The 144,179-nt window shown below is 46.5% G+C and overlaps 1 protein-coding gene across 1 annotated transcript; it reads left to right on the plus strand.

Moving 5' to 3' along the window:
• The first annotated feature begins 55,821 nt into the window (after positions 1-55,821).
• On the plus strand, positions 55,822-101,983 carry LOC142576446 (L-sorbose 1-dehydrogenase-like). Its single transcript, XM_075686589.1, has 11 exons — positions 55,822-56,477; positions 59,928-60,130; positions 67,574-67,760; positions 69,214-69,345; positions 80,815-80,939; positions 81,630-81,797; positions 87,690-87,837; positions 88,523-88,683; positions 92,174-92,351; positions 93,498-93,720; positions 101,668-101,983. Exons 1-11 carry the CDS (start codon positions 56,285-56,287, stop codon positions 101,810-101,812), a joined length of 1,863 nt encoding a protein of 620 aa, XP_075542704.1. The 5' UTR covers positions 55,822-56,284; the 3' UTR covers positions 101,813-101,983.
• The last annotated feature ends 42,196 nt before the right edge of the window (positions 101,984-144,179 follow it).

Genomic DNA, 144,179 nt, shown 5'->3' on the forward strand with positions numbered 1-144,179 from the left:
AGAGATCGTATCTCCCTGTCTGACGCCTGTCCCTGTCTGCTCATATGGACTGGTGCTAAATTCATCTGAGCGTTATGCGTTATGCATTTAAATTCGAAACAGGTACCTGGATAAGAAAACAACGGCAGCTCAAATGATAGTGCAGTAAAGCTGATTAAGTACTAATTTCCCATTGCACGGAACGCCGAAATTGTAGGACTTATATCTGTCATGCCGCTAAATCATTCAGAACAACGCCCTAACATCACTGACTAACGCTGCATCTCAATTAGTTTTCACAACCTTAGTATAAGTAATATTTATGGAGTGCTTTTTAATTTAATTTTAACTAATTTTAAAATGCCGACATCACAAGCCATCGCAGCGGAGGGCGACGAGGGCACTGTTGCAGTTTTTGAGGGCAACAGAATTGGATAAACTGCTGTAGCCTGAACAGGTGTTTATGGTACTGCAAGTGCTACTGTGCTGTGCGGTGACGGTATACGGTGACGGTGACCGACTGTGATTGCATGTCTATGCTGCTTTCTTTATCACTACTTTGCTATCACTTTACCTTCCCCTCCCCTCTCTCCCCAGCGTAGGGTAGCAAACCGGATTTTCCCATCTGGTTGACCTCCCTGCCTTTCCCCTTTTTTCTGTCTCTCTCTCTCTCTCTCTCTCTCTCTCTCTCTCTCTCTACGCAGTGCCTTTCTAACAGATTAGCCAAGGTAGATCATCATTGGAGGCACAATGGTTTGTTGAGCACGAAGCCAAAGTTTGCCAATTTCTGACGAACAAGAAAACGAAGCTTGAAGCACTTTTATTGGAGTAGAAAGAACTGGGTAACAGTGTAGCTTTTAAATAAAAATACAGTTCAGGCCTCCACATCTATGTAAACTAAATAACATTCTGACCTGGTGCGAAATGTGATTGTATTAGCTATAGGCATGTATATATTCATTCGCTTTGCTAAGTTAGCTGTGTCCCATGAAGCCCAACTCTACGTGTATTTGTTTTGTGCAGCTACAGAGCCCCCACCCCACCTTTCGGAGAAAAAAAAAAACGTGCTTCATCGTTACCTTGTATGTGTATCGCTGGTTGTAGTGAATGGCCAGAGCATGGGCGCTCTGTTCTTCAGGGACTACCTTGAATCCGAACCACTGTGCATGTATTACCTAAGAAAAGTTCCATGCTAAATGAAATAATGTTATGTGCCATCATAATAAAAATTTTGAGCCATTATATGACGCTTCGCCTGTGGTTGGTGATAAAGTAACGTCATTATATGACGCTTCGCCTGTGGTTGGTGATAAAGTAACGTCGTAGCTTTATGCGTGAAGCATATTGTGACAATCGTTCGGCACACAGATAGCCACACCTAGGGAGTGTTGCAGCACCAGGAATTTGTGTGAAATGTTTGTGCTATAAGCCACACGCTCTGAAGGACGCCAAGGCCAGTGAAACGAAAGTATACACTAATCTGCGTATATGGTACGGTAATTTCTGATGTTGACCAGGTAGTGGTAAAAATGGGAAATTATATGGCACCTTGGCCTTACATATCTGGACGTTGCTGCAATACGGTAATTATCGCCCACTTAAACGTACAGTGGAAACCATGCGGCCACAACCACCACGTCGCGTGTCTCCTATCCATACCCGGGAATTATTTGCAATCATCGGATTCACTTTAAAGTTAAAAGCCATTATAAATATCTGACGGATGCTCATTTTTCTTATTTAAAATAGGGGCAGAGGGAGTCGTTCACTAAAACCGCATGCAACAAAAACATGTTATAGCATTCCCGCTCATACCTTTGCAACCGTACTAGCCACATGTCTTACTTTGGGATCGTTGTGCAGAGGCAGAAATGACGGCAGAAACCATATCGTCGACGATTATCTAAGTATGCGAAGCATTTCTCCCCTGCACGCGACGCAAAGCCCGAACGAACTCACGTCCTCCCGGGGAAAGGCTCGCTCGACGATCGCCACTTGCCGGGGCCGCGACACCCCGACGACGTACAATCGGAGCCGAAAGCGTTCACGGACGCTACACGCGGCACCACATTCGTCTTGGGACAAAGTGCTTTGTGAAATTACACGTCTGCGTCCCGCGGGTCGGCGTCCTCGAATCGGGGCCCCTCGATCTCGGCGGCCTGTTCGGCGGCCGTTCGCCTGGCGTGCCGCTGTTATTGGGACGCGCGTCGCTTCTCCTTGTTGCTCGCGCTCCACGTCCGCGCGTATCTCGCCGGCACGTCGCTTTGCCTCCTGCCTCACCACTTCGGTACGCATCGCATACCTCTGTGGTCCGTGCGGGGCATTTGCGCGCTTTCTCTCCTCTTCCGCTTGATACTTGCGAGGACCCACTGTTGTATCTGCAAAGTACGGAGGCTAACGCACAACATAGTGCAGCTATAGCGCAACCGGGCCAGGTCTGTTTGTGGCACCCGTACCGGCGAGTGGAGCAAGGAGAGGAGGCGCAAAGCCAGTAACGGTGTGCCAGCAGGCGCGTGGAGCGAGGAGTCAAGAGCGGCGTGCGCGTGCATGGGCGAGAAACTGCCATCTTGGATGGCTTCGCGTTTGACCTTCTCTCTACTCGGCAAAGAGATGCTTTAAAAAGCTGCTACTCGAACACGCGCGTGTAGTGTGCTCAGACGACACCGTTATCGCGTCACGCATAACGCACTCGGAGCTAATATTAACCTTGCACGCGGTTTCAGGTAGGCATAGATCAGTAATACATTTGTCCACGAATAAGCAGGAATGGCCGCGTTTAGGAGAGCTCACTGTCATCGTATGTACGATCTATAAAACTCGTAATTTTTGTGTAGCAACAGTGTAAGGCCTACAAGTGTTAACTAGTGCAGAAATTTCGCCCTTGCTCCACTATGGTCCCTCCTACGTTTGACGGGCAGTGCGCAGTAGGGGCGTGAAGAGGCTCTGGCAGCTAAACAGAGGGATTCGAACCCCTTTGACTGCGGCGGACCATGCCTGTCTCCGTAGGGGGACGCAGGGGACTGAGGCAAGTGCAGGGGCCCCAACCATCCACCAGCATGGCGAGCTCGAGCAGCAACGGGTAGTCTACAGGGCGCCATCAATAGGGGTGTCATTTCGTTAAAACAAAAGGGCCCACTACATGTAGGGATCTCGGACGATGGCAAAATGAGACCGTAAGGCACCCACTATCTATAAGCTAAGTTAGGCATGCATGCTTCCTTGTGCGTGAATAAATGTAATTTGTGCACTCCGTTACGTCACTTCTATTCCCTAGTACCAGTACAGCGTTGGAAGCAAGGACAAGACGTTTCGCGTACCCTATTGCGGCTGCGTCCCTGACACAGCCTGACTAATTTTGTATTCAGCAGTATTTATAGAAAATTTATTGGTGAGAATATAGCTGCTGCAGTTTACGCGCATTGGTGTCGTTTGCTATAAAGGCCCCTTTCTTTTATAAATCTCCAGCCATTCGTCCCCCACACCCCCCAGGTGGGCGATGAGTGCCGACGCTACTACTACACCTACTGTCGGCAGCCGGCGCATCTGTTCCACTACGACCCGGAGCGGAGGGTTTGTGCCCCTACCTCGGAGGACGGCGTTCAGTTTTGCAACCACGGGTCCAACAGGTTTCGCAGCTGGGAAAGCTGCCGCGCGAGCTGCTTGAAACCGGACCACGCCTCGGACAAGTGTCTGGAGAACACGCTCTTCATGCCTTGCACCAGGTGAGTCGAGCACACGAGGAGGACACACCAGAGCGGTTCTCAAATATTTAAATTTCCATAGTAATTGCTATTTCTACATCGTTCAGCTTCATGCGAAGTCTCTGTTCGAGTTGGTCAAAGCACGTGTAATACATAGGTTCCTACTTAAGCACACAGAGTCTACCAAATTATCAATAAATTTTTCTCAAAGGAAGGGCCATGGTAGCTAAGCAAATTCTGTTTTCACAGGCATTTTATGCGATAGGGCAGATACATTTCTGCGGTCAACAAATTTATAATTCAACACAATTTTTTAAATATGGTATACGTGGTATAAGAATAGCATATTGACAATAGAAAATGTTATTAACAAGAAAAAGACATTGCAATATTTCAAGATATCCGGCTTAATAAAGACGCCTTTTTTCAGAAAATACTTTCCGATTGAACAAAATATAAGATGAGGCACATAATTTACAACAAGGGCAAGATACGGACAACCTACGGCATTCAAAGCAATCAGTGCAGATCTTCTAAATAATAATCTTGCCATACACTCTATTGTGAACGAATCGCTATCTCTAGGAATCTTTTGAAAAAAGTGAACATGTATTTGTTGTCGCTTCAAAAATGATTGCTTACTTTCAAACTGCAAATAGCATTCAACATTTCTGTCATGTATTGCATGTACCTTCCATTTACAGTGTATTCATTTGATGTAGTTTGCTTATCGTGTGTGCTCGAGTGTTTTGTGAAGTGGAAAATGAGACTGACACTTAGGCTTTCGTGCCTTTTTGTCAGCCTCTTAGACAGAGCTGCTTGTACCTTCTGTCAGATAAGAATTCATTCATTCATTCATTCACGTTTGTCCTGAAAACGTAAAGATGAGCGTAGCGTAAGTAACAGTGAAGAACCAGAAAGAAGCGCAAACTGTATGAACAAAAAACGCTTATTGGGCGCACTTCTGCTGAGAAAAACATGCAACACTCAATGAGCAACGATAGCAGCGAGTACAGTCGTTGACCGTCGAAATGACTCTCGCGGGTCAGACGCGTCGGCCAAATATAAGTGACTCGGTGTAGATTCCAGCGTTATCCCTGCAATCTAATTGCTGGTTCTGGAATGTGCGGCCCTCTCTCTTCACGCATGCAATGCGATTACACAAGTTTTGGTGACAACATACATAACATATATAACAAGCGATAATATTTCAGAAACTTCCGATACAGAGGAGCGTGTCCTCCGTTGAGCGGCAGCTTTTAATTAAGGGCGGCCGAATATTCTAAATTCCGTATTCGATTGAATGTTATGCATTACCTATTTGTATTCGTATTGGAAAGCAAGTATTTCGTGTTTTTGAATATTGCAACAAGCACAATATTTCGAAACAACTGACTGTGAAAGTCTTATTACTCTTTTCCGTCTGCCAAACAAAGTATCGCAAGTTATCAGAAGTGACACAGTAACAAAAGTTTTTTTTAGTGCTTTTTATGGCCTAGTGGTTAGCAGTTCCATTTTTTACGCTACAACCAATGATGCTTTCTTTGCAGCGCGGCCTTTTACTTGTGTTTCTGGCACACAAGTCCTTCAGTCGCTCTCTTCTTTTCTTTTCTTTTTTTTGACGTCTGATCTTTTTCAGCGACCATTCTTTTAGCGTTTTCAGAAATCTTGTCTTACTGCAGCCATTTGTGCTTGGAAAGCTGGTTTAACCAGGCTCTAAAGATGACGTAATGCTATTCGCGCAGTTCTTTTAACGACAATTAGCGATATCATGTTTTAAACTGATCGCTTGCCTCTGATGGTTAGGTTGTATTTTCTGAACTAGGCAGTAAAGAAGCGCGGTCGCTAATTATGCAGAAATAAAAATTCCTGCTCTAAATATATGCACACGCGTTTGACAATTCAATACGAGGTTCGATATTCGGTAGTTAGTATTCGTGTGCGTTTGGAATTGGGAAAGTTGATATTCACCCACCTGTACGTCTAATATCCTTTTTTTTAATTATCTTTCAGCAAACATAAATAAGTACGCGTGACAATGTACCTCTCCGAAAAAAATAATGCGGATCCTATGCACCGCGAGAATCGATGTAAGCGACGCTTTCTCTGATGTTTGCTTTGACTGATGATAATTAGTGGTGACGTGCACGGCGAATTACTCATTTCTTCATCGATTAGTTTAATACAAGGGTGGTGAGTTAACGTTAAACGTAACCTTGCGTGCACCACTGCTGTTTGTCGGCGTAGTACGCATACCACACAGCGAGATGTGTTTTCTTGGTGCACCCGCCGTGGTTGCTCAGTGGCTATGGTGTTGGGCTGCTGTGCACGAGGTCGCGGGATCGAATCCCGGCCACGGCGGCCGCATTTCGATGGGGGCGAAATGCGAAAACACCCGTGTGCTTAGATTTAGGTGCACGTTAAAGAACCCCAGGTGGTCAAAATTTCCGGAGTCCTCCACTACGGCGTGCCTCATAATCAGAAAGTGGTTTTGGCACGTAAAACCCCAAATATTATTATTATTATGTTTTCTTGGTGCGTTCTCGTCGGCCATTGTTCATAACCTCTGAGAAGGCTAGCATTGTAATTGCCCCACATGGAACGTCGCATCGTGGCAAAAGTGTTAAGCTTGAATGATCGGGCTGCTTACGTGCCAAGAGCACGATCGGATTATAAGGCACGCCGTCAGTGGCAGACTCCTGATCAATTTTTGCACCCTGGGTTTCTTTCACGCGCACCTAAACCTAAAGCTGGAACCGCGTGGCGCGTTTTTCGTTGGCAAAAACGTGACACTCGGCGAATGTCCGCGCAACCGCTGACGCGTGGGCACCCGCATGAGCATAGGGCAGGTAAGCGCCGGCCACGACGTGTTTGCCGGGTGTTCCGCTGAGCTGCCCCTCCAAGATGCGTAGTGTCACTGTATATGCTCCCGCAGGGATAAGAGTTGCGCATAGGTCCGGTTTATGACCCAGCTCTGCAGTGGAGCCACTCCTCGCGCGCGCAGGAGGCAAACGCCGCGCGGTGTTCCATTTGTACTTTGTTAAGCGCAAAAAGACAGACACAAGAAAGACGACAGGACAAGCGCCTTGTCCTGTCGTCTTTCTTGTGTCTGTCTTTTTGCGCTTAACAAAGTATTCATGGATTCGCACCAACTAGCCCGCCAACGCATTGTGTGTTCCATTTGCTTTTCTGTCGGCTGGTCGCGAGCTACGTGCGGAAACTGCACGCAAGCGCTGAGAAGAATGACACTTTTTGATGCGGGCTAAGCTCGAACGATTGGCCTAGCCGGAGAGGTGCCAACCCCCCAGAAATTTTTAGTTTGTGTGTACATATATACACGCACATATACAAACACACGCACGAATGTACATATAAAGAATAGCACCACCCTCGATCCCTCGAAATAAAATGCTGACTACGCCCGTGGCTCGAGCAGCTCAAAAGTTCGCGCGTAAACGCGCATTACCTTGCAAGAAAAAGCAGTGCAATGTTTTTTCAGCATGCATATGAAGTTTTCTTGAGGAGGCGGAAGGCAAGAAATGTTTTAAAGGGTGTTTAAAGAAAACTTCACACATGTGTGGTAGACAATTATGCGAGCACATATTCGCTGCCGAAACGAGACGAATAATGAATGCCGCCAACAGAACTATCGTGCCTGCAATTACGTCAGTGACCGTTGACCGTCATTCATCACTAAACGTCGTTCACAGCAGCTGCACGTTTTCGATATATGCAGTGCAGACACGTAAATTTAAACGCATCTCAAATGTTCACATGCGGACCATCTTATACAAATCTTACTTTTACGATTCATACCGCAAACTTAACAGCTGGTTCGTAGCAGCAAATATGCAAGTGGAAAAAGGTTCAAGATGCCCGAGCTTCTAGATCAAATTTATTTCGTACAAGGGAATGGATGAGCAATGGTTGGTGGCAGCATGGGATGAGTGCCGGTTCTTGGAGCCTTGAAGGGCAGAATTCAAAGCCACTGCAAAGGCAACAAGTTATTAAGAGTAACAACAGGTAATTTTTATTGGACCAATCCCATAAAATGATAAACTAGCAAAGTAATCATTCACACATTGCAGACTGTAATATGAAAGCACATTTTTATTTATCTCTTCATACTACTCAGGTTAATTTACTATAACACAGCGCTTATTGAACGTACAAAAATAATTTCACATTCCTCACGTCGACTAAGGCTGATCGAACAAGCAACATATATATTGCGGGCGGTAAATGCTGAAGCTATCGCAGCTGTCTCATAAGCAGGAGCGCATGGTGTTTTCGCTTGTCAGAACACCGACAAAAAAATTTTTAAAGAACGGAGCACGGAAAAGCGAAGGTGCAGCGGGCAAATTGCGCCTGCTAGTATTTACTCTGTTCTCAAGACACTTTTCTTGAGCCGCATACTCAGAGCAATCGTACAAGCAAGAAAGCGAGTTGAGCGAGTTGGTAAGTTAACATTCTTGGCGTATATGTGCAGTGCGACATAGACGTGTCGTCCATTCTTTGTACCGCGTCTGTGTCGCGCTGCACATATACACCAAAATATTGCACAAGTGAACATACTCTCATGCCAGGCGTACGCATTTCAGCGTGTACAGGAGTGGTACTCGAGATAAATGCCGCTTTAGTGCAAACAAGCCGAACTGACCTCTGTAAACAAGGCTAATGGACCTCGTATATCCTAATCCCTTTCGGAGCCGGCCGGTCTCGTCCGTCCGCACGGCACCGCGTAAGAAGCTTTGGCACCTTCCGTGCGATTTGCGCAGTTTGGTGTGCTGCAACCCGTCATACCGGAATACAAGTGTCAAAATGATCTGCTTCGTAGCGCTTCACCAAAGTCGTTAACTTAATATCCTCGAATACCGTGCCTGCAACCCGGAGCCGATCGTTGCTACGCACGCTCGACGGTCCGCTGACTACAATTTCGATGGCACTAGAGTGTTTTAGTTGAGCGTGTTTACGCTCCGCTAAGCAGCTAAGCGGAGCGGAAGCGCGAATGCGCATGCGCCGTCCGCTTAGCCGTAAGCGGGCTAGCGGAGCGAGGAACACGGTCCGCTGAGAACACGGAGGAAGGAAACTGGCTGAGAAGCTGCCTGAGCGGAGCGTGCTGCGCAGCGCTTTGGCTAGCGTTGGCGTCAGAAAGGATTGCATTGGATGCAGAAAGCAAGCTCGATGGCTATCACGTGGCGTTCCCCAAGACGGCGCTTTATTTTCCGCTGGATGAAGTGGACCGGTAACGCATTACAAGCGCACGTCTAGATGCTTCATGGACAAATAAGTTCTATATATAAGTTTTATTTTATAACAGTGATCAATGGGTGTTTTTATTTTCTTTCGTTACCCTGAATTTGGCCAAAGGGCGCTGCAACTACGAAAGGTCCGCTCCGCTACGCTAAACGTGCAACTAAAACGTGAAAATCGCCCGCCGCTCCGCTGTGGCTTAGCGGGGCGACCCGGAGCGGAGCGTACCGTAAAGACGCTCAACTAAAATACTCTACTGACATAAACGAGTCGGCGCCGTTTCTGTAAAGTTGGCTTCGGAGCGCGCAGTTGATCATTTGACGTCATTTTGCGCCACGTGATCGTGCTCGGCGAATAGCGGTGCGAGCGGCACCGGAAAAGTTATGCGCAACTCTGCTACTTGCGGGAGCATATACAGGAACACTAAAGATGCGTGGAGGGCAACTCCATCTGGTGGCATTAAGGGAACTAATTCGTGACGTGGGCCATGAAGTGGCCTCGCGCTGCACTGTCATTGACGGACGCGGGCGTGGCAACGCGACGCGTTCTTTTCAACTGCGAACAGGCGATTCAACTGCGCCTAGGTGATTTTCGTGGGCGCGTTCGTCGAAACGACGCTTGGGCCCCTCCATCGCGCTTCAATCGCGCCATAAATCGCGCCGTACGGTTCCAGCTTAAAGGCACATTCATACCGAAAGCGGAGCGTCTACGCGGACAAGCGGATTTTCAAAGCGGCGAGGTGGCGAGCGCCCACGCCTGTTCACACCAGACGGGTTGTCCGGCTTCCCGCGCCGCCGGGAAGGCGGGGCATCTCGCAATTTCTTTAGCAATTTCAGGGACGTGCCGCCATCTCGCGGCACTTTGGGTTTGTACGCGCGCTTTCGAAATTTGTTCGTCGTGGGTCGGCACGCTCCCGTCCGCTATCTACTTCTGCAAGATGATGAGCTCAGACGAAGAAGACGAGATCGTTGGCATTTTACTCGCCGCTTGTCTAGTCGCTTTTCAATATTTGTTACAGCGCAACACAAGACAAGGACAAAAGAAAGTTTAAAGCGACGACACGGCGCCGTGTCATCATTTTATACCTTCTTTTGTCCTTGTCTTGTGTTGCGCTGTAACAAACCTTACTATGACTCCCAACCAACTGGCCCAACTTGCCATTTTGATGCTTTTCAAGAACAGAAGTGAAAAGCTCAGAGAAAGACATTTGTTTACATTCGTTCACCAGCGCTTCTGCCGTGTCGGGTTCTTATTGGCTGCGGCCAAAGCGGCCAACTTGTCCGCGCGGAAAAAATCGGTCCGTGCGCGATCCAGCCAATCGGCCGCGTATTTTCCGCAAAGCGGAAAATCCGCGGCCGCTTGGCCGGATCCGCTTGTCCGCTTGTCCGCTCCGCCTTCGGTGTGAACGTGCCTTAAGAGGAAGCTTTAGTTCGGGTGCTCCTATCTAAATACATGTAAAAGGAGAATTCGTTTTTCGCGGCAGCCACTGCACCAAATTTGACGAGGTTTGTTGCATTTAAAAGAAAAACTTAGGTTTTTTATTAAAAATTGGCAATGGTAAATTTTCAGAAAACGAAACTACGAAGTTTACAACTCTAACTCGGCAAGCAAAAACGATATCACTTTTTTGTGAATTGCATCTGATAGTGCATCTAAAGCGGACAAAATTGATATGTTACACATGAATCTAAAAGAATTCAGTAATATGGAAATACTGATTTTGCGGAACCCTTGTACAGAACGTAACAAATTCACGTAAGATATAAATTGAGATATCGAATTCGTCCGCTTCGAATTTTCTAATGGATGCCGTTTACAGAATGGGGATATCTGTTCTTGATGCAGAGCTAGTAATTTATAAACTTCGGTCATCTATCTTTCTCGAACTTTGGAATTTTTCAAAATTCTTCTAACAAATTACAGTCCCTAAATCGAAATTTCGCTTCCAACAGTCACTGTAATTTAACTTTCTCTCTCAAATGCAATAAATTTCATTAAAATCGGTCCAGGGATTTTCTCAGAAAAATCGTTTTTGCGTTTTACATGTATTTGAATAGGCCGCATCGGAGTTGGGCCCGAGCTAAAACTTCCTCTTGAGTGCACGAGCGGTTTTACAGCGAAGCTATGTATGTCTAGCCGATTCGTCCGTCCGTTGCCTGTACGCCAAAAACTCCTCCGGCGCAAACCCATGCGAATGCACGAAAAAAAAAAGCGAAAGAGAGGAACGCGATTGGCTATGCCAGTGGTGACGTCGTTGCTCTCCGTCGCAGCCGAGCGCGCGCGCAGCAGTTCCTCCCCGGCTCCGACACGGGTACGCGGCCTACCCAAAGCATTGCTCCCGAGGAGCAATGCTTTCGATTATCAACGCCGCGAGCAGAATCGGGAACGAGCTCGTCTACGCCGTGTCGATGCAACAGCCTGGGCACAAGAACAGGCTCGTGCAGCCGAGCGCATGTAGCAATTGCGTACCGAGCATCCGGCAGCCTACCAAGTCGTCGTTGAATGAACCGTCGGAATTAACCCAGTGATAAACACCGGGGCCACACGTTTCAGCTTCGCTGGTTAACCACCTGTACGGAGACCTGGGGCGGAGTTTTTCATTTTTTTTATTTTGCCCCAATCGAACTGCGGCTGCTGCGGTCGGGATCGAAGCCGCGACCTCTAGCAAAGTGATAGCCACAAAGCTAACGCGGCGGGCGCAAAAGTGTTAATTTGACGTGCGACCACTTCCACAAATCGGCACTTCCGTAATGTCGCCTAAACGCTACTGTGCTTTAATGTGGCCTTGCGTCTGCCCGACTTGCGTCAATGGTCTGCTTGACAAATTTGCATGGTGTTTATTTTTCAAAGATAGCAGAAACTGACCGTACCGTACCTTCAGTTTGCCCGCAACCACTGCTGTGTCAAGCTAAAAAAATTATGGGGTTTTAGGGGCCAAAATTACGTTTACGTTATGAGACACGCTGTAGTGGGGGACTCCGCAATAATTTTGACCATCTAATTCTTTGACGTGCACCTAAATCTAATTACACGGGTGTTTTCGCGCTTCGCCTCCATCGAAATGCAGCCGCCATGGCCGGGATTCCATCCCGCTACCTCGTGCTTAGGAACACAGCACCATAGCAACTGAGCAACCTCGGTAGGTATGTATGGTAGTAGCGTTTTCCTGCCTTCTCAAGTCACCTTTTCCCCCTCCTGCCCTCCACCCCCTGTATGGGAACTGAGAACGAAAAAGAAAGGCACGACTGTTATTCACTCGTTTCGCGCCTGCGTCGGTTCTACCAACTCTCTCTGCTTCCTGTTTCTACCTCCTATCTGTCATTGTCTCCCCTGTGGACTTGCAGCACGTCAACAGGAAGGTAAGTGCTGCAGCTCCTGCAATGCTTTTTCGTGGAGGGGGGGGTCACAGATAATTACAGCTGTAATGGGGGTAGTGTGGCGTTGCCCAGGGAGCTCCCGAAGGTTTTGTGCGCATGCGACGCGATGGGTAGGTCACAACGAGTTTCTCGCGTCGCCTTTCCTCTCTGCCGCGCTCTTTCTATGTATATGCTCGCTCTGAACCCCCACCCGACACGTCGTGCAAGCCAGTCAGCAGCAGCAGCGCTGGAAAAGTGAAAGAGGCAAAGCAAGCTTTATTTAAAAGCGTCGTCCCAATGCTGCATACAAAACAAGAAAGCGAAATAGAAAAGTACACGTAATAGAATAAATCATGTGAAATCAACACAGTAAAATGCGAATTTCGAGCGCAGCTGTTTACGTGTTTTGAATTCGCGATATATTATGACAATGAATTTGGTTCTGAAAGAGAAGATGCTCTCGGCGCCGCCGCCGAGAGCACCTACCTCTGCTCGGGTAGCTCGTTTAGCACCAGCGGCAGACGAAGCGTATGAAGAGGCTGTGTCACTGGTTGTTCAGAAAGAAAGCCTGAACATGGGAACGTGTGACTCGCGCGGAGCGCATTCTCTGGCAGCGGCGGCGCAGGCGAAGTAGCCAATGCACAGTTGGTTCGAAGCCCACGCCAGCGCTTTGTTTCTGCGCTGGCCGTATGCTTGCTCGTGCCAGCACTCTGCTTTCTTCCTCGTCCTTTTCGCTTTGCCCACCTCCGCTTTCCGCCTCCTGGTAGTGCTGCACCCTCTTCTCCGCTTTCCTGCTCGCATCTTTCATTTCCCCGCTGCGCTCCTAGTTCGCTTTCATCGTTGGCTGTGCTCGTTTGCTCAGTTACGCCGAGGCCGACGCCATAAGGCCCCAGTGTTTGTTAGCTTGCGTAGAATGGGCTTTAGACGCACCACGGGGACAGCTCCAGCTCCTGCGCGGCGGCGCTGTGATTGCGTAATGCCAAACTCGTAGTACAGTGCACCAATAGGCCAGAAGATCTTCCATAGTTGGAGGTAACATCGCAGTAGCTTTTCACTGACTCCACGTCCTCGCATTGAGGTCCGAACGCAACACGATCGCCGGGCTAGTATTCAAAGTAGCATCGTCGAATATTCTAGCTTGGGCAGTCGGTGCTCTGCTGGTTTTTGATACGCAGGTGGGCTAGCTGTCAGGTCGCTTTGGCGCTCTGGAAATAGGCGGTGAGGTCGATGTTGTCTTCGCCACTGACGTTTGGTTGCATGGCGTCACGCGTAGTCACCGTGTTAGTTCTGTGCGCCAGCTGGAACGGCGTCATTTGCGTTGTTTCTTGCACTGCCGCGTTGTAAGCGAAGGTTACGTAAAGAAGTACCGCATCCCACGTCTGGCGCTTGACGTAGGCGTAAATTGCTAACATGTCTCCGAGGGCTTTTTTTGGCGGTTCCTTAAGGCCATTCGTCTGTGTGTTGTAGGCGGCTGTCCTTGTCCGGCATGACTTGTCTGGCTGTATCGCAGAATCAAAAGCCGTTCGTATGTCAGTGATGTGGACTTCCAGCGCACTATGTCATAGCAGGATATTCTTGATGAAGTATTTCTCCACTTCTGGCGGTTTTGGGCTAGGTTTTTATTTAGAGTGGATAACGTGGTCGGTAGCTACGACGATCCGCTTATGCCCAGATGCTGATGTCGGAAAGGGCCTCGTGCATTGGGGGCATGTTATGTATCCCCTGGTGGTCAAAATTATTCCGGAGTCCCCAACTACGGCGTTCCTCAGTATCAAATCGTAGTTTTGGCACGCAAAACATCAGCATTTAATTCGAAAGGCCTCAATAAGTCCATCTCGATTTGCTGGAACGGACGGCAAGGAGGGTTGATTGGCTGTATCAAAACTGATGACCTTGTCGGTGGTGTTTAGCGCTGACAGTCTTGTCATGTCTTGACGTAACGGGTGTCGTCGGAGTTAATAATACTTGTAACTTCGCGAGCGTACGGTAGCGTCCGAGGCGCCGGGCTGGCGGATCATTATGCTGGGCGTGCAGGACTTATGGCCGCAATGCTGAGGGTCCAACGAGAAGGTAATGTGGGCGGACTGGGTATAAGTTCGTCTTTACGAGGCCGTGATTCTGTAACAAAAATGACGACAGTCCACGTGCAAGCACCCTCTGTACAAAGACGGTCTTGCCTTCCAAGTAATGGACAAGGCTTCTTAGTTCCAAGTTGACTCATTGCTGCTCGACGAAGCTGTCTGCTCGTATAACTCCCAGGAATGCGTCAAGCGCGTCGGCTTTTATACACGAGCCATCGAACGCTCCAGAGTAATCGCTGGTGCCCGCAAGTCTTCCAGAAAGTTCTACACCCTTCGCGTCGCGCATACATGCAATCAGGGGCCGAATCTTATAACTGTTCGGAAGGGAAACCATTCACTTGGCCTCACCTGATTCGTCAAAATTTTGCTTGCGTCGACAGAGGCCGTCAGCGACAGCGTGGCGGCACCGCAAATTATGATCACGTCATGCATCTGTCAATCATTCAATAATCTGAAACGTCTCAGTTTCAACTTTCAGTTTCACCAACTTTGTTCGTATATCGGATCCACGTTATCCTCTTTTTCACTTCGATGTTACTGTTTCTCGTTCAGACACGGAACTTCCATAAGGCATCCTGATGGCGCAACGGGACAAACGACGAAACAGATACTTAAAAGCAAGGGGGGGCGAAAATAGCGAGAGTGTTAGAGCGACACCTAAACACCCAGCGTATACTCAAAAGTGTCGTTAACATCCCTTCGCTACATACCTTGTTACAGGAAGGACGTCGTGACGAGCTTCTGGTACTTCGACGGACGTGCGTGCACGAAATGGGACTTCCCGAGCGGCAACTGCCCGCAGAGCCGTCGTGGCGTCTACAAGACCTTTCGCGAATGCTCCAGGCAGTGCAAAGGGGGTGAGGAGGCCCAGGCGGACTCGACACGCTGCTCAGTTCCAGAGCCCGGCGCGTGCGGCCTAGAAGACCTCAAGTACCCCTTCTTCGCGGACATGCAGGCTGACGGCAGCGCGCGGTGCGCCAATGCGTCTCGGGCGACGTTGTTGGCCAGGCGGTGCCTGGTGGGATCTAATCAGTTCCACTCGCTCGACGCTTGTCAGGACACGTGCTTGGAGTGAGCCGAGTCAAAACCGCCCTGGTTCCAGCTCATTGGGTTCGAGCGCTTCAATAAAGCAGTGAGAAAACACCACTGAATGGTACAATTCTCCGCAGAAGCGTGCGACGCTGGGCTAGTCGGTTTGCGTGCATGGTGCTTTGCATTGTCTACTACCCACTACGTTTACACGTGCTAGTACAGCTTGCATCATATCCTCTTAAGACATGTGCTTTGGTTGAAAAGCAGCCTCCATGTAAGCGCCGGTTTGCCCTTTTGGAATGTGTAGAGAAACAACTGGCCCTGCGCGGTTGTCTTCGCGCTGTACGATCGGTGGCTGCATGTGCCGAGCGCGCACGTGATCATAGCCCTCAACAATAATATTTTTTGTCGCTTAGTGCTTCAAGCACCTAAGAAAAGGTCAGCCTCGAAGGACAACTCATCCCCGAACGCAACATGATACGCGTCCTCGGCATGTGGCTGCAAGCCAGCAGAAAGTGCAACCACACCATCGGCCTCCTCAAGAAGTCGACCGAAAACGTGAGCAGAATGATAAGCAGGGTCTCCCAGAAGAGGCACGGCATGAGAGAAGAAGACACTCTCAAGCTCGTCAACAGCCTGATCGTCAGCAGAGTCATGTACTCGCTACCCTACCAAGTGAGGACTAAAACGACCAACGAAGAGATTGAAGTCATCCTGAGGAAAGCCTACAAGACGGCGCTGCACCTGCCGAGAAACACCTCCAACGAAAAGCTGATGCAGCTAGGGGTGAGCAACACCTTCGTCGAAATGGCGGAAGCACAGCGGAAAGCGCAAATGAAAAGACTAACGGGGACCTACACGGGGCGAAACCTGATCGGTAAGCTGGGCTTCGAAATAGGAGACGTCGACCGGTACGAGGACGTACCGGCGGGAATTAGGAAAACCTTTAACGTAAAGCCTATACCGAAGAACATGGATCCTAGGCTCCACGAAGGCAGAAGGAAAGCTAGGGCCGAATACATAGAAAAGACAGTGGCTAGAGAAGAGAACACTCTCTTCACGGACGCGAGCATAAGTGTAATAGGAAGCGAGGCAAAGGCCATCGCGGTAGTAATGAACAAGGAGGAAAAGCTTGTCTCGTGCGTCTCGGCCGAGATATGGAGCGTAGCTGAAGCCGAGGAAATCGCCGTGGCGCTGGCGGCGATGCAAGGATATAGGGAGAATAAATCGCTAAATATTCTCACAGACTCGAAAGAGACCTGTCGCAACTACATGAGGGGCAGAATATGCAAAACTGCCCTTAGGATCCTCAGAGGGGGTAACCCCTCGGAGGAGGCGAAAATCAAACACAATCTGATCTGGATACCTGGACACGAGGGCATAAGGGGTAACGAGGCGGCGGACGGTCTAGCTCGCGCTAATAGATTCCGGGCTGGGCAGCAGCAGGAGTACCGCGCTAGTTACGCCGGGATCCTCAGTGACAGTTATTCGGAATTACTGCAACACTACAGGGGGACTAGATTCAAGTACCCACCGCCCCATAAAGCGCTGACGAAGGAGGAAGCAACGAGCTGGCGTAGGCGGCTCCAGACAAACACCTTCCCCAACCTTTTCATATTCAACAAGATGTTCCCAACGCAGTATAGGGACACCTGCCCCTGGTGCGGGGCTACACCCACACTCTATCACATAACTTGGGAGTGCGAACGAAACGACGCGTTCCGCGATCATAAACCCCCGAGTGCGGAGCATTGGGAGAGCCGGCTCGTCAGCTGCGAGCTCGCCGTCCAAAGAAGGATGGTGGAGCACGCTAGGGACGCGGCCAAACTCAGTGGAGCCCTGGACTGAGGGACCACCCGTGCTGAAGAGGCTTCCCTTCGACGAGAAGACAGCGTGAAGAAGAGAAGACCTCGATCCGCGAGAATTCCATTTTATGATTCAATAAATGTTTTTCTCTCTCCCTCTCTCGCACCGAGACATAAACGCAGCGCTTTAGCGACCCCTCGTCGCAATATGTGGATCATTTCAATATCTTCGTTGCAGCACGAAAAATGAACAAGGTGGCATGAAGATCACTGAGCAGTAGAAGAAGAAAAAGAAGCACTCGTATCGTGACATGGACTTTCGCTTAGTGGTTAGGCAACTATTTATCTGTGCCGGAGGTGCCCTTTTATTATGGAATTGTGGTCCCTCTAAGAACTCGTTTTGCTTTACAAATAAGTTTCGCACTTTCTTTGCTACAAAAGGGAAAACAAAGCGTTGCATGAGAATCATGATCGTGTGTCACATAGCAGTTGCTGGATGCAAAAGACAGCACAACGGTGAACTTCCAGCAGCTCCTACAATTCACTCTTTAGTGTGCAACTGTTGGTTTGATGGACGTTACCAGCTATTATTAGCCTAAATTAAAATCCTAATAAATGGCCTGTAAAATTATGGAAACTATTTCGCATCACGGTCGTGCACATAACCATGTATGCAACTTTGTGTTTAAATGCCATGTTTTGTTGTTACTGCGACAAAGAACTTGTGAAGCAACATGAAGTTCCTGCTAGCATGCTGTCACGCAGTGACGCAGCTACCTTAATTGAACTTTGGAACAGTTTTGTATTTCACAGAAAATAGAAAAAGGAAAAAAATGAATCTGTATGCATACAAGTGGACAATGACGAGCAGCACGGTAAACCGAGCACTCTCGTGCTACCCAACGCCAGCAGCCGTACTGATAGGTGGCATTTCACCAGCGTATGACACCGCATCCCAAACTTCAGTGAGATTCACGCTGGCGGTAGCATTCCACAAAGGCTCCTCTAACACCCGCACCGCTTCTAACTTGCGCATCTGTAGTATCTGCAGGCTGTACATACAGCATACTTTCAATTTCGGACTCATGCAGCCACTAAATAAAGAAAAGAGTCTGAAAAGTGTTCAGATATATTGTGAAGCGCATAGCAATCCCTTATGCTCATCGGCCCATGACCAATGTCTGCGTTCATTTTCTTCTGCACCAGCCTGAATCGAGCTTGCAGCTTACGAAAGGCGTTTTAAACGATCCTTAGGGACCTTGACAAAGTATAATTGTAGCACATGTGTCGATCGTTTTCTCCGAAGCTCTTAAAAGGCTTCATTACGTTTGATGTCAGCGGAGACGCCTGGTCCCGCAGTACCAATGGTGGCCCTATAACTCCAACTCCGCTGATTGTTGCTGTTGGTGCTTGTAACAAGGGTCCCACAACCATATCAGCCGATGCAGACTGGCGGTACGCATATGCATCGTGATAGTGCTCTGGTGATCCTACATTCACGTACCAGAACAGGTAATTATGGTCTACCATGCAGGGCGAGCCAAACGATGCTGCACCCGCAAAGAACAATGTTATAGCCATAAAGTTGCAGAGCAAAAGAAAATAAATAGCAATGAATTAAAATCCCAGATGTCACAGTGCACCCCTAAGAACGAGCGCAATGACCGATCAAATGTCAAAGAAAAGCACAGAATCCTAATATTTACTCTTTAACTGCTTTGAAAACGCCTAACCAAGACAACGTTTAATGTGAACCCTTCAGCGTGGTGAAATGTTTTCATCAACTACAGCAATAATCATAATTTCAACGATGACAATAAGAAGACCCAGATACATGCTTACCAGTCTTTATAGTTATAATGATCACTTGCGTGCACCTTTGCTGGCGATACCGGTATGTGGCAGCCGTCCAGGGCCCCGACACCTTACGGGAAGTGACACGCAACCTGGAATTTCCTCATGTGCGCTGGCGTGTCGTGTTGCGAAGGCATTTTCACCCATTACTTTTCGGGGGTTGCAACAACAGAGGCACACAAGTCCCCGTATACAAAGTCCACTGCAGAACGCCCTATGCCGAAGATGTCCGCAATGGCTTTATCCTCCACGCACGAGCACAGCTTGTATAAGGTGGCGGCCGAGCGTTTTTCTACGTATAACAACACACCCGCGCATATTAGTCATTTGCCTTTGCGTTTGCTGGCTGGCAGACGTCAACGAAGTATGTTAATGTCGTTTCTGACGCCACGAGCGACAGTTTAAAATGCCGGCTGCCAAAATTTGGTAGTCTTTTTTTTCTCAAACCATTCCTTATGGCGCCGATAGGCCCAGACACGTTGCTGCACTGTGCGCCGCAATTGAAGCAAGGGCCCTCAGGAGGCAGTTGTTGGCGGTGAGACGCTGCCGTATATCGCACACCTTTTGGTTTGCTGCCTCGACGTATATTTCTAGGAATGACCCTGCAGTCATTCATATCTTTTGTCACTCCTTCAGCGTCGTCGCTCATCTTCGCAATCATTGCTTTGAGAAAACAAGGCGATAACACCATTTAAAGAAATTGGAGTAAGGGTAACTACGAACGATCGACGCCAACCTGCGCCAACATGCGGTGTACGAAGCAGTACACACGGTGGCCATCATTACAATCAATACCTCGGTGTTTGGTAAGGCAACGCGTTTGCTGCGCGTACCATTTGTTTTCATGTTTCAATGTATTAGGATAAGTAAATAATGCAGAAAAAGGTGTGGCATAAATTTATCCTAAGGTACATTGGGATCTATACCTTTTATTACTTTCGAGGCAGCGCCAGCGATACGTTGCGGTTTCTGTTAGGAGCTACAGCGGAGACGAGCTGGAGACCGCGTAACACTGAGGCGCGTAGCCCTTGAACTAATGTTCCTTTCAAAGCTTTACGCTCCTTCACTTCAAAGGACCTCTGGCATTCTCGTGTGACTGGGGTATGGCTAAGTCTAGAACACTTAAAGAAGCAGTCGGGACACCTTCTTCCTGAATGTCTGGTGACCACGACGAAAAACCAGGTCGTTCACACTAGCATATATATGGAGAGCCACGACTCTCGAACGCGTAAAACAGAACGCTGCGCTCTCTGCCAAATGAAGGACACTCCAACAAATAGTGTACCATATCACCTAAAATCTTAAAAGTCAAGAACAGCTTAACGACGTGTAAAATTAGCTTTATTTGCCCTTGAAATAGTAATTTGGTGTTGCCTTTAACACTTTACCGTATACTACATACAACGGCGATGCAAGTAATAACGTCACATTGTCTTTATATTTTATGAAGTAAGCTAGCGCCAGCTCTACTGCCATCCATAACGTGGTTGCCGCCCCAAAGCGGCATAATCCAATGGTTATTTTTTATTTCCTTACTTTCATGCTAAGAACCGTTAGCTTTAGTTGATTGTATGATATAGTTTGATTTTAACAAACCTTATGTCAACGACATTTAGAGGTATGCGCTGAACCACGGAAGGAGACGGCAGTATTGCCACCTGAAACACAGATCGAATTACTTCGCTTATGGCCCTGGCCAAAGATGAGGTTAGCTGATCAGTACGGCCTTCTTGTTGGGAAGGCTAACTAGTCAAAAGACGGAAGGAACTGACGAAGATTACAGTGCGCATGAAACATGATTTTCCCATCGCTCCGCGTCTATCGAAGTCGCGCTCCATAGCACCATACCGCTTTAGATCTAACAAAACGCGCTCGGCCCATTCGGAAGACGAGAACAGAGACGGTTCCCAAAAATGTCGCTGTTTCACCCGAAAGGCAAAGGATTCACTGCGACAGCAAAGTTTTTTCGGCCGCATAAATTGCAGTAAACATTCACTTACCAATTAAATTGACAAGCATGGTGTCACGCGGGCACAGGCAAACGTGAACAGGTCTCGCTCGATGAGCGCGGACAGTGGCCTTCACAAAACTGGCGGGAAGAGCGGCAGTAAGGGCGAGCGCCAACGTCTTGTGTTGCCTCTCGCTTCAACGCGTCTCTGAAACTTGAGATTACGCGACCTCCGACACCAGGCCTCTTTTTGTCTTTACTATTCTTTCCTCAACCATGGAAGAGGAAACCATAACATGAAGGGCAACGTGACGCACGCGCCCAATCGCTCACCATGGTGTCACATACGGCCGCCATAATTGTCGCACCAGCAGAATTACGCAGAATCGTACTGAATGCCCTGTCAAGCAGGAAAGCAACAGTAAGCTGCAAACCAGGAACGCAGTTGCATATCGCCGGACATTCACAGGGACTTGCGGTACCGCATTAAGCCCGATATGATTTCCTAAAAAATAATGAATTAAAATCCCTCCTAGCTGACATTCTATTAGCAGCTATAGGGAACACTATGCGTTTTTCTTGTTTTTGTTTTGTTGTTTCTTTAGTGCAGGGACGTTTTTGATATTGGATATCAGCGCCCTTAGCTGTCCGCGCAACTTTGGCACGCCGAACGCCGTAACTCGCCTCATGATTAGAGAGCGAAAGCTTAGTTAAATTACACAGCAAAAATTCCTTTCAGAATGCAATGACTGTACGCGTAGTATTTCAAGGAAAACTGAGAAGGGCCCCTGGGAGTAAAAATACCTGGAACGCTACTGCTTTTCCTAGTGAACTTTGCTTTATAAAATATTTCATCACCCAGAATTACACAAAGAACTGCTTCTGTCACCACAATACATATCCCGAAGATTACACCATGCTAACAAGGTCGCCATACAGTCTTGCAGAACTAATTCCTTCTCACTTTCTTTCCTCCCACGCACACCTGACGAGTGGAATCACCTCCAGCGACCAAACCCGCGACCTCCGCAAGGCTACGCCCAAGCCATTCGGCTACCGCGGAGAGTGACGGACTTATTTGGTTAGCACATCGGTAGCAACGTTTTCGATACTTTTTGCGAAGGTAATTACTAATGAATAAATGAGACCTTCCAGCCGATCAAGTGGCAGTTAAGCTACACCATTTGGTCAAGGTGAAATCCATGTTTTACGCATTGTCTTTGGGAAGCGACTTTTGTGAAGAAAAAGAAAAACAAAGGAGACACGTTCGCAAGTACTTGTGTTTATTCCAAAGCAATTTCATATGCGGTTACATTTATACAACACATGGTAAGCACCAGTTTCAAAGGATCCAAGCCGACCACAAACACCACGCTTACTTCTCGAGTTGCACGCATTTCCAAACACATCGGGAATATCAGTCAATTATGACATGTCAAACTTCAGTTGTACTGTTTGAAGCACGTTCATATTGTCACACAAGAGTAAAACATATGGACGCTAAGCCAAGAAAATGCTGACCACTGCAATATTCATCAGATTTTTTTTCTGATCAGTGAAATGGTTTCTATTGTTTGCGTTTACCACAGGAAGCATATGTGACAGGCTAAGAGCACAGGAGTGGAAGAATCAGCACGGGTGACTTCTGGAAAGAAACCGCTCGCAGCCTACATAGAGCATTTCTTGGAATATGTCATAAGAAGAATTTTATGCGTGGCATTCTTCAGCTCTACTAACAAGAACTAAGGTTAGCACAACGGCGTTTGTCAGAGGCTTAGTCATTCGCAAAGAGTTCGCATCACACCACAAAGGCCCGAAACAAAGACACAGACTGAAGCCGCATCTAGTCATTGTATTCTATGGAAGGTATCTTGCTATATTAAATCTAAACAACGCCAGGCAAGCCATGACATCCATGTTTACCGCGCTGCACCTACGAATATATCAACATGCACATCGACATTATCTACCGGCTGTAAATAGTCAAACGTTCCTGTCCGCCGCATACCCACGACAGGAATCTCCGTCATGGCGTGCTGCACGCTCATGTGCAGCGGGATGGTGGACAAGTTTTCTTTGCCATAATTAGTTTTTGTATTTTAAAGCGAAGCGTTCTTTGTTCCTCCTTCGACTTTTTTACTACTGCTGATGACTCCTTGCACGCAGCATCGGGATGCGGCTCAGAACGTGCATATATAGAAGCGCGGCAGAGTGGAAAAGCGACGAGAGAAACTCGTTTGAATCTTTGCACCGCGTCGAATGCGGACAATGCCCTCTGGTGTTCCTTGGGCGTCGTCACAATACCCTCTTGACGGCTGGAATTATCCGTGACCTCCCGCAAACCGTTGCAGAAACTGCAGCGCTTACCTTCCTGCTAACGTGCAACCATCTAGGGGGAAGTGTACAGAGTGGTACAAAGTAGGTAGGGAGAGGAGGCAGAGCACGGATAGAACCGACACAGCCAGGAAACGAGTGAAAGCAGCCTTGGCACTCTTAGCTAGCTACTAGCACTTATGGGGGAGGGCGGGAGTGGAAAAGGAGAAGTGCGAAGGAGAGAAAACGCTACTACTAGGGTGCCTCGACGCGCGTGCCCCCGAGGCTCGCTAACTGCTACTAGACACGACTGAGGTTGCGGAAAAATTGTATAAACTGACGTTCTAGGCACTGTACGATACGTTCTTGCTATTTATAAAAAATAAACACCACGCGAATTTGTCAAGCCGACAACCGACGCAGGACGTGAAGTCTCGAAGCCCCATTAAAGCACCGTAGCGTCTAGGCGACATCGTAGCACCGTAGGGCCTAGGTGTCGCACTTCAAGACCTCTGTGCCCGCCGTGGTAGCTTTGCGGCCATGGCATTGCTCGAGGTCGCGAATTTGATCCCGACCGCGGCCGCCACATTTCGACGGGGGCGAAATACAAAAACGCTCGTGCACTTCGGTTAGGTGAGCGTTAAAGAACCCCGGTCAAAATTGATCTGCAGTTTGCCACTATTGCATACGTCGTAATCTGATAGTGGTTTTGTCACGCACAGTTCCAGAATTCAAGGGAAGTTTAACACTTCTGCCACGATGCGATGCGCCGTGTGAAGCAATGACAAGATTAACCTTGTAAGCAAATTTGTCTCGCTGCGCTGTGTGTTCTGTGTACTACGCGAACAGGAGTGGTGCATGCAAGTCACGACTCTCTTATTACACTAAAAGCTGAAGACATGAAACAGTCATCGTCAACGTGTATAAAATCAGGTACTACGTCAGGTATAAAATCACACTTCTCTTAATATTAATATTAAAACACGTAAGCATGCGAAAATGTCAATTAAAAAGGTTGTGCCATGAGGTGACGACTACAACATGCGAGCCCTTTTTTGAGGCCAAGCCTGAAGATGACCGTCGGTGTCAGAACAGTCAGGAGAGAAGCAGACTGGCTTAAAGAGAAAAGAGTAGTCCGGGAGCTTGAGGGGGGCCAACCCACAGGTGGTACGTGATTTGGTCGCTATTGGAGAAAGGAACAGAAGGGCATGTATTATAGCACTGCTTGTACATACAACTTAATGGAGGACCAACTTATTTGATCGCGATGACCGCACATTCATTCCGTCCGCAAAACTGCTAGGTTATCGTTTCCACAAAGAGAGTTGGCAACCCCACAGACAATACACGATTGCGAACTTCAGCTGATTCATTAAAAGGACACCAAAGACAAATACTAAGTCAAGCTGAAGTGATAGATAAGTGCTCGAGAATTTCTAAGGTGCCACTATTGTCACGACCAGAGCCTTAATAATCAAGAAATTGAGGTAAATGCACGACATGATAAGAGACTCCCATGGGACATTCAAGTACTTGCGCGATGACGAAAGCACTCGTTTAAATTTTGTCACTAGCACTCAACCACTAATTGAAAAACCTTCGTATTATAAGACTAAATTGCGAGCTGCCTAGTTCTATTTCATCTTTAGAAAAAGAACTAATTGAAATGACCCTTGAAAACGACGCGGGTGGTCCAAAGGTTCTTTTTTGCTCGATTCTGCACCGTCAACACGTTCGCCTTTCAGTGCTTTCGTTATCGCATAGTGCTGCGCTGGTTTTCTGGGCTCGCGAAACTCGCACAAACTGCACGTGGCAGAGAATTCAATTTCCATGTGATGTAGCGGGATGCAGAATGGTCTACGCCACTTGACCGAAAAGCAGCTGGCGCGCGGAATCCAACGCACTGTCTTGGCTCGGTACCGCCGTCTGTGGGGCGCCGTTTTACTCATTGACGGCAGCGAAGAGTGGCAATGGCGCATGCAACGTCCCCATTTGCCGATTGGGTGGCGGGAGATTTGAATTTCAAAAAAGGTATTCGGACCCTTCAGATACAATTTCTTCGTAAACCAAGTCTCTTCTTGGCACGAAAAAAGCGTTGCGAGGTTTCTGAAATGGTATTTCAACAGTCGAAGTCTGCTTATTTGCCTTTAGTGTCCCTTTAAGCTTTGGCTTGGAGATAAAAACGCAGAAATTATCTGGTTAGACAATCGCTGGATTGAGTTGAGTGAAGTTTGCGGTATTTCAGAGGTAGTTAATTTCTGGCAACTGCCTATCACAGCCTCTTGTTCGGCAGGTTGTTTCTTAGATGTCATGCTATAGCCATTTCGCAAAGAAATTGCAAGCAAATGCCACTCCCAACTCAAGTTTATGTGGAGCATAGAATTGGTAAGTATACAAGTAGACGTATGGGCATACAAAGGCAACAAGGACGCGACGTGTGCAGGTCCCCAATCACTAGTTGGATTCGGCAGTTATTTGTATAAGAATTTTAACAAGGAGTATTTAAGAGTTTTTCATATATGAATAATTATTAGGAAGCTCAATCTCGCAAAAAAAATTTGTGGTTGGGGAGATTTTATCTCTTTTAGACAACATGGCCGAGGCATGCCCTTAACACACAAACTCCCGCCGTCCGGCTCTATTCAGCTTTTATTGAGCAGCAGTTTTTGAGAAAAAATCTGTTGGGCCTATTACCTGGCGACTGAGAAGGACCTGTTGTTTTGACCTGCATATTCGAAGACTTAAAAAGGCGATTGTTGCTAACTGCCTTTATCCTGCCATCAACTCCTGGCCACATCTGATTGCGTTTAGTTTTCGAATTCTGGCTTCGCTCATTTTCTATTAGTATGACTTACTGAAACGCTCCTACAGAAGCTTTTAAAACGTAGAACTAGCTGGACTAGCACCAAGACCTAGCAAGAAAAATGTCAGGTCTGAAGCAGTGCCCTCTCTGTACAAGATTACCCACAGCATCAAGAAAGTCGTTCGGAGACCCGGTGTGCCTGTTGTGTTCTCCGTCCCTACCAAGCTCAAAAATCTATTTTTCGATTTGCTATGATGGCGTTAAAAGTAGGAAGCGACAAGAGACATTCTACGACATTCAGGTAATGTTCCACAGCAGTGGCGTTTGAGGTTCTATTCTCCAGTGGCAAGTCCTATGTTGGACAGACTGGAAACTGCGCGAGTCATGATTGAGCATGCGTAAAATTTGAATAAGACCGACTGCGCACAATTGGTGATGCATGCTAACAGGCGTGGATGCGAGCTGCAATTCGGTAGTGTAATAATTCTGGACAGGAGCAAGAACTCCGCCGCAAGAGGGACACTTGAGCGTTTAATATGAGCAAACATGGGGGTGAATGTGTGAGCGACACGTCTCTTTATGTGCCACTGGGTTTGCTCTTTCGGAGTCAAATCCGAGATTCGACAGCGCGTCAGGTCACGTGATTGTGCCTTTTGTACGATGAGATACGCGTGCACTTGTAAAATTATGAAGTTATTGTTTTGCGTAATATAAACTGCTGATGGTAATGGCGCTTGTTTGTGTACTTTTCGGCGTTCTTCGTGCAAACTATACATCTAAGTATCCAGCAACAAAGGATGCAGAGTTTTGATTTAGACCCTCACGTGCTTTCCAGAAAAGTTGCCAAAAATTGGCAAGTCTCGCAATATGCAGAATATTTAGAAATTTACAACTTTACACCGAAAACAGATCTCAGTTTTGTAAACTGTACCTCTCAAACTCAAGCGCATGAATTTAATACAAGTTTACCACTTACTCGATACTGTAGCAATGCTCACAAGTGTTTAGCAATATCCGAAATGAAGTTTGCAGTTCCATTCGGATCAGTGTATAATACATTATCATGCCCGCTTTAGGTGTCTGTAGGTGCTCATCAGAGAATTGTGAGAGCAATATTTACTACCAAAGTGAATAGTTGAGAACATGGTACTTTGTTTTGCAATTCAATTTTTCTAATACCATTCACGGCCTAGAATATCTGCTTCCGATAGTCAGTAGGCTTGACCTTTTCGTTTTAAATGCGAAAAACAATTTCGTTGAATGGATGTGTGGTCTTTAGGGGCGCAAGGGCCAGGTATGGCCAAAGAGCACCATGCCAGTGTTAATAAGTTCGAAGTGGTGTGATGAGTTCTATGAAGTTGACGAGAAGTGGCTGTAAAGAGGCCTAAAAATGGTCGCTGTAAATTGCGTAAAATCTACGTGTAATGAGATTATGTAGATGGCTAATGATGTGTACTGTGAGCATTAAAATGCATTGCGAAAGAATGATGCGATATAAAAAATACGTAATTGAGATGCTAACATTGGCTAGAGCACTACTCCACCAGACGCAGTGAGAAAGGTAGTCTCATAGAAGGTATGTTACGAAAAAGTGCTGCACACGTCAAGTCGTCCACGGTTGTAGAACACGGATGTTCTGATTACAGTGCACATTGAGAAAGTAGGTGACGCTCATATATGTTCTCTGCAAATGGAGTGACTACTCGTTTGATTCTTCGTATAAGCTTTCGACAAGGCTTGTTCCGAATGCGCCAGTGGCCAGGCGGATACCTAGAAGGTTGACGGGATCCAGCATCTTCAGCGCGCTTGGGGCGGCAGACTTATATACTACGGCCCCATAGTCCAATTGTGATCGAATTAGACTTGTGATGATTCATTAAACATTTCCTGTCGCTGCGCAGGTTGTGCGAGGCAAAATTGTCAGTAAATTCATTGTTTTCAGGCATTTCACTTTCAGATATCTTATGTGTGAAATTAAAGTTTAGAGTCAAGTATGATGCCTAAAAACTTCTGATTTGTTCATAGTTATTTGTTGCCCATACATTTTGACAGTGGGATCTGCAGCAAGCCCTTTCTTCCTGGTGAAAAGAACACAAGAACTTTTGTTGGGGCTCACTTTGAACCCTTTTTCATCTGCCCACTTAGAAACTGTTCAAAAACTGTTGTACTTGTCTCACACACTGTAATGTTGCAGGATTTGGAACCTATTTATATGTTGTCTATGTAGACGGAATAAAAAAATCTCAGTGCCCTTCCACTCTGTGAAGGATGACCAGCGAAGCTGTATATGTGGGTCCCTTAATAGCAAACTGCACCTCCGCCGCGGGTCGGCCCAGCATTGCACTACCTTCAGGATCGGCCCACGTATAGGGAGTTGTTTGCTTACAACAACATGAAAATTTCCTTGGACGGCAGAGGTGTACAGCTTCGCTGCAATAGCTGGTGGTAATGTACGAGGCGTCTTCATCTTAACGACAAAGAGCGTTGAACTGAGTTCGCCTCCCTGGAGTACCTAAGTTTGCAAGCGACAGTGCATTACCTATCTTCACCTGGAATGTGGGGTTGTGTAGGTAGCTTTCTCTAATTAACATGTTGCGGCTGATGCCCAGCGTCGACAGGTCACGCAGGATTCTGTAACGCCAAGTTGTATCGTACGCCTTTTCCACATAGAGAAACACCTATAAGAAGGATTGTTTATGCACGAAGGCGTTGCGAATGTTTGCTTCGATGCGCACGAGATGGTCGGTTGGAGACAGTCTTTCTCTAAAACCGCCTGATATGGAACAATAATTTTGTTTGATTCAAGGAAGTGTAAAAGGCGACAGTTTGCAGTTTCATTTTTTCAAAAAGTTTGCGAATACAGCTTGTGAGGACGATTGGGTGGCAACTTCTAAGTAATGGGCATCCTTGCCTTGTTTCAGAATCTGAACGACACGGGCTTTTTTTCCATGCAGTATGAAGGTAACCGGCAGCCCATATAGCATTGAAAAGTGCGAGTAGCTTTGAGTATCCCTAGAGAGGTGTTTAATCATGTTGTACATGATCCTGTCAGGTCCAGGTGCAGAGTTCTGACATGCAGCCAAGGAGGCTGTCAACACGGCAATGTTAAAAGGCAGGTTATAGGATTCGTTCTCTGCATGTGCGGTCGATAGCCTTGCGTTCTACTACTTGTTTGTGCTTTAAGAATGCCTCGAAATATAGGTTAGAACTGGAAACGCGCTCAAAGTGTTTGCCACTAGCGTCAGCTTGGTCTTCCAAGCTGTTCGCTTCATCGTTCGCCAGGGGCAACGGAAGAATTTCGTGTCCCCTTAGCCTTGTTAGCCCTTCCTCTTGAGTATACGACTGAATACCTGAAAGAAACCTGCCAGCCTTCCCTCTGCCTGTCGTCGTGTCCTTCTCTCGGGTTTAATATGTTGAAATTCTGTTAGATTTGCGGCCGTAGGACCTTCACGTGTTTTATTGCGCGTGCTTATTTTGTAGATTTGCGACCGTAGGCCTTCACGTGCTTTATTTTGTCTCCTTCATGCCAGTCTGCAATCATCATGAAGTGTCATTTGCTTAAAGAATGACCTTTTCGGCGGCGTCAATGATAAAAGCGGTGAAGTATGAAACATTATCTCTACTAAAATTATCCATAAAATCTTGTGATAAGTGTGGATTCCTTAAAACATTCCCAGTCAGCTGAGGCCAGCTTCCAGCGTGGGACGTGCGGAGTGAAGTCAGGTTTGTTTACTAAGTTCAGCGCTACTGGGAACTGACCATTTCCGAATGGATATTTAGTTACACCCCATTCGAAATCGGAAAAGATAGAAGCGGAGCCGATCGCAGGTCTATTGAAGAATATGAATTATGATGTGGATTATAATACGTAGGTCCTTTCGTATTGCAGAAGCACGCACCGGAGGTTAAAAGGAAATTTTCAATGAGTCGACCTCTCGCGTCGCATCGCGAGTCTCCCCAGATCGCGTTACGAGTTTGGGAAACTGATCCATTAGGTTATACTTTTTCGAGACGATGGTTCGGGGGTATATAAATGGAACATACAGTGACCAATTTAAAAATAATGGTCCAAACTGACACTGCCTCAAGGAGCGTCTGAAGGGCGACGTATCGGCAAGCTACAGACTTGACTAGTATGCCTACACCGCCGGAGGCATTCTTCGTCTCCGTCTTTTGGAAGATGCCGTAATTACGAAGAAAATTGGTGCTCGTACATTTCAGATGCACCTCTTGAACACACAGCCACTTTGCATTGTGTTTGTGTAGTGGTTCTGTAATGTCGTCAGGCTATGAAGAAGTCCTCTGACATTCCGTTGAACTACTTCTGTTTTCATTATGATTAATGTGTTTTGCGCTGTGTGTTTTAGAGATGTAGATTAGCTCTCGGGCCCTTTCCAGGTACTGTGACGCGAGAATTGTCTTTTCTGCATCGATCACGATAATCTCGCAGCTCCTTAAGCGCTGGTGGCACTGTATGGCTAGTTCCCATCGCATCTTGCGAAGCGTGTTGGACACGTGCTTTTGCGAGCGCTGTGTTTGATGTGAAGGCCTCGACACGCTGGACGAGACCTTTGAGGCCGCCAGCCCGGAGGTCGATGGCCCTTTCTGCTGAGGTGGCGGAGCAGCACCAGCTGCAGCAGCCGAGGAGGAGGGGGACGCTGATTGCGTCACCGCTGGCTCACTGCTTGTGGGCCGGAGATTCTGTTCACTGAAGCCCTCCAAGAGTTCAGCCTCAGTCAGGTCTAGGAAATCATCGTCAAAGACAACGTCCCGGGTGGTGTCCATAGTACGGTACGGGGTTACTGTTACTTGGGCCTCCCCAAATGACACTAGTTTCGCCAGTTTCTCATTTTGTTTCTGATCGCTGAGCTCCAAGAAGTTATCACCTCTTGCCACCCTTCACGCCTTATAACTTGGACCAAAAACTTCAGTCAAAGACTTCGAATCAAGGAATGGTGAAATGGTTCGCACTGGTTTGTGTGGCTTTTCTCAGTGAATAATGTTGAATCGAGAAAAGTTCTGGATCTGGCGTCTGAAAAACTGGAAGACATCTTCGGTGCGCCGTCATTACTGAGGGTGATCGGGGAGTGTAGGGAAAGCATTCTCCATAAGTATAGATTGGTTTTTGGCAGCGATGCCAACCACCCGCCATGGAGCCCAACAGGGGGAAGTCACAAGTTACTGCGCGGGAAGCCCTCCCAGCGCCAGCCGCACATGGCTGCTATAACCGTATGCAGCCTAACCAAGACTGGCTAGCCACACAAGGTTAACCCTTGCCGCCGGGAAACTCGGAAGTGAGAAATGAAGTGCGGACAAGGAAGATTAAAAGTGAGAGAGAAAAACGAAGATTGAAGAGGAAGACAGGAAACGGCGACTGCCGATTTCCTCCGGGCGGATCAATCTGGAGGTGCCGTCTGTGTGAAACAGAGGACGAAGGGGTATATTGCCTCAGCCGGGGGCCTTAAAGGTCTAAACACCCAGCAGCGGCTCAACTCCAAGGATCCCCCTTTCCCCATACACGGCTAAGCCACGCACGGCTAAACGCGGGAGGGTCCTACCACGTGTGCTCGGGTACGTGATGTTGATGATGATGAATATAGTGTTTTGTGGCGCAAGGGCCAAGTATGACCAAAGAGCGCCAGGCCAATGTGGATGTGTTCAATGTGAAGCTACAAATTACGAACAATGGATGTGACAGGGCTGTAAAGGGGCCTAAAAGACGGTAGAATACTATAATAAATCTATGACAATGACTATGAAGCATGCCAAGGAAGCGAAAGATACACTGTGAAAGAATTGCGATGCGCTAAAATTGGTCACAAGCTAAAAATTCCTAAAAGCACTACTGCCGTAACAGAGCCCTTGCAGCGCAAGGACCTGAAGGCGCGTGCTACACAAGGACTATTGTCACAGCAGCATCCTCTGTAGAAAGGATGCGCTACGAAACCTTTGGGCTATTAGCATGCAAGGCCACATCTTTCAAGAAACATAGGACAGCTTTGGTGGTAAAACGGGGTTCTTTACCAATAAACATAGCAGGATGGAGAGGGAGGCAATAACGGTATGCTAGAGGAAAATGTTTCCTTCGTTCTCTTTCGGCTTCCCGACACTCCACGAGGATGTGGAGGACGGTGAGCCTCTCACCACATCTCCCACAGGTTGGAGGTTCATTTCCAGTCAATCGAAAATTGTGAGTACTATATGTGTGTCCTATTCTGAGTCGGCAGAATAAGACGTCAACTCTTCGTGATTTAGTAACGGAGGGCCAGAAACCTAACTTTGGCTTAATCAGGTGGAGCTTATTTGTTTCGCTGCCCCCAAGTGTTGCCAGTGGCTTCGCATTTTAGTTCGCAAAAAAGACTTGAGCTCTGTGGTTGGAATAGCAGTGGTAAGATTGATAGCTTGCGATGTAACTGATGGGGCCGTTTGGTCCGCCAGAACATCACCCTTGATACATCTACGGCCAGGAACCCAGCATATTATTACTTGTCTATGAGCTGAATAAATATTGCACAAGTACGAGTAAAGCTGAATAAAAAGAGGATTTTTGCTCGGGTACGTGGTGTCGCAACACACCAAACGTTTGCTCACGCAGACGCCCCTGCGAGGAGCAAATTCGTTGCCGTGGATGACGAGTAGAAAGATCTTTTGATTCCAACGTATTTCGATAGCAGACCTCTAACTAAGGTTTTTTTATAGGTAACAGAGCAAAATTCAGGTCAGCTCTGCGAAAATCAGAATTCTATAAGAGAAACGCCACAATTCTTACTGTTGCGTTTCGCCTGCGACACGTGGTTTTGCCGGCGCGACTGCGGCGGGGCGGCAGACATTTTGGCCCGATCGTCGTCGCCGCAACGCTCCCCGCCAGGTGTTTCCAGGCGCGACTGCGGCGATGCGACCGCAAAGGATCACCCTCTCCTTCCAGTCATTGTGCCTGAACCAGGCGATGCGACAGCAGGGGCACCCTCTCCTTCCAGTCATTGTGCCCGAACCAGGCGATGCGAAAGCAGGGATCACCCTCTCATTACAGTCATTGTGCCCGACCGGCAGCGCTACGACAGTGTGCGTCACCATTAGCCCATTGTACATTCACGTGCTCGTCTATTGAGGGGTTCCTTCTTGCCCTCAACTGCGAGAGTATAAAAACAGCTGCCCCCGGACGCCAAAAAGGAGGGCTCCGATTTCTTCTGTTGAGTAAAGTGCTCTCCCGTCTCTCTACTTCGGTCAACCTGACCGCCAACTCTTTGCAATGTTAAAATAAACAAGTTGTTTTGTTGTTACCAGTCGACTCATGCTTTGCCGGGACCTTCGGATGCTTCCAGTTGTACCCCAGGCCGCCAGGCCAACGCTACCCTTGGGGCTTGCGACCCAGGTACAACCACGGGCGTCAGCGCCGAGTTCCCAACAGATCGTACCAGCGGTGCGATCCAAATATTACCATGAAACGAGCATAACAAGTTGTAGAATAAAAGTGGAAGCCATGGTAAAGCTTTCGCACCAACTTATCGTGACTTCCTGAATTTCTGACAAGCATTTAACTGCGTTGAAGAGGCCAACGACTGATTACAGAACTTTCAAAAAGTGTGTGTGACGAATCGGTCACAATTTGAGTACTTGGAAATACGGGACGTGATGTTGGCGTATCTGCTCTGTGATATCGGGGATGAAATTGAAGAAAAGAAGGAAATTATTGCTCTCATTTCCGGTGGTATTATTCCATAAAATAAATTAAAACTGGTTATTTATTTAGTACTTTATGAAAATTACTTCAGAATTGCTGATGCGTGCCGCTTTAGTAGCAGCACGCACAATGCGTTTTTTTAGATGCACAAAGTCATTGAAATTACCTGTGGCCTCTAACACAATTATAATCATTGATCAAAATGACTCGATGAGGTGGCATTACGTCGAGGAATCGAAATGCTCAATTGAAAAATGGCCATAATTGTACTAAATAACGTCTTAAGTATTCACGTTACTGCATATTTCAATCTAAGAATTGGAGCTAGCCGTGTGCAAGACTTAGAACGAATTCTGAGAATGGCAGCGGTTTCGAGATATGTGCTGTAAAACTAGCAGTAAAAATTCACTGTTCCACTTACTTTCTAAAGAAAGTACTGTTTTATGCGTTGAAGCCCAAAGGTAAGTCTAACGTCAATGCATTTCATCAGACACTGAAATTTGGTGTTTCCAAACTTGCTTATCCTGAGAATTTGTCCCGAGTCGATAAGCTTTGCAGACTCACAGCTGCAATTCGCAGATTGAAATATGTGAAGTAAAGGAATAAATTAAAATGGTAATTAGCGTAACTATGCTAATTATTCTATTAGGAAATGATTTTTCTTAAAGTAATGGCCGCCACAAGGCGTTTTTATATCAATGGTTCGAATTGTGCTATCTCCCACAGGCAACTAAACAAAATTCTGCGCAGCTAAAAAATAATGTTTTCTAATTCAACAGGTTGACCGCATGTTTTCCGCATGAGGCGTAGAGAAAAAAAATTCGTGGCTTCAAAAAATGCATCTGTGTTTCCCATTCTTTCAGCGTAGGAGGGATAATCTTAACTGAAACGTAGTTAAAGTCACCTCCATTTGGGTCCATCTTCACCCCAGCCTCCGCACCCTGCCTTGTCCTGGAAAAAAAAGCACAAAGACTTTACATGTTGAAACTAGTTACAATTGAACATGCCTTTACACAGTGACAATTTTTGTAGCAAAACACACTCAATGCCGCTCAATGTGAAGTTCACGAGGATTGCAATGTGGGCTTGTTGGTAATGCATCTTCAATGGGAGTATGGTAGCGAGATATAATCTGTGAAGGCCTGGATGCGGTATTCATGCTTCATAAAAAATGAGGTGCTCCATGCGCAAGATTAGACAATCTGGAGGAGAAGCTGTGAATTAGATGTAAATTTTAGGCGTTCTAGATGATCTTTTGTGAGCGCTACAGCTGCTTCAATGCTCTTTGCTGATTTTCTCAGAACCCACTTCACGTTTCTTTCAACACCAACAAGCATAATTATATTGGGACGCATACTTCTTTATCTGTATCCGGTGACCGTATTTAACCGGCGAACAAACGTTAAACGTTATCGCTCGGCGCTGGACGCTGCTGCACGTATCGGAAGTTTCACTAACGTTATCGATGGTTCTATCCGTGGTCCGTTGTCGACGAACCTTGTAGAATCTGAATGCATACGCGACGCGAATGGTGCAGCAGTTTCTGGAAAGCCCACTAGCACCTGCGAATACGCTGGAACTTTCGACGACTGATATATAAAAGCTGACGCGCTTGACCCACAGATCGGATTTTCGACGATCGCCTACTTTGTTCGCCGCTATTGTTGCGATTGAGTGTTCCTTGTTTTTGTTGCCAGAAGTTCGCCCAATAAAGAGTTAAATGTGGAACTCCCAGTTTCGACTCGACATCATTCTTCGCTGTCACTAGTACGTGACGATATTTCTAATATATTTTTTTCAATGATACTCCGTACACCTAATGATTGCGTAGTTGCTTGTGCTATGGGCTACCAAAAATGAAATTCTACGACAGCCTTTGAATATGATATGGCATGGTCGTGCAGGTGTTTGCAAAGCGATGTTGTAGACAGACGCCGACGCGAGCGCAAGCGGGGATGTCGATGTTTCAAGCACCGTTGTTACATCAAAGGTAAGAAAAAAACTGTTGCGGCAGGCGTACATACATTAATCAAGCGTGTTTTTGTAACTAAAAAAGCATACAGATCACTAACTTACTGTTTAAAAATCGGTTTACAGCAGGCTGTTTTAGGCCGAACTTCGACGGTTGAAGACAAAATGGTCAAGAAACACTGCGTCGCAGCCCTTCCTTGACAATTGCGGCGCGCGTCAGAGCTTGTGTCCAGTGGTTGCGCGCCTTTTCCCTCCAATCGACGCGAATCGACGCATTCGCTTGTCGGCGCGTGCCGAAGCGTGCCATACATAGCATGCCAGTGGTTGATCTTTTCGGCGCCCATTCCTGCGGCGAGCGTTGGCCTAGTCGAGCGAACGAGCACAACTAAAGATGGAAGCGAACACGCATTGCAGCGGGGAAAGAAAGACGGGATGAGGAAAGAGGGGAGTGCGGCGGAACTAATCAGACGGAAAGCAGAGGAGGGTGTGGCGAAAGCATGAAAAGAAAAACGTATACTGCAGCGACGATGGCTGCGAGATGGCGCCAGAGTAGCGCGCATCGTCTGGGAGATCTGTGGGCGGCAGCTTCTGTGAATCGCACCCACGAGTCACCCACGCGCTGCCTGCCGTGATCTCTAGATTAGCGAGGCAGTCGTGCCACACTTCGCTCCGTTTGCGACTTATCTGCGCCAGCCAATATATCGCCAAATGAAAACGCGTATAGAGCTGTGCTCAAATTTCGCATTAAAGAGTGTCGTAATCGTCAGTGAATTTTTTTTTATTTTAACAAAAACCAAAATGCTATTATTGTACTGACATTTCGGCAGGTGGCCCTGCCTTCATTGGAGGGAACGAGAATACAGAAGACTCATTCCCAAAATGTCGGAGAGGTGAAAACACGTGGAAGGGACATGTGGCTCAAAACAAGGTGTTGTGAAAAAAAAGAGTGCAAAATGAAAGAATAAACAATACACTTTTTTTTCGACATGGGGGATGAACACGTTGACAGAACACAGCACATGGATGGCTGGGATGAGGTAACATTGACAGTGCGCAAGCAGGACGCCACCTATGTTTTCATACAACGTACCGAAGGCTTCGCGGATTTTCGAACTTATGAAAAAAAAATACGAGAAACACGAATCAACCCATCGTTGCCCAAAACATGCTTCGCAAGGTCTTCGAAACTTTTTTAACAAGTTAAGAAGTCATGGCCGACCTGTTAACGGGGCTCCTGTGTACATGTCGACCAAATAATAGTGCGCTCCGTCAAACAGGGAAAATACAATCCGATGACAAACTCAGTAAAAATTGCTTGTTCTCGCTTCTGCAGTGTCGCCATACAGCATAATCGCAAGCAGGTGGACTCACAACAGCTACTGGCCAATTTCGTGATCGCGAGTACTTTCTCAGTATTACAGGTACTGCTCATTTCAGTTAAATTAAAAATATATATGCGTGCGATCTTAAAAAGACAAACAATTTCATCTTCGCCCTGTCGGTCCAAACACGACAGTTGCGCGTTGCTGCGTCTGTTGAAAAAAAAAATATCCGAACAAAAAAAACCCGGACAAATCCAAAGATAAAGTATTTTTAAAAATCCTTAAAAAATCTAAAGAAGAATCCTAACAAAAAAATCTAGAAAAGAATCCTAACAAAAAAAAACGAAAAAGAATCCTAACAGAAATAACTAAAAAGAATCCTACCAAAAAAGAATCCTAACATAGCCCTATTGTCTTCTAGGACGGAGTAGAGAGGGTGAGAGTTTTGTCGCTAAATTATCCGCGAGATGTCAAATAAGTTTGAAATTAAGTGAAAGCGAAGTAAACAGTTCTGACGCTGTATCTACTGCGTGAACGAAGAAGCTATCAGTTACCGGCAGGTGGTCAATCTCACCTACAAATTGAACAACTTCAACGCTGAAATCTAGTGTTTGTTCGTCCGTTCGGGGATAAGCAAGAGCTTTACACAACATATGAATGCCGCCTATGCAAGAACACTAGAAGGTTAAAAAACGAACACAGTTTTTCCTCCCACACGCGAACAGCTTTCACATCAGTGACAGCTGAAATTTATAGGCAATATCAGTAAAATGGAAATGTTGCGCAAGCAATGCGAGTATGGCCAGTCGAAGGGCTGCGGTCACTGCGATTCAGGGTATTCTCAGTGTTGGAATGTATTAATACTAGATGACGACGGGTCATCCCACTGCGTTAAAAAAATTATGGGGTTTTACGCGTCAAAACCACTTTCCGATTATGAGGCCCGCCGTAGTGGGGGACTCCGGAAATTTCAACCACCTGGGTTTCTTTAACGTGTACCTAAATTTGAGTACACGGGTGTTTTCGCATTTCGCCCTCATCGAAATGCGGCCGCCGTGGCCGGATCCCACAGCGTTCAACGCAGGTGATGCGTGCCCAGGTAATATCGATGCCAGTGGGTTCAGCGTGTTCAGCGAAAGCGATACAAACGTCATCAGCTTTTTCATTTACCCGTGTTTTTGTTCTTTTTGTCCTTTTGTTTGGTCTAACAACCCCGTCACGTAGTTTCTGCATTGTTGAACACCATAATTCTGGGCCAATCAGCAATTTAGTAGAAAGACGTGTTCATTGTATTCCACTCGGTGACGATTAGGTATAGTGTTCACGCATATAAAGTTCGATCTGCGCGCAACGGTGTTTTTAGTGGCATTTACCGTCTTGATGCCAGCTTTCGAGAAAATTGGCACCAATTCGATCTAAATAACGTGTTGTCACAGATAACAATGTCAGTGGCGATGTAGTGGCAAAGCTAAAGAAATTGACGTGAGCATTAAGTCGCACCCACTTGAGGTGCCTGAGCCATGATTTGAAACGCGTTCACCCCTTTTCAAGGTTGCTCAGGAGCGCGCTCGTCACACTTCCTGCATCTACAAGGAGCGAAGTGCAACTGACAGTGGGGTCCACTATCAGTTGCACTACACACACACGTGCACTGTTCTAAGCCCTCGCATCGCCCTGTCTACCTATACCACACTACCGGCTTAGCACACTTCACACGCACACTTTTTTCCACTCCTAACGCTAACGCTTTAAGATCCCCCTTGAAGTGTGTCTTGAATATCGGGATATGGCATGAAAATATGCGATCCAGTGCCAACATGCTGACCAAACACGCGTTTACACTTCCGTTGCTGGTTGAGGTAAATGAAAGCAATTTACCACAATTGGTATTAGGACAAGGCTACTTTGTCCACTTAAAGGCAGATATTGCTTTCAGCAGCTAACCTGGGTATTTAAGGTAGATAGAATTGTTCGCGTCCTTACAGCATACCATGCCGGTAATAAAAACCAACGTCAAAAGTAATTGTGCCCCTGAGCCGTCTTCGGTTAGCACGAGAATATAAATTCGTGAAATACCAAAAATGCGCAATGACAGCGTGGCGTTCCCCGCCACTTTCCCACTCACTTCCTAGGTGCCTTGGCGAAAGCACGTTCTTTCTTGTGCATCTCTTTCCCGCAGAACTTGTCAAAGGTGGCTGGGACCTTGATGCTGTCATTCCATTCGGGGCGCTGCGAAGCCGAAGCAGCAGGCCTGCAGCCAGCGTGTCTATCTGCACGCGCTTTGTCTGAACTGAAGTGTCCTTGAAACTGCACATAAAGAAAAAAGCGTCACTACTCTATACCTGGTACTGACTATGTTTAATATTTTAGGGGCATGACCTACGCAAGCCTATTTGCCGAAGCTTTTGCAACTTATCTCTTCTTAAAACATATGAAGCTCTGTTAGCTTGCCAACATTGTTCAGCTCCTTTAATAGCGCAAAATAATAAACTCACTTTCGAGCGTAACGCGACTTTTTCATTCACGATTGCACCCCCCCCCCCCCAGCTTGTGCATACAGATAACTGCGTTTTGTTTGCGAAGTTCCGAACCTTCTCTACCCTTTCACAACTCAGTCACTATTACTATAGGTGAAATTTTTTTTGTACCCTGAAAGGCTGCATCGGCAGTTGGAAAAAGAAGGCCTCCTTCTGGTACTTGTGAAACAAAATTTTAATGATATTGTAACAGCTAATCAGAAGTAATACAATTCAGACATTTGAAATATCGCTTATGCTTCCAGAAGAGTAGGGGCTCACAGTTACAGGCTTGTAGCTTGAAGACCTTAACGGACGCTGATGAGGTGAAGCTTGCAGACGGCGCTTACGTTTCATGCAGGAAGCAGATGACATGGCTGCGTAAAAAATCCAGTGGTGAGTTCATTTATCGAGTTTTGAACGTCACAAAGGAAAACATCCGAGACTCCGCCGTGCAGGTCACAAGAGGGGGAGGGGGAGGTATTGTATAAGTGTCCACCTAGTGGACTGTCCCTTTACGCGACCGCTAGGTGGAAATTGGCTGAGGGTGGCTGTTTTTTTCCTCACTGGTTCCGCAACCCAGCCAATCAGCACTTCAGCAGCAGCTGAAATGGACATGTTATCCAGGTGGATATTTACAGAATAACCCTTCCACTAGGATTAACGTTGACCACGTGGAATTCGTTAACGCGCACCAGTCAAATTTTGCGCGAGTGCTTTTCATACTGCTCCTATTAGAGTGACTGAGGTCACGAGAAATTGAACTCGTGATACCGTGCTTTGCAAGCTACGTTCACGAGATCAGCATTGGTGACCGCGCATACGTGCTTGCATATTTGACATATTAACAAAGCAGGCGGAAAGCAAGTGAAACTTACACAAGAAGCTCCCAGAAAGTGCCGAAACAGACTGATTAATGACAACTTGCGCTTATTTCAACTAAATAAAAACTAATTTTGCGCATTTCGTGTGACGTGAAAATGGCACTGGAGGGCAACGTAAGATCAGTTCACTGCAGTCAGCGCGCATCATTCCCAGAAGATAGGGCTGTATCGTTCAGATCGGAACGCCAGCGTGTACATTTCTATGATCGCCGTCGAGCGCCTATCCACATTGTGCCACCTGTAGATCGATCTCGCGACGCATGCCTTCATTATGCTTCGGACACGTGCTCGAACCACCGTCCAGCCCCGACGCTATAGCTACGCAAGGTTATGACGAATTGTGTTGACATTGTATAATTTGAGACATTTGTATTCTTTATAGCCCAACGGCGGCCGCATTTCGATGGGAGAGAAATGAACAAACACTTGTGGTTTTGGCACGTAAAACTCCATAATTTATTTTTTATAGCCCACTCGCCCATGGACGTTTAATTGACCCGGAAAGTAATTTTAGTAAAAGGAAATAAAACGAAATTCCACAAAAAGTGAAGAGTTATTCCCATCAAAACAATTAGCATGACGTTCACTTCGTTCACAGCAGCATTGGACTACGCTAGGAAGAACAATGCGCACGAAAACAGTTTCCAGCCGGGAATCCAGGAGCGGAACCTTACAACGCTTCGGAAAGCGAGCCGTTCACTTTGCCACTTACGACACTAAATGGGCCACTCCGAAGCCGGAGGTGGAAGGGCGACGCGACAATAGACGAGAGGGTGCCGCCTGCAGAATGTCTGCATGCTAATTAAATATAAAATATAAATATTATGCGGCAATTTCTGAAGTTTAAACGTGCGGTGCCGGGCGCTCCACGCAATGCTTTAAGTGATTTATTTATTGATATCATTCTTGTTCATTCTCAGCCAACATGCAGTATCACAAGCGTACATAAGTTGGCAAAGCGTAGCGCTATGTCTGTTACCAGGAGCTTGCGCGATGTACGCACGATGAATGCAGTGCCAGAACTTCGCGAATAGCGAGCGCAACAAAACCGTGAACTGGTCCTTAGGGCCGCCTGTACTAGCGGACTATCAGTTTTCCTTCTTTTTGCGCCCTTCGTCATCGGCTCGGACATGACTCGCTCGCCGCCGCGCTGCCGCTATCCCTGCGATCTGCCCCACGGCGCGTCGCGCGATAGAAGCAATGGAACTTGAAATCGAACATTACGATATACGGACCCTGCATTGCCTGCGCGGCCTTCGTCCTGCAGTGGACATAACATAAGCTGATGATTGCCTGCGCGAAGTAAAATCGAAGAGCGTGATGCTGACGGTGCGCGCTGTGCCGTGAAATTGAGGACGAAAGAGCGGCACACCCGAGCTAGAACAAAAAACCATCGCCCCTTCCAGTTCGTGGAGATGGTCGAACGGCGAAGCTGTGTTAGTTCCACCAAGTGTTACACCATGCAAATCAGGCTTCGCAAGCAGTCTGCACCGTAAATCTTGTTTCACCATTCTTTCATCTCCCGGTGCTGCCGATGTGTGCCCGCGTCTCGGGCGCGCACTTCGGGATCCCTCACCTCCCCCCCCCCCCCCCCACCCGGCGCTGAAGTTTAAACTCGGCATCTCTTGCACGCAGCTCGGGGACGGCTCGACGACGATGAGTCCGTTCACTAGCCAACCCTCGCTGACGCTCGCGGTAGGCAGCTTCTTCCTCAGGAGTACGCGCTACTCGCGGTCTTCCCCTAGTTGTAGCAGGGATGGAATGTGCGGAACCACTAATCCGAAGCTCCGTACATTGGGAGCAAGGCCCACCACTGGAGATGCGTGCGTTGCGATCGTTTTGACGATTGGTCGGATTGGTTTGACGATTGACGCGGCTGCCGGCACTTGCTGGGGCAAAAAGTGCTGGCAGCCACGCGCTCCGAGTATCGCTTTCCAATCGCTGCGCACTGTACGTTGGCCGCAAACCGCCAGCATAGCATTGGTTTCTTTCGCGGGAGGGTGGAATCAATCGTCGATAAAATCGATGCCTATCTGGCTCGATCGCCGAAATAGCATCGTGTGACAACCGTACAAGGTTCGCGTACAATTCTCACAGGGGGAAAGGGGTCACTCCAACCCATTTCCCCCTGTTGAGCTCTTCCTTACCCGCTAGTTCACATGGCCCCTTTTTAGCGAAGTCTGAGAACGACGGCACAGGGTCTGCATAACAAGCGCTGCAAAAGGGCAGCCAAATAAGTTCTTCACAACACTTCCCGTCCTGACTCTGTAGTTTTATCAGCCGAACAAAGAAAGCGCTGGACCAGCCTAGGTTGAACCCTTCTGACTGCTGAACGTCGATCTGCGAGCTATTCACGCTGGCAATAGCACGGGGAATTGGATCTCACCATGCAAATATCTTCTTGGCATTGGCTTTGACAGCGGAGGTCACGGGAAAGCTTACGTAGCCCTTCTACAGGCCAACACGGTAATTGCGAGAGGAACTTTGTGGAAAGTGTCGGCAACAGAGATTTAGGCCGCTCCGATTAATACTTTATTTTCGACAGACCTGCAGACCGGTAGCGATGAACCGCAGCGCGGTATTCCGTCCTGTGGGTAGAATTACTATGGTACGCTTGCACCAGAGTCTACTCAACTTTGTAGCGCATATAGCCTGCAAAAGGTCTGCTTAGAAAGCCGGGTGAAAATAATTTTCCGCCGTCTCTCCGAACGCGCATTGCATTTGCAGACGTGGTCGACACCGTAAGAGGAACGCCAAGCAGACAAGGGCAAGTGATAGCCCTTCTCTACAGATGGGTGTATTCAGGTTATATTTTGATGCAAAGTACTCGCGAATATCTTATGAATATGAACACTGAGTTTCGAAAGAGAACGTTATGTATTCCTAATGTGACATCAGACATTCATCAGGAATGCGTCGGCTAATGTTTAGCATCACAAGTACATCAGAGACTCAAATGGCAATGCACCTTAAGATTTTTGATGAGAGGAGTAGACAGCTTTTTTGTGTTATTGCTAATCTCAAAGTACATCATAGAATAATGTGTAAGATACCAAGTCGTGAAAAATTCTGTCTAATGCGACAGCATTATATGGCTTATGAAGCGGAAAATCCGGCATTGTTGGCGGGAGCACACGATGTACGAAAAGGTTACAAACACTCGACCTTTCACGGGAGTCAAACCCACTACCTAAGGTGTTAATTAGCGCTACGAATTACGAGCTTTGGTGTTAAGACAGTTAATTAAGATAGAAGTAGTCAAGGCACTCGGACTCATGACCTTTGGTGGGAGTCGAATACACGACCTTTGGTGTTAATGAAGGCGGTGTTAATTAAGGCGCAGTTAATTATATAGCTAATTAAAACACTGAAGCTAACGACCTTGGGTGGGAGTCGAACACACGACCTTGGGTGCTAATGAAGGCGGTGGTAATTATGGCAGTTAAGATGCACTTAAGGCACTCGAAACAACGAAATTTGTTAATGAATTTGATGTTAATTAAGGCTCAGTTAATATAGTTAATTAAGGCACTCGAACTCGTGACCTTTGGTGGGAGTCGAAAACACGACCTTTGGTGTTAATGGAGGCGATGTTAAGACGCACTTAAGATATAGTTAATTAAATGCTCGAACCCGACCTTGGTGGGAGAACCAACGACCTTTGGTGTTTATGAAGGTGATGTTAAGGTGCAGTTCATTAAGCTATGGTTAATTAAGGTACTCGAACCCTCGACCTTGGGTGAAAGTCGAGTCATGGCCTTTGGTGTTAATTCAGGTATTTAATTAAGATACAGTTAATTATGGCAGTCAGAACCATGACTGGGTGGAAATCTAACCCTTGGCCTTGGGTGGGAGTGGTTCAGATTCATGGATGGGGGCAGTCTATGACAAAATAAAGAAAAACGATATGACACAGCATGAGCGCCGAGTACCGTGTTTTTAGTCCCTTGCGCTTGCACCAATCATGTATGTATTGCTCAAATAAAGGAGGTGATTCATGCTCTGGAAACGATTCGGATTTATCCGGGCTACACACAAAACACCGACGCTTTGTTTCACTTTTTTTAAAGAGCACTGAGTTCGTGCTGCCCTGTTATCAAGTTTGGTAAACAGTGCAGACCTATAGCATGTGCCTGGTTCTGCGTATTTTGGTTTCTTGGCTGTGTTAGTTGTCTTTAAGTGGCAACCGAAAATTGTGGAGATTGACATAATCATGACAATGCAAACTGCGAGTGAGCGGCAGCGTCTGTTTGCTGGAATGCACTGTAGTACTTAGTTGCAAGCACATCGTATGCCGGCGCACATTTTTAGCACACACCACATTTTACCGCACACCACACGTACGCTGCAGACATGTGGGTTTTTCGAGCAACCTTCGTGGGTCGCACGATAAACACAGAAGGCACGGACGACAGGAGTGCGACCCGCGCACATTAAACACAATGACACGAAAGCAAGACACGGACGACTCGGGTGTAACCTGCGCCACACGAGCAGACTTGATGCTTTCCGACAGACACTGTGGCAACGTGCACTGCAACATCGCACACTGCACATGTGTACCTAGAGGATCGCGTCAACAATGTAAGCCTATACACTTGAGGTTAACGAGAGCAGGAAGTGATTTAAAATGTTGTGATGGCACAAGTAGCACGGGGAGGAACGAAAGACGCAATTCACGGGCTTTATGAGAGGTGACCGAAGTGCAAATCGTTCGAATAACGCCACAGCGACGGCTTTCTATAGGGATAACAGTTTTTGATCTCGAAGGCCATGATTTTGCTGGCTGCAGAAAGCAGAAGCGATTCAAAATTGAGAATGCGTCAGAATTTCTACGACAATCTATAACTTACTATATAGACTTATCTGTGGTTCTTTCTGTCCCGCAACATCTGTACGTAGTTGGGCGCAATACGCCACGAAACATGTGTACTGGTTAATATTTTAGGCACCACGGAGGCCATAGCAGCCGCGCAAGTCCCCAACTGACGCTGGACCCATGCGACCTGTTGCTGGAGCCACACACCACCCCGTTTCAAAGGGGACGCTCACAGCATCCACCCACTCAGCCTGTTGCTCTGTTTAGAACGAGTCGGTCGGGTGAGCGAGCTGCAACTGCATGTGCGTGTTTGATCGTGCGTTTGTGTTTGCTGTAATAAAATGCGACTTCGTTTGCGTGCGCATAACTGCCAGGAGACAGCTTGTTTCGCTGCAAATTCGCCTTATGCGTGGCGAGCCAGCCAAATGTGTACAAACGATGTTCATGCCGTGGAGTGTTCCCTTTGTCTCTGGTTGTCGTTGTCGTAGAAAGTTTGGTGGACATCGCAAAGAATGCGTACATCCGCCGCCAAGGTTTGTGAGTGGTGGCGCTGGCTAACACTCCCACGGTCAGTTCTAATAGTAACACATAAATACCCCGGAAAATAGATGGAAATATGGCGCCGCGGTAGCTCAATTGGTAGAGCATCGCACGCGTAATTCGAAGACGTGGGATTGTTCTCCACCTGTGGCAAGTTTTTTTTTTTTCGCATTCATTTTCAATTCCGTTAATTTACAATAAGTACAAGTAATTTCCCCTCTGTGTTCCTTGGTGTCTATGTTGGCTTCTTATGATATGATTAATGAAAATCGGGCTCTCGGTTAACCCCCTTGTTCCCACACACACACACACACGCACGCGCGCGCGCGCGCGCACGCGTACACGCAGGCTGCATATATGAAGCACCGAAGACGGTCAGGCACACGTAACATTTTAAAATAAGGTCTGACTGCCATCGGGACACATCAGAAAATGTTACCGCACGTGTTGGTTATTGTTATAGGAATGCTACAAACGCCAGCAATCTGATTCATAAGATCATTAGAAGTTCATTAGGAAGACATGAGACAGTCCCAAGAAAACTGCTCTGGAGTGTACATTAGGAAAACATTTCATGCTCGCAAGAAAAACTCGAAGTATTCAACAGAAAGACGGTGGCCAATATTTTTTAGAATGACATTAGGAATAGATCAGAAAATTCCAAAGAAACATCAGAAAGTCAAATGACGGATGTCAAAACTCGTGAGACTCATGTGAAACTCATCTCGCATTTTCTTAAGTTGTTCTTCCTTTCGTTTCATTTCTTCTGTTGTGTGCTCCGTGTATGCGATGTGATGCGAGCTGGCGTAGCAGACTTGGCGCTACAAGCATCGCAAGGAAAACGTTGATTTTTTTTTCACCGATAGGTTAACCACGCGAAATGTAGCTGACGCTACCGTGCCTCCACGAGCCACCACTGCAGGGCGTATGCGCGCTATGGCAGCATCGCTACCATGCGTACGTACACCTTGATTGTGAGCGTGTGCCGAATTGCACCATTCCGCCACCTAACACATGCGCGCAGGGGTCGCCTAATGTCGAGAAATCACGCAGCGCGCGTTCTCGCTCGCGTAAATATCCCTTTCATGATTTTCTCCCCTACAGCTTTCTCACTTTCGCGCAAGGCGCCTCTGCCTGGCACGTGCACTGCTAGGCAGGATTGCACAGTAGCGGCACCTCGTAAAGTAACGCTGGTAACGGCCAGTTGGCGCGCCGTCACTAATGGCGCTGTAGCTGTGTCGTAATATGGCTGACATACCGCTGAGTCGCGTGCTCGTCATAAAGCGGTGGCTCACACAGAACTCGTCCATGATAGCGGGGCGCGTCGAGCACCACCAGCGGAGCGATATACCGGTGTGTGCTATACTTTGTGACGAACATGAGTGGGCCTTGACTCCCGGCCAGGCCAAGCGCCCAGTCGCTGCGCGGCGCAATGATGCAATTCGGCTATCGCTCGCAGGTGTCCGTTATTTGTGCTCACGACGGTACATATACGTATACAGTCGCGTGCCACTTTGTGTCGTTGAAGAGAAGCAAGGAGGGAATGCACGCTCAAGTCAGTGCGCTTCACATTTTCATCCGCGTTTTAGATTAAGCTGGGGAAGAGAAAAACACCTTATAAGACAAAGCAAATGACCGAGTGTCAAAGGTGACCACTTTTGCGGCTTTCTCCTGCGTCAGGTCAAAGGCGAAACGGTCCACGTTGAAGCAGCGTCGATTCAGCCTCCGTTGCGAGAAACGGAAAGCGCAGCCGAATGGCGCGGCACAACTTGGCGCGGTAAAACGTGTGCCGAAGCTGCGCCTGACTAACTGTCCCTTCATTGTCACTCAAAGTTGTCCGCGAGTATAGGCAGAGCTTCCGTGTTAAGAACCATGCGCATGCGCCGCGGAAGGTGTCGTGGTTAGGCCGCGCACTGATTAGGAGCCATGCGCTCTCGTATTTCTCATCATAAATCGCACGGCTGCAAGTAGGCCGCGCACCCGCGTCATTGCTACGGTGCAACTATGCCATCAACAAAGTCTTAGAACTTTACAAATGTTTCCCACAGTCAGAATGGCCACTATACCGACTAGTCCTCTGACGAATTGGGTGGGTCTGACCTACAGGTCGTTCCTGCACAGCCCTTTGTCTCTCCAACATTACAATCACACATATTTTGTCTGCTTCAAATGCATGAGTGAAGACCTTTGAATGAATTGCATATGCGGAAAAGTGGCTTTTGCTTCTAATAAAGTTGCTATTATCTGCTTTAACTAAGTATTTCAATCCAAAAGAAAACAGTGTTTAACGCCCTGTGCGAACATACGGGATGTGGAGGTAAGCTGACAACTGCATTCGCATGTTTGAATGCGTACTTAAATTCAAATACATATTGGTATTCATATTTAAGCCCAACCAGAGTCCGGCCCCCGATAGACAGGAATATAACTTGCAGCCACGCTCTCAGTAACGGCCCAATCACACAAGGCCGACACTACACCGCTTTTTTTTCTTTTTTTCTACCGACTTGCTGGGAAAGCTGTCCAAAATTACAGTGGTCCTATGATACTGTACCGACGCTAATAGTGTGCAGACGGTTCGCAAGTGGCGCTTCGGTGAGGGCAGAATTCTCCGCAAATTGTCAGACCATTTTCTTGTCATACTGCAACGAGACGACTGCAAGTATACCTGCAGAAGTATATCTGCAAGTATACTTGCAAATGGAAACAAATACCGAAAGTTGCACTCTGTTGGAGGTTACTTGCAGAATATTTACGATATTTTTCTCGTGTTTTTGAGGATGGGCAAAGAAAAAAACCGAGCACCAGTTCAAAAATCAGCACCAACAATTCTGCGGCAGGCACAGTGATAGGTCGGTCGTCTCGTTGCAGTATACGACAAGAAAATGGTCCGACAACCTGCGGAGAATTCGGCCCCCGCCGAAGCGCCACTTGCGAATCGTCTCCACACTATAGGCGTCGGTACAGTGTCATAGGGCCACTGGGATTTTGGACAGCTGTTCCAGGAAGTCGGTAGAAAAAAAAGACGGCGTAGTGTCGGCCTTGTGTTACTGGGATATAGGGCCACCACCGGTCCTTCGCTTCAAGTACGGTAGAAAACGCGTAGTGCTCACATGAAATCAACGAAATGCTGTGAGACAGATTTGTGAAAATGAGTAGCGTCGCATTACACGTAGAAGAGGGAATATGAGCGGCCGGTGTTCGGAAACGGCTGTTCAGCAGACTGATAGGGGGCCCTCGCTTTTCGTTCCATGTCCCCGCTTGAGTGCGTACCATACGAAGTGAAAAGCAGTTCATTTCATATTGCTATGGCCATAATTGAAGTATACGGAATTGGGCAGTCCGAAATTGGAGTCGTGTCGGCCTAGAGTCACTGGGCGTTTAGGTCAGGCCGTCCGCTAGTGTGTCCACGTGCTATAGGCCTAAATTCGCCGAACGATATTGACTGTCTCAAGGTAAGCGTGGACGCGTGCAAGAGATGACAAACGTTCACTAAAACTTCGGAAACGTGTTCTAGCCTACCTCAAACTCGAATGTATATACAAGCGTAGTTGCTGCGACAATTACTTAGCTACTGTCATGCTCTCTCTCGGCAACCGTTCTCGCGACCATTGGCGGAACGATGGTCGGCAGAGCAGTTTTGTCGTTGGAACCAAAGTCTTCCCACTATACGACGACTCGCTGTCATCTGTCGCGATGACGTCGCTGTCGGGCTAGTTTGACGATATATATCTTGGCGCCACGACCTGCCGGCTTCTGGGTCAATAGCTTCTTATCGGTTTCGACGTCGCCTTATGTGACCGGGCTTTAACGAAACGCCGTAAGAAAAAAAATTATGGGGTTTTACGTGCAAAAACCCCGATATGATTATGAGGGACGCCGTAGTGGGAGCTCCGGAAAGCTGGACCACCTGGGGTTCCTTAACGTGCACCTAAATCTAAGTACACGGGTGTTTTTCGCCCCCATCGAAATGCGACTGCCGTGGCCGGGATTCGATCCCGCGACACCATAGCCACTAAGTAACCACGGCGGGTACACCATAAGCAGCGCGCTTCCTCGAGGGGTAAAACACCTCTAGCACGGCAACAACACACGTACTACCGACATAAACTGCAACATTTCTTAAAGGGAGAATTGTAAGACGGCGTCAGGAATAAGAAAATGCCTTCACTGACCGTATCTGTCGCAAGCACTATCGTTCACGAGAGCAGACTGGGATGTTGGTACTGCGATGAGCACAGTTCGGCTGAACAAGCGAGTGTGTCACTGGCGTAAGCACCGGCATTGTCAGCGCTGCGTAACGGCAATCGCTGAAAGCATTGCACATGCGCAGTACACGTTTGGCGAGGCTGTCTTTTCGGCGCGCGAATCGCGTCACTGGAGACGCTCATTCGTCGAGCCGCGCTCTTGGCTTGTTAGCTGATACGTTCGGCATTTTAATTTCCCTAATTCTTTAAATATCGGTGCTTTGAGAAAACAGGGAAGAAAAAAAAAGAAAACAGACATAGCTATGGGGGGCGTGTCTATCTATTGCCTTCAGGGTTGTTCCGAATGCAATGTCGGATATAAAAATTATGCGGGCTCTTCCGTATTCGAGAGTAGATGTAAGCACAGAATGGCTACCGGCAAAACAGATTGGTTCAAGTAACTACGACGATTACTCACAACCATCCCAACTCTCGGCGGCGCGCCGGACGCTGCCGGCCTGGTCCAGGGACTTTACCTGGTCACGCAGCGTGGCGCCATCTCTCGAAGGAGGCGGAGTAAAACGCGCGCCGCGGAACTCAAGGACCGCAGGCGTTAAAATGAGCACAGGCAACCCTGTCTCGGCGCGAAATGACTATCAATTTATGGTGTGCACTGTGTCTTCCTTCTGAACGTCGCTCTTGGAAATAACAAATTAAACTTCAGTATACAAGAAGTTACAGCTTGAGTGATATTGTGAACAAATATTAGGAAGAAATCGGAAGCACTATTTTTTTGTAACTTGTTTGGACAGGGACTAGCGTATGTAATGCGCTCCTGTACAAGGGGCTGGGGTTCCGGAGACCGCACTTTCTTAAGTTTTGACTGGTTGCTCGGATGATTTCGTTTCGTTCTCGCCCTATTCTCGTCTTGAGTAACTAAATAACGGCTCGGGATTCTGGCTCAAGGTCTCTTGAAGGTCGCCGACAACGGAAGCGAAAACCATTTCATTCTTAAAACCGAGCACCTTTCGCCTACGTCCAGACTGTCGCCACATGCTATTATGACTAGAGTTCCCAATAATCAAACACGCTCTATTGTTGAGTTTTCACTAGAAGGTTATTACCAACACTATATGAGGCATATAAGCGTGAAGGTGACATTCGTGAAGCGAATGCCACCTTCACGCTTATATGCCTGTGGTAGCTCTAGGACACCTCCAGCGTCCTAGAGCTACCACAGATGACGAAAATGGATGCATAATTGCAGCTGTTGTCGAGAGCCATTTTTGAAGCGAAAAGCTTCACTACGCTAGTCAACACCGCGCTTCGCGCCAGCCGTCGTATGTCGGAATTGGCTCCGTAAGCGTGTTCGGAGTCGGCGCAGGTGGCCACTGCCGCGCGCTATGCGTCCTCGTTTGACGTTCGCCGCAAGCGCCTGTTTATCGCAGAGGCTGACTATATAACCGCTTGCCAGAGAATGGGCGTGCGGATTCAACATGGAAGGAGAAGAGAGTGATACTACCGATACAGAGAGCTGTGCTTATGGATGTACAGAAATCGCTAGACAATGTGCCCAACAATGATGAATAAAGAAGTTTAATAATCCTGCATAACTTATGGTATATATTATTATTATTACGATATCATCGAGCGATGCTCAAGAAACGAGCCGCCGCGAGAACGACGATGAAGTTGGTCGGTGCGCTTGGCGCGAGCGTATGTCAGCCTGGCTCCAGTGTAAATCGCCTGTATATAGCCTCTTCTGTCTGTGTCTTTCCACACGCAGCAATATAATTGATAAAAAATTTGCATAACTACACAAGGCACACGTATAGCATAACCATAAGCTAACCAAAGCATATCCATAAGTGAAACTATAAGCATAACAATAGGCTAAATCATAAAGCATAACCATAAGCTAAACCGTAAGCATATCCATAACTTAAACCATAAGCATATGCATAAAGTAAACCGTAAGCATGACCATAGGCTCAATCATAAAGCATAACCATAAGCTAAACCGTAAGCATAACCATAGGCTAAATCATAAAGCATAACCATAAGCTAAACCGTAAGCATCAGCGAACCTTTTCGCTTCGAGACATCCAGGCTTAACCTTAGCTAAGCCCCAGCCCTTTTTTTTTTTTTTTTTGCTTGCCGCAGCAGTTGGCGAGGAGTTGGGTTTGCGCCTTTGAGGCACCATTGATCGACGTCGCCTGCGCAGTGCAGGCCTTGGCACTTGCGTCGCAGCACAGAAGCCGCAACAGGGACAAACGTTCGCGGTTCGCTGAGCAGCACGAGTCGCGCACAAGCGAAGACTGCGGCGGATATTGGCGTGTCTTGCGCTGAGCGATAACGTTTAAGATTTATTAGCCCATGAAAAGCGGTCCCCACCCGCCGCGGTTGCTCAGTGGCTATGGTGTTAGGCTGCTGAGCACAAGGTCGCGGGTTCGAATGAGGGCGAAATGCGAAAACGCCCGTGTACTTAGATTTAGGTGCACGTTAAAGAACCCCAGGTGGTCGAAATGTCCGGAGTCTTCCACTACGGCGTGCCTCATAATCAGAACGTGGTTTTGGTATGTAAAACCCCATAATTTATTTCTTTTAAAGCGGTCCCCGGAGAAAGACAAACAAGCGCACGTGTCAATATGGGTGACAGAAATGAGGTGACAATTTTCCGGGGGGCCAGAAGTCAAGTTCGGCATTTATATTTAGCCTGCAATTGTGCAGTTGTTCAGTAAATATTAGCCTGGCTATTTTCCTGCGTTAAGCATCTCTGGCGATGTTTGCCCTAGCAAGCAGCGCGGTAACCAATTTAGCCCTCTCATAATCAGAAAAAATAAAATACACGGCAAGACGCTGTGATCGCTCGATCTGACCTATTAGCGTTAGTCAGCACAAGTCACACACTATCCTTGCTTACTGCAAGGCACGTCGTACAATTGCAGTGTAAGCCTTGAGTTTTATGTCAGGAGACGGTTGCTTTAATATACGTATCAGCATTCCCAGCTCTCGCTGTGCCGTCCCGCAAATGTTGGCAACACGCTCGTTCCAGCTTAGATTGTGTGTGATAGTAACGCCCAGATGTGTTATGTTCGTTGTTCGTGAAATTTTCTTGTTTCCAAATTGATAACTGTATTCATATGGTGATTTTTTAGATGAACCACTCATGCAGACTGATTTATCATATTTCCATGCTGACCAGACCTGTCAGAAATTATATTTAGCGATTCAGTTAGCAGAACTTGCTCATGATCGAAAGCTCCTCACTCAACAAAAAAGCAGACTGTAACCCGCGAAAAATCAAACCTCAGTCTCTGGATCGCCATCTTTAGCAACATCGTTGATATACAGTATAAATTGTAGGGGTCATGTGCCCCTGTTGGACAATCCACTACTTGTACTAAGCTGTGATTTACCATTATATATACCGTTATTTCTAGCAATGCTGGGCGCCTGGCTATGCCAGTCCGAACATGAGCATTTCCGAGGCTGCTGCGTGGGGCAATCGGGCATTTTACTGTAGTTGTCGCTAAATTCAGGTCCTCAAAGCTGCTTCACCTGTTACAGCTTGTCGCATCAATAAATTAACTGGTTACATGTAATTGCTTACTGAAACATTATTTGAATTACCGCGATAGTTACTGAGTAAAAAATGTAATGGTTAAGTTGCAATGTGATCGAATATTTCGTTTACAGTGACGCACATTCTTCGCGGCCCGTACATCTGCGTATGCTGACGTTTCCAACCAACTATATATATAATGCAACGCAAACTCAATGACGACAGGACGTGTAATAGAGTGCGCCCATAAATGTCGTAAAAATGGTAAGGATTGTACACTTAAAGCTTTTTTTAAACGTTAGTTGGCCCTTCAGTATAAATAATATTGTTATACGCTGTCTTCCGTTTGAACTGCTGTATTCCGTATGAAGTTCAAGTAAAAGCGGCAATGTGCTCATGAGTCCAGTCGAGAAAGTTCGGCAGCTGTTTAGGAAGGAATACCCATACTGCATACACTTGAACGCCATTCACAAACGATACTCTTACCCTAACCACACTATGTTGCGCACGTATGCTGTTTCGCTGTTCCCGGTTAGTTTATTCTTTATTAGATTGTTTTATTGCGATAGCAAGTATATGGACACCTCAGGCACATTTATGCCGTCATCGTCGCCGTGAAGTTTTGTATAAAGTCTAAGGGCGATAACACCGTCACCTCGCGCAGTATGCTATGTGTGCGAGTTAGAACGTGCGTGGAGAGCCGACGGTCGCAGGTCAATCTGGCGGGCGCAAGGGAGGAAAGCGGGCAGGAAGCGCGCCGTCTTCCGTCATCCGCGAGGCACCGGGGGAGGGGGGTGCATTCTGGCAGCAACGGCGTATCGGCCGCGCGGGCTGTATCTTGAAAGCGATCTGCGTTGGGAGCAGACTCTAAGTGCGCCAGCGGCTGGTACCCTTGTGCGTGCTGTGTTCTCGCCACTCAGTTTGCGCTGAAGCGATTGACAACACGAAGGTCACTTCGCTCGCTGCTGCTGCCGCACTTCCTCACGTCAGCGTTTTGACAACGAGTGTCCGCGGTCATCGACTGTGATGTAATTCATGTTTGCCTGTGCGAGCTGACACCGTGCTTGTTAATTTTGTTAATAAGCGAACGGTTACAAGTTTGTACGTATGATAAAACTACTAACCTTACTCTGTACAGCTGTCTACGAAGCTGCTATCGCAATCGATACTTCGCTTTTCGGGCGAAACTGCGAGTTCTTTCTTGATAGCCCGCAGTTTTTGGACAAAAAAAGCACTACTTTGTAGACGTAAATCACGAAAGTCTAGAAGGCATCGAAAAGTCGCTTGGAGAGATGCGAACATCAGGAAAATTAAAAATATTTCTCACTGATTACGGACCCACATGCTTCACGCGTACCAACAAAGGCAGAAGTGTGACATTCTGTGGGCTAGAGGCAAAGTATTGTGGACATTGTTTTCGCTAAAAGCACCAAGAAAATGCTCGCATACATAGAGTAACCATAAATGAAATGAATTTTATTAATAAAATTGCATTTCTATCTTTTGGCCGTTTTATGTTATAAACGTAACAACATCACCCTTCTTTAAGAGATCGCTCGCGTTCTGCAGTCTCCAAGAATACTCCCGATTAATTCTGGTCATTGTGATATTGGGCGATGGTAAACACAAGGTGCTCGCTATCTGCAACCTAGAAGTCTCCTACTTGCTGTAGTAGGTATCAACGCGCTACAGTCCTACAGCTAGCGCCTACGCATTATTGTTTTAACATGCTGGAACATATTTCTGTTTTGTTGGGCATATTTGAAGTATTGATGAAGCCTACTGAATACCTATAGACCTGATCGATGCCGTGACCTCATACAGATAGCTGCCTACCGTAGCCTAACGCGAACCGGCTGGTCCTTGCAGGCGCGCGCGATTGCATTGGCCCCAGGTTTTTTTTTTTTAACGTTGTCTATTAAAACTACCAAAGCCACTTATTCTTGCGGCCAAGAACTGATGTGGCTCAGCGAGAAACAGCAAAAAGGGTTTCTCTTTCATTCAGCTAGTGCGCCTGCGTGCTAGCGACATCATAGCTTTCTTGCTTACAAGCCCGAAGTTTGCCTATAAGCGCAAAAATGCTTCTGTGTCACGACGTCGGTGTAGCGGTAGGCAAAGAGGAGTCAAGTCGGCGCTTTCACAATACTCGGCTTCTGCTGCGTGCTTTACTTGTTTTACCCCTCCGAATGAGTTCCAGCCACACATCCGCTAGTCGTGTACCTAAGCGGATGGGCCCAACCGCAGCAGCTCGCCGCGTGGGCTCTTCTGCATGTTTGTGCGTGTCTCGTCACGCATCGTCTTTGCCACCTGCACACGAAACGACTTGCCCAGTCGCACCTCAGGGCGGGTTCCCGGTAACTTTTTCCTCGCGCATTAAGAATCTCCGGTGTGCGCGCATATTATTATCTATGGAACGCAACAAGTGTACGCAGCCGTGCTGCCTGGCATAAGAATTTCTGCCGTTGACGAAATCAAGAGACAGAAATGAGGTGACAATAACTCTGCCAACACGCGCAGCAGATAAACCGAAGGAAGTGGGCTACAACTGAAGAACCTTACAGAAGGTGCAAACGTGCTCCGCTCTCTCTTTCATTTGATTCGCGAACGACAAAAAGCAGTCGTCTCGCAGTGCGCAGCGCATTTCTTCCTTCGGGCATACCGAATAGGCAAGACCATGAGCTGCAGCCTAAACGCGACGACGTGTGGCCCTCCGTGGTCGGTTGGTGTCGGCAGCCTCGCCCCCCAGAGTGAGCTCAGTCTCGTGCTGGCCTTGGCGAACCTGTTGGTGCACGTTCCTTTCACGGACCTGCCTGTGCTGCGGGACTACGAGCTGGGGCAGCTGTGGCAGCAGTACGACTACGTCATCGGTGAGCAAACAAGCCTTGACTCCCGTATTGTGACTGAGCCGTTATATAGGAATCGGTTACCGAGGCAATTACTTATTCCTTGAACGTATGCCCTTCTCTCCTGACTTATTAAACAACATAAATTATATTACGACGCGCAGCCTTAAAAAAATATCCGTGTTTGAAAAAAGTTGTGCACTGTAAATATAGAACCCTCACACTCGTCCTCCAAAACATATTGAAGTTCACTTTATCATTCCGAAAAGGTAAAGTTGGTTGCAACTTAAGACAGACGCCGGATTCATCTTGATTACTTGCCGTTCTTTAGAGTGCACCCAAAACGGAGTGCAGAAGAGCTTTTTGTATTCCTCTTCCATCGCAATGCGGCCGCCTCAGTCTACAATCGAACGCTAGACCTCGTTCTCAGCAGCGCAACACCATAACTAGTGAGCCCCTTCGGCAGCTTCTGAATTTTTGGAGGGCTAGTCGGAGGTTTGGGGACAATCCCCGTAATTGTTCCTGCGAGCGCCCATAGTTTGAAGTATGCTTAGAGGATTTAGTGCGACTTTCTTGGCCAAAATTTTCGCTGTTCTACATTCGCCAGCCTGCCCTAGGCTGGGAATTGGAATCCGCGCTTGTCCTGTATGTTTCCTTCTCCGTCGGTTGTCGTTTGCGCGGTTACATAAGGCATTCCAATATCGACCACCAACTAGCCCACCTCTCCCTGGTAAATATGTTAACTATGCTGGGAAAGCTGGCTTTGGGATGTGTTCACGGTGCTGACCGACCTAATACTTGGCGACTAAGTCAGTACCATCGCCGTTATACATGTTCAAATAATGCAAGCGCAAATATTCTTGAACCAGACGTGTATCGTTATGGACGAAAGAGTGGCCGTTCAATCAATCGTACGTTTTCGCACAGAAGTGTGGGACACTGTAGCAAAAAAAAAGGGAAAAAAAGCTGTTTAAGACCCCTCGATTATGGGGTATACCCGGTATAACCACCTGGGGTATACCCGGTATACCCACCTGGGGTATACCCGGTATACCCACCTGGGGTATACCCGGCGATACCCACCTGGGGTATACCCGGCGATACCCTTTTGCTTTATGCTTTAGCTCTTTTATCTCTGGGGTTGCCACCATCATTTTTGCTTACACACACTAACCGCCAGAACCTAGCGTATGCCATGAAAGTGGGAGAGCGTTAGCGCCTTTTCACTAGATATACTACAAAAAGTTTTTTTTTCAGTTCTCATTGGTTAGTAGGATTCTTTCCTCAGCCAAACCAATGCTGAGATACCAGGCACTTCATATTTGGGCGTTTGTTCATTCATGTGCGTCAAATATTTGCTTCTCTGTGAATCGGTCGGTGCTGTCCCTGTCGGTCCTGTGCTGTATATAGCCTAAAGAATCTAGCAAGGGGAGGTATGATCTTGCATGCTTCTGCGTCCACAGAACGCTAGTAATTGCAATATTTGCAGCATTTCGGTCTACATTCGAAGCGGACGTTTTGACGTGGACCTGCTCTATAGTGCTTGTTGCCGCAATAGCAGTTTCGCCACAAACGTGGTGGTTCCCCAGAGGCCGGAAAGCGAGAACAGATGCATCGCTGCAACGCAGTGGGATTAAGAGTGTGGTGAGGGAAAGTCCTAAGGAATCTGACCTGACGCAGCTTTGTGTTGTCTCTACTACACACGTGTACACGGATTTGGGCCGACCTTAAAGCCTGTGCTCGGCTGGGCTCACTAGACGGGTTCACTTCACCCGGCTCCCTTTTGTCTGTGGCTTAGAACAGTGCTGGACGAACCGCAGCAGTGGCCTAGCGGCTGTGGTGTTGCGCTGCTAAGCACAAGGTCGCGGGATCACATCTTGGCCGCGGCGGCCGCATTTCGTTGGGGGCGAAATGCAAAGACGAATGCAAAGTCTTTCCTGTGCATTGGCAGGACGTTAAAGATCCCCTTGTGGTCAAAATTAATCAGGAGTCGGCCACTGCGCTTCATAATGAAATCGTGGTTTTGACACGTAAAACACTAGAATTATATTCAACAGTCCTTGATAAAAAAAAATTTGGCACTTGACATCTAAACTGCAGTTGACATTTAGGGACTACGAAGAATTGCATCTCAGCGTGGTGACATACCCGCAGGGATTTAATAATGATCTAGTTCGCCTATTGACGCATGTATGGGGGTTATAGTATCGCGCTCCAGTGTCACATTTCCTCTGCTCAAATCCGGCCTCTGTCTGTTTATTTTGTTTATTGAAATATATGTATTCTTATGTCTATACAGAACATTAAGGACATAAGAACATACAGAACATTACCATTGCACGTACAGTGGCCCCCTGTGGCACATTATCTTAGACTGCACTATCTCTGGGATCGGCACACGACAACACCAACATAAATCGTGATGCACTGATGCACCTCGACCGGTGGATTAATTTGGAGAAGAATGCTTAGCTTCATTACCGTAGCCGGCTACAGGCGGTCTACATAAACAACCTCGGAAAGTAAAGTGATCCGCATGCCACTCGCATGTCAGGATAATTTGCGACTCATATTATGCCCAGAAAACTGTATTTCTGCGCACAATCTCTTCATCCAGCTAATAGTTGTCACTGCTACGCAGTTGAGGCGAAGCTGACCTTTTTGTTCTACTTCACCACACCAAGTATTTACTCATGAACACAGGTCAACAAATGCTGTGTTGAAAGTACATGCAATGTGTGTTCTCGTTCCTCTATTTTTGTCCACATAGACTTACTTCTCGGCATGCAATGAATACAGCCTTGTGTCACCGTCTTGATTCTTGCTGGTGGTACCATGGAAGGGTTGCACATTCATGCCACACACTGCCCTCGATCGTTAATGTGTCGTCTGTTCGGGCCTCATGGCACACGGCGCACCCTGAGGGAGCACACAAATACACCTGGTCCAGCGTACGTTCGCCATGTTGATATGATTTTTTCCCCGGTGTGAGACGGAACGGAGGACTCCATTTTAACATCTACCACGGTAGCTTACGGCCTATGGCCTTACGCCACTGAGTCACTGGTTGCCACTGCGTCACTGGTTCAACGCTAGCCGCGGCGGCCGCCTTCTGGTGAGGGCCGAATGCAAAAACGTTCGCGTACTTAGATTTAAGTGCCCGTTAACAGCTCCTGGTGCTCAAACTTCATCCATAGGCGTGCAGTGTGGCGTTCTTCTTAATGAGATTGTGATCTTCTCACATGAAGCCCAAAAATTATTCAATTTCAAATTGAGCAAAGCTTATACGTGATATGTGAATTCGGATCTGTCAGTTTATTGGGTAACAGTTAGATAGCTTTCTCGCGCAACATTAAATCTCGTTAAGCACTTTAATGCAGCACGTATGGGCTAAGCGACTTATTGCCTCTTGAAGTAGGTTTGAGTGTTCCCTGTCATGTTACTTCAAAGATTACGTCATTCTTTTATGCGCAGTGGGTGGTGGGTCAGCCGGCTGTGTCATCGCCAACCGACTCTCGGCAAATCCCGAAGTCACAGTGCTGCTTCTCGAAGCCGGAGGACTGGAGACTGCTTCGCGTCAAATTCCGGCTGTCGCACCATTTAACTTGAGAGGCCATGACGACTGGGACTACTGGAGCGTCCCGCAGAAGAATGCCGCCCTCTCCTTCCGAGAACAGGTAATTGAATCTTTACGCTTGAATACAACCGCCCAGTTCGACAACTCACTGTTGAGACATTTCATACTCTCCTAACTTTCTTCGGAAGTGAGCCTGAAGTCGTGTCGAGTGAGAAAGCTAAAACGATCTCAAGGGACCTTGACTACCGGTGCGTGAGGTTGGCCCAATGAAATAGGGCTACGCGGTCAGTCTCGGCAGAATCGCTGTCAAGGCGGGTGATGTGCTTTGACATCGAGGTCTGCGCGCCCCCTGTGGAATAAGTGAGCGCAAACTATGTAAACGTAATACCACCTGTGCAGAGAAAGTGCAGAAGTGCAGTGAGTGGCAGCGATTACACAAGCGTCTCATTGTCGTTACGAATTCAGTCAGAAAACGCCGAATTTTAGCATTTTTATTAGTTGAGCGAATATGAGTGTTCGCTTATCGGATAGGAATAGTAAGCGGTAAATATCTTATTGAATCGAATAGTCAAACGCAGACGCGTATAAGTATTTAAAGCAGGAATGCTTATTTAATTAAGAAAAGATATCTATCGGGGGAAAGCAATCAGCTTTAAACACAGGATTACTGAGTGCTATTAAAACCTTTACGAATAGCATCTCATCACCTTTAGAGTGGTTGCAAAGGAGCTTTCTAAGAATTAATGGCCGCAGTATGAAAAACGCAAAAGAAATGGTTGTCGGAAAACCATTCGAAGATGCAGAAAAGAAAAATGATGCTGCTGAAGCAATCTCGTGCCGTAATCACATGTAATTGAACCCTTTGAAAGGAAAATCTGTGCCCTTCCACTCTGTGACGAAGAATGACCAGCGAAGCTGTGTATGTGAGCCCCTTAATGGCGAACTGGCATACCTCCGCCACGGGTAGGCCCGGCATTGCACTATCGTCGGGATCGGCCCGCGTATGGGGAGTGCTTAACGCCTGCTTCACCTCCGCCGCGGTTCGGCCCTACATTGCACTATCTTCGGGATCGGCCCACGTATGGGGAGTTTACTGCTTACAACAACGACGCGAAAATTTCCTTGAACGGTAGAAGTATACAGCTTCGCTGTAAAAGCGTGACTGGTCACAGCGTAAGTGTTAAAAATGCTACATTCCTAAACTAAATCACTGATTACAAACAAACCTAACGGGATGTCGTGTAGGTTTCCCCTTTGAAAGGGAAGACTTGCATTATGTGTTGTTTTGTTTTATTTCTTCAAACGCACTTGTCGTTGTTTAAGTTCTCTATTTTGCGACACATTGTTAACCATGCGGAGAGCAGTTAAAAAACAAGAACAGCCGGTTGCTATGAAATATTTGGTTCGTTTCAGATATTTGAAAACACCGAATAGTTCAGTTTCGAATAAGAAAAGTTAGTGCGTAAAGTTCAATTTCTATTCGAAACTTCGGATATTTGCCCACCCCTCAAATATATTTTATTCGTCATATTACACTGTTCCTCTGTCTCGGGCAGTGACGTCAGCGCTTGCTTACAGTAAAAATAACGCAATGCATTCTGTACAGCTTAACAACGGCCCGCTCTTCTGCCACTGCAACAGGCACGCAGTGTGTGTGTGTGTGTGTGTGCGTGTGCGTGTGCGTGTGCGTGTGTGTGTGTGTGTGTGTGTGTGTGTGTGTGTGTGTGTGTGTGTGTGTGTGTGTGTGTGTGTGTGTGTGTGTGTGTGTGTGTGTGTGTGTGTGTGTGTGTGTGTGTGTCATAAAAGGCTATGAGGGTAACGAGCATCGCGTTCTCGGAGAAACTGTAAGGCGAGGCGGACAAACTGTTCCAATACAATATTTTCCTGCTAATAACTTGTTTCCAAATAACACTCGGGAAACATTGTTAATTAACTGTTATTCGACCATTGCGGGCAGTCCTTTATATGAAAAAATTGGAGGCTCAATCTAGGCCATATTGAAAGAGTGTGCTGGTAGCACAGAAAAGGGCTGAGACGGAAACGCCCCGTGATGAAGTGCGGGACAAAGTTTAGTCATGTGCCATCACGGCAGATTCTTGCCAAGGAAAATGTTCCATATCAGTATTTACGGCAAAGTGTGCGTTCAAGCTTCGTCACAGGGTATTTGCGTTGGTCGCTAACTAAAGTTCATCGAAGCTAACGTTGAATAAAACTAACAAATATTGTGATTCGTTTATATAAACTTACGTAATTTGCGGTAAAGTACGATCACAGCCTAGTAACTCCTTTGCAGGAACGCTATGTTCGACACGCTCGTAGCAGTTTTGCAAAAAAAAAAAAAAGAGAGTACTTTGCGAAAGAAACACAACCAGTTTTCAGTTACTAAAATATAACGGGTTTAGCGTATCAAAATGCCTCCATGAGCCTTAACGTGGGGCTCCTGGATGATATTAAAAATCTAATGTTTTTCGTTGAATGTAAATATATGCAGATTACCGTTTTTGCATTCCGTCCCTATCAGAGCAGGCACAGCTGCCAGCATTCCCGTATGCGGCCTTCTGGTCAGCAGAAAAACTGCCCTGAGCCATTCAGTGGTTCAGCGATTGCTGCAAAGTCGAACACTTAACAAAGCGGAAAAAAGTATTATGAACAGCTTCGATCAGTGACGTTATAGTCGTATTCCACATTCGGTAGTGGTTCCTGAAGCTATGCGAATCATATGGTAGCGTTGAGCACCATCTTGCACGCTGCACTTCCCGAACCGGCGAATAAATTCTAAGTGTCTGATAATTAGTCGTCACAATTACTTTTACCATTCAATGACTGCTAGCATCTGTTAAATCATGTGCGAATATCTAGTCTGAACTTGCAATGAAAATTTAATTTCGTTTGCTCGAATAAACGAGCACATTACTTCGCGAGAGTGACCTATGGACCCGCAAGTAAATATTTCCCCAGCTGTTCTTATGGCGGCAATTGATGCCGTGTAATCCACACAAAGATTATTGGAGGCCCTTGCTTTAATGTGTATTCAGTTTTACGGGTTCCTACGCACTCGCTATTCGTTTCTGCAGTGCCCTAATATTTCGATTATACTCTAATACACTGGACTACATCGTGCTATATCCATTTGCCTTTAACATTAGAACACTACAGACTGTTAAGACAGCCGACCTGCTTTGGACAGAAACGCTGAAGCTTTTTGTGCTCGAATTACGGAAAAATAAGCAGTCCTATTACAAGTTGTGTCACTCGCCTTCTGCTTCTCTGAATGTCATGTGCATGTCTCTGACAAAACCGTGAATGTGACTGGGCCTTGGAAAGTCGAGAACATAAAGCTTGTACCCAGGGTACCCGCTTGTCCACCGAATAACGAATAGGCAGTGTTTAGCAGAGCGTCGCTTCACTCCTCTTCGCTCAGATTTCACGCGCCCAGGTGACTGCAGAGTAGTGCGTTGATTTAGCTTTAACAAGCGTGTCTCCCGGAGACATGAGCGATCGTAGCACGCTTGGCTACAAAAACGTCAAAGAGGAAATTGACGCACCCTGTTGTGGCTGGCGGCCCTTCAAAGCGGGGGATGCCACCTCGATGACATGCATTGTCACGCCTCATCATTAACTTCAAGCGGCTCGTTTGTGGTGCCCGGCGGTCCTTCAGAGTGCGGGATGCCACCCTGGCGACATGCAGTTGCCCCGCCTCATCAGTTACTTCAGGGCAGCATGCTTGAAGACAGCAACGTCGTTTCTCCTGACCGTCACGAAGAGCCCATCATGTCCGTTATGGTCGGCCGTTCATCATCATCATCAGCCTGGTTACGCCCACTGCAGGGCAAAAGCCTCTCCCATACTTCTCCAACTACCCCGGTCATATACTAATTGTGACCATGTTGTCCCTGCAAACTTCTTAATCTCATCCGCCCACCTAACTTTCTGCCGCCCTCTGCTACGCTTCCCTTCCCTTGGAATCCAGTCCGTAACCCTTAATGACCATCGGTTATCTTCCCTCCTCATTACATGTCCTGCCCATGCCGATTTCTTTTTCTTGATTTCAACTAAGATATTATTAACTCGCGTTTATTCCCTCACCCAGTCTGCTCTTTTATTATCCCTTAACCTTACACCTATCATTCTTCTTTCCATAGCTCGTTGCGTCGTCCTCAATTTAAGTAGCACCCTTTTCGTAAGCCTCCAGGTTTCTGCCCCGTATGTGAGTACTGGTAAGGCACAGCTGGTTATATACTTTTCTCTTGAGGGATAATGGCAACCTGCGGTTCATGATCTGAGAATGCCTGCCAAACGCACCCCAGCCCATTCTTATTTTTCTGATTATTTCAATCTCATGATCCGGATCCGCAGTCACCACCTGTCCCAAGTAGATGTATTCCCTTACCCCTTCCAGTGCCTCGCTACCTATCGTAAACTGCTGTTCTCTTCCGAGACTGTTAAAGATTACTTTAGTTTTCTGCAGGTTAATTTTTAGACCCACCCTTCGGCTTTGCCTCTCCATGTCAGTGAGCATGCATTGCAGTTGCAATGGTCCCCTGAGTTACTAGGCAATATCATCAGCGAATCGCAAGTTACTAAGGTATTCTCCATTAACTCTTATCCCCAATTCTTGCCAATCCAGGTCTCTGAACACCTCCTGTAAACACGCTGTGAATAGCATTAAAGAGATCGTATCTCCCTGCCTAACGCCTTTCTTTATTGGGATTTTATTGCTTTCTTTATGGAGGACTACGGTGGTTGTGGAGCCGCTATAGATATCTTTCAGTATTTTTACATACGGCTCGTCTACATCCTGATTCTGCAATTAGACAGGATACCAGTAAGCTATCGTAGGAGACGAAATATCTCATCAAGAAACGCCAATGTATGAAAGCCTCTAACCCTACAGCTAGAATATAACTGGCAGAACTTTCCAAGTTAATCAAGCGGAAGACAGCTGACATAAGTATAATATGTATAGAATTGAACATGCTCTCAGGAACGGAGGAATCCTGAAAGCAGTGAAGAAGAAACTAGGAATAGGCAAGAATCAGACGTATGCGTTAAGAGACGAAGCCGTTAATATCATTACTAATATGGATGAGATCATTCAAGTGGCTGAGGAGTTCCATTGAGACTTGTACAGTACCAGTGGCACCCAAGGCGATAATGGAAGAGAGAACAGTCTAGAGGAATTTGAAATCCCACAAGTAACGCCGGAAGAAGTAAGGAAAGTCTTGGGAGCTATGCAACGGGGGAAGGCAGCTGGGGAGGATCAGGTAACAGCAGATTTGTTGAAGGATGGTGGTCAGATTGTTCTAGAAAAACTGGCCACCCTGTATACGCAATGCCTCATGACTTCGAGCGTACCGGAATCTTAGAAAAAAACGCTAACTTAATCCTAATCCATAAGAAAGGGGACGCCAAAGACTTGAAAAATTATAGACCGATCAGCTTACTGTCCGTTGCCTACAAAGTATTTAGTAAGCCAATTCCAAATAGAATCAGGAACACCTTAGACTTCCGTCAACCAAAGGACCAGACAGGATTCCGTAAGGGCTACTCAACAATAGACCATATTCACACTATCAATCAGGTGATAAAGAAATGTGCGGAATATAAGTAGAACACTTATATATAGCTTTCATTGATTACGAGAGTTTGATTCAGTCGAAATCTCAGCAGTCGGCCGTTCACTCCTCGAGAAAACTCAGGTCACGGATAAAGCACTTACGGGAAACGAGCCGACAGCCTCGTGAAATGGGATGTTGAACGTCCACGCCGTAGATGATGTCCGTGCAAGGCTACGATTCTTCACACCTGTCAGTCACACAAATTGACACGACCACGCCGGAGACGGAGTCAGCGTACGATCCCAGTTTCCCTGTTTGTGCCTAGTGATATGCATGTGTTTCGTGAAAATTCCCAGTGGAGGGAAAGGGCAACAAACCTCTGGATTGGTGGGACCTGAGGTCATCGGTCTCCTGAAGCCGGATTGGAGGAAGCGACTGAACAATTGACGACGTAGGGCACAAAAAGTGGTTCCAGACGGCTGTGGAGAGAAGGGGCCCGGAAACAGAGACACTCGGACATGCAAAAACGCTACCATAGTGCGCGCAGATAGTTGGAGCCCTGTAGTAAAACTCAACCATGTACATTTTTAAAATATAATCTCCCGGCATCTGGCAGGGCACCATCCATAGAAACTTCGTTGGCCGCACAGACCCCAGACTTCAGAACAACCCTCACGTTCTTTTGTGAGGCCCGTGAAACAAGGGCAGCGTTTTACGTTCTACTGCTGGCGTGCATGAGCGTTGTGCGCATGCGCGCTGTTATCACCGCTGGTCAGCTGCGTGCAAATTCGTGGAACACACTGGTCCGAGCGGAGAGAACCGTAAGCGTTCTGGTAAAACTGTCTGATGGCAGCTGGCGTCGGAAAAGCGTTCGAAGCAGTGCAGTCCAAGCGTATCGTATTGTGATGCTGTTGTCGGTCCATAAATTGTCTATGCAGCACTTGACCTAATACATACCTTTTCGGCGTGCGCGTCTCTATCCGATTTTGAGGTCTCCAAAAGTGATTGGTGCAAGCACAGAAGGGTCCTCTTCAAAGGTGGACCGGATATTTCCCTTCTGATTCCTAGTATTCCCAGAATCGCTTGCTTGCTCTTCCCACGTTTTTTTTTCCTTTCACAGCGAAGCTGTTTACGGCGGATCCTGTGCCATCGTTGTCGGACTTCGTTGAAAAAGGGGCCACGTGACCTAGCGGGAGAGGGAAAAGACAAGCTCCACAGGGGGAAAGAGGTTGTAGCGACCCGTTTCCCCCTGTGAGAATGCTATCTTAAACGCAAATCTTATACTGTTCTCCCACGGTGCATTTTCGGCGATCGAGCCTGATAGGCATCGAATTTATCGACGATTGATTCCGCCCTGCCTCGAAAGAAATCATTTTTTATGCTGGTGGTTTGCGGCCAACTAAAAAGTGCGCAGCGACTGAAAGGCGATACTAGGAGCGCGTGGATGGCGGCACTTCCTCCGCCAGCAGGAAGTGCCGGCAGCCACGTCAATCGTCAAGCCAATCCAACAAATCGTCAAAACGATTGCAGCGCCCGCATCTCCTTGCGCCTAATATGCGGAGCTTTGTATTAGTGGTTGCGCGCATTCCATCCCAGCGACAACTATGGGAAGACCACGAGTAATGCGTACTCCTGAGGAAGAAGCTGCCTACCGCGAGCGTCAGCGCAAAAAAAAAGGGGGCCAAGCAACTTGCACGCAAAAGAAAGCACGGCAAAACATACTGAGACCTCACACGCAAAAAAAAAACCGAACCACACACACAAAAACAGCGCTCCTAAAGCATGTTCACCACGCGAAGCACGCAAAAGCGCAAATCAGGTTAAAGAATGCTGAAACAAAAGATTTACAGTATAGACTGCTTGCGAAGTTTGACTTTCATGGTGTAGCACTCGGTGTAACTAGCACAGCTTCGCTGTTCGACAATGTTCACGGACTGGAAGGGGCGGTGATATTTCTTTTTCCTTGTTTTTTAACCCGTGTGCAGCGGTTCTCCCTCTCACGCGGCAAGGTACTCGGTGGCTCCAGCGTACTAAACTTCATGTACTACACGCGCGGTCACCCACGTGACTTTGATCGCTGGGCCAACGAATACGGAGCCAAGGGGTGGGCGTACGAGGACGTGCTACCACATTTCAAAGACATCGAGGACTACCACGTGGAGACACCGAACGGTAAGGAACCCGCAGTACCCGTTCCTGGTGCTCTGTGATAACATAGAAAGTCAAAAAACAAAAGTGTGTAGCGGAGCGCTGTTAACAGGTGATTTAGTTCTCTATTTTGTTTGACATCGCGATCACTCATCGATCTAACTTTATTTTTGGTGTTCTGCCTGAATATTTTTACATAAAAAGTAATTACGCAAGTTTGCAACTATTTGCTTTAGAGCAAATCATTAGAGAAAATCTTCCAATGAGATTCTTGTCGAGCGCTGACGTAAACATTTAATGCAGCACCTTCTAATTTTCTGCTTTTTACGAAATAATTTTTCTGCGTCCTAAAAAAAAAGACTGAGCAATAGTTATTTTTTCTACAAAGCGCGTGACATGGCCGCTTGAAGGGCCGTGAGTGGAGCGTTCTGAAGCTTGCCACGTAAGAACGAAGAGCACACATCGGCCGGTGTCTGACGATCGCCTCGTGTTCACCCGGACTCATATGCGTTGGTCTGAGTCTGACCCCTGCACTCCAACCCGAGCGTTTCTCCACTCAGCCCTCGACTCCTGGAAGTGGAGGGCAAGCGCCATCTCTTCATTGGCAGTGTCACGCAAATATTCAAAAGCGTAGCATTTTTTTTTTAGTCGAGAGCCAGCGCTTCATAACTTGGTTGACTGGATGAAGAACTTCGAACGGTTTGAGAATGCGGGTGCCAGGCTTCCGACTCATGAGTTTGGCCCACCTATGCCTTAGTGGTTGCCAGAAAAGCTTTAATGTAGGCTGCGCAGCACCGGTTGTCCTCGAAAAGCGTCTCCTTGCTGCGACACTATGCTGAACATTGGTGGTGCAACTTCTGCAAGCATCTCCTACGAGCCTGGCCACAGTTGGTGAATGAGGAAAATACTTGCCGCTATTGTCTGCAGAGAGACAGGTGTTTAGTTTGAAGTTTATCTGTAGGGCAAAACAAAAACAAGCATACATCTTTAACAGCACATTAGGAAGTCCCGAAATATAACTGTTCGTGGGGCCCCCTGTTTTGCAATTCATACATAATATTAATACATGCAGCAGCAGGATGCATCGAAGAAGTCTACTGTGTACTACAGAATAGTAATGCATACAAAATCCCGAGATAACATCATAAAATAGAGCTGTGCTCATAAAGAATATTTAATGAGTTTCAGGCAATACAACAGGAAAGCACTCTCTTAATATCAATATAAACACCAAGGGTGCGGCAATTTATCCCCGGTATATATCGTGAACATTTAAACAAAGTTATGACAAATACTAAAAAACACGCGTCTGCGATAAAATCGGAGAAGGTAGCTCTTTTAACAATTTTAACTTTATTTTAAAGGACTAGAAAGGGGGGTAATCTCAATGTATTTAAGAAATGAATTCCAAAATTTTATGCCGCCGATGCTGCTCTAATCTTGCATGAAGAGTCTTTTTCCGTGTTTATTCCGGCAGAGTATCACAGAACTGGCGGTGAGGTGCCCGTCGACTACTCCAACACCACTACACTCCTGAGCCAGCTACTTCTGGAGGCATGCAATCAAGCCGGTTTTCCTCGTGTTGATATCAATGGTCCCACCCAGTCAGGTGAGCCAGCCGTTGCACTGCACGCGCATAATTGTCGAGCGCGCAAGCGGCAGAGTTCTACGGTTAACCATTTTAACGCTACAAAAACAGTTTAAAGCATTTCGAGCGTATACTTCTCCCAGAATAAGTGTAATATATCTTGCACGCCCTTTCTTTTTTTCTTTCACGCTGCGCGGCCGCTGCTTAAGGTCACGAACGACATGCTCCTTATCAGCGTGATATTCTCGGTGGCATAGTAGTGAGCGCAGAAATTTCCAGAAGGAGAAGGGAAACACGGCTGATGACGATTATTGTTGTGGGACAAAGATACGCTACACCCGGTGTGAACAGTTTTTTGGAGTGCAAGTCGCATGCTAGCCGCCCCCTTGAAGAGAATAGGCCATGGTGCAAACATTCTTGCTCTGTTGCGTGAAATTGCGGAACGCAGTGCATACACTGTGAACCTTTTCTGAACGACCACTTAGCGTGAAGCAATATTGTCCGAGACAAGGTTTTTGTCGTGTATGTGGCAAATTTTGTGGGCCCCCCATGCCGAAAATATTGCAATCTAAAACAGGCGGCCTGTAAAAAATGTAGTTGATCCCTCTTTATGAGACATTTCAGAGACTAGTAAAACGTGGATTGTGAGAAACAATTACAGCTTTGTTGCGCATCAACAAATACACGTCTCAAAATATGCAGTCTTTAATTAGTTTTGGTCGATGGACGAAGCAATGCCAGCGGTAGCAAGCACATACTCACTTTCAAATGGTAGCAGACGCGCATTCGGCAAGCGGGCCTGTCGAGTGGACTCTCTGGGCTAATGGCGATCATGCGGTGAAAAGCAGGCGACATTGGCAGCGCGAGGACTCTATTACCGTACCCTCCACTTTCCGCCACCAACTCCCCTACGTCCCCCCTCCATGTCGCCCTACCTTCCTCCGTACGTCCCCCTTTCAGCTCTTAGCACCACACAATACTAAAGCTCTTTACTATCAAGGCACTTAACACAAAACTAAAACCCCTAAATGATTTAAAAGTAACATCTCTTCCTCCTATGCCGGCGCTCCTTCTCTTGGCTCCTCCCGGGCGCCGACACTGGCGGCACCTAGGCCGGGTGCAGCTAGCAGACGCTCCCAACGTTCGCCCCTTTGGCGCACAGTGCACTGCGCGCCTGAAGGATTTGGTTGCGTTTATGACAGGAGAGGTTCATAAATGAGTTACTCCAATAACTACCGGGAACCACGTTGCACTGCTTTATCGAAGCTCCTTCCACTGCGATCACTTCGATTGTGGTGTCAACGGCGGAGGGGGTCTGCGCAAGCGAGCTAACGAAGTGTTTTCTTCTCGAACGGCGCCTTTTGATGAGCTTCATTTGAACTTCAAAGCCGCCAGGAGAAATTGGAACAACATACGTGTTTTGTATGTGGATATTTACCTTTTACTGTTTTTAGAGAAGGACGTGGTGGTGTAGGCTTTGTATGAACCGATGGTGGTGTACACCTTACATATGTACTGTCGAAGGCGCGTTTGCTCGTACTACATAAAGACTTGGTAGTGCATCTGGCCTTAATTTCTTGTTTCCATAACTCCGAAGCATTTGACTGTCAAACTGGTCTTCGGTGAAGTGATCCTAAGAGGAATAAAATAAGGTTTGGTATGGCACAACTTTTTGAGAGATGATACAAGGCACGGAAGAGAATATACACCGTGACATTTCACAAATAATTTCGAAACTAAGAACTGCTGACAAATGAGCCCGCCGTGCGCGTGGCCATAACAATTTTATCAACGTCGAACGGTGAAAATAGTCTGAGTCATTGGGCGCCCTTTCGTTAGAGGTTTCCTCTACCCGACCTATATCCGCGTTCAAAATGTTTCAACCAGCTTATATTTGCACATCTTTGAACCCAATATATCTTCGGCTGTGTTTAGCCAATGTCTGCATTCTCATTTATTATGCGCACATGGGGCGTACTCAAGAGATATCTGCCGTTGCTGTGCTTACTTAAGGCACAGTAACTGCCGACTTTCCATGCTAACAACCCCGCTGATACAAATACGTGCAGCAATGCGCGCTGCATAAAAGCTATAGACCTGCACCGCGAATAGCATGAACAGCGGGGGCTGAAACGACGAGAGCCGGCGTTTTAGTCTCGAGTTCATCAGCGGAGTCCAACTAAAAAAAAATACGTCTAGCAATACGCGTCACTGAACGGAGGGACCTATTAACATATGAAGCAGAACTTTCGTGTCTGAGCCCAGCAACGGTTTCGACTACAACGAAACGAGTGCGCCAAGCAATGTGCGCAGCGTCACAACAAAGCCTGCCGTACCAGAAGCATGAACGGTGAGACTCAGACAACATGGAAGCACGGCTTTCGTAGCAGCGAGAGAACGTTTACAACTACGACCATGGATGCTGAAGGTTACTTAGCGCGAAGAAAGGCTGCAGACGCCCGCGTTTCTCACCGAATCGTCCGAAAAAATACGAGTTACTTCTGATGAACGGCCACTTTCCTCACAAAGGTGCTAGTTCCGCGCATTTTCAAAGTTTGCCCGGCCGATGCTGTGCAGCCAAATCTTTCGGCGAGCCGCGTTGTTTCTTCCGGATGGAATAACGGAAAGTCTTTTCCGTAGAAGGATCGACGTTTGGGCGAGTTGGTACTGGTTGAACATGTTGAAGGGGCAGCGCAAGACGACGAAGACAGAAGGTAGGAACACACAGGACAGCGCCGAACTCACAACTAACTTTATTCCAAAGCATACACAAACTTATGTACTGCAACCCATAGCCACGTGCTCAGCCATCAATGGCGTCATTATCAGTGCGCAGGCAAAAACGCAACACCCTGTAATGTAATGCTACACAATGAGGCAGCTTAAAAATTCAAATTCGCTGTCGTACAAATTTAATGATGGCATGCTTACACAACGCGATCCTTTTTTCCTGATATAGTAAGCCTCAATAATCTCCCTCGTAGTCTGATTTCTATGCGCGGAAAGTATTGTGGTGTCTTCATAGATTGGAGTGCCCCCATGCTCAGAGCAATGCCGCGCGACATGCGAGTAGGCATTACCCGTTAGCGAGCGCCTATGCTCGGGCAATCTAATGTTCAGGCATCGACTTGTTCGGCCGATATAGACGTGACCGCAGGAAAATGGAAGCTTGTAAACAACTCCCATTCTACAATGCACAGGCGCGGACGTGTGCTTAACAGTGCAGCCTTTCCCAGCATAAGTGGAGGCAGCCTGGGCCAACTTATCAATCTTACGACAAATTTTGATCTTGTTAGGGGCATAAAAAAACCTCTACATCAAACCTGCCTGCTACATTTCTGAGACTGTGTGATAGTTTATGTACACATGGAATTACAACTAGTTTTTTTTGTTTTTGTCGGCAGGCTCTGGATTATTCATTCTTGCGGGCGCTCCTAACTTTACACGCTTAACAAGCTTCTGCATGGTCATGCGGATAGCATCCTCCCGAACACCTGCCGCCCTCAAACGCTCCAGTTGTTTTAAGAAACTCTCAGAAGTCTGATGGAAACACGATTTCTAAAGTGCGGAAAATATAACCGAAAAAACAATGCCCTTTTTTACCACGTTCGAACGTACGGAGTGAAAATTTAAAATTTGTTTTTTCTTCCCTTGGGCAATACATCTAGCACACATGCTTATCAGTTAGTTTAGGCCTCGTATCTAAAAATTGTAGCTCGTTCTTATCTGGCACTTCATGTGTGAAATCTAACCCTGAGTCACATTTCTGGAATACTTGGAACACATCATTAACCACTTGTTGGAAATTAGTATTCTTCACAAAGACCAGAATATCGATATATCTTAGCACTTTGATTGTTGGGTCATCTAGGTTAACTTTAATATTTCTGTCAACCCTACCTAGGAAAATGTTAGTACCTGAACAACTTTGGATCCAATGCACATGGTATGGTATGGTAAAACTTCATTGAAGTCCTGTAGATCGTGAGTCTTCACGAAGCAGGCCGCTCCCATGTGGGAATCGGGAGGCCGAGCCTCTCGGCCGCGTCGTGGGCCTGCTGGACAGCCCAGAGTTGGTCAGCCAGAAGAGGGCTGCAGAGAACCACCTCTCATCTGGCCGAGCGGTTATCGATGATAGAGCGTGACCGGGCGCCAGTGCACATGCCATAATTTTTTTCGGTAGCAGTTTCCTTTCCATTCAACCACAGTTGAAGCTAAATAGAAAGAGATAATCTCGAGAAAACTACTGACAGATACACCACAGCTGCTAGAAAACTTGAGCTGTTCAGCAGGTCGTATTCGACTTCAGAAATTAACTATTAAAAATTATCGAGTAGCCGTTTCCATTCAAATGTAACGCATAACAGCACTTCTGAAGTCTCGAACGTGAGGGGCCGCTACAGGGAGGACTCTTATTCTGAATGATTGTGCTGCTGGAGAGCCCTGGCTGTTGCGCAGAGGCCCACTAGTTCCTGAGAGAATTAACGCACGGGTGCTAATCGATTGTGCTGAACAAGTTCGCAGCTGTCATTCAATATAAACGCCCCGATTCGGAACAAGGATTCAGGCAAGGAAAACATTTTTTGACAGTCTGACCATCTCTGCAACCCATTAAAACTGGGTGCCCAAGGTGGCACCACACCTACCTTCAACGAACACAGCATATCGAAAAATATCTTTACATGTTTGTGAGGCATGCCGTTCCTTCAATTACCCGCCGTGGTTGCTCAGTGGCTATGGTGTTGGGCTGCTGAGCACGAGGTCGCGGGATCGAATCCCGGCCACGGCGGCCGCATTTCGATGGGGGCGAAATGCGAAAACACCCGTGTGCTTAGATTTAGGTGCACGTTAAAGAACCCCAGGTGGTCAAAATTTCCGGAGTCCTCCACTACGGCGTGCCTCATAATCAGAAAGTGGTTTTGGCACGTAAAACCCCAAATATTATTATATTATATTCCTTCAATTGCTTAATTATTGTCCTTATGACAGTGCACCGGATAACTGAAAGCAACCGTTTATAAACACAAGCTGCTTAGTTGACCGGACGAACAGTTGGGAACGGCATTAAATTTAGGAATGAAGCGTGACATGTTTTTCTCAGAAAGCAGACTCGAGAATAATTTGTTTCTTTTACAACCCTGAAAAAAAGTCGAAGGACGCAGCTACCTCCTTTTTTGTATTTCTGTAATTAAAACTGACGATATGATTATAAAGCACCCTGTTCAGTTCTTATCACTTGGTAGCTTGCACCTAAACAGAAGTACACCTGTTTTTATTTTGTTTTCATTTCGTTCCAATCGAATTGCGCGACCTGGTTTGAACCCATGAGTTCGAGTGTAGTAACGCAATGCCATATCCACTACTTAGCCAATAGTTAGGCTACCGCACTGCCTTTCCTTTATTTTTAGTTGTTGTTGTTAAGCAAACAATTTCACACGGCTTACGGGTTAAAGATTAGTATATACAGTGGCTACGTACCACTCTTTTCGTCACTCGAGGTCCGACCGCAATTAAAGAGCCCGTACCAATTACTCCGCATTCTGTTACACGAGGAAGACGGAAACATGAATGGAATGTTGCACTGTAGCTTTTTTTCTTCTTCGGTAAGAATACTTTCCGTAAATCTGAGTACAGCGTGCCGGATGTGTCATATATGTCCAATTTGTTTGAAGCAGGAAGTTTACATATCTTTTTCCGTCTGCGTTTCGCAAAACCTGCTCATGGAAAACTATATGCACAAAAATACACACGAATGATACACACTGCTTGAAGATCAAGAAAAACATTTGTTCCCCAAAGGAAACTGTACAATCACATAGTAGAATGACAGCCGACACTGCGGCCGCAATGCACGCGCAATCACCGAGCGGAATTAAAAAGATAAAGTGAAATGAAGAAGAGAAAGAGAGGCATCTATTCCTAAGGCATAAACTCATGTAATACGCAATTATAAACACCGTTTGAGGGGTCTGAATGCACATACCAGGGCGCGAAGTAGTAAGAATGACCCTTCCGAGAAGTGTCGCCAGCAGTTTCCAACGGCGCAACCTTGAGTGGCCCAATCCACTTCGATCGCAGCGCCACCACACTATTTTTCGTCGTCGCGCGCCTCGCTGGAAAGCATGCACCACCCCAGCCGCTCGTCCCACTCAGCCGTATTAATAATAATAATATTTGGGGTTTTACGTGCCAAAACCACTTTCTGATTATGAGGCACGCCGTAGTGGAGGACTCCGGAAATTTCGACCACCTGGGGTTCTTTAACGTGCACCTAAATCTAAGCACACGGGTGTTTGCGCATTTCGCCCCCATCGAAATGCGGCCGCCGTGGCCGGGATTCGATCCCGCGACCTCGTGCTCAGCAGCCCAACACCATAGCCACTGAGCAACCACGGCGGGTACACTCAGCCGTATTCTAGTATCCTCTAGTATACATGACACTAGTTTTAACTGGAGCTTGGCACAGAACGCTTTTGTCTTGAAAGAAACCGTCGTTTGGATTGTCATCGTACATGACGTCTGCCCAAATTAAATGAAATTATTTGTGCCTCGAAAGAAAGTACGTATAACTCCATAATTCACCATGAAATCTTTGTTTCTTTTGAGAACCAGCTTTGCTTCAAAGGCCGGGCGCTCTTCGAACTAAATTTGATGTCGAACTTGCAATAGTGCGAGCGTCCTCTCGACTACAGTTCCTCTCTACTCAGGTTGTTTACGAAACTTAGCAGTGCGTGGGGAACGTGCCTTCCTCAGAAGGTGGCGCACTCGCTATTTTTAGTGAAGCAGGGCCAGATAGAGTTTCCAGTATTGCCAGTTTAAGATCTCTTCTCACGGCAGGAAGAGAAGAAACTCGTGGCTTAAGTTGAAGTACAATCAGAAAATTAAGGTGGCATCACGTGTATCCACTACGCCTATAACTATAGGCAATAGATTTGACTTTTTTTTTATTTGCATGTATTCCGTTTCCTTCCTTTTTTTCGATGAGTGATCCAAACTTTTCATGCTCAGTGAATGCGCGGACGGACAGCAGAATTAACTGCGTTAACTGTAAGTATTAGTTTGCTCTCAATTTGAACAGAGAACGAGCAAAATGTGTCAACAAGAAGAAACCGGTCAACCTATAGGCAGTTAAGGTAAAAGCACAGGAAGTCAGGCTGCTGCTCGCAAACAAATATGTAGCTTTAGAACAGGAAGGTGATCATAACAAAGAGGTAATGTTTGAAACCGTAACAAGGCTGATTTAAGAAGCAGCAATTCAAGTGGGAGGTAAGACATCACGGCAACCAGTAGGTAAGCTTTCTTAAGTAACAAAGCACCTAATAAAGAAACGACAAAGCATGAAAGTACCAAACTCAAGAAATCAGAATTCGCTGAACTCTCAAAGTTGATAAACAAGAATAAAGTAAGCGATATTGACAAATATATCGTCGGAGAGGTTGAGGAAGCACTGAAATATCACGGCAGCATTAAATCAGTGAGAAAAAACTCGGTATAGGACAGGGCAAGATGTATGCAGTGAAAAATAAGCCGAATGATGCCATCAGGAATATTGAAGATATACGGTAAAAGCCGCAGAAGAATTCTGTATTGACCTGTACAGTACCCAGAGCAGCCGCGCAACCTTCATTATAAGTAGGGATGAACGGATACAGGTTTCTGTTGCTCAATACGTGCTACATAAAAGTATTTTTCCGAGCGTGAAACAAACACGTGAATGCAAGCAAAGTGCCTCTCGCGCCCAGACACGCGGCAATGTTGCGGGCATTCGCGGGCTTCTTTCAGGCTCGGAAAAACACTTTTATGTAGCGCGCATTGAGCAACAGAAAGCCGCGTATCGGGAGTTTTTCATGTCGCTCTACAATTTTCCCATTGACACTTTTCATATATAGTTATAATATTTGAGAAGTTAGTTAATGAACGAAGACTAATTATCTAATTAGGCGGAATGAAAAAAAATTATTTGAGTACCTCCAAGCGACGGCAAACATGACGTTGGTTCTGTCCAGCTACATGGCATTCGAATATTTTTAAACTGTGGCTAAAGTTAGCTGGAACACCCTGTATATAGATTCCACAGCTACCTTGCGTCTACACAACTACAAAATTTCCTATAAAGAAAGGGGGTCGGACTAGGAGACACAATCTCTCCAGTGCTACTCATTGCATGCTTTGAAGTAGTATTCAAGCTATGAGACTGGGAAGGGTTAGGAGGGGGGATCAACTGCGAATACCTCAATAGCTGCGTTTACGTGGATGCGACAACTGGCGCATCGCATCACGTCAACTTTCTAGCGTATCGCATCCATGTAAACTGGGCTAATGCGCCGCGAAAGCGCGTCACATCATTGCGCCAGGCAAGGGTGGATTGAGACGAGTAAGTCGACTTTCGGCGTGCATGTGAACACAATCGCATGGAACTGGAACTCGCTGCGGATCTGCTGCACTCGCCGAGATGCGGCATGGCATGGCGTCAGACGCGTCTGGAAGCGCTGCTTCGCCTCGAATTGCTACACTGTACGCCACCACCATCATACCAAGGGCGCTACATGTCAATGCTGGCGCATCGCATTATTTGTGGTGCGTTAAAAAATGTTATGCGCTACTGTCGCATTTTGTCGCATTCATGTAAACGCGGCCAATAACCTTCGGTTTGCTGATGATTGCCTGTTCAGCAACACTGGGAATGAATTGCATTAAACGATTGAGGATCTTAACCGAGAAACTGTAAGAGTGGGGTTGAAAATCAATATGCAAAAGACAGAGGTAATGCTCAATAGCCTTGCAAGGGAACAATAATTCATGATCGCCAGTTAGCCTGTAGAGTTTGTGGAGGAGTAGGTTTATTTAGGTCAATTGCTCTGTGTACCCTGATCATGAGAATGACAATTACAGAAGAATAAAAATGGGTTACAGTGCACACGGTTGACATGACCAAATCCTGATTGGGAGCATACCACTGTCGTTGAAAAGGAAAGTGTGCAGTCATTACATTCTACCAGTGATTACATGTATGACATAAACAAAGAACCTCCAGAACATGTTAGAGACGGCGCAAACGATGGAACGAAAAATGTTAGGCGCAAGGTTACGATACACAAAGAGAGCAGTGTGGATCAGAGAGCGAATGGGGATAGACCATATTCTCGTTAACAATAAGAGAAAAGAATAAAGCTGGGCACGCCACGCAATGTGCAGTGCAGATAACTGATGCACCATTAATTACAAAATGGGTGTCAAAGAAAGGGCAGCGCAGTCGAGGATGGCACAAGAATAGGTGAGGCAATGAAATTAGGAAATTTGAAGGCGCAAGTTGGAATGAGCGAGCACACGGCAACGGTAATTGTAGATCGTGGGATAGGTCTTCGTCCTGCAGGGGAAATACAAATAGGTTGATGATGATTATAGTGTACACGGTTTTTTAAGTTACTGCCTCCAGTGCTTTTGTTGCAATTAAAGAATCAATAAACTTCCATTTTTTAGAGACGCACACTGCGCTCGGTCCGACCTTACTGGCTATGTGCTCAAACATGTAAGCATATGTATGCATATTGTAATGGCGACGCCACGCTGACTCAAACAATACATTTAATTGTCCGTGCACATTGCCATATTCCCACCTCAGACGCTTAGTTTTCCCTTATTTCCCACGAACAGCTTCTAATGCCCCAGTTTCCGTTCAGCCCATAATATACGTTTGGTCGTGTGGTTCTAGAAATGGTTCGCCCTATAGACTTCAGAGGATCTACTTTCCCACTGACGTCCACTGCAGCGCGACGCAATGCTTTCCTTGGCGTCGTGTTGCGAAGCATCTCTTCGAGCCTAGTTTGTTGTCGCGGCTTATATTTTTTCGGTGCCTTCTTGAGCACGCTTGCCATCTCGCCCTTGAGTCCCCTCATGCTTTGGGTCTCACCGCATACCACCAAATGTATTAAGAGCGGGGCGTCTTGAACGTCTTCCAAGCGGCATTAGAACTCAGCAAGTCCCGTGGCTTTCGTCGTATGTGTAAACATACATATGCAGATAAACGGATAGGGTACGCACGTCGCAAAAAACAGTAATCTTTAAGTACAGAACGCATATACGGTTCGTAAAAACTATCTGCCATACCAAGCATGCTTCACATTATTCCCCAAGTGCACCTCTGACGTCGTTTATGAGATACCTGTATATTGAGGACAAGCGTAAAGACAAATCGGGCAATTTTTAATGATAGAGCTAGGCAGTATTAAAGTAAAAAACAGGTATGGTATACCATTTAGCTGCGCACTGCAAGAAATGCGCATGTACCTCAATGTTCAATGATATTAGGTTTCTTAAGCACGCAAAGAGCAAACAAGAAAGAGGAATTCTTGAAGATTACTGGACATTACCAAAGCAAGAGATAAATGTGTTAGCGCAGCGTCACTCAGCCTAACAAAACTTGAGGTAAATTTCCTATATGAGCACCTCTACTTGTGGGCAGTACGCGTGCATTTTACCTTTTCGGTTATTGTTGGTGTTTTTTTTTTGACAGGTTATAAAAGCTGGTTATTCTTTCAATAGATTTTTGAGTTGGCAGTATACAGCACTCGTTCTGTTGTTTGTTTTCGATTCCTGTCCTAGTCTTCTTCGCTCTGCTTCAAGTTTTACTCACCTGCAAGGTGTTTCACGACCGCATCGCAAGCTTCGACACACGTAAAGCACGCGTACTCAATAAGAGCCGCCATTTCCAAAAAAATCTGTAATTCGTCCGAAACTCATTCGCGTAAAGCGAAGTAGAAAACTCTTATGACATTGTGTATGCCATGCAACTAGCTAGATCATTCTGTCAATTTGGAGACTGACATGAAAGCGAAACGCATTGATATGTTCTTGAAAATGTCTGCTTTTGTTTCTGGCAAATAAGTTCTGCGTATACAAGTCCGCAAAGGGGAGGAATGTACTTTATAGTGAAAAAGGGACAGTCACGCAAGTTATAGCACGAAACTACAAAGGAGTCCCAACGGGTTTCTCAGAAAGAAAGCTTCGCGGTTGAAGGAAAACTTCGTCCTGGTCCACCGGAAAAGTGGCTAACGGCAAAATGGTGAGAGAAGAAAAAGATATCTGAACTAACGCGAGCGCGGAGCTTCTTTCAATCAGCATGAAGTCTTACCGAGGGCCCAAGAACAATGAACTGTACTTGAAATAGTGTTCTCTTCAGCTGTCCGCACATTACCGCCGCTGTCTCTGAGCAAAGCTTGGCGCACTGTGGAAAGCCAGCTTTCGGACACCCGTATCATCGAGCTTTGCTCTCATGCCGGAAGACTTTCAGAGGTCTATCGCAAGTGCCATTTACCATTCGTAAACTTTATAGCACGAAAAGGACGACACAAGGAGACGTTCATGTTTCCACTTAGGCTTAATATAAATAGGCGCCTACCAGCTCGTCAACGCGTTGTGCTGTACCATTTACAAGCTGCGGTCTCAAACGTAAAGCTTGCTGACATGTCAAATCGTTTACTCCAAGCGCAGGCTGTTCTCGCCTGCAGACAAACGTGGCGGGCGGCGAGCGCTTCAGCGCCAGCAAGGCCTTCATCCAGCCCATCGTCGGCACGCGGAAGAACTTGCACGTCGCACTTTACAGCCAAGTCACGAAGGTAGGAGCCAGTTGGAACGCGGCATTACGCTCTATTCCTTCCTTACTCCGGGCGCCTGCAGTTCCAAATTCAGCAGCGCCTTTTGAGTAAATGTACGAGGTCCCGACTTAACCGAATCGGCATGGTCAAATGTCCTTAATTTAGTTTTTTTTTCTAAGTTGAGTAACATTGTATAAACTCGATTTCGCACTTTAATGCTTTAGGTCCTGATGGCACATTCCTGTATTAATCTTCTGTTGCATTGTCATAAAAATAAGTGCGGTTTCGTTGTTATCGCGCTTCCAGTTCTGTTGCAAGTTCCAACCTTTCATACTTCTATCTGCATTAGACGCTGTGCAAGCTTGCCAACTACTGCAATTTGTGGGAAATCACGGAATGGTGGCACTTAAAAAAATTTTGCAACTTTGTTCCACGTACAGACCGGCGTGGCTCTTGGCAATGAGAGGATCAGTCATTCCCGGACTCGAAAGTTGGCAACGCTATCCCTTACATGGCGCTTTCTATATAGTTGCGCAACTATTGGTAGTACTTCCGTTGACCATAGTATCTAGGAGATTTCTCTGCGTAAATCTTAAGTTTGCTCGCCCATGCAGACGTGGTAGTGGTAGTTCTAGAGTGTGTTACAGAGTCAAGCGTCGTAATCCAATCAAGTGTATTTGGCAATTTGCATTGTTCTCAATGGGAGCGCAGGTGAACTTCGATGGCAAGCGCGCCGTGGGCGTAACGTTCACAAGGTACGGCCAGCAGCAGAACGTGTCGGCAGGTCGGGAGGTCATCCTCTCGGCAGGAACCGTGGGTTCCACTCAGCTCTTGCTGCTTTCCGGCGTGGGTCCCAGAGAGGAGTTGGAGCGGCTGCAGGTAGTCACTGCGCATCGCCCACGCGCGGCAACTTGTCCAAACATTACACTGGCAGGGTTTGTTACAAGTGGTTTGGATGTCCTGTTATTTGACCTTTAAACTTCTGTCTGCTCGATCTGGACAAAGAACCTGTGTATAGTGGTAAAACCGAATGCTAGTGCTGACTTTGCTCGGCGTTCTCCGCGGTGTTCGTTGTAGTTCGACTCCCTACGCTGGTTTTATTGTCGATATTCACACGTGTAATGTAAGTACATTGCTTGTTTTCCGGTGACTGATTTTCACCGGCTAGCGCTCATACACAGTTATCACTCGGCGTAAGAAACGCCTTCATTGCGCAAATTCAATACGATCAATAATTAAGTGGTATCCTCTTAACAGAAATTTTCAGACTGCTACAAGTTTCGAGCTATCGATTCTCAAAATATGTGAGGTACATTTTCGTTACAGTCAAGAGTTTCGAAAAATACTCTCCACGCAGCACTGCGATCAACAACTTATTCAAATGGCAATGCCTTTCTAGCAGTATTCAGTGACTGTTACGTGAAAATTGGTGATGATCTTAGTATTCCTCCCAAACGGATATGAATCATCTATTACTTTTGCAACCTCTGCCAAGATTTACAATAGTAAAACCTCATTCATTAGCAAACATCGTGCAACTAATATCCGCCCTCCCAAATATTCCATCACGAGTAGGTGGTATATGGCATATTTCGTTGTGAGCATATAGCAAGGAACTTCTTACAATTTTGTTAACCTAAACACTTGTGACACCCAAAGATATACTTTTAGGACTCAATAGACTACTCAGCCCGTGCCCTCCCGGCTATGTGCGACATGTCGCACCTTCTCACTTGCATCCACTGGTGTGGCGATGGCAAGCTTTCACACTGAATACATGCTTTGTGGTAGAGTCAATCTACGCTACTGACGATAGTCGCACGGATAAGAGTGCTTATTTAAAGAATGGGAATTTACTCTATTAAGTCTATTTACTTTATTATCTATAAAACTAAATGCACTGGTCTGAATGGTACTACGGCGTGTTCAAAAAATTGTTTAGGTGAGTAGTGGGAGAATGTAACAAATTTTTTGCATTGCAGATGTATTGTGCCAATTATTCCCACGGGCCGCTAACTCACGGTGGCGCAGCCAAATGGCACGTGCGCGATCACAAACTTCAACGAGACATTTTTTTTATTTGAACGTCCATAGCACCGGTTTCTTCCATGCTGGGATGCCCGTAAACGCGATAACCAAACCTGCATTTACAGAGAGCGCCATACGCCGATGCCGCAACGTGCTTAGTTGCTAGTCACTAAAACTTCAACAAGAGCACCTAGTCACCAGCCTCTGCAAGACACCTGAAAGGTGAATGAAGACTAATGGCTGCCTTAGCTAATACATTGACCTATGACATAAAATAAGAACTGAAAAAGGAGACGTGGAAGGCGCCGTGCACTGTCTTCCCCTCACCTTTTTTCCGCGCCCTTTCCTTCTAATTTTCTTCGGCCGATATATCGGTACGGCAACAACACCACTTAGCCCACTTCTCGTCACCGATGCGCGACGTTGCCCTAGGAAGCGAACGATCGCTTGGACCTTGTTTGGACCACTACTGACAGCTTGGGCGCGACACTGATTGACTGAAAGAATGTGCCAGTCCGGCAATGGAATGAGCGTCATTGCCTGGCCGCGTGAATCACATAAGATATCTAACTTAGACTTACAGTAATGGCCATAACTCCATCGGTAGCGGTGCTGTCGCACTATAGGTTACGAGGCGGAACATTTCCGAAACCTCCGGTGCCCGTCACTCGTAGGGCGTTCACTATCGGGCTAGAGTATGACATGATTTTATTATCAAATTGCAGAAATTGAGTTTACGTTCCCTATTGATAAATTTAGGGCCTTATCTTACTGTATTAACACTTACATTAAATGTCCCGTTAGGTAATCAAGTGCTACCCGCAGTGGCGTCTCCATCTGCAGGCGTTTGGTGTGTTGCGACACCATAGAGCTGAGCACAAGGGGGTTGAACTATCCAGCGTGCAGCCGTGCACGGCTTTGCCGTGTCCCCGAAGAGGGAATTCTGGGGGTTGAGCCAATGTGGGGTGTTTGCACTGTTAAGGCACCCCGGTGGCGCCAACACATCTGCTTGGCATCTACTTCACGTACACGGCACATACTAACTGACCCACCCGGAGAAATTCGGCAGTCGCCTTTTTGTATTTCCTTCGATATTTTCCTGTCTATTCCACTTTTCCACCTTTCATGTCGTTCACCTCTTTTCAGATTTTTCGGGCGGCACGAGAGAGAGAGAGAGAGAGAGAGAGAGAGAGAGATGAAGAGCAAAGGCAGGGAGGTTAACCAGATATCAGTCTCCGGTTTGCTACCCTACACTGGGGGTGGGAGATAGGGTTTAGAAAGATGACAGAGAGGAAAACGCTAAAAATAAACAAAAAAAGGACACGCACACATGGAGACACACACACAAAAGCCGTTGCAGTTACAGACGTTCGCAAAGGCCGGTAGATCGCAGAAAGCGCAATAGCACTTGCACGGCCTTCTTCTGTGTCGTTAGGTCCCTTCGGTAGTGTAGGATTACTTTTTCCGATAGCGGTTGGTCGTCCAGTTGGTCAAGTTCGTGGCGAAGGCATTCCCTCTGAGGACTGTACTGCGCGCAAGCGCACAAAATATGGTCGATTGATTCGTCATGGCCGCAGGGGTCACATGTTGAGGTGTCGGTCATCCCTATGCGGAATGCATAGGCTTTGGTGAAGGCAACGCCCATCCACAGTCGATACGAGAGCGTGGCGTCTCCACGGCGAAGCTGTGATAGCGCTCGGAAACTTAACGTTGGGTCAAGGGGGTACAGTCGAATATTTCTTAAATGTGGCTCATTCCATTGCGACGTGGTGCACTGCCGAGCAAGCAGGCGGAGTTTCCGTGCTGCGTCAGTTCTAGAAAGTGGAATTGGTACGTGGTGCTCCTCAATATGGGCTGAGCGGGCAGCTTGATCATTGCCGATAATCCCGCAGTGACTTGGAAGCATTGGAAGGTTATTTCATGGCCTGCATCACTTATATGGTGTGACATCTCTGTAATGTGAAATATTAGCTGTTCGTACGGTCTGCGTCGTAAAGGTGACAGTAGAAACTGCAGTGCCAAATTCGGGCGGCAAGAGTTAACCTTGTGTAATATATCCAGCCTTGGATGTATGTATAGGATACATAAAGAAAATACCGCTGGCGTACGCAGAATGGAATATTTCTACTCCTGTGACGTCCCCTGGTTGGACTCTGAGGTGAGCGGCGGGCATTGCTACAAAATACAGTAATACTATATGTGGCTTCAAATTATCCCCTCCTTGAAGAGTGGGCGCACTGATAAAACGTTCAACTTCATGAAACAAAGGAAGCATTTTACATAGCCAACAGGATATCCCCATTCGTTGTCGCAAAATGTCTCGGCCCAGGTTACAACGTAACTAAATGGTAAGCGGCGACCTTCTTCTTGAAGTGCGTGACAAGTTTCTATAAACTGTCAGAACTCGTTGCGCTTGTTCATAATCCTGTCTCATTATGGCGCCACAGGTCAATGAACACTGCCCGCGGCGTCATTTCTTATGACGTTCTCCTTGACCTCAGTGACAGTGATGGCGAGCTGTTGGATGGATGGAAGGACCTGAACGTGTTAAAGGTACAAAAAATTATAAAGCGTGACGACAAGAAAATAACAACCAAGCATGTCATAATTACGTTTAGAACGAGTAACCTCCCTTAATTAATCGTGACCGGATATTGTAAGCTTCATGCACGACCGTACCTTCGGCAATCCGCGTGGTGCTACCTCGGCGTCCCAGATGCCGAAGGAACGGCGTAGCTCCGTGGAGCGCGCCGGAAAAAAAGGAAAGTTTATATTTGATGGGACCTTTCCAGGCTCCGTGAGATAACAACTTATAGCAACAATAATCAGCGTCTTGGGCATGTGTCTCAGTGCTGCCGAGGGCGCCCTACTTGTGCAAAATGTTAGTCAAAATACCATTCTTCAGACATTTGCACTTTCGCAACCCATTGTGACATCTGTGACGGAGGACCACCCCGCCCGTTCGCGATCCTGCCCATCATGGAAGAAAGACAAATATATAATAGAACTCGCGATGAAACTAAACATTTCCCCCCAAGAAGTGCGCAAGCGTTTTTCTGTCCGCCACAGTCAATCAAATCCATCATAGACTGATTTCACGCACTGAGGGCAGCAGCACATCCTTCGGCGGCAGCCCAAGTCACACGGAGTGTGACGGCGGTTACGCCATCAGCACCCTGGCCGGAGCAGCTAGTGTTGTTCCGTCTCCTGCCATGAAAGGCCAGCAGACCTCCGGTCCTGCCAGTTCCAGTGCCACGGCCCTTGCAGACAGGCCCAAAAAACCTTCGAGTGTGCCATCTAAGTGGACGTCATCGCGCTCCTCTGAAGAGTCGATAGATGCAACCAGCTCTACCCCGGCGTCCCGGACGCCGAAGGAACGGCGTAGCTCCGTGGAGCGCGCTGGGAAAAAAAATCGTATCTCATGGTACCTTTGCAGGCTCCGTGAGATAACTTATTTAACTCTCTTGACACAGCATAAAACACTTCAAATGACTAAGCAGATAATACATTTGAATGTGAGTGGTTTAATACACACTCCCTCCCACAATGCTTCCCAGCTATCAACTTTCCAGAACAGAATTTTAGAGCTATACCGCAGAACTTCTCGAGCCTTATATTGTAGTAGGAGATTTGAATGCACATAACACTCTTTAGGGAGATTCTCGTGATGTGGGCGGGCGCTTAATAAAAAACTTCTCCACAAGTGCAAGATTGCTAAATAAAGCGAGCGTTCTACAGCGTGACAAAGAAAACTTTCTCATCTATAGCTTTGAGCATCGCATCAAGTGCACTCTTGCCCTACCGAGAGTGGAATTTAAGAATCCATACGAGAATGACCATCTTCCCGTTGTTATAAAACTAACAAAAGCTGATGTTGTAAAACTAACAAAAGCTCTGCACAAGTGCCCCGGCAGAAAGTCGACGCGTCGACTGGAAACGATACAGAGAGCTCAGTCATTTGATCTGGGATGACATCTGTACACTTCTTATCGATGATGCCGTGGCACATTTGCCTGCGTTTATAATTGATGCGACGTCAATATGTATCCCCGAATGAAATGGATTGCCCTCTAAGCGATGTGTTTGCTAGTGAAACTACGAGTGTAAGGAAGCGCGTAGAAATCAAAATAAACTTCGATTCACCATGCTTAGGTCCACCACCAACCTGACCATCTTCCAGGAGATAGCCTCAGGATAGAAGAACGCGCCGCCATAACAAAAGGGAAAGCTGGCAAAATACATACTATCCGAAAGGTTGAGACTGCTGGAATAAAAATAGCCCGTGCGAGAGCAATCAAGTCTTCCTGTTTCATATTTCGCGGGCTTTGCTTAAACACTGAAAACCATCGCCACGTAGCATGTACGTTGCTACAAAAAATTGGTTAGGTTGTTTCTGAACCCCCTCTACAATGAAACGAAACGTACTAAGACCTAAAATGAATATTAAACATCTTACTTAATTGATTTTAGTTAATCAACGAATTCAACGGAATACAAAAGAGCTGTAATGACCGGCACATGACGGCAAACCATATCTTGTTCGTTTCATTCAGCTATGGTTAACCACCTTTCTAAAACTTCTTGTATCAGGTTATGTGCAACACCCCTGTAAGTGTTCTCCCCCGTAATAATGTCATGGTGCTCTTTGGCCATATCCCGTCTTTGCGCCATAAAATACCACACATGATCAGGTAATAACATGCTGCATGTTGTCTAACAGCGGTCACTTCCACGTAACTGCAGATTCCGGTGGTCGCCGACCTTCCTGTTGGACGCAACCTGCAGGACCACGTGGCTCTCATGATTGGCGTCCCCGTAAGCACGGACATCGTTGCCGGAATTCCTCCGTTTAGCTTGGATGACATAGCGCATTATGCGAGCAACAGAAGTGGTAAGGAAACAATCGATAATTCACGTGCTCTGTCTGTCTCTGTCTGTCTCTGTCTGTCTGTCTCTGTCTGTCTGTCTCTGTGTGTCTGTCTCTGTCTGTCTGTCTCTGTGTGTCTGTCTCTGTCTGTCTGTCTGTCTGTCTGTCTGTCTGTCTGTCTGTCTGTCTGTCTGTCTGTCTGTCTGTCTGTCTGTCTGTCTGTCTGTCTGTCTGTCTGTCTGTCTGTCTGTCTGTCGCACACACACTCAGGGTTTGGTTTTCGTTGTTGAAAGTCATGTGATGCAGTGTCTAAGCGCAATCTACCGCATCGGTGAACACTTTCTAGTTCCCGATGTCCAGATTAGCATTTATTGCTCTTTGGATGATTGCTTAAGAACGGTGTCACCAGGCTCTTGTGACGCTGATTCAGTGTGCCATGCTACGTCGTTTCATAGGTGCTAAGGTTTAAGCTTTATCATCAATTCATGCTTTTTCAGGTACAAAACACGAGTCACTGTTGTGCACACATCTTGAAGTGAGCGTCATCATGATGAAAACTTGCTTCATGATAATGGAAAGTAGGGACTGACGATGGCACACTGTTACCGACAATCATTACGAGTGGCTCTTGCCCAGTACTCTTGCGTGCAGCAATGTCCCATACCAGTGTTGATATCGTTGTTTCTTTCTGCTCAACCCTCTGAACCAGGAACTATATCGATACCAGCGGGCGGCGAGTTTTTGCAGTTTCTGCACACCGACTTTGCGACGGATCCTGAAATCCCGGATGTCGAAGCGGCAGTACTGTCTGCAACGCCAGCCAGCGAGCTATTGAAGGCGTGGATGGTAGCCGTAGGGCTTCAGCCAGAGGTGAGGTGCTAATCACGAGGACAAAAATACGCACGACCTAACTCAACCCAAGCGTTATACTTCCTGTGTCTCAGCTATATGCATGCGTTCGTAATAAGAAGCGACGGTGATTGGTTAAGCAGACTGTACAGCAGAAGGAGTCACTCGGATATTCTTTCGAGGAACGTGAATGTTTGCAGGCGTCCGTTACAGTTAGTCTAAGTGGCTAACGAATGAAGGGCGCCGAAAGGAGGTCTGCCAGTCGTTGGCCGACAAGTTTAAACAGCTTTTCTATGGCCCCATAGCAATGGCCCCGTCGGACGTTGATGCCAAGTAATCACACATGATTTTTCGCTTTTTTCACTGGCCCTGTTGCGCGCTGCTCCCCCTAGCCCCAGCAACAATGACTCGCTGCGCTTCATAAAGAAGCAGCCCCGAGCATCGTGGCATGGCGTAGCCACAGTCGTTTGAGCAAGTTATTGGTGCTTCACTGCACAGCGTTTCTCCCCAGCACGCATTCGCCAATTTTTCAGTCTCCCTGCCAGATGTGCTCAGACGAAAACGAGAGAAGATTGCGAAGTAAAATTCTGAAAGGTATACTCAATGAATATAAACAGCGTGTGAACGGCAACAGGACACGTTGAGAGCCAGGCCAGCTCGTTCTGTTTACTGTATTTGTGCAATGTTAATAAAAGTGCGGAAAAAATTAACGTTAATACCTATTACTTTTTTAGTGATTGGTCAATTTAGCAATACGCACGTGTAATACGGTAATGCGGACGTTGTGGGTTCGGCTCCCACTGGCGGCAAGTTTTCGTTTAGTCTGCTTTCATTTCCCTTTTTGTTATTATTTTCTGCATTTAAACTTCGACCATAGCTACTGTCTCGCATACTTTTCCTTGGCTTCATGGTGTGCTGGCTTTATATGGTGATGATTGCCAAAAATCTAGCCCCTCGGTTACCCTTATTCTCTAGTTTATATAAAGTGGCTGAATTTTTCCATTGGCCAAATATATTCCGCGGGATGAGAAACAGAACTTCGTGGTTATCTTCAGTTTATTCGTGCAACGGTTTCCGTGAAATGAAGCGGGCATTCTTGCTCCGGATAAACATAATTTGGAATGTAAGCAGCGGTTTTCGATATTCTTTTCAAACCCAAAAACAACGCCCCAGCTTTGTGTACACTAAACTGTACCTTCGCACTGCGTTTGCTTCGTGGCGGACTTTGCGTGCCAGTGGTCGACACACTTGTGAACATTGCTATCGTAGTTGGATACTTGCGATCAGCCATGGCCAAATCTTGGGCGCATATTATGAGTCGGTCTCGGAACACATCAGGACACTTTAAAAAGCGGGGTTTGTTATCCTTGGCGTCGGCAAAAACTGCTCCGGGAATTAAAGCGAAATATGACAGGAGTAGACGTACAGCCACCGACATAATAAATAACCTAATACATTATCACAATTGAAGAAATTAAGGTCTCGACACGATGTTAACATTGCATTTTCCGCTAAGAAGAAAGTGGGGTGTGTGCAGCAGTTCGGTAGCGCACTGAAGAGGCGGCGCAGGCAAAAGATGCATGCTTGACAAAACATGCCAGCAGGTTTGTGTCATGTGCCTAGAAGGCTATGTAGTCCAGTCCCCTCGAGTGTACTCTTGTGCGCGTGGGACAGAATGGCGGGTGTCCAAATATGCGCCTGAAGGACCCTTCAATGCATCGAAAGGACCAGTGCGTTTCTCTAACTTAGCAATGCAAGGCCGAGATTACCAATGAAGTGGAGTTCGGGCGTACAGCGGTTCGTTCCGACACGTGGACCAGACGACGAGGGAAACTAGCAGTGCGTGCAAGATCTAGAAAAAGGGTACGAGTTGCGTCTGGCATTTCTATCTAGCGCTTCAGCAAAAACCTTTCTTCTTATATATTTTGGAGTGGGCATATCCACACATTACATATCCTCTGTTAGTTTGCATATTATCCCTGTTTTTGACGCACATGCTTCCTTGTAACGCGAATAACATTCTTTACATTGTTAGACCTGTTTCTTTCGGCTATCTAGCCTAACCACAAATATGAGCTGATCCTGAAGATAGTGCAGTCAAGAAATATTGGCCGTTCCCGCAGGTACGGGCCACTAGACATGTATCGCTGTGTATGTGCGGTTGTTCAATGAACCTCTTTTACGGCAACTCGGGTATGTGCCGCTTTTCAATGAACATATTCGACGGCAACTTGGCTCGCTTCGTACGTTCGGACTTCTCGGCCGCACCGCTAGATGGAGCAGCGTCTGCAGAGGGGAGTGCGAGAGAGGAGCTCGGCCGCAGCACACGTCTCACGAGTGATACATTTCGACTATTCGCATATTTGAATAGTCATCGTAGATGAGTTCTGCCCGAATCGTTTTTGTCTAATTTTTTCTTCGCATTTAGGTGCATGCGCAATATTTCAGTATAAAACCCACATTTTTCCGAAAAGCTTTGATAGTACCGATAGTAGCACTCGTGTTGTATTCTCTTCCCTGCGTCTTTTTCGGTTTGTGCACTAAAGGATTGACATGATCGAGTATTACCTTCGGCAATCACTTATATCAACTACATCATCTCTCTTGTCAGGCTCTGTATAGCTTTCTGTCGACTGGAAATGCTGAGATGAAAGCCACTTCAGTCTAATGGATGTGTAGCGAAAAAAAAGAATTCTTTATCTGACCAGCAGATGTTGAAAAATTGCGGTTGGCACCCGAGGGACCATTCTGATGTCGCCGAAAGTCTCGTTTCTCGTAGTGTCCACAAACAGAGTGGCGACTCGTAGGACCTGAAGCGGACGTCATTCACGTCTCTGCTCAAGCAACCACTTGCTTTTTTTTATTTTTGGCCCTTCCGCGTAGAACTTCCTATGCATAGAAGACGAACAAATGCGTTTCAAGTTAAGCGAGAGGACGCACATTTTAGCCATTAAACTTGCAGTTGCAACTGTGATTATGTGCTGCAGACAGCGCAGTGTTGTAGCGGCTAGTACAATCTAACGGTTCTGAGGGTTTTAACCTAAAGTTCGTGTTCTGAATTAATTTAACTGGTGGCGCATGAAATTCTACATTTCTGAGTTAGACGAAAACGTGAACAAAATCATATACAGTGAGTGTCTGCAGAATAGATTTCAACCACCCTGCATTCGTTAACGCTCTATTTAACAATGGCACGTCAACGGGCGACTGTGTGCCGTCCCTGAAGAAATATGTCTGTCAAACCCGTAACCTTCTGCTCAACCTCAGTTGCGGCCCAGCCTCATAACCGTGTATATGGGCAATTTATTACATTTGAGGGCATTACTCTACTTTCAGCTAAGCTGTCCTCTTGTTTTTAGTGAAGTGAAAGCTGTTCTCGGTCCCCTTTATTTTTCACGTCAATTACTAGCCCCAAGGCTCAGCGTATGACGACAGCTTCGTGAATCGAGGTAAACCTCTTAAATGTCCTTGTTCTAATTACGTCTGTCTCTGGAACGACTTTTCTTGGCAGGCTTTTGACAACTTCATTGGGCCTACGAACGGTCGGCCTGGCTTTCGGGTGGTAACAATCCTCAACCGACCCAAGTCTCACGGTTCCATCACGCTGCAGTCCACGGACCCCAACGATTACCCTGATATTGACGAAGGCACCTTCGAGCACCCCGATGATGTCAAGGCCGCCGCTCAAGGTAAGTAAATGACTCGCCGGTTTCCTTACTATTATGCACAGCGCATATTACAAACTCCTAATAATAATGGATAGTTAAGCGTCGACAGACTCACCCCCCTGCCTTTTCTGGAAATTCCGAATCAATATTAGTTTGATGAGGACAGTTGTAAGCTAACCTTCTTTTTTTTTGCACTTGTGGCACGAATAACGAGTGGCAATGGGAATGTACCAATATTTGTGTTGCATTGACAAACCTGTTTTTAAAAAGTTATGTTTACGGCTGGTCATTTAGTATACCAAGATTACCTTCTCTGCGTATGAGTCGATCGATGCCGCTACTTGTTTGTTATCGTACGTTCGGCTGGTAGCTTCCGAGCGTTTCACAGCGCTCTGGTTGTGCACTTTACACGCGGCTTATAAGCAATGGGAATGCAATATTCTGGTGAATTGTTGGCCCCGCGCTCGAGCTCGGTGCGCTCGGACGCATGCTCACCTTCGAGCACAGCCGAGAGCCGAAAAAAATATCTGGTCACGTGGCTCCGAATATTAGTCTCGGCGCTTCTGAATGCTCGGTTCGGGTACCCTTTTGCGCTTTACAATCTCGATGTTTTTTTAACTAATATTACCATTTTAAATACGTTGCAAAAGTTCACCACTGCGTTCGCTTGTTTAAATATACCTAGCATTTCTTGGCGAGTAATTTCTACACACAGTACACGAAGCCAATCGCAAGGGCAGTGACTTTCTCACAAACCGCCACCAGCGACAAGGTCGAATAATCGCCGTAGGCAGCTAATCCTAGAATATTTCTGAGAATTCCATGGATTGAAGCTTGTCTCAATAAAGACAGCCTATATTCGAAGTTGGCGATTTGCCCTCGCCTATTTGATATTCCCTGGAATGCATAGCTATCTATTTGCTTATTCTGTTTCGACCACACAATATTTGCGTGTTGCATGAATGTCACCACCCTTGCAGAAAGTCGTTACAAAGTGCCGAATAGGAGTGCGACAATGCCCTCGTGCAATAAGCACTCAGATGCCGAAGCGACTGTTCACTATTTACAAGCATTGCAGTACTATACAGCACCAATCGCTTTAAGGAACTAGAAGCGCAGCGGAGAACCGAGTGGGAGCGCTTTAGACGATGCGCAATTCTCTTCCAGGCACAAAGAAGTTCATCGACCGCATGCTGAACACGGAGGCCATGAAAAGCATCGGCGCCAAGCCTTGGAACGTCACCTTTCCTCCGTGTGCCGAGGCAGGGCCCCAGTGGAGTCAGGAGTACATCGAGTGCGCTTTCCGACACCTCGCACAGCCGGTCTGGCATCTGTGTTGCACCGCAGCCATGGGCACGCACCCTGAAGCAGTCGTGGACGAACGCCTGAGGTGCGTATAGACGATGTCTGTGGCCAAAGAGCATCTATGCGGGCTCGTTGGGATTTGTAAGAATTTCAAGGGTGAGACACGAGCCCACCAAACATTGTATTTGCAAGCGCCTGTTTGTTCCTTGCGCACCAAAGAAGTATTTAGGCTCTTTGATCATCATAGTGAAAATTTCCCCAAATTTAATGTACATTCCTAGAAAACCGCAAAGTCAGCGAGAATGATCTCTCCTTTTCTGGTGTCGAAATCAATAACCGAAGTTCTAGGCCAAGGCTAGAACGTTTCCAAACTTGCAAGCGGAGATCTCCCTCTGGAACTCCGAGATAAGAATCCGTATGAAAGGCTGCCGAATCTTGTCTTTTGGTGACGTTCTAGTGAATATGACCCCACATTGTACCATGAACACCAGCCGTGGTGTCGTATCTGATAGTGACCTGATTGATCTGACAGAGGCTGAACTACTTGAAAGCTGGAGTGACCAGAATGTGATCAGTCGAAAATGAATCAAAATGAGATGCGATGGTAAAGAAATACAGACTAAGCATCTTATTCGTACATTCGGTTCATTCACATAGCCTGCTCGAAACAATCGAGGCAGGCTATGTGAAATCAGGGTCAGGCCGTATATTTCAAATCCCCTCCGATGCTTTATATGTCAAAGGTTCGGCCACAGTTCTCAGAACTTCCGTGGCCGACTAACCTGTGCCAAATGTGGCGACCATGAACATCCGTCCGAGCCATGCGAGAACACTCCACACTGTGGGAATTGTGAAGGGGAGCACGCCACGTACTCGCGGTCCTGCCCATCTTGGAAAAAAGAAAAAAAAATATAGTGGCAATCAAAATCAAAGAGAATGTTTCGTTTAAGCAGGCACGCAGGCGCGTATCCTTCCTGCCAAAGAATCGCTTTGCCGAAGTGGCGCGTCAGTGGGCAGCGCCACAACGACCTCCGGCGGCCGTCCAGCCCACACACAGTGAGCCGGCAGTAACGCCACCCGCCGCCTCGGCGGCTGCGGCTGGCGCTGCTGCACCGTCCGAGAAGGGGCCTTCGACGTCCGGGCTGGTGCCCTCAACGGCCTCATCCCTTGAGAAGAGGCCTTCTCGACAAACAAATCTCTGACAATGGCGGGTGTCCACCCTTCTCAGGAGGCGATGGACAGGATACCTAGTCAAAAGGCGCAATCAGTCTCTAAGGAGCAGCGAGATTCTGTCGACCACTCTAAAAAAAGATAAACATCGCATAATGGGAGGGGCAAAGGGCCCGGTAACTTAACTTTTCTTGCTACACACACAGCGCTGACCTGGTTCTCATTATGGATACCCAAATATTACAATAGAACATGAGAGGACTTCTCCACAATCTTGACGATGCTAAAGTACTCCTCCGCATATTCACTCTAAAGGTGCTGTGTGTCCAAGAAACACACCTAAAATTAACACATACCAACTTCCTAGGGCAATATACCACTTTCCGAAAAGACCGCGATGATGCACTAGCCTCCTCGGGAGGTGTAGCCGTAATAGTCGATAAGGGCATTGCATGTCGGCAAATAAAACTCTCAACTTCCCAAGTGGCAGTTGCAGTCCGAGCTGTGCTGTTTGGTGAGCTAATCACAATTAGTTCGATGTACGTCCCCCCTTGCTATCGACTTTCTAAAACAGTTTCAAAGCTTCATCGGTGAGCGTCCTCCGCCATACATAGTGGTTGGTGATCTAAACGCTCATAGCCCCCTGTGGGGCGACTCTCGATGAGATGCGCGTGGGCACCTGATAGAAAATGTTCCGTTTTCTTCAGGTGCATGTTTATTGAACAAAAAAGAACCAACGTTCTACAGCGTTACACATAACACTTGCTCGTTCATGGACTTTGAGCATATATTTTCAAGCTCACTATTTCCGTACCTGGAGTGGTCTGTTCTGAAGAACCCCTGCGGGAGTGACCACTTCCCAAATGTGTTAAACCTAACAAAACAAGATTCATGCTCGCCACATTTCCCTCTATGGAACCTTGAATAAGCGAAATGGGAACTGTTTCAACAACCCACATATTTAGGTGGGGATGACATTTCTTAATTTAATGTAGATGATGCTGTGGTACACCTAAGAGGTTTTATTATTGACACCATAACAAAATTTATTAAATAAACTAACGGACTGGTAAAGAACCGTCGCATCCCATGCTGGAATGACGAATGTCGGAAAGCACGCAAAAATCAAAGCGAAGTTTGAGAATTGCTTCGTACTTCTCCAACAGCTGAAAACCTTATTAATTTCAAACAGGTCAAACCACAAGGCAGGAGAACACGCCGGCGTGCAGAGAGAGAGAGCAGGGAGCGGTACATACCTGGCATAAATTCTTACACACACACACGAGGCAAAGGTGTGGAATGGGGTGAATAAATTAAAAGGCCGGGAGACAAACCCCCTGCCCTTATCAATACCCAAGGAGATAGCCTGGAAGACCAGGCAGACTGTCTGGGTGAACACTTTGAATATATCTTTAATGCATCTCAATACACACAATCATTTCTGAGTATGAAAGAACGCGCAGAGCGACAGCCCTTTGATCGAAAATGCGCCCAAAATTACAACCGCCTGTTCAGTTTAGCTGAGCCTAAAACTTCTCTTGCTTGTTGCAACAGCTCAGCACCAAGTGGGGACTGTATCATATATGAAATGATCAATTACCTCCACCATTAAGCAAGGAAAAGAGTCCTCTCACTGCTTAATGTCATGTGGGCTGCTGGGTCTAATCCATCTTCTTGGAAAGAAGCTATAATAATCCCCATACTCAAACACGGTTTCAAAGAAGGTAGGTCGACTGCAGGCCACTTTGTCCGCATTGAGGCAAATATAAGGGAGGCCTTCATACACAACCAGTCTTTTCTCTCTGTATCTCTCGATTTGGAGAAAGCATATGACACCACATGGCGCTTCGGTATTATCGGAGACCTTTCCGCTACGGGTGTCCGCGGTAGTATGTTGAGCATCATCGAAAATTACTTTTCTAGCCACATCTTTCGCGTAAGGGTAGGCCATGCCCCGTCAAGGTCTTTCACCCAGGAAACTGGTGTTCCGCAAGGTGGTGTGCTAAGGTGCACACTGTTTATTGTGAAAATGAATTCTTTGCGCATGACTATCCCACGAGCAATGTTCTACGCTGTATATGTAGATAATGTGCAGATTGGATTGAAATCATGCGACCTTGCTATCTGCGAACGACATGTCCAGCATATCTTAAATAAAGGCGCAAAATCGGCTGATGAAAGCGGTTTTAGGTTGAGCCCACAGAGAAGTACATGCGTTCTTTTCACGAATAAAAGAGGAATAGTGCCATAACCTGCTATTGAGCTCTCTGGTAGCAGATTATCAGTAAGTGCCGAGCACAAGTTTCTCGGCATCATATTGCACTCGAAGCTGACATTCATCCCGAATATTAAATACTTCAAGGCTACGTGCCTCAAAAAAATGAACTTGTTGAAGGTTCTATCAAGTACAACATGAGGCAGCGAAAGGAAATGTTTTTTGAACTTCTATAGGTGTCTTGTCGGCTCACGTCTTGACTACGGCGCGATGATAAGTCCGCTAAACCAACTGCGTTAAAGATGTGGGGCCCTGTCCATTAATTAGGAATCCGCCTCGCGACCGGAGCCCTCAGGACAAGTCCCGTACAAAGCTGTTATGCAGAAGCAAATGTATAGTCGCTCCATCTTCAGAGATCATATGGCAGTTTTACATATTTCCTGAAAATAAATTCGAACGCTGAACATCCGTCTTATTCATCCAGAAACGATATAACCACTGCCATACTTTTCTATAATCGACCTGCAGAGAGAAGGCCGTTCTCTCTGCGTGCGAGAATAGAGTGTGACAGGGGATAGAGCTGATAGAGTGTGACATCCTTTGTAGGGGTCACAAAACATGCGTCAGAGGCACATATTAAAATGCATTTCCTAGAACTTCAGTACAAGTACTCGTGCACAGTTTTACACAAAAGCTTCTAAGTCGCATGCCGGGGTGTGTTATGCAGCTGTTGGTGCATCCTTCTCAGAATCCGGTGTACTGTGTCCGGAAACAAGTACATTTACGGCTGAGGCCCATGCACTATTGTAGGCTGTGAATCATATAAGGAAATCAAAATTTCAAAAAAAATTATATTTACAGACTCCCTGAGCGTCGTAAAAGCCTTGAAGTCACTCTGTAAAAACAAAAACGGTTACTTACTGAGCTTTATTTCGTTCTCTGTAGAGCGTATATAGCTAAACAGCATGTCGTTATATGCTGGGTACCTGGCCACAGAGGCATCGAGGGTAATGTACTAGCTGACCAAATGGCCCCATCACTCACATCGCTAGCTATTATTCCTACAGCTGCTGTCCCTGTCACAGATCTGAAGCCCTTCTTACGAAAGAAACTGCGAAGCCACTGGCAACGCTTGCGGGATGTGGAAACAAATAAGCATCACTTGATGAAGCCACAGTTACGTTTCTGGCACCCGAAAACACGACGAACTGATCTCCTATTCTGTCGACTCAATATAGGAAACACCTATGGCACCCGGAATTTTTGCTGACTTGAAATGAGCCTCCAACCTGTGGTAGATGTCGTGAGAGGCTGACTGTCCTCCACGTCCTCCTGAAGTGTCAGGAAGCTCAAGCTGGGAGAAAGAAACATTTTCCTCTTGTATGCCGCCAGCACACTCCTCTCCATTCTGCAATGTTTCTTGGTGCAGAACTGTTCTTTGACACCAACGCAGTTCTAGGATTTTTGAATGATGCCGAGTTGCATGTTTTTAGCCCCATAAATTCAAAGCACATCCTCATTCCAGAGAATACGCTGTTAGAGTAGTTTTGTATAGCACATGCATCCAGGCCCTTGCATCTCAAGGGCTCTGTTAAGGCAGTAGTGCTTCTTGCAAATGTTTATCTTTGACACATCCTAGTTATCATCATTACTTCACAATGTATCTTTCATTTCCATTATACAGCTTATTAACCATTGGCATAATTTATCTCATATATGTTTTATGCCCTTTATATCTTCTGTTTTTGAGGCCCCTCTACAGCCACGTAACATCTACCTCTCGTTATTCATAGCTCCACTGCAAACTCATTAACACCGATCTGACGCTCTTTGGCCATACTTGGCCTTTGCGCCACAAAACACCACAATCATCAGGTGCACCTATTGGCCTCGAGCTCCACCACTGGAAAAGCTGGCGCCACCGTCGGCGTGACGTGCTAGGAGGGATCACGTGGACATAGTGGCCGCGTCGGCTGCTTCGGGAGCGCCGAAGCGAGCTGAAAACTAGTTTAAATTCCCTCGTACGTTGCGGTCCTCATTTAGTGGCGAAATTTTCCCGCTTCGAGTGTCTCCTTTACAACGCTTGAAAGCACTACGATAGGTAGTGGCTGCCTTTGAAGGCGCGCAACATATATGGTAGGCTACTGCTCGGTGCCGCAGGGCCGGACGCACGTAACGGCGGCCGGTGTCAGCCTTATTCACACGTAGCCGCAGGACAAGAAGTGGCGTGAAGCTTGGCTCGCGAAACATAAAACCGGCAAACAGCCATCGGCTACAACTCGGGTATGCAGCAAGCACAGACGCGAGGAAGATTTCAGCTACAGCGCCCGGTCTGCAATGTTCTGAAAACGCGCACTGAGACGCTCGCCCGAGTCCGCTGCCCGACTAATGTCATAACGGTTTGGTCTATGAACTTGTCGATGCTATAGATACTGGCAAGTTCAGTGGAGTGGAAAGGCAGTGGTAAGAAGCACATTTTAAAAAAGCATGGCATATGGTCATGTTTGTGTTATGAATTAATGCACTGGATTACAAAAAGGAGCAGCGGGAAATTGCACGCTGAGAACACCGATAAACATACAGTGCGACGCAACTCGAGAAATAATATTGAAAGGTCAAAGAATTTAGAAGAAAAAAAAAGGTTGAATCGTCGCGACGGCATATCACAGTCCCCGTAGGCGTCGAAGTCTCTACAATGAAATTATTTTTGAACAGCTCTGATAGCGCCCACGCAACAATGGTTGCTTGTATACTGTCAAATGCTCGTATTCTGCGGCCTAAAGCTCATGGCACGGTGCGAAAATGCGCGCGCGGAGAAAGCGAAACAGTGCGCGGACAAGCATGCAGACGCGCAGTCGGTCGCTGCGAATCTGCGCGATCGCTGCATTGAAGCTTCGTTCTATTATGCTCCATTTAGTTACACAAACACTATAAGAACATATTTAACATAGTTTGCTCTCGGCGTTTACCTAACTTTCACGCAAGAAGCCGGTTCGGGCGACTCCATTGCGGCGACCGCGCTCAGTGGCGTTCACTGTACGTATTCGGTAAAGAGATAGCGTCTGTAAACGATTGTGTGCTTTCAGTTTGCCCAAGATTATAATTTAGACAGTAAAAAAACTTATTTCGTTTCGAAAGTACTTATAGAAATGTCCGGGAGAGCTCGCGCGTAGTGTTTTCAGTGAGCGCTGACAGCAAAACCTATGAGGAGCGCGCCGCGTGATCCCTCATACTACGCCAGAGAGGCGCGTCCGATAGATGGCGACTCCGTAACTCCTCGCCGCCAATAACAAGTGTGCTTAATCAGAAAAAAAAAAGACGGGCACGTGCTTAGTGTGTACCCAATTTTTTTTTCTTCACTGCGTCGTCCACGCAGCCATGGAGGAACTCCAATCCTAAGAGTTCCTGTAGGAGTGCAGAGACGCATTCGGTGCAGAGCAGCATTAGAGAATTAGCAGCGAATTTAGCACGTTTAACGCTGAGAGAACGGGGTGGAGGAGCAATCCATTTGAAGGTTTATTATTTAATTTCATTTTATTTAGTCGCTGGATCTGGCTTACATGCTCGGGTACTACGTTAAATGAGTCTGAAGATTTAGTTTGCAGCCTGGCGTCTGCAAAAGTCAGCCGCCGGAATCGGCGATAGCGCGAAATGCGGAGTCATTCGCGTATTTCGCAGTACTTCGCTGTGGGAGACAAGCGAGGACTTAAACAAGCGGACAGGAGCGCAGGTGGTGCCTCAGGGACTGTGGGACTGTGCTTATTTATTGCCTCAATGGCGCGCGGCTGACGACGAGGCTCGAGCGAGCGATTAGCGTGCAAGGCTGATTGCTCACTTAAGTTGCTTAGGATCTCAGGTTTCCTTAGTAGGTGAATCAGGTTTCCATAGTAGGGACGTGTCTATTTGGGTCACTGAATGCCTGCCGGTGCTAATCGGAAAAGTCTCACATTTCTGGCGAACACCTGCCATGTCCTGCAAACAAGCGATTTACACTACGTCAGCCATGTGTGGTTTCGATTAGCTTTTCAGCACAGAGGTGCGTTTCATATAATGATAGTGCACTATGCTGTCGTCCGAAACAAAGTGAGCTCCTTTAGCGCTTACGAAAAAAAAAAAATTGCCCTTGCATGACGTGCCTATTTAGCTACTCTATAGCCAAAAGTACAAGATAGGAAGAATTCGAAGAAAAAAGTGCAGTCGTTTACAATTAGTTCCATTGCTTTTTTTTTTTACAGCAGAATACATCTGCGAGCATTTATGTCAAGTATTGGGCCGCTGTTTTGTACGCGTTCCAAAACCTGACGTTCGGTTTCGCATCATACGGTTGGTCTAAACCGCGATGTCGGAGCAGCCCAGGAAAATTGCGTGAGACGAAACCGAATGCCGTCTTTTAGAACGCGTGCAAGAATGTAGCCCTGGGATCTACTCGCCACGGGTCACCTATTTTTGACTGTGGGCCAGTTCTTTAAATTGCCATCGAGATTCCTGTTATCTCACTTGCCGCCTTTACCTTGTTTAGCATCGTAATTTCCTTGTATAATATACTGAATGTGATACCTGGCAGCGGGGGGTTAGTTCCTGGTGCAACCACTTCATTCCAAGCGATCTTTTAAAATGGTGGCTGCTTTTGCAACAATACTGGTGCAGGGTCCGTGGCGATGTGACGGGTCTGCGAGTGGCCGACGCTTCCGTAATGCCAGACATTGTGAGCGGCCACACCAACGCGCCCAGCATGATGATCGGCAGCAAGGCAGCGGCCATGATTATAGAGGACCACGCCGGATTGCACTGAACACATAGCTGTCATCAGCTCACGACAGGAGCTGTGGAGCGGACTTCTCATTGGCTGCTGCGCGCCTGGATTTCTCGGCACCGTTCATCAATACAGCCTTGTAGCAAGGGCCACATAGTCTGAAATAAACTAATTGGTATCCCGCTTGAATAAAGCAAATATTTCGTTTTACTTCTGTTTTGTGTAAGTCTGTACATAACATTGACACTTGTACAAAAAGCTTCCTTGGTGAGAGCCATTCTTGAACTGTGATACTTAAAACATTCTAACAGACAGAAATAGTGCAAGCTTTTCAAATGTGCAAAAGGCGTTAGTTAGCCGAACACATGCATCGCTACGTCTAGCTAAGCCTGCTCAATCCGATGCGCCGCACTATCACGCGCAGCCATTATACTAGGGCGTGTGCGAATATTCGAAATTTCGAATACGAGTCTAATAGTCTTGGTAATTCTATTTCTGCTCGATTCAAGAATTCGCTATTCCAAGTTGTCGAATATGCGTCTCAATTTCGGTATGTAAGGGACACAAACACTCCGCGAATGACCAATGGATGTAAGGAGTAGCTATTATTTATTTTATTCATTTATTTACAACATACTGCGCTCGAAATACCAAGCAGGGGGGCGTAGCGAAAGCATTTGACAAAAGAAATTGAAAAAATGCACCCACAAAAAAAAACATAGTGAAATGGTAAAACACAGTGTGATACATAATTATAATCGCAAGTCAGCAGGATAGAGAAAAATGTGCAAAGCACAGCCAAATATATACGGAATATTAAAAAAAATCAGTTTGTACTATGGGGTCACAGACAGAAAGGTACACAGCTCTCAAAGCCAGGATTATCGCCATCGCAAAATGCTTCCAACGGTAACGCATTTCATTCTGTTATGGTCCGAGGAAAAAATAATACATGAAAAAAATTGTGCGCGAAAAGCAAGGTTCAAGTGTATGAGCATGTGTATGTCTAATTTTCCTAGAAATTCTGTGTTAAGTTTCAGGTTTAATGTTAAATTTACCAAAATATAGTGAGTGGAGAAATTTCAGGATAGCAATTTCTCTTCGTTCTTGTAAAATATGGATGTCATTACTGGCCCTGAGCGTTAACGGCAAGTCTTTTCGCTGGTAAGCATTAAATATAAAACGGATCGCTTTTCGTTCCAGCACCTCAAGTTTCCCAATATCTTTTTTCAGATATGGAACCCAAGCGACAATAGCGTAAACTAACTTAGGTCTTGTAAATGCATTATAGGCCAGTAGTTTTATTTCTGATGGAGCTGTGTTTAGTTTGTGCCTCCGGAAACCCAACTTTTTAAAAGCGGATGAGCATGTTTTAGTAATATGACTGACCATGTTAAGCGGCTTGTAATTGTAATACCTAAATATTTATATTCAGCAACCTCCGTCGAAGGACAATTATTGAGAACATACGCGTAATTAAGAGGGCATTTTTTGCGTGTAATGCGCGTGAAGACTGATTTGTCACTGTTTAATTTCATAGACCAATCCTTACACCATTTGGAAACGGCACAGAAGTTAGATTGTAGGCATTGTTGAACATTGTTGAACTGTTTTATAAAGTATGCAGTCATCTGCAAAAAGCTTTATACTTATTTTTGAAGTATGTATGGAGGTAATAATGCCATTTATGTACACTAAAAAAAGAACAGGTCCCAAAACGCTACCTTGAGGGACTCCTCATGCTACAGGCAGAACGCCAGACGCGCAGTCACTCACTTGTGCACATTGCTTACGAACAGAGAGCTAGGAACGAATCCAGTTAACCGGGTTAACAGGTAGGCTTATGCCTTGTAACTTCGAAATGAGTTTGGTGTGTGTGACGAGGTCAAACGCCTTACTAAAATCCAATAATATAGCATCAATTTGTTTTCTCGTATCAAGCGACGCGGTGAACTCGTGAATTGTTGGGACCAATTGTGTTGTTGTTGATAATCGTTTCCTAAATCCGTGTTGGAAAGGCGACAAATGGTTGTTTTTTTTTTCAAGAAAGGAGGTGATGGAATGTGTGACTATGTGTTCTAATAGCGCACATGTCGTGCAAGTTAAAGAAATAGGCCTGTAGTTTCCTACATTCAGACGATCGCCTTTTTTTAAACACTGGCACTACACCTCTCGTACGCCAATCATCAGGAATTAAGGAATCTTCGAAGGAAAGACGGAAAACATGTCGAAGTATGTGCAGCCGGCATGGCATGCCTGCGCAAAAATGTGTTCGGAATATTATCCCGACCAAATGAGTATTTCGTTTTCAGGTTAAGTAGCCAACACAGTACACCTTAATATGTTATAAAATCGAGGGACATTACTGGAAGAGAGTTATCATGCGTTGCCTTGTGCTCGGTAAATACGGAACAGAAGTAATGGTTAAACTGCTCAGCAACTTTTCGGGCATCATTCACGAGACAACCGCCAACGAATATTTCACGTGGTACAGCATTTCTCTCTTCTAAATATCGCCATAATTTATCAAGGCTTTTTATCAAGAAGTTGGGCGATGATTTAGTGAATATCTAACTTAGGCATCGAAAAGTTTAGTAACAAGCTTGTCTTTTAGGTCAGTAATTATTATGAGGGATTTCTTCAGTTTTTTTTAGCTTGTTTTAGCCTCCGGCATAAATGGATAATTTCTCCGGTCATCCACGGATTGTTTTTGTTAGTACGAACATATTCGTCAGGAACTAACTTGTCAATGCAGTTACGAACGTCTCTGGAGCAGAATATATCTTTGGTTGTGGCTCAGGTGCACCGTTTCCTGAGTGAATGCATAAGCCAGATAACGTATTTGAATAGCAACTAACATCGCGCAGTGGACGAGACAGGAAAAGCCACACACATACAAAGAGTACTCACGAAAAGTACGAGTACGTGTGTGTCTGGTTTTTACTGTCTCGTTCTCTGCGAGCTATTCGTTGCTATTCAAATCCTGCACTAACAAGCCCAAAAAGCTACGCTGCAGATAACTTATACTCAAACATTTTTACTCATTCAATGAGAATGGCTTGCCTTAGGCTGCCTATATCCAAATTTGTTCGTATTTATTGTTTGTCCAGTCTGTCTGCATACCTTTAAAAACGTTCCCACAGAAACTACTCTGAGAGTTTAAGCATGCGTGATAATGGTGCCACTTGCTCGCCTCCACATAGCCTGGTGTCATTATTAATGATGTGAAACTCGATCCGACCAGTATAAATTCTTAGCAACTATTTTCGGTCATTATCAACCTCATCGAACTAGACTCGACAATTATGAACCCTTATGGGCTCTTATAAACCTTATCGGACTCGATGCGAGCCTTACCAACCCTTGTCGGTCGGTATCAGTCTTATAACAATCGATCTTATCCGTATTTACCTTTATCGGACATATATGACCCAATTATAAACTCTTGTCGGTCATTGCCAACCTTATCGGACATGCCCCGACTCTTATAAACGCCTATCCGGGCTTCTTAATCTTAGAAGAATTGCTCCCACTATTATAAGCCCCTTATCGCTCTTTAGCACCTTATCCATGCGTGTCGAAACATTATGAACCGTGATGAGACCCACATAATCCCTCATTCCTCCTTATCAACTCCTTGACTACTTATCTGTCTTTTGGGGAAACGTGAAACGTATGAGCCCTCAGAGATCGGTGACATTTCGGTCGCTGAAGGAACACCCCAACGGAAGGCGCATCGGGCGACCACCGAAACACATCGGGGATGTGGTGTTTTTGGTATTTTCGCAAAAACGTAATTTTTCTGATGCTTCCAATGCTCCAATTGGGCTCTACATGTGGTCATAGAGATGGCTTTTATTCCACCATCACCAAATATTTCAACAAAGCCTTCATAGAAACTGTTCTCCTTTCACCTTTCTTTTGTACCACCGGTACAACACATTCATATGGTTCAGAACAGGGTGTTTCAGGTACAGGTGAAGTGAAGGTGTACTAATGCATCAATCCGGGGCCTTCTTGATGGAAAAAACTTCGAAAATGTTTCTTTATTTTTTTTCTTTTCTTGCAATCTTTGGAATGCACAGCCATATATATATATATATATATATATATATATATATATATATATATATATATATATATATATATATATATATATTTCCCCAATTCATCGCTATTTCCTAGGAGACTTATGATTGGCAAACAGTAAATCTGTTTACGTGACCGATGCACTGTCGAATAGTCTTGTTGTTATTCTTATTTAGGACACAAACTTTAGAAAGTTTACAAGGGACGGAAAACAACAAATTGATTCTATATGTGATCGTCACTTTCTTCCCAGTATGAGAAAATTCTGAACGTACGGAATGACATGCAATGGTCTTTGACGTTTTTCCTTTTACTTTGTGACCAGTTTTTCTGCACTTCACCTTATGAAGAAGGGTTTCACAAACGGGTGCGATAACACTATTAGGATAGCGAGTAGCTTTCAATTTTTCTATCTGGTTTTATAAACTGATTTCGGCATTGTGCTCACATGATTTGTTAAGGGCAGCCTGAATACGCATGGTGGCAATGCTTCGTTTTATTAACTTTGAATGGCCACTATCAAAAGGGAGACATTCTTAGCGCTCATAGGCTAATAGCACCAACACGTATGTGCATTAAAAGAAAAAGAAATATTGATGTCTAAATACTGAATGCATTTGTATTTCGGTAAATCAAATGGGAATTTGAGGGCCCTGGAATGTTCTTTAAAGACGTTGAGCGCGTCCGCAATCTTGTCATTAAAACATAGCTGTCGCGCTTCCTCAAGAATCACAAGATAATCATCGACATAACGATACACTGGACGAATGTGCATACATTTAAAGCTTACAGAAATGCGTTTGTCTATAGCAAAAAAAGAGATGTCACAGAAGAGTGGGGCTAAATATAAACCTATACATGTGCCGGTTCATTGAAATAAATATGGCTCATCGAGGTTGATGGTAGTCGAAATGAGATAGAATTCTAAAAGCGTGATAAGATTGTCAGAGTTCATGCCCACAGCGTTCTGGAATTGTGGCTCCTACTCTTCGAAACCTTTTCGCACCGCAGAAATCAGGCCTTCATGCGGAATGGTATTATAAAGCTCCTCAACGTCTATTAAAAAAACCATCACGGCGGAGCCAAATCCTTCCTGGAGTTCATCGATGAGTTCACAAGAGCTTGTTACAAAGAACGAGTCCACAACAGTAAGCTTCTTCAAATGACCATGTAGGAATCTTCCCACATGCTTCTGCCATGATGACCTTTCAGAAACGATCGCTCTCTTAGAATGCTCTGGCTTGTGGGTCTTACATGTGAAAAAAACCTCCAAATAACCTATTTCCGACTTGCCTACAAGCTTTCTCAGGGTTTCCAGACACAGGTCCTTGGTTAAGTTTAATGTTCTCCTTTTCTGCAGTTTTAGGTCAAAATTAACGGGCTTGAATTGTTTTTCAGTGCCTGTGGTTGCATTTGTTCTGTTTTTTATACCGCTGAAAATCGGCGTTCTTTCCAGTCTCAGTTTTTCTTTCCCAAAATCTGTTGCGCTGTACCTACGTTATTTATTATGTAGCGCACTTGCCTAGACAAATGGCGCCATATGTCGTGGCGCGTTTTATGGCAACAGAAATTATAGGGACAGTCCACGCACAATTTCCACCGTCTAAGTCGAAGTCGACGTCAGCGTGATGTTCCGTGTAAAGTCCAAGTGCGCTAGCGCAGTGGCCGCGCGCCGAATGCTGTATATAGGTGCGAATGAAAGCTTGCGAGGGTTAGCAGAGGATGGGGGCTTGATCTCACGCGCGCAAGGGAGGAAGGCGAGGAGGGAGCACGCCGTCTTTCATCGCGCGCAAGGTAACAGGGGTGAGGGAATCGTTCTACTCCGGCGGCGGCTGTGTATCGAGCGGCTTAGTGCAGCCGCGTGGGCTCTGTCTAGAAGGCGGTCTACGATAAGTGGAGCCAGCCGCGCCGCCACGCGGGCCCTATCTTTAGAGCGACCTGCGATGAGTACAGTCTAGATGCGCCGAGGGCTCATAGCTTCATGTGCTCTGAGTTCTCGCCGCTTAGTTCGCGCTGAAGCGACAGGCAGCACGAAGGTCACTTCACTCGCTACTCTTGCCCCTCTCCCTCACGTCAGCGCTTCGACAGCGCGTGCCCATGCTCATTCAGTGGCGCGTGTTCACGTTTGCCTGTGCGCGCGACACACCACGCTTGTTATTGTATTTAATAAGCGAATGTTTACGAGCTTATACGGCCGATAAAACTACTATCCGTACTTCGTATTGCTATCTACTAATTTGTTATACCACTCAATGTTTCGCCCTTCGGGCGAAACTGCGGCTTTTGTTTTTGGCAGCGAAGTCGAAAGCCCTTGATCTTGCAGAGGACGCATTTCGGGTACAATACAGAGGGTATTGTTTACATGGGGTATGATGGGTTCAGCTTTTTGCTGTATTGTGTGCCTGCTTAGTGCTTCCTAGGCATATGAAGTCAATCTCGAATGGTGCTTTCTCCTAGAACAGTTGAAGCTTTACTGTAAATATTTGAGGAGGAATGGAAGTGACTTTCTACGACTTCTGTAGTTCAAATATTGACCTTTTTCGCGGCGATACCGTGGGCGCTGCCATGTTTGATCACGTGGTGACGCATCCATTGCTGTCCTCAATTGCCTCCGTTGCCCCTGTGTTTACAATGGGTGTGTAAGACGCCGATTCGGCTTAGCAAACCTTCGTTTCGGGAGGTGCCGTACACTGGGTGGACGACACGAAGCTTCGGCCACAGATTCAGAGAACTTGCAAAAGCGCTTTAGGAGCTGATTAAGCTACGTCTAAACGGCGCCATCAGCGTATATATAGGGTGCTTGTTGTAAAAGTAGGACTAAATATATGTTCCAGGCAAACCAAACTTTCCGCTCAAGAATTGAATCCGCATGAGTGTGTTTTGTTCTTTGTTCTTGATTTGGCAAATATTTTGAAGCAGCGGCTTGTCACATTTTTGATTCAGCAAGTTACCTCGGTGGGGTCACTACCTAATTATTTCCCTAATCGCTCGCGGGTGTGCTGTGTTCCGATAGATTTGTCCTTGATGTACGCAGGGATTGAAACGTAGCTGTTTTGTACATTGTAATACCTTGTAGCAACGATGTATTACCGCTAGTAACTCGCTTACTCTTGTGGACCGTCCAAAACATTCAGTTTCGACTATTCATGCGCTATCGCTGTAGACTGTCATTTATTGTGCGTATATGGTGCGCATATATTTAAGTGTGCGCCCATTCACTTATTGACACGTTGGCAATAAAGTGGACGTGAATTTGCGTGCCAGTTGGGGTATATATGTGGAGACACTTTGCGCGAAACTTACTGAGACAGGAAACAGCACTGCTCCTTTTTTCCTCGTTTAACGAGCGGTACTCACTCTTGCCGCTCACTCTTGCCGACGTTCCGGGGCTGAAATACTTTCTTTTAAGGTTAGCGATTCAACCCTGGCGGATGAGCTAATTTCCGCATCCTCGAGGAAAGTCGTACATTTCGAACTGCCCGTAATACGTACGGACAGTTGCAGCAGCGGTCCGCGAACTTGGCCACACAGAATCATTCCATTCCTTAATATCCTTAATATCACTTCTACAATCCACATGATTCAATCCAGTATGATTAGAGCGCAGTGCGTTGTCGAAAACTCAGTTGCATTTCGCACAGCTGATCGCACAGAAGCAAGGTGGAAACGGTAACGGTTTCGTATTCGTGCACTGTCGCTGACGCCACGTGCAGCACGCCGCCGAAAGCGCCATCTCGTTTCTCTAGTACAAACTGCTCCGCGAAAAGACTCAACAAGCAGGGCTCAACCAAACGTTGAATAAAGGCAGGAGCTAAACACAAAGTGCGAACAAGGGCAGAACCACGTGTTCGCGCAAATGCACGAGAGTCGTCCAGGAACGTGTGGTGTAGTACAACGGTGCAGATGATACCGCGACATTTGCTAAGCATTCTCTCCTGATAAAGGCTGGTTATACTACTTTTGCTGTGCCCCCAAGAGCACATACTTGTAAGAATGTACAAACGTACTCAACAGTATAGGAGACAGACTATGTTTGCTGTACCCACTTCGAATATAGCGTAATTATAGAGACCCATACCCGTAGTGAGTGAGTACGGCAGGCATGCAGTTGCATTTGAGACCCCGAACTTTTTGCATGTCTCCAGCGTGATTGAATAACAGCACCCTTGGTGTTTACGCTTTGTGACGCCTGCGTACAGCTGGAGTTTCAAATTAAACGCCCACGTGTTTAAAATTCATCTCATCATCACGTGCCTGTGTTGAGACTGCAAAAAAAAAAAAAAAAAAGAATAAGAAAGCAAAAATAAGCTATGGGGTTTTACGTGCCAAAACCACTTTCTGATAATGAGGCATTAGTTTGTTCACGCTCGGACGCTGGCTTCCGGCGCGGTGAAACAGGTGAAGCAGCGTGCATTGACGCCCAATTTGGTGATCGCTGTGTCGGAAGATGCGTCCGATAGACTTTCTCGCGCGTGCGGCGCTGGTGCTGAGTCAGTCATGCCGGATGACGTCGTACTTCAGTCAGTCATGCCAGTCATGCCGGACTTTATCGTGCCTTAGGGCACTCTACCTTAAAAAAAAAAAAAAAAGACTGTTTTTCCCGGGGGAGCGATAGGGCTGGGCCTGCTCTCCTGGACTTTTTCAGGAGCATTTTTGAGTCGTTCCGTTTGAGTGAAGTAAACGCACAGCGCCTTAGCAACCACATTTGAACGCGATTGCCTTATGTCACGCCGTTAGAATTATTGGTTTTGCGTCTCGTCCACGTTAGGCTAGGTTACCTTAGGTTTAGATTACCTTAGGTTACGTTCGGTTAGCGTAAAAGGCGTTAGGGTGCCGCGGCGTATGCTCACAGCGGTTACGCCGTGCGGATTATTGTCTTTACGTCGCGGCCACGTTATGTTAACGTTAGCTTAGGTTGGATTACGTTAACGTTACGCTAGGTTAGCGTAAAAGCCGTTAGGGTGGCACGGCGTATTCTCACATTCTCATTATATATATATATATATATATATATATATATATATATATATATATATATATGGAGACTTTGGTGAACAACGAACAAATCAGCGTTTAGGCGTGGTCGCAACACTAGCAGGCAGCCCCTATAACGGCGACGGCGCTGGCTCACACCCAGCTGTGGATAACCGGAAGCGCAAAGCAAAAGGAAGCTCTACCTGTCTACCCGGTGGTTGCAGGATTCGCCCCGCCTCACTGCGTACGGCATAATAAATTTAAAGAAACGTTCGACAAACCGATAAAACCGTCTGCGTCAGTCTTAAAGCGTCACTTCGAAAAGCTTAACTCGTGCATTCGCCTAACATCTATACCGAACTGATAAATACTTTCCCTGTGGCTTAATGTCTAATCCGACCTTCCACGAGCGCTGCCTCGGCTAATACACTCGCACGTATTAGTCGCGCAGATAGGCTATCGGGTATCCGCCCACATAAATTCCTTTCGAAGCACCTGAAATGCCATTAGCGCTGGTTCCGCGACAAACCGAATGATACCATACACGGTTTTAAACAGACTCGCGCCAAGAGGCAGGTTGAGGCCGACGGAAAAGTAGGACATCGTTTTGTTGCACGCATAAAAACGCGCATTCCTACACGGGTATGCACAAAAAAATGGCCGAGGTAAGCGATAGAACCAAACAGCAAAAGAAAAAGTAAAATCTAAAAGTGAGGAGCAAAAGCATTGTATCCTCCGTTTCCGTACTTCACTGTGGCGCAGGTTGTTGCTCCTTAATCTCCTGTTCAATCACTGAAGTCCCACTCTTTCTCATACCGATCTCGTGACCAGGGTGGTCAAGGCGTCGCCTGGAAACAAACTGCACTCTTAGATAAAGGATTCAACAAGAGCGAACACTTCCATAGAGCACAGCGGCCGAATTGCATGTAGCCCACCAAGCCACCGGCGTGAACACTAGAGCTACACTTCCGGTTTTGTCCGAGCGCGTTTTGAATGCTAGCTGGTACGCGTTACGCCGGCTGGACTAATAGACGTGTTTTTTTTTCTTTTTTTGCTACTACAGCTCGACCACGCGCTGCCTTCGAGCGAAATCGTTTTATTATTAAGTAAAAATGGTTGCGAACGATCACAAGCCTCCATCGAATATGTGCCACGTGCAATTTCACGAAGACGCAAGACGCCTTGTGATATGCGGAAATGTTTATTCATTATATATAAATGCACGTTGCGGGCTTTTTCCGCATTCATCCAACGCTGTGGCACCAGGTAAGCAACAGTAGTTCCCGTACTAATCTCCACCGGACGACGCCAGCTGAAAAAAATTAAATTACAAGCATGCGTCATTTTGGTATTAACACACACGAATAATGGGTGTAAAGGCGAGACGTGCGAAAGTGGTGAATGGGCGGCATTACAAACAAAAGCAGTTCGCTTTTACATACACGGCGTAGAAAATGCCCAACTCACACCAAACAATACCGTACATACCACGAAAACAGTTTTTCAAGGATTGCCCGCTTCCCGGGCCTTAATTCCTGCACTTTAAAAGCACCAATACACGGGCTACTGCGGATTTCCGAAAGAACTTTGCTACAATCGACGCGACAGTACGCTACGAATACACAGCGGGGGCCACAACACAGACCCTCAACCAAAGCATGCCGGACGTTCACAGAATTCCATCTACTCGAAAAATGCATGAGTGCAAAGCCTGTCTTCAGTCGTTCAAAAGACGAAATTTGAGTTAGAAGTTCTTGGTGTTTGAGCTCCTTGGCGTTATCTTTTGCGTGTTCTGCCGGCACAAGCACTCCCGTGCCCTCACTCTTGGCAATTGCTCGTCGCGTTTTCGACAAGCGTGAGTACCGAAAGAAGGTTTAACTTGTTGCGGGGCAAATAAAAATTGTCACAAACTTGTCGCAGTCAGTACACGCCTAACCAACTTTGTCACCATGGCCGAGCTGCTTTTTGCTGCGTCACGACAGACGCGGGGACTGTGCCTCACAATTATCCCAAAATGCAACGAAATTAATTGCAATTATGTTGGGGGTCAGAGAAAGCGTCACGAACTTGTCCCAGTAAGATTCAGTAAACGCGAAGAAACTGCGCCTCACAGCCGAGCTGCTTTTCGCGAACTGCTTCACAACGCCAGGCGTGGCCCGTGCGCTTTGTAAGTACACCAAAAAGTAACAAAATTAGTTACAATAATGTTGGGGGTTAGAGAAAGCAACTTGTCCCCAGTAAGATTTAGTGCACGCGAAACTAAGGTCCCTGAATAAAATTTAAAGGTAGCAACATGCTTTTATCTTGACGCCGCCGCTGCTGCTGCGAGGAGCATGAGAGGAGGCAAGAGAGAAGGTCTGCGTCTCCCAATTGGTTGAGCGCCATCACGTGGTATTTTTCGCACCCTTTTATTTTTTTTTCTTTCCGCGACTCGGCGCACCCGCCACCATGACAGTTGGCTTCCGAGTTTCCGCGGCGGGGCTTTCGGATGTTTTGGCTACGTTTCGTGGTTAACCACGTCATTGAAGAACACAGTTTTTGGTTTGTTTTACGTTATGGATTTATTTTGAGAGTACTGGAAGTGCAAACGTGTACAAACTGAGCTTTTTTTCTTTGTTGACCGCGTACGGAGCTCAGGCATGGGTGTGCTTATGCACGGGTTCTATTCTCGATGATCGTTCAGATTTATTTTCCTGATCGCGCTATCGTCAACAGGTGTATGAGCCTATGAAATGCGCAGGCTGTGTTCTGTCATATGTCGTGCTAGAAACGAACACGTGGTATTGTTGTAGTACTGAGAGTGCGTGGCTTTGTCAGTCCATGCTTTTGTTAGGCGCTGCAAATATATTTTGCGAGGACAAGCTGTTGACTACCAGTGCAAATTATTTTTTTTACTATTATGAGTAGGCTTTCTCCGCTTCGCCTTATTGGCAGGATAAAGTAGTTCACGAGTTTGTCGGCTCATATTGACTTCGAACTGCGTAAAGGGGGAAGTGCTCAGTGATGGAAACCATTTCAATGTAACTTTCGTCCGAGCTACAGGTTCCACTGTGATGTTTGCGCTTGAGAGCCAACGGCACCAGTTCGTCATAAAAGCGTAGGACCAGCTTCACTGCATAAAGAGATGCCAGCGTCATGACGAAACGGCGAGAATAGCTGAGATGCTCTGCGTTCATCGCGCATGTTTCTACATGACGCTCGCGTTATTCAGGTGAATAGGTTACGCGCCTTGCGTTCGGTCATCATGGTAGTAAGATTATTAAATAGTGAAGCTGCACACACGGCAGTCGATTGGGTACACGCACGTCCACACTTCGAGAAGCGCCTTCGAGAAGAAACATCTGCTTCCGCCAGTATCATAGCGTTCCATCATCGCAGCTAGCACAGCACACAATAATCGAGCCTTAACTGCAGCCGGTAGACATTCATGCCCAAACGCCTACAACAATTTTTGATGTCTCACCTCGTGCAACTCTATGGGCGGCTTCCGCGTGAACGGCCCAACTGCGAGGGCAAGGTACGAGAGAAAGAGCGAGCTGCGAGAAGGCCGGGCGAGGAGGAATGCATGTTTTATTCAGGGACCTTAGGCGAAACTGCGTCACAGCGTCTTCTGTGACCAGCGTTCCCAGAAACTACCGAAATAAGTTATAATAATGTTGGGGCTCCTAGAAAGCGTCGCAAATATCTCCCAGTATCCGAGCCAATAATTCAACTTAACTGTGCCACGACGGCCGAGAGCTGTTTTTCGCTAACTGCGTCACAAGTCTAGGTTCCGTGCCGTATAAGCCTAGCTGCTTGAAATGCGTCGGAGAGTGTTGAACAAAATTTCTCACCTTGCCGTAGCCCAATAGTGCAGTGGTGCCGGGTCGAAGTGCAGAAGGAATGCAAGAATTCGCCGGGAACCCACCAAACCAGGCTAAATCCAAAAATAGAAAAGCAGGCAGACGGGTCGCCGAACAGGCCAACGGTGAGCTGCGGTCTCGTTCGGTTCAGCGGAGTGTCTGACGAATGACGCATGCATCTGGTGCGTCGTTCGCATGTCGCTTGGCAACGGAAGAAAAGTAAGACGCTAAGTATAATTTAATTTCTACGCAGATATTTAGGTTTGCCGGGAAACAAAAAAGAATGAAACAATGTTAACTTCATTTCACATTCTCTTTCTTTTTTTTCCATGCTCGCGGCAGCAAACGGTGGGCGTTGATACTAGCGTGGCGTATTTCCTGTTAGCAGTTTTCGCCGAGTGTCCCCTCTTGTTAAAATCCTTTCTCTATGCTGCACTTTTCTTACGTCATCCGGTGGTTCTCGACGAAGCGCTCTTTTTTGTGCTTCGCTGCCCTCTGGTGGTTGAGACCTTGGTTTGTTTCCATACGCTCATCGGTTTACTGGAGACCGAAGGGGCTTTCTTAAAGTTTCAGGATTCCAGACATTTTCGTGGGTGCTCCTTGGAGTGCACGCGCCGGTTTCTGATATCAAAACAGTTTTTGATTGCAAGTCAGCCTTGAATTTCGGGCAGCGCGGCCAAGAGCTACCTTCTGCATCTTGGACAGCAGGTCGCGATCAGGGGACTGAGCCCGCGACGTCAGAAACACGGCATCGTCAGTGACCATTCGTTTCGCCACGAGGTTGAAACGTGCTTGTTTAGCTTGCAAGCGGAGCTTCCAGTTATTTCCGGGGTCAGCCTGGCTTCCTGGCCTCACTGCTTGCCGCTTGAATGTCGCCTTGGACTTCACAGAACCCGCAATTCTGGAGCGGTGGGGTGGAGCGCCCTCGTCCTCACTGCTGCGGTCATCTTCTTCGTCCTCCTTGCCGTTCTTGCATTCAGGGAAGGGTTCTAGATGGCCTGTGTCGTAGGGACTCAAAGGAGCAGCAGGAGGCTGGATGAGTGGCCAACGCAGGTAGCCAAGGCGTACAGACGGATAACTCAGCCTATCTGGACGGGTCTGTTCCCCCACGTCGCCGCAGCCAAAGCTGCTGCTTCCAGCTTTTGGTGAGGTGGGAGGTCCCTGCGCCATTGCTTCCTGATGATTTGTTCCTCCTGTTGACCATATGGAACCTTCGTGTTTTGTCAATTCTCCGAACGTGGAGGGTTCGGCTTCGGCTTTCTGCAGCGCTTGCAAGTCGGTGTCAGCGGTGTGTGAAGAAGGCTCGCTGAAATGCGACGAAGCCTCTGACATCATTTCAACCTTGGACTGGCTTCTGGTCCCTCCTAGAACGACAGTCTCTTGGTGTACGCGGCTGCGGTGAGAAGGCCTGGGGTCTTCCTTCTTCGGTGCTGTTGCCACCTACTGTGCCCGAACAAGAGGGGACACTCAACGAAAACTGGAAACAGGAAACACGTCACACCTAGTGTCAACCCCGTTCGTTAATTGACGAGAGCATCGGAAAAAAACAACAACGTATAATGAACTTACAGACACCGTTTTATTTTCTTTTTATTCTTTCCCGCTAAAACTAAAAAGTTTTGCGTATAAATTTTATACCTTGCGAGTTATTTTTCTTTCGTTACCTAGCAACAAGCTAGCGGGACGCCAGACGCCCCCTATGATGCGTCATGCGCCAGACGTGCCACCGAAGCGACGAGGCCGACTGCGCATGCGAAACTCGCCTGCTCGGCGACCCACCTCTTTTGGATGTAGCATGTTTCTTGAACTGCCGGCGTATTCTTGCCTTTCTTCTGCACTTCGAGACGGCAACACTGCGTTTTTGGACTACGACAAGGTGAAAAAATTTGTTTGAGTTTGCGACGCATTTCAAGCAATTGGGGCTTTCACGGCACGGAACAGAGTCTTGTGACGCAGTTAGCGAAAAACTGCTCGGCCGTCACGGCGTAGTTAATTTGAGTTAACGGCTCATACTGGGAGATGTTTCTAGGAGTCCCAACATTATTATATTTCGGTAGCTTTTGAGCACGCTCGCCGCACCCTGCTTTGTGACGCAGTTAGGGAGAAACAGCTCAGCCGTGTGACGCAGTTTCGCGTGTACTGAATTTTACCGGCACATGTTTTTGCGCTTTTTCTGACCCCGAACATTGTAGTAATTAATTTCGTTACTTTTTCGGGGTACTTTTCAAGCACAGTGGCTGCGTCCGGCGTTGGGACGCAGTTAGGGAGAAGCAGCTCGCATGTGTGCCGCAGTTTCGCGTGTAGTGAATGTTACTGAGGCAAGTTCGTGACGCATTCTCTGACCGCCAAAATTGTTGGAATTAATTTCGTAACCTTTTGGCATACTTTTGAAGCATGCTCGCCTCGCATGAGTCTGTGAAGCAGTTACCGAAAAAGCAAGCCAGAAGTGTAGTTTGGCGTGTACTGAATCTTGCTGAGACAAGTTTGTGACGCTTTCTATGGCCCCGCAATATATAGCTTCTTTCGATACTCACTCTTGTCGAAGACGCGACGTGCGATTGCCAAGAGTGATAACACTGGAAGGTGTTGCTTGCGCCGGCAGAACGCGCAAAAGACAACGCCGAGGAGCTCAAAAACTAATAACTCGAAAATTGTCTTCTGAACGACTGAAAACAGGCTTTGCACCCACGCATCTCTCTTGAGTGCGAGTAGAAAGCATTCTGCGGGCGTCTAGCATGGTCTGGCTGAGAGCGTGTGTTGTGGTCACCGCTGTGTATGTAGCGTACTGTGGCGTCGGCTGAGGCCGAGTTGTTTTGGAAACGCGCAGTCGTCCATGCATTTGTGCTGTTAAAGTGCAGGAAATAATGCCCCGGAATGGGGGAATGCTTGGAAATTAGATGTTTTCTTCATAATTTATAGTACGGCTTCGAATGGAGTCGGGTGATGTTGCATTATGTATGTAAAAGCGAATTGCTTTTGTTCGTAATGCAGCTAATTCGCCACTTTCGCACGTTTCATTTTTACACTCAGTATTCCTATAAGGTCTAAATACCAAAATGAGACGTGCTAGCTATTTACTTTCTGCAGCTAATGCCGTCCGGTGGAGCTTCGTACGGGATCTACTGATGATTATCTGGTGCCACAACGTTCGATGAATGCACAAAAGCCCGGAACGAGCATTTATATTGAGTAAAATAAACATTTCCTCATTTACAAGGCGTTTTGCGTCTATTTTATTAAATAGCTTGAGGCACAGACTCGATGGAGGCTTGTAAAGATCGTTGGCAATCATTTTAATGAACGAAACCACGCGCGATTGAGGCGGGAAAAAAATGCGCCGAGTAGCGCAGCGCGTGCCAGCTAGCGTTCAAAACGTGCGCTCCCGAAACCGGAAGTAGTTAAGGCCATCCGCTTGGTGCGCTACAGTCAATTCGGCCGCTGGGCTCTGTGGGAGTGCCCCTCTTGTTGTACGTCTTTCTCTATGGCTGGTCTGCAAAACACGGAGGCCACGTCCTCCTTGCTTCCGGAGGAGACCACGAAGCACAATTCCGGCGAGGGCTTCGGCAATGAATTGCCGTTTCGCTTCGGCGGCAGTACCGTATGCCTGCAGCATGACTTGGCAGGCTGCAATAAAGTGTACGCGTTTTTGGCTGTAGCTCATGAACGATGGCGTACGGCGGCAGGATACAAAAGGTGCTTTGCTTACTTGGAGTGCGGCCGCATCCATGCCGCTCAAAACGACTTGATACTTTTCTCTGCATGCTCATGCGACGTGCAGTTTCACGAGGCCTGAATCGTGGGCTGGTACCTGAGCGTTATGCCGGTCGGAAATATTACAGGGATTAAGCAAAGCAGTGCGGGAAAAAGGAACGAATAAGCTTTTGCGTCCGCAGAATTTGCCGAGTGCTTAACGCGCTAGAAGATTGAAGATCCTTTCTGCGTTCCTATCTACTTAACAGGGCGCGTATAGGAAACAACCCAAACACTAAACCGCTGACTCAATCACTTGTTGACTAGTTCACTTGGGTATTCTGAAAGAGCACTTGATGCTGTGGGGTGTTGCGTCTCTTCGGTTGATATTTTATGCATACCACAAATTCCACTTGTTGTTGCGCTGTCCGTTATTCTGCAAAGGCTCGTGGAAAGGCAAATATGTAGGTCAAAGTTTTGTTTGCTGCCGTCTTGCACTTCAAGTCTTCGGCAAGAGTGGTAACAGAATCGAATATAATAAAATAGACGACTATATATCATCCAAGAAGTAAGCATGCGCGTATGCCCGAATGCGAAGTCAACGCACAAAACGATATTCTTGTCTTTCTGACCGCGCACAACGTTCGACGGCGCTTAGGCAAACACCATCTGTGTCAAATTTCAAACGCGCGTGACCGTACGTTCTTTCTTGCGGTGCAGTGATGTTCAGGATACCTCTCTGCGATCACACGACGTTTTGATGGACGGGCATTTGTCCCATATTTATATAGCATTTGAATTCCACGAGCGCAGCGATGACAAGCCCGACTGAGCTCATCAGCAATCGTAGGCGTGCTTGAGAACGTCAAACGATATTATATCAGACGTGCTATCATTGAAGCATATCAGTGGTAGCATATCCTTCAGACCAGGCACGTACCCAAGCGGGGGCCCGCCCCCCCCCCCCCCCCGTCCCCGCTCACGCCACCACTTCTCACACACATTCCTAAAGCGCCGCCACATCAATGTTGAAACTTGACAGCTATTCGGCGGTCAGAATTTTCTTGTATTTCTCACTCCTTTTGAATGGCGGTAGTTATCGGCATCTCCTGGAGTGTGAAGGCCAGTTTACTCATCGATTCGGTGCCCACGCGATTAACTCGAGATGCATTCAGTTGTCACCGTCTTTTCGACGGTCACGCGCATCGCTGTTGCTTCGTTAGCTCAACCTTCTTTTTTGTTAAGACTGATCCAAGGACCACGAAAGGGATTCGGTTCGTGTCAGCTGGTCTGCATGCACGTGGAACGAGTTGCGGCCAGAGAAAACGCCAATTCCGTTGAACTTTTCCTTTTGCTTCATTATTTCCTCGAGTAACGGCTCGCCGCGGCGCTGACAGATCGTCGGAACCGTATACCTCCGATATCGGTTAGATAAGGTGGAAAATAAGATAATGCGAGGCAGCGTCCATCATCAAACCCTGCAATAACCCTTACACTCATAGGCAATCTGACTGTCACCCGTTAACTCGTCTGGTTTTTCCCTAATTGTAGAGCTCTTTTCGTGCAAAATTTCCAACTGGAAACAAGAATCACACGGAGTTGAGAAATTAAGCGATCTACTAAGGGAGAAAGCCAAGGCAAGAGCCAAACAGGAAGAAAAGCGAAAATTGGCAAATTTAATCGTTGTTTATGAAAATATTTATGGATCAACATATCTTTATTTAAAAAGGATGTAGAACAGAAAAAGGAAGTGAACAGTGCCGTGTGTTCTGCGTGACGCTTCTACAGTTATCATTCGAGCAGCCTAACGTAGCCACTTCTCTGCTATGCTTATGTAGGTGTTTTTCTAACCTTCCGGGGTGAGCGTAGTACGTCTAAAATCGCACGCCCTGCGCGGTTGTACGGGACTGGCAGCCACGCATCGTTGCGTAACTTCCCAAATAACAATACGAGCCGGTTGTGGCACTTTACTTGGTAGAGCACTAAACGAGGGATCCAAAAGAACTGTGATTGTTCTGCAAATATATATTTCTCTGTAAATATTCCAGAGCTAATTCAAAAACGCTAATGTAGGTCGGAGGCAAATTAAGTCTGCAGCGAAGCCCCGCCCATGCCCTCATAACCGGCAGCCACTGTTCCTCCGCGAGGCTGCAAATAATTCGTATTTCAAACCTTTCCTGTTACCCAAATAAGGCGGTGCCCACAAAAATGAAAATATTAGGGGGTAATTTTGTACCATTTCCCTCGCTTATTATAGTGGAATTGCCCAAGCCTAATTCTTCGTTGAACTGAAATAACATTCTTGAAATAACTATTTATTGTCAAGTTTCACTTCAGTTGGCAGTGAAGTTTCATGAGTAAAACAGGTTCGCAGCAGTGAGATGAACGGCACCGCAGACTTTTCAAGAGTGAAATGCTCAGACTCCATACACTTTGCCCATGCCTGTTGCACATCTCATTGCTTCCGCCGATGAAAAGACTCTTCAAGAACAGTAGAGGAATCAAGTACGACGCCACCTTGAAAAGGCCGCATGACGACGATTTTGTTTGCTTCTGTGATTGGCTGACGAAGTAACACAACTCCGCGCGGTTTGTGTGTCTTGGTTGCCAACTGCTGTTTTTTTTTAAGTTGTATTCTACTAAAGTAATCTTTATTTTACACTTTGGCTTCTTTACTTGTTCTTGGCAGTGTTCCTCCTGCGCTTCTTTCCTGCGCAGGCCCATTTGACGTAGTAGCTTGTTTGCAAGTAAAGGAGAGGTGTATCTCACAGGCGTACCTGTAAAATACACCTCATTGCACTTCTCTTTTGTAGGTTTACGCGTTTTTATTGCGAAAGGTGGACGTTATTCCCATATGTACTAGTAAACGTACAACCCCCCCCTCATTTGCATAGAAGTTACCTTGGGTTGCCCCCCCCCCCCCCGAAAAAAAATCCTGGGTACGTGCCTGCTTCAGACTTAAAGTATCATTGGAAGCATACTCCAGTGGCAAGCCTTTCGTGTTTACGGGTATTGTTACTGAGCATTAGCGAGTGGCGGATCAGGCAGGAGGCTTGCATGACGGTGAACTTCGCACATTCTTTTGTGCTTTTGTTGCACGTGCAGTCAACGCGTTTAGCATTCTTACTTCAGGACTGTAAGCTGAGCACCGCGCCCGTGATTATACGCCCCGCAAGCAATATTATAGCCGTATTGAATCCCCGTCGTTGCCGTCTGTTGTTTTGACGGCTCCGGATATAGTGTATTTGCTTTGTAAATGGCAGTCGATCTATTGCCGTCGACCGACGTGACAAAATAGGCTGATCAGCTGTTCGCATTGGTTGTCAGAGGTTCGATTGGGCAATATTTGGACGACACACACACAAGAGAACCACCCACCACAGAGCGATGCGGTTGCCCATTGGCTGCCTTTGCTATAAGCGTGCGCAAGAACAAGCACACAAACAGAAAACGCGACTGGACGAAAGCAGCGCGGATATTCTCTATTGTGAGGAGCCGTCGAGGATACTCACACATCCCTACGCAGCACATGCCATCTGCCGCTTCTCAAAAAATTAAAGATCAACGAAGCTAGAAGAACCAAGCAAAGGATTCAAAGAGTGAAAGAATATATATTCACAAGATTCCATGGTTTAGCGTACGCGTCGACTGTCAAATTGTTTGCATGGCGAAGCGACAGACACGAAAAGCGGCGACGCGTTTCGCCTAAAGTTAAACGGGTCGGCTCAGACATATGGCGGCGCAAAACTGCCGTGCTCTCTAACGTGCATTCAAATCAATGTACAGATTCGTTTCTTTTTCTTACTACATTTCACCCCCACCGAGATATGGCCGCCGCGTCAGGGTTTCTCTCCACTTGTCTCTGTTCTTGTGTGCGCTTGTTTGCGAAGGCCGCCAGTGAGTATACTGCAGCGGCTCGTAACAGCCGTGCGCAGCCAACACCACCTAGATAGCACAAAGCCTGCTCACTCCGATCCATGGCGTCATGCTACTGGACGCCACTGCCTCATAATCTAATAGGGATGCTCCCGAGTAAGCCGTGGTGATTTTGACGTCACCGCTTTCGTCACGTCAGCCTCGGCAATGGAAATTTCGGGCCAGATAGCATGACGGTCATGGATCGGAGTGAACAGGCCTTGTACTCTCCAGGTGGTGTTTGCACAGCCTCCTATCGCTTGGGTTAGTTTCTTAGTTCGGCAATGGAAGTTGGCGCACGAAATATTTTACTTCCGACCGCTCCCTGATCCACTTCTCGGCGAAGTTTCGTTCCTGATTTCTTGTTGCATACCTTGATCACTGCGAAAGTATACTGGATGGCATGGGGCTCAGATCGAATCCGCCGTGCCTTTTAGCATCTAGTACATTCGGCGCTGTGCGATTTGGGAGCATTGTAACGAGTGCGATGCTCGTGACTAGTTGATAAAAAAAAACATGAAATTCTGGGGTTTTTCTGGCGCCGAATATGATTGAGGCATGTCGCGTGGGCGATTCCGGATAAATTTCACCAATTTTCGCATTTCGCCCCCATGGAAATGCGGAAGCCGCGGCTGGGATAGGACCCCCGACCTCGAGCTTAGCAGCGCAACGCCATAGCCACAAAGCTGCCAGGTGGCCCCGTGGCTAGCCAATTTTACATCAAAGGTGTATATGGCTAGCCAATACGTCCCTCCGTCTGTCGCTTGTACGCCGAAAACTCCTCCGGTGCAACCCCATGCGCATGCGCGAAAAAAGAGGCGTGCTATTGGTTGCGCCAATAGTGACTTCGTTGCTCTCCGTCGCAGCCGAGCGCGCGCGCAGCAGTTTCTCTCCGGCTCCGAAATGAGTTGGCCATGCGTCATACGTACTCCTGAGGAGCAGGCAACTTTCCATCAGCAACGCAGCGAGCAGAACCGGGAACGAGCTCGTCTACGCCGTGCCGATACTGCAGCCCGGGCACAAGAACAGGATCGTGCAGTCGAGCGCAAGCAGCAACCACGTACCAAGGATCCGGCAGCCTACCAAGCCGTTGTTTAATGGACAGTCGGGATTAATCCAGTGATAAACACCGGCGCCACACATTTCAGCTGTTAACCATCTATTACAGAGGGCTTGGTCGGTGATTTTTGTTGTTGTCGTTCACGTTATTATTGCTCATGCTATAAACATACAAAAAAAAAATAAGTTCCGTTTAGAAATATATAAAGAATTTGCAACGGGCGCTTCTTTCCACTCGCAACGCAAGGTGTCTAAGCTTTCAAGGCTTTCCAGCACGCTTTCAGTGGTACATACGCAAACGCTACGAAATAATTATGCCTTACAGTCAGTAACATATAAACCCTACCGCACTTATTAAGTAGATTTGATGGTTGGTCGATTGGCGGACTTGCATTTCGTGAAAGAGCAAGCAGGACGTGTTTCTTTCATCTTTTAGATGAAACACATTCGTAATTTTTTGTACTTATATCCTGGACATCACTGCTATTTCAACGACTCCTCTATCTCACTAACATGTAATGAGTTTTTGTGTGTACTGCTTTTCATGGTGCTAAACTTAATATGGGTGCAGTTAGTTATATGCGTTCAATGATATGTATATTGTGGCATGAATTGGCGCATATGTAGAAGTGACCATTTTTAAGTTTTCCGGAATATTTAAATATTGCCTGTTGCAGATAACACATTTTTAATACTTGAGCTAGATTATTCAGAGAGGTGGATGTTACATGCGCGAGAAATCAGACTACTTATTCAACTAATTGAAAAATGCACTAATTGACTCCTTTCGTAATTTCTTTACTGCATATATTGGACTTTTCGAATTCTAGCTGGTGAGCCTACAAGGCGTATCCACTTGGAATAAATTTCCAGAATGACACCAGCTTAAAGACGCTGGCACCACCCTCTTCATCCTGTTATCGATTTTCAGTGCACTGGCACAGCCCCATCGAATCGCTCTCCACTTGAGCGTGCTCCTCGCAGAGATACGCTCCATGAAACAAGCCATAACAATGCACTGTTGTTCCGCTTATTTTTTTAACAAAACGTTCTTTTATGCATTGAAGCACAAAAGTTACTGGAACGTCCACGTATTTTGTTCCACACTCTGGGAAGTACTTTCTCGAAACTGGTGTCTTCCTGGAGATTAATTTCAAGTAGATACATATTGCGAGCTAACCGACTACAATTCGCATACTTCAGTATGTGGCGTAAATTAATTAAGATGGTAACTGCCGAGTTTTGGTCAACTAGATTAATATGCGTTCCGATTTATCGTGCTAGTAATGCCCGCCTCCTCTAATAATCCAGCTAAACGACAAGAATTATGCGATCTGTCATAGGCGATTTTTAAGTATTCCGGAAAACTTAAAAATGGTTACCCGGTATGTTTGTTTCTCACAAATGTTAACGTTCCGTTAAAAGCATCTCCACCGGTATTTTCTCCGTGCTGCTGCTTACTGTTGCGGCAACTGCCTAGTGAAGCTGTGCTGCTTGGTGCAGCTTCTCGCAACTCGCCCCTCGTTGTACTTCAAGGAAAGAACAAATATGATTTGAGTTGATGTCGTTGTGTTTGACTCGTGCAAGTTGCTTGCACCTTCGAGTTCTTATGAGCCCAGGTAAGCCTTTGGAATTTGCTAGTGGCATCCTTTTCCCAAATCAAGCTCACCTATCGTAACCTTTATAGTAAATTAAAACGATGGGTATGTGTTAGTGGTGTTAGTGTTCTGTTCTCCTGTGGAGGGAAGCCAGCCATTTGTGGAGTTCACCTCCAGTGAGGCTTGCAAGAGAACGCTGCTTGGCGCAAGAAACGCGACTAAAGATTGCAACACACTAGGTGGGGTTCACGGCGAAACTTCAGGACTGTTTAGTTGGCGTTAATAAGGGCCAAAAAGGAATGTTCTGCAGCTCGTTTGATCGTCTCCAATTAATGCTTTTAACGTCAAAAATAGCTTCAGAATGGGGGGAAAGTGATGCACACGCAATTAAAAAGAAAAAGAGATAGTGAAGCAAGTCTTCCTTTCGTTCGCTTAGAGTATACGTATATACCGTCCTCGGTGGCCTCCATCAAGCGAGATGCCTTCTATAAGGTCGTTTGAGTCGTGAAAAAAAAAATAGAATCTCTTCTAGTCAACGGACAAAAAGAAGATAAAAAGAAGCTGGACGGCAGAAGAATAAAGGACGGGATCTGTTGAGCAGCCAATGGAATGGAGCGAAAAGGAAGAGGGAAAAGGTGTGGGCGATGATTCTGCAGCAAATTGAAGACATTCGTGCGTGTGGTGTGTCTGAGCACCTCCTGGGCCAAGGCGATGCCCGGGCGTGCGCGTGTAGACCTCCTTCCTCGAAGTCAGTCGAGAATCCGTTTGGTGGGAAGCGTGGCCCTCTGTCGCGCTGCTCACGCACAGATCGAGCGAAAGCCGCGTGATTGATTGGAAAGCGAGATTGATTCCGCGGTGCTCCTTTTTGGACGCGTTTACTTCCCTCTGGCCTCTTGCTCTCCTTTCCCCGTCGCCCTTCCACGTCGTCCCTAGGTGGATATAACGGACAGCCTTGCCCTACTTCTAGCTCAGCGTCCTCTCCCACCCCATCCCTTTCCCCACCGGCGCCTCTTGTTTCCTTCACGAGCAAAACTTTCCCTACTTCCTTCTACGTCAGCGGATTGTCTCCGGTAAAACGTGGAAAAAGAATCGGGTTTCCTTTTCCTATCCTTCGATCAGAGTCTCTTAGCTATATTACTGGGCGCCCATTAGAGTGAACCGATTGATTGATCGAGTCAGTGAAATAAAGACTGAACGATGCGTTGAGATTGATTTACTCCTCAATTCATGAATTGATCCGAGTAGTAAGGTGACGAAATATAGCTCTCTGGTTGCTCCTTTCGTTAATTTCATCTTGTGGATATTATTGCAGCCGATTTGGTCGCATGGCGTTGGCTTCCACCTCCCCCCTCCCCCCATAGCCGGGGTTCAAATGTAACGCAACAAATATATCGAAAAGTTCGAAAAAGCTTGAACACGCCCAGTGTACGCAGCATTACATACGGTGTTGCAAACCCCTGTCGCATTAGTATGTCAGGTCAGTAGAGAAGAAGAAACTTTATTAAAGACTAGTCCGGCAGTTTTTGTTGTGGTGGCCTCAGGTGGCGGCTCGAAGTCCTTGGACTCGGACGGCATCTTCGGCTTGCCGGAGGGCTCAGGGCTGGTCTGCCAGCTCTGAACTTTTGAGAGCAGTACGCGAAAAATTTTGTACACGGCACGGTAAAAGCAGGGAAGGCGGAGGCGGCGGAGGAGGCTGCCTTAGCACTGGTAATAATAGCCTCTACGGAGGCTAGCATCGTAGTAAGCTACTCCAATACAGCCGTCAAGGACTATGCAAAAGGAAGAATCTCGTCGGAAGCGCTGAGAATTTTAAACAACTTTCGTGAAGATCGAGACATTCACATTGTATGGGCACCCGCACACTTCTCCCTTCCCGGAAAAGAAATAGCGCACAACCTGACTCGAGAACTGATGGGCCGAGCAGGTGACGCGCATCAAATACTGGGAACGGAGAGAGACCGCATGATAAGCTTTAACGAGATCACCAAACACTATAAATTGGGAAGGGCCCATTTCTTCCCGGCACACTCCTCGCTGAGTAGACGGCAAGCGACGGCATGGCGCCTCTTACATATCCGAACCCAGTGGCCTACCACCTTTGCACGAATAGATGTAGATTATGTCAAGAAAGGGCGGACCTACAACATATGGTTTGGGCTTGTCCTCTGACACCCACGCAAAATAAAATAAGACCAGAAAGCAGTGGGAGACCGCGTTGCTCAGCTGTGCACCGGAAGACCAACTCAAGGCAATCCAGCAGGCCGAAGATGCCGAGGGCCGTCTCCAGGCCGTCTTTTAGGTAGAGAGGCCTAGGTCTCAAATCTGCTGTCCACAAATAAAGTTTAATCTTCCTCCACGGCAACTGTGTCTAGCGCCATAAATGGTAATGCCGTATGATGATAGACTCCATATTAATATTCCTAAATGCAACCGCAGCAAACGAAGATGTCGTTCTTAACGAATCAGCGACGATCGTGTTAACAGCAGGCTGCGTATTGAAGTGAGAAATGTGGGCACCCCCCCCCCCCCCCGGCACTAGCCTTTCGTGTCTGAGATGTTGCGCAGGTAGGGTGTGGGATGTTGCGGTATTAGGCTAACGTGCGAGTATAGCTAAGCCGCTTTATACAATTTACTTGTGATATATGAAAATGCTGCTTCCTGTTATTCAAGCGCGTTTCTCTTCGCCCGAGTACACTGTGGAGAGAGGCTCGTATCAGAGAACAAGTGCATGTAAAACAGTAGTTTATTGGGCCGTTCCAGTTCACCATCCGCAAAACATGCTGCAGCGTTAATTAAATGTGCGGTTCCTCGCATATACCGAGCCAAGACGGAATAGAGATATTGTCTCATGCGTACGTATCCATAGTGTAGTAAACTGGCTGGTACCGATAACCGGTGTTCATGCAGGGTCAATTTTCTGCGTTGCCTTAACGCATCTAGAAATGTTTTATCCATGGACAGATATTAGAGCAAAACACTTATTTGAATACGTATATCAGTTAAAAACTTGACTTTAATTTCCTAATAAAGCTGTTTTAAAGACGAAAATTGACCTAGATAGAATATCACGTTACTCAGACTATCACGTTACTCAGGGCGGGGTCCGGCCCGAGGCCAACAGTGCTATGCGGCGGCCCGCCCGAGCCCGATTCGGTAGATTCAAACCTGACACGTACCTTGCCCGGGCCCGAAAGATTTGGGCCCGGCCCGATTCGGCCCGTCGGCCCTTGAGCGTAAGGGAAGCGTAGTACAATTCTCAATAATTGGGAAGATACCATCCGCGGCACAGGACATTGCATGACAACATGACATGGTAAATCTGCTCCCTATCTGATCGCTTGGCATAGGGACTAAAACATAAAACATGAGAACGCATGCTCGTGTACGGTCAACCTAAGGCAATCACGAAACCTCTAAGCGGCAGGCGCTGTCACATATTTGTGATATACCGGCGTCGTTCTCACACATTTAAAGTCTAGTAGGCTTGAAATCACTATATGTCTACGCTAGCGTTTCCTGCATGAGGCCGATGGCACTGCTCAACACAGCGATCACTGCGGTTGGTGAACCAGCATGATACGTATATAAGCTATGTGCTTTGGCATTGCCTTTTTGCCCTGTAAAACCATAATATATGAGAGGGATCGCATAAAAAGGATGCGATGGCTATTTTTGAAGATAAAATTTCCTTAATACGTGCAAGTGCATCGTACAGAACGGAACGAACACAACCAAAAAAGAAATCGGTTATCATGCTCTTTCTTGAAAAAGGAAGAGAAAACGGGCTAACGCCGCAATAAGACCTCGCATAGTCGCACACACAGCATTTATAGATCTATAAACATTGATGCCGTATGCTTGGATCATGCGCTATACAGAACAAAGATATCTGTAATCCAGCACCTACGCACCACTGCTCAGGACGCTCGCGCAGTTCGTAAAGGTGCGTTTTGATGGACAAGCTTAATCCACACTGTAAGGTATGCTGTTATTACTAACAAACTATTTTGTTCATGGGTGGAAACCTCATCCACCGAACCAAGTATTCACGCAATGTAGTCTGCCGCTAACAGTTTTAACGCTTGTCAAAGTACACAAACACAGCTCCTATCATAACAGAACGGTACCCGCGTTGTTACGATCATCGCGTATGTTTCATTGCCCCTAAACTGCAGTTTAGAACTAAAGTATAATACTTCAATAAAGTCACATTAGTGAATGGAACATTCAGAAATGCACAGTTGATCTCCGAAGCTGATCGTAGGCTCGAATATGCGCGCACACATCGCGCTGAGTGCTCCGTCAGCCTCAACGCCAGCAGAAAGTCCGGCCATACCGACTTAAACCACTTCAGTACGCCTCACAGAACCGTTTAGCACGTACAAGACGCACTTCATACTAAATAGACCGCACGAGCACGAAATCAAACGTCAGCAACTACCGCATAGATATTTTTGCCAAGCACGAAAAACTGAAGTGACCATCACGAGGTTGCGTTGCCGTATATATACGTTGAACTTCTATCTGCACAGGTCTTGTATGGTCCCCTCGTCATTATGCTCATTCTGTGGCGAAGCAGAGACAATATACCATTGCTTGTTATCTTGCAGGCATTATTCTGTTTTAAGAAAACGACTACTCGAAATCCTGCTTCCCAATATTGGCCTAAATTTATCAGTGCCTGTGATCCTACCTTTTGGAGCCCCCATTAAGGGGATCAGTCACAGAAATGTTTGCTTGGCAATCCAAAATTATCTAATTGAAACCAATCGATTACCATGTTACGCTGACCGTCATCCCTCCCCACCATAGCTTTCTTTCGTTTAGTATCTATTACTCCATTTCTGTATACACGATTTTCTTCTTATTGTATTTTTTCAACAAACAAATATTTTACTTTTTAAGCTCCAACGTTCAAATTGTTAAATCCCTTGTTTTTATAAACCTAATTCCACGACCTGATTCCTGTCCAATCGCCCACTCTGGTTATGAACAACAACAACAACACTCTGCATGGTGCGCGTGTAGGCGCCGCTAAGTCGAAGGGATGCCGCATCTTCGGCATTTTTTTCTTGGGTTCCATCTGCATGCTTGAGATTGTAGACGAGGAGAAGCGCTGTGAAGTCATTACCAGCTTTCGAGAACAATATGTTGCTGTTGCAGAAATTTCTGTGCAGCTCTCAAAAACCCGTACAAATTTCCCCGCCTCAAAACTACTTAACAATACAGTAGTTAGCGCGTCGTGCTGCCACATGGTCATGTGTTCGAATCCCTGTGGCGGTTGTGCAGGACGTCTAACGCGATCGCTATAACGACGTCGTTTTGAAAAAGAATGGGCTGAAGCACTCAACGAATACCGTTTATAAGTTATTCCAGCCACCACCCCCTTCCTCTTAGCCACAGGAACATCGGCATGACCATTTGCCGGAATGTAACTGCCTATAGTGAGAGGGCCCTTCACTATTGCCTTAACATTATAGTGACGAGGCAACAGCAGCCGATGCAGGGCTTAGGTAGATGCCGCTTCAGCGGCCGTATACCAATGGATAATGGTACTTTGTTACGTTGTTACTGTGCTCCCCAGGGAGGCGGGCCCCCCACCACTCACTAGGGAAGCTCTACGTACATAAAACGGGATGGAACAAAAAGGACCATCTCACCATAGTGCGTGTCTTTGCGAATACCTCTGTGACGCAAGAAAAATACCATGTTAATTTTTCTTAACCACTAATTGGAACCTTCACAAGAATTGTCGACCTTAATCGAAGTTATTTTAAAACCGCAATTTTACTCTCTATATGAAAATTGCTTTTTTTCTTTGAAAAATTTGTCTATCTACAATTAGTCCCACTTCCATATACTATTTCGAGAATTTACACCTTTCCTGACTTCTGTTAAGTTTCTTATCCCCTCCTCCCTTTGATCGCCGGCTTCTTAGCCAATCGTAGTGGGTAAGCGCCATACCATGAGGAAGAAGCGTACTCGGCGACACAGAACCTCTAGATCTGTTTTTTGTTATGTCGGCGATACAAATTGTTAAGAAAAACCCATCTAGAAATTCCGCTTGATAAATTAGGGTTAATGTTATCGTCAGAAATAATAGTATCTTTCGGTGCGTCAGTTATAGGGGTGGATGGATGGATGGATGGAATAACTTTAATGAAAGGTCCTGCGAGTTATAGGGGTCAGCCACTGGGACATGTTTGATGCCGTTTGCGGTTACCTAAAACCAACTAAACGAATAACTTATGAAAGTTATTTCGTAATATGTTTGTTTTTGTGTCTTTTCTATGTATTTTAGCCGAATATGTAACACTTCACAAGATTAGGTAAATGTTTCAGTACGCAATTCTTGGCCAATCCCCCTGTGTGTGTAGAGCCATAATATAAGGGCATCATCATCATCATCATCATCATCGTCATCGTCATCATCATCATCATCATCATCATCATCGCTCTGTCAGCCGCTCCGTTGCATCATCAAACGCCACGAACCTAGCGCTGTTCTGGCTTCTTCTGGTTTGGGGGTTTAGGTCAAGTATCGGGTGGTATTTTCATTGTTCACCTTCCTATTTTACGTTACTGCTTTTTCTTTTCCATTTAAACAATTCTTATGTGTTTTTGAGTTAGCCTTGCTTGATGTCTGTATCATTACCTGGCTACGGGCTTTCCCGTAGTCAGCCTCGGTAGCTTCTCAGCAGATGCCGCTTGTGTTTTTTCTATACGCAGTGGAACCGACAACGTTCCAGTGGACATGCTGCCTACCTACGGCGCCGTATGATCAGTATGCAAAACCCAAAGGCAATTCAGGTGGAATTGCAGAAGGCTTCAGCTCACTTCCGACAGATCGCTGATGTCCGCCAGTTCGGCAGAGGAGGTATATTATGCTGCTCGTCAGACCAGACATGTGTCAAGGAGCTGCTCAATTGTTCGACATTCGCTTCTCATCCGGTGAGCTGTTTCGTACCATAACATCTCGCATGCTCTAGAAGTATTGTACGAGGTGTTGACGTCAGTTTAACCCCTTAAGAGATTTTAGACATGTTCTCGGTGGCTGGAGTCATCTCCGTTTACCGATGTTGCCGAGTTATTGACAATAGGAAGCTTCCAACAGAGGCAGTCATAGTTACATGTGCTGAGACGATGCGTCTGACAGAAATTAAGACCTGGCCCCTAATTTACAAGGTCGAAGCTCCGGTTCCACGCATTCTACAATGTACCAAATGCTGGCGATTCGGTCACAGCGTCAGCGGCTGCAGATCTGCACCCCGCTGCCGTGCTTGCGGCGACAGTCACAATTTTAGTGATTGTTCGTCCAATGAAGATAAATGCTGTCTCTGTGGTGGTGGTCACCCCGCCAAGTACTCTCATTGTTCTGAAAGATCACAGGAACTTCAAATTATAGAATTAATTGAAAGGAGACGTTGCTCACGCCATGATGCTGTTGCTGAGGTTCAGGGAAGATCTAAGGGTTATACAGGAGTGACACCCGTCAGCAAATGGTTTCAAACTCAACCCTTTCCGATTCTATTGTGATAGCGGTCGAAAAGGCGTTGTCAAGAGCTATGGAATGACTAACATGAAGCCTGTCTGAGACTCTAGCTCAAGTTTTGACATCACAAATGATTCAGCTTTTCATTTCCGCAAAGAGTTCTAATGCTAGCTCGCAGATTCTTACGCATCCCCTAACATCGAACGCTGAACAGCTAGTGGATCCTTTATCAGTTATTGTAGAAAACGCATAAAATACAAGGTCATCAACTTCAACTCAGCAGACCTACAACGGATGCTTCTCTGGATTAGTGTCGGAGAACAACCAGGTTGTAGAAATGGATCTTCCGATGCTTAAACCCACAAGATCACCTAATGATAATTCATCGATCTTTGTCCCGCACTCAAAAACCAAAAAGTTTGTTAAAGATAGTCTTTCCAAGGCAGATTCTAATCCTAATTCTTCCAACTCTGTCTCTCAGTCAAAACCCGCGAATTACGGTGAAGAGAGTCTTTCGAGGAAATGATTTTTAGAAGAGAGTATTTTAGACCAAGCGCTTTTTAAAGTAGGCATTAATTCATCATAGGTTATTTAAAGGTGTTACAGTGGAACGGCCGTTCCATTATTTCTGCAGCTACTGATTTAATATATTTTGTTCACAACTTCCCCCCGACATAATTCTTTTGCAGGAGACTTGGCTCTCAAATGGTCAAGATTTTCATATAAGAAATTATCGTTATTTCGATTGGACCGTCCATGCCGAGGCGGAGACTTGCTTCCTTGATAACAACTAAAATATGCCACAAAGTAAAAATATCCCGTTTGAATATGTATACGGAGTGTGAGATACTAACAATAGATGTAACTATTCCTGGTTGTTACCCATTTTCCTTAGTGGATACATATTTTCACACAGGTGTTCAGGAAATTCGTTACCTTGAGACCGTTGTCGAATCTTGTAGGAAAGAAATTGTGATAGCCGGAGACTTTAATTTGTATCATGTGTCTTGTGGTTTTAAAACGGAGTCATGGGGAAAAGGATTGTCGGACTGCGCAATTAATCAAAATTTTTGTTGCTTAAACACGAAAGCAGATATGTTTATTCAGGGTCTTTCTAAATAAGCATTGGATCTAACATTGCCAGCTAAGGTATTTCCGTAACTTTCTGGTCTACTGTCGATCTTGCCTCAAACAGTGGCCATCCACTTATCAGCTTTGATATTGTATGCCTTGTCATTCCCTCGAGAGTCTCCGGTGCGAACTCTTGTCAATTACTAGAAATTTCAGAGTGTCTTGAAAATGCCCTTGAACTCCCAGATAACGGTGCCCAATGACTTCAAAGCCATGAGGCTTTGTTCTGTATTAAAAAGTTATTTTAAAAAGTCTCAATTCAATGTTAACATAAGTAAAAGTGCTACCTCTCCTTGATGGCATTCGGAGTTCACGCGGGATTATAGACGACGAAAAGCCGCTTGAAAGAAACTACTTTACAATTAGTGTCCGAATAAGTGGAGTGATTATAAATTCGGAGCTGCTACATTCAAGAGAACAGTATCGAATGCCAAATACAAGTATGACGAAAAACATCATGACTTCCTCTCTAAGCCCAGCAACAAAAGAGCTCTGTTCAGATTCCTTCGATATAGAAAATTCATACCGACACCAGCGAATACTGAATCGATATTTTTTCACCATGCGAGATATCTGCTTCTTTAGGATTGATAGGAAAGGTCTTAGCGCAACGCTTAACATCACGTGTGCCGAATGGGCCATTAAGGCCTCCCGTCACAGATGGCTTTGTGGAAGTCAGAGTTTCAGAGCTTTCTAATATCCTTAGATCTCTGCCTACCTCAACACCAGGTCCTAACGGCATTTCCAATGCCGTGCTAAAAATTTTGTTTGCAAAGGCTCATGACGACCTTCTGGAGACAGTGATTTATTCTCTAAAGTATGCTTGGATTCCACCAGAATGAAGGACAGCCAAAATTATTCCGCTGCTTAAAAGGAAGGAGCTGGCTACAATCTTGACAACATTAGACCTATACCTCTTACGTCAAATGTGGTAAAACTTATTGAAAAGTTTTGTGTGAGCGTATTATGGATCATATATCGAAATATTCATTACTGAGCCCAAGTCAACTAGGTTTCCGGCCTGGTCTCTCCATATGGTGGGCGCATGTAGATTTAGAAAGGCGCATCAAACTTGTTCGGGATGGAAAAAAATTCTGTGCCTTAGGCCTCTTGACATAGCGGAAGCTTACGACAGCGTCGAGTACTCTCTACCGCTTGGCAGATTACAGACCTACAATTTTCCGAGATATGTAACGGCATAGATATTTGAATTTCTTAGGAACAGAAAATTTGATTGTTTTCAAAACGGCTTTTCTTCAAGAAAGTTCCATCAGACAAGAGGGGTGCCCTAGGGGGCTGTTCTGTGTCCTGTACTATTTAATCTATTGATGAGTTCAGTACCACTGCGCCAGGATGTGAATCTTTATTTCTATGCAGACATCACATTTTTCGCGACAGCAAGAGACATCAATCCCCTTCACCTGTCTTTGCAAACGTACCTCTGTTCTCTAGAGATGTGGCTTCATAATTTTCATCTGTCATTTAACGTAAACAAAAGTGCAATCCTTGTTTTTCCGCTTTTCGGGCCGATACAGTTGTCACTAGTATACGAAAGGGAACCATTCCACAGGTAGATTTGCTTAAGTACGAGGGTATAACATACGACAGAAAACTTAACTGGGGTTCTCACCTGGAAAATATTGCAACCAAAGGTACACGAGCCGTAGGTTTACTACGTAGAATCAGTAACCGGCGTTCTAGTGTGCGAAGTGACACACTAATTATGTTTTATCCTATACGTATGTACGACCGGTTCTACAATTTGGCTGTGTTTTGTTCTACGGAAGTGCAAAATATAAAATAAGACCCCTTGCTTTTTTTAGAAAGAGAAGCTTTTCGACTATGTTTAGGTCTTCTTAAATTCGTTGCGAATAATGTATTATGCCAGGAAGCGCACCTACCTGCTCTTCCCACGCGATTGCACATGCTTACGATTCAAACCTCAAGAACTTGTGAATCTCCTCCACGCCGTAGACAATATGCATTTATTAGTGAACCAAATTCATTTTTTGAGAACGTGCGGTCATGTTTGCATACTCCACAGGTTGTATTTGTGCAAGCACAATTACCACGTTTAAATGTTCGCCTTAGGGAAATCATTCTGCTTGACAGGTACTCATTGTCGCTCAAAATTGAATTTGCAGATATTTTTCCCAATAACGCAAAATTTCTGCCCCCAACGTATTTGAATGCCCTTTTACAAGACTATTTGGCCCGTTTCCGAATAAATGTAATAGCGACTGATGTTCTTCGTGTGAAGAGAATGCAGGCGTGGGAATCTACTCACCATCCCTCGACTGGTCTCTTTCACTTCGCCTAACAGATTACAGATAAATTTTTCAGGCTGAACTTCTCGCAGTTGTTCTTGGCTTGCGAAAATTGCCCCTTCATACTACAAATTTACTATCGTCACAGATTCTCTTTCTGTATACAGCGCGCTTAATGCGTTTACAAAGTCGACAGCTTTGAACACGTTTTATACATTAGCTCCGCCTCACTTAAGTTTAGTTCCTTTAGTATGGGTCCTAGGCCACCGAAACATTCACATTAATGAAATAGCCGATTCTTTAGCACGATGCTTCTTTAACAGGACCTGGGATATCTGTGCTGCCGGCAACTGCGCACATCACTGCAGCCAGATATAGGCAGTTTTCTTTGACCGAAGCCAAAGAAGTGCTGTCATTAACAAAATCTACAGATTTTATACATCTAAATTATTCTTGGAACGGACAATGGTGTCCTAACCGGTAGTAATTCGAAGTATCATTTACGAGGCTGCGTTGCCGTATTCCAACACCTAATTTTTACTTGCACAGATGTAATCTGGCGGTATCTCATTTATGCTTCCTCTGCAATGAGCCGGAATTTATCGATATTTGTTTTATTATCGTGCCGGCGGCTTTCTACTCATCTAAAACGATCTCTAGAAATTCCGCTTCGAAATATAGGACTGTCCTTAAGCAGTACTGTTATACTCTCCCTTGGAGCAACGGTATTAGGATACAGCCACAGGAACCATTGCATATCCCTTCAAAATTTCGTATGTGACACAAAAAGATTACCTTATTCATATTTCGTACTTTAAATGATTGATTTACTTCTTCAATATAGAAAATTTTAAAAATTAAAAACACAAATTCACAGTTAAAGTATTGCAAATATTATTATTCAAAATTTTACTCGCTCATGTTTAAGTATATCCATCACTTTATGTATTTCAGTAATAAGTTCCTGTTACTGCTCCTATAAAGGCAAGGCTGACTTTTGTATTAAACACTATTTTACCTTATTTATCAACAGATTATTTCGTATCTTGGGAGATTATTCATTTATGTTCCTTTTCTTGTGTTATTTATTTATTAAGTAATGTATTTCATTTTCTAATCATATTACCATCCAATTTGTGGCCTATCTCCTACAGCGGTTTTGTGCCATGAATTGAGGCTTCATCATCATCATCAGTTGGTGTTCCATCCACGGCCCGCTGGGTGCCTCACGTATATATGGTCACTGCCGGATCTAGGCCTGGATAAATTGTATTCCAGTGTATCGTCATGGACATTAGGAAGCACTTGCGGGGTCTCATGGTCGCCGCTGGACGTGAAGGAAGAGCCACTCAGACGGAGGTACATGTATGGATAGACGCTCTTCAAGTTCCTGCGTGGTTACTGCGCTAGTATTGTGGCAAGGTTACGTTATGTTTACGCTAGCGTTTTCCGCATCAAATACGACACCTTAAAGGTTCGAAACGTGCCAAAGAAATTCAAGATACCTCACTAAAGGAGTGGTCACACTTCTCGCTTGGACTCAAGCGCGAAAAGTCTATTGAATGACGACGTAGATATTCACAACAACATCCCCACTCTTTCCGTCCCATTCCTGCGTAGGTTCGGGGTTGCTCCATTCCTGGGTTGCAAGGGAAGAGGCCACTCGGATGTTTGCAGCGCTAGGCACCTGATTTGTACAAAACTCAATGGTCGTTGCGAAGTGTAAGTCTTTAACTCCTACCTGCATCTCGCCATAGGTGCATCCGACCTTAGGGACAAACGTATCCACACTGCCAAGAAAATTTTATCGAAGAAGACAGCAAAGTTGCCCCTTATAGGAGGTTTTTCACGGAGCTTATTCGGCGATGTCCCGTGTGTTCAGCAGTACCAATATATCTACAATGTGCGCCGGCGTCGCGCTATGCGTAGTCGCTTGAAATATATCTGCACCAACGAGGTGTGCTAATTATTGAGGTACAGAAACAGTAATGCGTCAAAAGTATAAGTTAAAAAGAAACAATCGAGACATCACATTAGTCAGACAAACAAAACGACTACGTAACACGAGCTCCACTTCGTAACTGACCTTCCTTATGCTTGTCTGCGGGACGCACCTGACACGTCTGCGTTGTACCAGACTCCGGTAACATCACGTACATATCTGCTCTCATAGAGGCCCGCTCCTTTCCTGCAGTTGTCACAGCAGAAGAAACAGTCTGGCAGCCGAACAAAGGAGAAATCGCAGCCGCGAACATCAGCCATCCTTGCTGCAAAGGGTTGTCGTCTGCTACTGCTCCCGGGCGTGTTTGCTAGAGCGCCGGCTAGGTGGCCACCAGTGGCACCTCTATAGGCGGCGCACTACGCGTATACCGTCCAAGAAAATTGGCCAGTCATACGTTGCTTTGATAATCAATGGCGCAACGGAAGTGGAGGAATGTTGCGAAAAATTTTATTGCAAGGAAGAACGGATAGGATGTTGAAGGTGTCTACCAGTTGTCAATTTGTGAAATACCAGATTTCCTGCCAGTGCGAATGAGTTAATAAGATGAAGGACGCTGCAATAAAATTACTATAAAGCGGTACGGGATCCAAAGCCATGAATGCTGCTTATGCGAAAGCTTTTTTATATGCACGGTGTTTTTCCAGACAATATAGAGTTTTTATATTAAAAAAAGCTCTCACCGTGAGACAGCTGTCGTCTTCGCGTACGAGCTCTACGGCGAGGCAGAAATATTTTTCCGCAGCTTAAGTTACTATGAAAATACTAATTAACAAACATTTCTTAACTCCCTTTTTGCGATAGCAACTATATGAGTACTCCAGACGGATTTCTGCCGTTGCCGTTGCTGCGATGTTCCGTATAAAGTCCAAGGGCGAAAGCACCGTCGCCGCGCGCCGTATGCTGCATGTGCGAGTGAAAGCTTGGGAAGGTGAGCCGACGATGGCGGCTCAACCTTACGCGCGCAAGGAAGGAAAGTGGGGAGGAAGAGCACCGTCTTCCGTCGCGCGCAAGGCACCGGGGAAGGGCAGAGGGGCGCTCTAGTCCGGCGGCTGATGCGTATGGCGCGGGCCCTACCTTAAGCGGCCCCTCATCAGGTCTGGCCATCTTGAGCTGACAAGCGCAGAGCATACATTGCGCGATAACGATCGTGTCTGCAAAGTATACATCGCTACGCGCCGCGGAAAGATCTGAAATTTCAAACCAAACGGCGTTGTTGCTTCTCCTCGCGGCCGCCGCGCTCCAAGCCGGACGCTGACGTAGTCGTGTCCCTGCCCCTACCTAGTCGTGCCCGCAGTATGACGTCGCTCGTGGTGACACGTGACTTCGAGAATTATTATAGATAACATCTGTTATCTGTGCGACCTGTTGTTTGCATTTATGAATTGAAGTATAGCGAAGTAATGAGCACACGAACGGAATACCTGCATGTTTTTTTCTTTTACTTGGCACCGATGCAAGAGAGATGTACATCCGCTTTGTTTGCTTGTTCCCACTGCCGTGCGGTCACGTGTGCAGGTACCGAAACTATGCCATTTTCTACCATGTTCCAGCGCGTGATCATGCTCTGCGATCCGATTGGTCTGCCTCAGTATTCGTGTAGCACTGAATTATACCGCTAGCCATGTTTCCTTGAGCACAGCGCGCAAAATCATGCGCTGCGCGAACGAAACAACAGCTCGCGCGCGACGCCGTCGGCGAAAAAGCGTAGCGCCAATAATAAAAACCGAGGAGAAAAAGAATGAAGGCGGTGCCTATGACGTACGCGTCACGCTATCCTCGAGCTCCGGTACAAATTTAATAGACTAGCTTCAGTTTCCAAAATCGGCGCCGTTGCGCGGAACCGCCACCCACCCGCGCCTTCGTGGCGCTGCAGTCGCACCCAGCTTCACTTCCTCACTAGCCTACTGTGCGTGCGCGCCGGACAAAGCACGCTGTGCAGCGTTGGTGTATTCTGTGGTTCGTTGTTGACAGCGAATTTCAGCAAGCATATCATCCGTGGAACTGTAGCCTTCGCCGAGTTTGTTAAGAGTGCCAGCAGACGATGCCGACGTGCTGCGTACCTGGCTGCATAGGCGGCTATCCGAACGCGCCACTTTTTCTGTGCTCCCAGCAATGCGACGCATCGCTTGGCGTGGAACAGAGCGATTCCTCTTGCCGACCGGGAACTCTCTGCGAAATCCACGGCACGCGCTCGTGCCACTGCTCCCGCGTTCGTCGTCGTCTTCTACAGCTGGCTGCGTTACCTTTCATCATCCCAGCGTAGAATTTCACTTCTCTTCTGTCGTAGTAATGGGAAGACCGCGTTTACAGGGGTATGAGCCATTGCTTAAGGGAGTATGAGCCACTCATTGTCTTACGTAACGGACAGATTTTATTTCGAAGAATCACAAGCGGCAAATGGCGTGCGAAGGCTGCTAACCACGTCGCCGAGCAAACTCGGACATTGAACGCAAGCGACAACTGCGGACTGCGGGCATACCGTCAGTGACGTCGTTCTCTCCGTCGTAGCCGATTGTGTGTGTAACCTTACAATTGAGAAATACTTTAAGGAACCCTCGGGATTAACCCAGTGATAAACACAGGGGCTGCGGGTGTGTGTGTGTGTGTGTGTGTGTGTGTGTGTGTGTGTGTGTGTGTGTGTGTGTGTGTGTGTGTGTGTGTTCAAAGACTGACCTCATCTTTCTTTTTGTAGCGCTTCTTTGGCGTGGAGAGAAGCTTCGGTGGGGATGAAGATCATCCTACAATCACGCACTTTGGCCAGATCTTCGGGCTCGTGAGCCTAAACTGCGCGAAACGTTAAGACGACAGGAAGAAACACACGACATTTAGAAACGCAACTTCTGCGCTTCGCTGTATGCGTTTCTTCCTTTCGTGCAGTTTACCCTTCTTTCAGTATGAACCAACTGACCCGATAAATCTTATTGCTGTAGGTGGATACCGCTTTATTATGGTATCACCAATTCGGACAAGGGAGAACGCCAGCTAGCGTGAAACACGCGCAGGCTGCCCGTCCGCACCAGCTCAATTAAGGCTGCGGCGAGGCGTCTGCAGTGGAGCTCGATGAAACGGCGTTGCCATCTGGCGGCTGTCACAGAAGTGGCGACAGCGGCTGTAAGGTGCGCCGACGGGGAGTTTTACAACTGACGGTATGCTAGAACTCAGGGAAGGAATGTCCCATGCGTAGGCTAGACCACGGCGGGTCTCGACTCACTCGCTCCGATGAGAGAGTGGAGTCCGGCCGAAGGGTAGATGGGGCGAGGGGAGAGAGCGTCTTGCTTGGCAGTGGAGCCCGCTTGCTGAAATCATGGGTTCGCGGCACTGAAATATTTTTATCTCTGCTATTGATGAGCCGATTTGAAAAAATTTTGCGGCAGAACGCTCCCTAGAGGACCACGTAACAACTTCTAGCATATAACCAGAATTTTCTATGGGGCCTGGTGAGGGGCCCTTTAAAAGCGATCTGCGATGGAGACGCAGTGCTCCGCCTGCCCATAGCTTCGTGTACGCTGTTTTTTCTCCGCTTAGTTCGCGTTGAAATGAGAGGCAGCACGAAGGTCAATTCTTTCGCTGCTGCTGCCACGCTTCCTCACTGAAGCGCTTTGATAGCGAGTTTCCGCGGTTATCGAGCGAGATGTGTTCGTGTTTGCTTGTGCGCGCGTGACACCATGCATGTTCATTTGGTTAGTAAGCTAGTGTTTACAAGTTTACATGGCCCATAAATCTGCTATTCTTACTTCGTATAGCTGTATACTAATTTACAATCGCAATCGGTGCTTCGTCTTTCAGGTGAAAGTGCGACTTTTTTATTATTATTATCTTGAAGACAATTCCTTATATAGAAAATTTGTAGGGCATCACAAATTAACATGCTTTTCTTCAGAAATTTGGAAAATCGCATGTAATTTGAGGTATTCATCGTCAAACTTGGAAGGCTAAATATACGCAATTTCGAGACTGAGGGTGTCTCGCTGCGCCTCAGACGGCAAGAAGTCTGGGGCGAACTTTGATAGCATTCCGCGGAAAATCCTGACCTGACACGGAGCGTCACATGCTTGCCATACAAAGCTTGCCGTATCACTGTATAATCAGGTGCCGTAACTGGCCGAGTAGTTCAGTTTCCAACTTTCTGGCGCGTTTCGCTCTGATATGATTGCGGAAGCGTCTTTTCTGGGCACCCGCGGCGCTCACTTTCGATATTGCCGGGATTTATGTAGTTGAAAGGCGATGATAAATATCTCAAATTAGGTGCGATATTCAAGATTTCTTTAGGATAAGGAGTATTAAAACGTGACTGTCTTCAAATGCGCCACTTAAACAACTGCACCTATGGCACTAAAAAAAGTTAATACATTTTTTAATTACTTTTCTTTTTCATAACGTAAGCAGTGGCAAAGTGTTTCTGCCTCGCCGTAGTGCTCGCGTGCGAAGACGACAGGTGTTTCACGGTGATAGCTTTCTTAATTAAAAACAATGGCATTGCCTAAAAGAAAAAAAAAAAACACCCCTTATAGGCAGCCATACCTTTCGGTACTCCATGGCTGGGAAATCCGCATTTCCTACCATTCTCTGACCTGCTCGTGATATGCGTATGTCAAACGCATTTTTGGCAGCCGCGATTCCAGCCACTCATATAATTTCATGGAGCTGAGTTCTGAAATTCCCTCAGTCTAATCGCCTTTGCATAGATAAAAATGCCGAACCGATGGTCACGGTGGAGGAACGAATGCCGTACTCGTATGTGAGCAAAAGCGACACGTCCAACTGTTTGCATTTTCTTCTTTCTCCGTCTAGCTCTATACCACGGGCGGTAAACATGCAAACAGTGGGGCGACAATGTGATAATCGACCCAGCCAGGGCTTCTCGGCGCAACCGTCTGCTCGCGGCCACGAGTGCTACACGTGGCCAAAAGATTCGGAACCCCGAGGTTCTATTTTCCAGAATCCTCGGGTGATTCTGCAACTCCTCGCTGTGTGGAGTTCTGGTACGACAGCGACGAAGCGTGGAAGCGTGGAGCCGGACACCCCTGCCGGCTTGCTCTGTCGTTCACCCGGTTCGCCTCCAGATCCCTGCCTCTGCGACGTGCATGCACCGGGCCACGGCTGCACATACGCCAAGGTGCGTCGACCAGTGCGCGCGTGCATACGTGCAGCATTTTCATGTCGCTGCGAACTTCGCTGCAGTCGTATACGCCGCGCAACAACGTCCACCTGTGTACAGGTAACTCCCGCACAGAGCGTCGCTGTATACCCGAGCAATAGACAGCGAGCTGCGTCTTCGAGACCCCCCCCCCCCCATCTGCATGCGGCGTGGTTAATTTAAATTTTTATTTGAAAAAATACATTTGGTAATGATAGCATTCAATTGATTGGTCTAAGCACACTGCGCTTGTCGACCAACCAGGCAGTAGATGGAGCATTTAAATGTATATAACAGAAGCGTGCCACAGAGTTCTTGTACAACATCACCCCATGCTACCCATTATTTTTCCAAATTCAACAATTCAAAATGATATGCCAGGTTTATATAACAGCCTCTTACAAAAACCGTATTTTATACACAGAGATCAATGATGTGTTTAAAAAGAAGTGTAAAAGAAAAGAACGTGTATTTGATGTCAAGGCAATGTAGTACATGTAAGAACCTTTGTGTTACATTATATGTTGGCCCCCACAGACACACAATCTTCTAATTTCTTTAATGCATTTGTTCTTTTGGAGGTAATTCCGAACAGGCCATCGTCAATTTGATTAACAAGACTTGGAACATAATATTCACGCCGCTTGATACCATGATTTGTATGACGACGTGATTTAATGAAGCGCTCTGTTGTACGTAATGTTACATTTTTGCCAACTGGCATCTTGAAATCATCAGAAAAGTAATACCGTGAAAGCAAAACAAAATTAAAGAGGTGCTGTGTTCGTAATACACCAAGAAGAACGCATGATTTTTCTATGTCAGCTGATTGCAGTGGAGTGCCGTAAGTTACTGTATTTACAGTTCGTTTAATTGAATTGTTCAAGGTTTGCTTTTTATAGTGTGAGCAAGTGTCATATAATGTTATCACAGATTCAACTAATGCTGTGTATATGGTTATCGGCAAAATCACTGGCGCTTTCCCTCGCAAGTTGTACATCATCGCCGCAGCCTTATCCTTCTAGATATGTAGCTAACATGTTCAGTCCATGTAACGTGTTGGTCAAAAAGAATACCCAGGTACTTAACAACTGCTTCGTACTCTAAAACCGGGCCCTTACACGGAGACGCCTGGAACGGTGCAGGTATAAAGGCAGCTGTAGAGAAATGTTCTTGTGCTGGTTTCTGAAACATAGTAGCTTTGCTTTTT

Source organism: Dermacentor variabilis, chromosome 1, assembly GCF_050947875.1.
Source record: "Dermacentor variabilis isolate Ectoservices chromosome 1, ASM5094787v1, whole genome shotgun sequence".
Classification (NCBI taxonomy): Eukaryota; Metazoa; Arthropoda; class Arachnida; order Ixodida; family Ixodidae; genus Dermacentor; species Dermacentor variabilis.

Excerpts from the sequence above, each read along its gene's own strand:
- LOC142576446 (XM_075686589.1), top strand. The coding sequence starts at position 56,285 with ATGAGCTGCAGCCTAAACGCGACGACGTGTGGCCCTCCGTGGTCGGTT. Across the intron at positions 60,131-67,573 it reads CCCTCTCCTTCCGAGAACAG|CGGTTCTCCCTCTCACGCGG; the intron begins GTAATTGAATCT and ends ACCCGTGTGCAG. Across the intron at positions 92,352-93,497 it reads TGTCAAGGCCGCCGCTCAAG|GCACAAAGAAGTTCATCGAC; the intron begins GTAAGTAAATGA and ends ATTCTCTTCCAG.